Raw genomic sequence first — 144,179 nt, 5'->3', positions numbered from 1 at the left:
AGGTAGTTGAATAGTTTTTATGCTTTTCCTGCAATCCTGTAAACAAAGTTTACATTCACCTAGTATATCATGTCACACTCTACTGACAATATTTGTCAAATGGAAGAGTGGGGAACAAACATTCAAAAGTTGGTAATGGTCTCACTATCAATGGTGCTTGAACATTGGGAAAGTATATTAAAGAATATTGTACAAGATGTATTGTTGCAGAATACTGGTATTGACACACAATCAGAGGTGACATAATGGAAATGGGGGGTTTTAGAAGGAATTTAGAAACTAAAACTGTTAGACAGATATCATCATGAGTTGAGAAAAGTCCAATAGAATTTGCCTACAGATGGGTGAAGTCAGTTTTTTAAAGATAGGGAAGCATTTTGTGTGCTAAGATCAATCTAATAGAACTTTCTAAATCAGAATCAGAACTTCTGAGGAAAGGGTAATTGTGGTGGCTTAAAAGAGAAGGAGACCCAATATGTATTTCAAGGCTTTTCAGGCAATTTGTATCTTGTACCTGACTCACTTAGTAACCACACTCACTACAATTCCAGTCTCACATAGACCTACCACGACAGCAAACCAAACACATAAACACACAAAAACATACTCGGAGGCTCTAAATAAAAATCTGCCTAAGCAGCAGAGACCTCCAAAGCAGACACCCAAGCAACCGCTACCCCAAAACAAAACACGTGCAACACATAGCTCACAAAGCCAGTGTGCCGAACAGTCACAGCCCTTAAGGCTAAACAACACACCTGATACACTTGTAATAGGTGGCTCTATCGTCAGGCACACTGACGTCCCGCTCACCAGGCTGAACAAGGAGAAGGTCACGGTGAGCTGCCTGTCGGGCGCTAGGATCCACCACATAACACAAGCACTCAGGTCACTCCAAGGCAAGTACAAATATGACTCGGTCATTGTCCATGCTGGTGTGAATGACCTCAGATGAGCCTCCCTGGACTGCATGAAAAGAGACATAGAGGAGCTCTCTGAGCATGTAGCCCAGGCTGGTATGACCCTGACCTTGAGTAGCATCTTAACCTCACCAAGAATGATGCCACAATATGAAGACAAGATGATCAATTTCAACAATTGGCTTAAGTATTGGTGTCATTCAAAGGGGATCCAATGCCTGTCTGCCTGGGATGACATGCTCGACAAGTCACGATGCTTCGCTAGGGACAGCTTGCACCTGTCACCCCTGGGCTTTCGGATATTGGCAAAGGCTCTTGCCACCCCCATAGTGTCTTTTTTAGGCAAGGCTCAAAAGACAAACCCACCTCCATAGGTATCACAAGGGATAAGAAACTAAGAGTAATGCTACTCAACGCCAGAAGTCTAAACCTCAAGATGCACGCACTCAAAACTCTCCTTAGCATGGAGAATATCGATATCTGTGCAGTAACAGAAACCTGGTTCAAGGCTCCCAAGAGCACCCCAGCACTACCAGGTTATACCTCATACCATGTTTTTCGGCCCCAAAACTTGGACCGAACCACAAAAGGAGGAGGAGTATCAATATTCGTCAAAGATACCCACACCTCCAGGTTGGTGGCACAGCACGAAGCATCAGAGACTATCCATGTGCAACTAACAGTGGGTAAAACTGCCTTCCAGTTTATAGCCTGCTACAGACCACCCTCCCAAACCCAGGAACCCCTCTCAGCATCAATGGGACCAGACGGTGTCCCAGGCTGCGTCCTACATGAACTCCAAGAAGAACTAAACCCAAACATAAAACTACTGTTCAATTTCAGCCTTACTACAGGATATGTACCCAAAGAGTGGCGTACAGCAACAGTGGTCCCTCTCCGCAAAGGTGGTGCCTCAACGGATCCTGGAAACTATCGCCCCTTAAGCCTGACTAGCTTGGTCTGCAAAGCTATGGAAAGGATCATCATGGACCTCATAAATAACAATATTGGGGACCTACAGACACTGGACCCTACCCAGTTTGGCTTTGTTAAGGGCAGATCCTGCCTCTTAAACCTGGTTGATTTCTTTGAAACAGTCACCAAGGCCATTGATGAGGGGAAGGTGGTCCACACTGCCTACCTGGACCTCGCAAAAGCCTTCGATACAATACCCCACTCGGGCATTATAGATAAGCTCACCAGCTTAAATTTAAACCCCTATGTCACTAGATGGGTTGCAAACTGGCTCAAGGACAGAACCCACATGGTTAGAATTGCTGGAGCCATGTCAGACTCCAAACCAGTTACAAGTGGCATCCCACAAGGCTCAGTCCTGGGACCTCTCTTGTTCGGTATATATTTCTCGGAGGTACAGGCTAACACGGAAGGACTGTGGCTGACCAAGTTCGCAGATGACTGCAAACTGGGCACCATAATCGACTCTCCAGCCGACACAAGCATCCTACAAAAGGGCCTCATAGAAACAGACAACTGGTGCCAGAGCCATGGCCTCAACCTAAACGCCAAAAAGTGTATAGTCATCCCCTTTGGCAAAAACAAAGTGCCCACAAATTACCACATAGGTGGTAATCCATTAATCTGGAAGAAGTAATTAGGGACCTGGGGACCCAAGTTGATAGCAATCTCTCATTTGACAACCACATGGCCAAAGTGGTTAGAAAAACATTTTATATAGCCCACCTAATCATGAAGGGATTCACATCTAGATCAGGGGATGTCATCGTGCCTCTTTACTCATCCCTCATCAGGCCCATAATTGAGTACAATGCCCCTGTTTGGATGTACCTTACCAGACACTTGCAGCAACTGGAAAGACCCCAAAAGTACCTCACCAAGAGGATCAAAGGGCTCAAACAGATGCCATATGCTGCCCGGTTAAAGAAACTCCAGCTCTACTCAGTGGCATACCGCCTGCTCAGAGGCAATCTGTGCCTGACGTATAAAGCCATGTCCAACCCGGAATTAATGGACATGCTACACCTCAGAAAATCCAAATCCCGTTGAGCTATGCGCTTGAGAGACTTGAACCTCAGCACTGAAATAAACAGGACATGCTGGAGGGACAGATTCATAACCCAGAGGCTCCCTTCACTCTGGAATAAAATCCCAGTCCAGGTTAGGCAGAGTCCCTCATTGACTCTCTTCAAGAGAAATCTTGATGAGTGGATGGGAGATAGTAGGTTTACCCCGGGTATCACTTCTGTGTCACTGTTAGACAGAGGCGCAGTATACTAACCTCGAAAAAGGCAATAGGAAAATTCATTTAAAATGGGTGGCGAAAGCCAAACACACTCTGGCTAGGCTTATAAATGCCCTAGGGCAGATAGCCTAGTATGAACCTATGAACCTATGGAAAGATGGTCAGTTCAGATAGGGAGCTAAGATTAGCTCTTAGGGATTTTTACATCTACCTGTAGATTTCATGACAGACAGCAGATTCACACTCTAGGGCATCAGATTCATTTCATCTCAGGAAATTGGGGATGTAGTTGCTCATTTAAAAAATAACTAAGCTCCATTGCTGGACATCCTTTTAATCAAATTTTACTAATGGGTGGGGGATAATTTGACTAATATTTCGGAGAAAATGTTTAACTAATTTTAAAGAGCCTACGTCAACTATGTCCAGTCAAGCTAATCAGGTGAAACTTACGCTTATTCCTAAAAGAAATAAACTTGAACTGCCAGTGGGAGATTTTCATCCTAAATCTCTCATAAATTTGAACTTTAAGATATTAGCTAAAGTTTCACACAGAAGACTAGATATCATCTTACTAGATTTGATATTAGAAGGAGTAGATGATTGGCTGACATTAATTAATTTTTTCCGAAAGTATGGTGGATCACAAGACCAAGCAGAGGAAGTTTTCTCTGACATTAAGAAAGCATTTGACTTAGTAGACTGGAGATTTCTTTTCAAGGTGCTCCATTCGAGACCCAGATATTATAACATGGGTACATTGTCTCTACCAGAACCCATCATTTCCGGTGTTCATTAATGGTGGACTTTCTAAAGCAGGTATAAGTGATAGGGTCACAAAGCAGGGGCGGCTACTTTCACCAAGTTTATTTCGGTTAGTTATGGGAGAATTATCTTATAAATTATGGTAGATTCTTAAATTGCAGGTAGAAATTGATGTCATATTAATCATTTGTTTTGTTTGCAGATGATTGTGCTCTTTTAAATTCTAATCTGCCTGTAGTGCTGAATAAAGTGTTAGGAGTTTTTGCATTCATTTAGGGTCGGTTTGGGGATCCATTGTAATTTATGTAAGTTAATTAGTCATGAATACCAATTCTGTTGGATGACAGAGTAGCATCTCTTTGCAAAGAGAAAGCAAAATATTGTGTTTGACAGTGATACCCACCTTAAAAGATACAATATTAATCAAACTACTGGATATGAAGAATAAGATAAGGCAAGTTGTGCCAAAGATTGATAATTTTTACAACTTAATTGGCAAGGCAGGAGCAGTTTAAATAATGATTTTACTGCATGTTTTATACTTGATTAGAAACATACCAATCTCTACAATCCATCCAATCTTTGTTGAAATGCAGGCATATTTGGATTTGGATGTCTTTGGGGGGGGGAAGGTGTAGGATCTTAAGCTCTATCACTTATTTACCTAGGTTTTATGGAGGAATTGGACTTCCACTCTTAACAACTTATGTTCTCACTGCTAGTTTAAGTACGTTACTACATAAAGTTGTGCAAGGGATGGCAGATTCACCCAGTCATGGTAACCATGATGAAGACTATCTTTTAGGTTTACCCCAAGACTTTGTAGCTACCCAGTGTACTTTGATTAGTGCGCTTAGTTGGAGCAGAGGTACCACAAACCAAATATGACTCCATCCAAAGATAGATCCTCTGCTTGTCAGGGAGGTTAGGCATTGGTGGGTCAATAAAGAAATTACAGAATGGAGGCATATGTTAAAGGACACAACTCTTCCCACTTTAAGGAGTGTGTCTAACCTTAATTTGTTATTTAATTTAGAGTTGACTGAATGGTTTTCCTATTGGAAAATTAGCCACATATGGACTAAGAAGACTGACCCCTCAGAGGGAGAGAGAGAGAGAGAGGAAAACACTTCCTTGAGAAAACTGGGGTAGGATTAAGACTGATAGAATTTAAATTATTTATAGGGACTTGTGGAATAATAAAGCAGAGACCCTAAAGAATTTTGTAAGTAGTCACTCTAAGAATATGGAGCAGGTAATCCTAATTGCTGACCAGTGGGAACAGTCATGGGCATCATTCATAGCACTGGGGAGATGGACTAAAAATCAGGATATGCACTCTCTTATATTGATTTTTTCACTACTTTATACCCTTTAGGCAATTAAATATGGGCATGATGGACGATAATAGGTGTTGGAGGTGCAATCAAGTTGAGGCAGACAATATTCATATGTTTTGGCATTGTTCCTGAATAAAAAACAGAATTATTTAATACATAAAAAAGGGATTTTAGATGTACCACCTATTTTGGACTGGGAATTTTGGATGTTTAGGCTTAAGCCATGTTAAGGGACCCCTCCTGAATCAGTGTGGGAGGTTTTCTGGGTTCTAGTTGGTATAGTTAAACTTTTCAATGCTAAACATGGAAGCATAGGTGAATCCTGTTTCCAGATTATTTGGATAATTTTTCACATCAAGATTTGGGAGATATAGTTTGCTCTTTTCAAGGAGGTGACTTTTTTAATTGCCTCCCCAAATACTGCAGTGTCTTCCATATGGTTTTCGTAAGGCATCTAACTAATTTTATTGTATGTTGAAAATGTTTTATACTTTATATATTAATTCTTATAGAATGTATGTTGGGCTATGACTATAAATATTGTAAATAGTTATTTTCCTGTTTTGTTTTGTGTTTATGTATGCACTGTTTTTTTGGGTTTTTTTAAGTGGAGGTGTTGGAATGCTTGAAACAAACTTGCAGTTCTGGGTGTCAGATGTGGTTGAGGGACTAGGGTGCACAGGGCAGGGAGGGGATGCAGTCACCATTGTTTTGTGTGTGTGTGTGTGTGTGTGTGTGTGTGTGTGTGTGTGTGTGTGTGTGTGTGTGTGTGTGTGTGTGTGTGTGTGTGTGTGTGTGTGTTGCTGGGCCTTGTAGGTGTATAAACTTGTGTCTGCTGGGACACAGCCTTAGCAAATTTTGCAGCACTGTGGTGGGTTCTTACAGACAGCACCAGGACACCTACAGAAGATGTGTACAGACTGTGCACACCCTTGCCTACAGAAGTGCTCTCTCCAGTGAGAGTCAGAAGTACTATCCAGCCCTTGCCTAGAAGAAGGAGTGCTGCATGAATGTTAGTGATGGCTCACACCATGCATTACTGCAGCGTGTGCTCCACACTCCAGTGGACATTCACATCTTACCTACCCCCCTCTAAACTGAATGGTGGAGTAGAAGTAGTGGCACTATGTGTGCTTGACTGTGGCATCTCCCTTCCACAGCAGCCATCACCACTGTAGACAGAGAAGTGGCATCCACAAGATGTGGGTCTAGTACACTATCTGTATGCAGAAGACATGAGTTGTACAAGCTGCCTATCGAATATGTTCATAATGGCACACATATGGGACATGCACTCCCTCAAGTCTTCATGCACACCCAGTAAAACACCTACCATCTCAGTAAGTTTGAGGTTGTGTTAGCCTGTCCCTCTGTGATGGTCTTTCACATTTGCCAGGTCATAGACATTGAGATAGCTATCCTAGGTGGAGGGAGATACCTATAGCATCTACAGGCACCATTGCAGCATCCAACCCTGCTTTCCCCATGCTCTGCGGAGCTCGCAGCAACTGAGGGTGACTGAACCACAGGGAAAGATATACCTTACCAGGCAGACCTGTCTGTATTTTCCTGTCCTTTTGTGCCTTCTTGTGTGTCTGAGGTGGAGGCAATGTTCACTGACTTAACTTGAGAATCCAAACTCTTCATTGCCTGCATCCAACACTGATACTGTGACCCCTAGCTGTGCCAAAGTTCAGCTGTCATCATTTTCAAAGTCCAAGTCATCTTCAGCATGAGATATCATTATAGCCTTAGTGGAAGAGATGATAAAATATCACCTATGAAGACACCAAAAGGAAAATAGTTAAAATAAATAAGACCCATCACCATTATTTGAATCCCAGTGAATGAATGAATGAATGCTACAGATTATAATGACAGGACTTAATAATAAATAACTTACCTTGTACTGCTGATCCTATATTCTGAAGTCCTGGTGCTCCTATGCAGAAAATTGTTACTGTATTTAATCCACACCTCTCAACACAGTTAGGCAGTATACATCTACTTTTCATGCAGAGACATACACATCTGGGGCAGCTCCAACAGAGATTCTTGGTGGGTGGTCAAGCTCTGCTCCAATATCCAGGAATCAACCATGGCCTCCTCATGACTCAGCCCCCAAACACATGCAAAGAGGGAAGGAATTTTTCTGCTTCTAATGATGGTGGTTTGGTTGAGGGGATGCCTCCCATCATGCTTAGCTTCTCTGCCAGAAGAGTGGCATGAGCTTTGGCAGCACTAATATCAATGGTCTAGTGCCTGACTTACTTATAATTTCTGCCATAGCCACCAACAGCATTTATGTCATTTACCACATCCCACCAGATACGGTCACAAAAGGGCCAGTCAGATTTCTCAAACTCGACTATCTGCCATCCATGAATATGGAGGGCCTGCAGTAAGATCCCATTCTCAGCATGGAAGAATTTGCATTTCCTTTGTTTGCATGTCTTTGCATCCTGCTGTGTAAGGAAAAGGAAGATGTATGTGAGGATAAGCACATCAGTAGGTTTTGTGCACCTGCCATGACACAATCTATGTGTTTCCTGTCAGCTGCAGATAAGTAACAGTAATATGTATCTCTGGGCCATAGTACATACATCTGCATACCCATAGTCAGTGTTTCTTCACCTCCTGTACAACGGATCCACCCCCAAAAAAAGGAGTATTGAACAGATGACATGTCATGCCTGCAATTGATGACATCAGACAATGTACACCACATACTTTAACACTCCACAGCTGACTACCGCACACATGATGAGTACCACATGCTGACCTTCCAGATAACATAGTTCATAGGTTCATAGCTATATACTAGGCTAACTACCACCAGGGCCTTTATAAGTCTAGCCATGCAGCCCAACCCAATTATGCCAATATGTATCATGGGCATTTATTAGTTGGGGGTATGTTAGTTAGGATCATATGATCATAGGAGGTTACTAGGCTAATGATCCTAGGGCCCTTTTAAGCCTAGCCAAGTTTTACCCTTATTTCCACGATCAGCACCTATCACCCCTGTTCAAGAGGGACACAGGTAGAACCCCTGGGGTGAATTTATGGTTACCCATCCAATACTCCAGATTGTGCTTGAAGAGGGCCATTGAGGTGCTCTGCTTGACATGAAGTGGGAGTCTGTTCCAAAGGTGTGGTAACCTCTGGGAGACAAATCTGTCCATTCAGCAGGTTCTATTAATGCCACATACCAGGTTAAGGCCTTTAGAGCAAGTAACCCGTGTACCATTTGACTTATGGATATGCAGCATTTCCAAAAAAATCAGGGTCAAAGATTGCCTTATCTGCAAAGCAGAGATCACCTGTGAGCAGTTTGTATGAAACATAATAAAGTAACAGTGATTTCATGGGACAGATGCTGAAGAACTTGAATTTTCCTTGCCAGGAACCTTTGTAGTCTCTCCAATTGCAGCAGGTGATTGGAAAAGTACATACCAAAAGGGGCATTGTACTAAATTATTGGCCTGATGAGGGAAGAGTACAGAGTGGTTATAACTTTTTATTTGCTGGAGGCAATGCCCTTACTTATGTGATGAGCAATGTAGAATGCCCTTCTTACCACTGTGGAGACATGGTGATCAAAGGTAAGGTTGCTGTCAACCTGTGTGCCCAGCTCTCTCACCACTGAGTGCATACTTAGGGTGCTGTTATTGATGTGGTAGTTAGCAAGAACATTGCTCTTACCTTAATGGATGATAATACACTTTTTTGCATTGAGTTTAAGGCCATGATTTTGGCACCAATTTGTTTGTGTAAGACCCTTTTGTAGGATGTTGACATCGTTTGGAGATTTTATGACCACTCTCAGTTTGCAGTCATCGGCAAACTTTATCAGTCACAGACCTTTAGTTTTTGCTTGTACTTTGGAGAAATAGATTTCAAAGAGCATAGGTCCCAAGACTGATCCCTATGAAACACCACTGGTTACAGGTCTGCTGTTGGAGGTGGATTCCCCTATTTTGAATATATGGATTCCATCAGTAAGCCAGTTAGTGACCTGTCTAATGATATAATGGTTGATACTGAGCTGGGTGAGTTTGTCAATGATGCCTGAGTGGAGGATAGAGTCAAAAGCCTTGGCTAAGTCTAGGTGGGCTATATGCACAGATTTCCCCTCATCAAGGGCCTTGGTGACTGTCTCAAAGAAGTCCACCAGGTTTAACAGGTATGATCTCCCTTTGACAAATCCAAATTGAGTAAGGTCAAGTGTTTGTAGATTACCTATATCTTTGTTGATAAGGTCCATGATGATACGCTCCATGGCTTGCAGATAAGGCTATTCAGGCTAATAGGTCTATAGTTCTCAGTGTCTGTGGAAGCACCACCTTTGTGCAAGGAGATAACAGTGGTCTGTTTCCGTTCAGCTGGGACAAAGCCAGTGCTTAGACTATGATTGAAAAGAGTACCCGATGGTGTTGCTAATTCTTGTTTGAGCTCATATAGGATGCAACCTGGGTTGTTATCAGGTCCCATAGATGCTGCATTTTTGACCTTAGAGAGGGCATTCATGACCTGCTCCTTAGAGATACAAGGTAGATGACAGGGGGTAGGAATGTCATGGGATACGTGTGGTGGGAACAGGGGAACAGAACAGGTTAGCAAGGTCCACAGGCTCAGTATATGTGGTATCATTAACTACCAGATCGGCACAAATCTGGGCGTTCCTTTTAGTTACAGATGTAACTAAAGAACACCTTATGGTCATCCTTAGTTGAGGAAGCTAATTTGAATTCATATTTAGCTTTGGGGGACTTCACACAAAGTCTTATTTGCTTGTATAAGAGGAGGAGGGAGTGTTTCCAGTTTATGGCTCACTCCCTCTTACTCTTTGACAGCAATTTCTTCCTCTTATTATAAAGCCTGTTAATGGCAGTTGTCCATCAAGCAGGTTTGCTCTTCTTTGAGGAGCTTGTTTTGGTCATATCAGGTATGACTGAGTCAATGCAGTTATGCAGGTGTTTCTATAAAGCATTTGTGTAGAACATAGTTGCCAGTTCCATCTGAAGGAGGAGGTGCAGTGAAGCTATTTATACCATCCTATAAGAGGTTATAATCTGCTTTGGAGAAGTTTAGTTTAGTTGCTGCTGGGTGATCAGGAGTGTTAGTTACTTTGAACGAGACTGATTTGTGGTCAGATCTCACCAGAGAAGACCTCACAGTGGGGGGGTGCTACAGTGTTCCCCCCATATTGGTAAGCACCAGATCCAGGATGTTGGCACACCTTGTGCGGGTGTCAACTAGCTGGTCCAGGGCATTGGAGTTAATGAAGTCGAGGAACCTTTGGGCAAGTGAGTTTGCACACAAATAATTTACCCATGACTTTGACAGCATTGTGTTGTCTCCATAGATGGCTAATGTGACTATATACACAGACAGGTGCAGCAGCTGCAGATACACAAAGAACCCAGTCAAGGGCAGATGTGACACTGACACTGCAGATTCCTCTTTAGTAGGAAGAAATTGTGTGTTTCTGCTGCACAGGATATCAAGTAGGTGCGCAGATATATGTATTTATGTCTTACAGGTGTGCTGATGCAGAATGCCCTCCAATTATCCTTTGTTATGTGAGGAATACATAACAATCTGTAATGCAGTTAGCATCAAGCAGCCAAAGCATATATTCATAAACCATAGCACAATGTCCCCTACACTTACTGGTGTATCCAGTCATACTATATGGATGAAATTGTCATTACTTTAACCCTTACATCCCAGAAAGTCCTACAGACCCTGGCAGTACAGCATGGACCTGCTATGCAGTAGTGGGATTAGCCTCCTTATGGCCTATCTGTCATGAGCAAGAAGGAAGACGAGATGAAGACAACTAACATGGAACGAGGAAGGTGAGATGAAGACAACTAACATGGAACGTTATGGTAGGTACATAACTTCTTATTCTTTCTCATCATCCTCACCAGCTCCTTACCACAGTTATTTGCCAAACTCAGAGAAATATATTTCACACAACACATTTCATAATAGTGTTTTACTATACTGGTCCTACTTGGTCATGGGTGTTTTCCAGTCTTCTCACAAGCTGCATGTTAGCAATCCTGCATAGCTCTCCTCACGCCATTGTGGAGGTCGGTCAAGAACAACGCAATGCCCTCCTCAATTAGGTGAATACCATCCCTTCTGAACAGGTAAACATCTTACGCGGTGATGCTGTCATGCAGATTGTAGATCCACCGACCTGGTGCATCAAGCTATGCATGAACCCATTCTGTAAACGTCAGGCCTTGTGAGCTGCCTGTTGACTGTTTGCTGTTTTCCATATCTGTCGAGGAATTATATCAGACCACACAAAATGGCTGCGTGGCCCCCAAGACTTCAGGTGTTCAAAAATGTCTGTGATTTGAAACCGTAGCCTTCCGAGTGGTTGACTGATGACATCATTCCCTCCAATGTGTAGCACAAGAATGTCAGGCGCAGGGTAGATGGAACGCTTCTCTTCCAACAACTGCAGTAGTCCACTCCAATGCATACCTCTTCTTGCAATCCAGTATACCTTCACACTGGATGTGGGGAAGCTCAAGTTGTAAAAACAGAAATTATACCCCGAACAGCGAAACCATAAAGCCACAAACCGAAGACTTTTAGCTGACAGTCGTTTATTAACACCAACGGACAGCCAGCAAAAAATAAAGCACATTAACGAAATTAATACTCCGTTTTCGTTTTAATCAAATTCATCAGATGTGGGCCGTGTCAAGTTAATTCTATTTAAGTAAAAAATCAATGACATCACGAAATCATTAACCAATGAATGTCTACAAAAACTTTTAAAAACACACTAACCATGTAAATTTATATGTATTCCAAATAATACAAATGATAAAACATTCAAAAACATGAGTAAATACTTAAAAAATAAATGAAACTTACTTTAAAAAATCCTTTGTATAAAATACCATTGTAAGTGAAATTCAAATGCATATTGTAAAGGTACTTGGTACTTATGCATAAAGCAAATAGCAACAAGAAAAACAGAACAGATATATATTAATAAAAAATAAGAGAAAGAACATTCCCATTTCCTATAATTCAGCAGCTCTTAATTTTAAGAGTGGAACCAGTGACCATTCATTTAAACCCGGTCTTTTATTAGATTCTAAAGACAATTGCCACCATAGTTTTCTATATTCAGTAGTTTCTTCCCACATGCCACCTGTTTTATCCATGCTTATTTTTTCTATTACAAAAAAATCTAAAGGCTGCATGTGGGCATTCCAAAGTGTGTTTGTACAGAGCGCTGTCAACTTTCTTAGTCTGTATGTCGTATATATGCTCATATATTCTCCTCTTAAGCTTTCTTTCAATTTTTGTAACATAGAAACACTGGCAAACTTGACAAAGAGCTAAATATACCAGGCCACTAGTTTCACAATTATTATAGGACCTATTTTTTAAGGTAATATATCTACTATTTAATGTAACACTTTCTTTGTTTATAATAAACTTACACTGTGAGCACCGGCCACATTTAAATGTGCCCCATCTCCTTTTATTATTATTACCCTCACAAAAATTATTGTTTTTTGTAGATAATCTTTCAGATTTCTTCCATTCCTGTGCACCACTTTTATACTTTCATTGTTAATTATTTCCAAATCTGTAAACATACAAAAATTGTTCCATTCCTTATTGATAATGTTCCTTACTAATCTTGAACTACCATTATATTCAAGAATTAAAGAGCTATCAAAAACACCAATGTTTCCCCTAGGTTCCAATGTGTGTAGTTCGGCATCTTGGCCTAAAATGGATTTATATCTTTCTTCCCTCTCTTTACAGACTTCCAACTCTATTTTTTAAGAAGGTTATCTGGGTGCCCTCTTTCCTTAAACAACTGTTTAAAGAAAAAAATTTCAGCTAGGAAATCATTCTGTTTCAAAGGCATACGACAAGATCGGATAAACTGTCCTTTCACAATATTTTCTTTAAAGTAGAAAGGGTGGGCACTATCAAAATGTAAGAATGAATTGCAATAGGTGTTTTTCCTATAAACCTTAGACTGAAAACTATTGTTTTCCTTATAAATCTCAACATCTAGATATTGCAATTTATCAGGGGAATAATTAAAAGTGAACTTTAAAAAACCTGTGCTTGTATTTAAAAATTCAATAAAACCATACAATTCATTTTCAGGTGCATTCCATAAAACACAAATATCATCAAAATATCTCTTATACAGGCTCCAACTATGTTTATATATGGGGCATAAAATATATTTTTTCTCCCATTTAGCCAATATTAAATTAGCATAGGTGGGTGCACAAAATTGCACCCATCACCACACCTTTTTATTTGATGGAAACATTCTCCATTAAAATAAATATAATTATATTTTAAAACTAATCCAGTCAATTGCAAAACTAGCAGACATCCATCATTAGTAAATGTACCATCTTCATATATAATTTCCTCTAAAAGTGTTAAACCTTCTTGGTGGGGTATACAGGTAAATAAATCAACTATCAAAGACAAGAGAAGAGAGCCTTTGAAGCTCGAATTGTTATAAAGTCCAATGTATTACAAAGTATTGCTGAATGTATAAATAAAGGGCAATAAGAAAAACGAAATCTAGGTTTCGTTGCACTTTCACCAACTTTCCAAAAACGAAACCTGAAGGTGAAGAGGGTCTGGAAGAAGTCTCGAGACAGAGTTGAAAACCTAAGGCAACGCTTTTCTTAACTTTTTTTTATCACAAAAAGCAGACTTCATTATGGATGGAGTGATTTCATAAATTTTTTATACCCAGCAAGTCATTACATACAGCAGTCCTACCGAGAACGCTGAGCTTTCTTCCAACGCTATACCTTTGTAAATAAATCAACTATGTCTATAGTTAAAAATCCCATATTCTCATTAAATAATTCCTGTTTAAAACTCCTTCAAAGGTCCCAGGAATCCCTTAAAATATTAGGTCTCTTAAGCCACAAAGCTTTGAGTTTGGTATCCACAAATTTAGCCAAGGGCATTGTCTTAGAACCCTCAGCCGAAACTCAAGCTCAAGTTCTACCAGTTTTCAGTTTCATAGGCATGGCTGGCAGCCCATTGAATGTAGGAATGGCCCCATACCCACACTCTCACTTGTCGTTTTCCTGTTTGTGAAGCCATGTCAGGTCAGAATGTGGACAAGGACAGGCATGGGGGTCCAGATGTTGGTCTCTCCTTTGATAACCACATCGCTACAGTAGTCAAGAAATCCTTCTATGTGGCACACCTCATCACAAAAGGGTTCTCCTCTAGAAAAAAGGAGGTCATTGTTCCTTTCTACTCATCCCTCATCAGACCCATTATAGAGTACAATTCCTCATTTGGCATCTATCTCACAAGACACCTACAACAATTGGAAAGGCCACAGAAATACCTCACTAAGAGGATTACTGGCCTCAAACAGATGCCATACGCAGACAGTCTCAAAAAACTCCAGCTCTACTCCGTCTCATATCGCATACTCAGAGGCGATCTCTGCCTAACATACAAATCCATGTCTAACCCAGATCTGATGGACATGCTACACTTAAAGAAATCCCAGTCATTCTGAACCACACGCTCCAGGGATCTAAACCTTGACACCACAATAAACAGAACATGCCAGAGGGATAGATTCCTGTCCCAGAGACTTCCTAAACTCTGGAACAAACTACCCATTCATGTCAAGCAAAACTCCTCATTGGCCCTCTAAGAAAAATCTTGATGACTGGATGGGAAATAGAAAATTCACCCCAGGGATCACTTCTGTAGCATTGCTTGACAGGGGCACAGGAAAATAATTTTCTTGGGTGGCAAAAGCCAGGGAACCTTTTTGGCTAGGCTTATATAGGCCCTAGGGCCAATAGCCTAGTACCTACCTATGAACCTATGAACCTATGAGGGGCTAGCAGCCTGTACACAGTCTCACACAACATAACCATGCACAACTAACAGTAGTATAATTGCATTACAACAATTGTTAAAGTTGACACAGCAGTATATTAAAATAAATATGAGCTGCAGAACTGTATTGTAGAATGGCTCATGGATTTTCAACTTTATGTGGCAAAGTAACCCCCTCCTGCTGTTTGAAACACCTAATAGTACTCTATGTGAATGCACCTCCAGCTTACAGTACAGCAACTACACAGATTTAACAAAACAATTTATGTGATGTTAGCAAGTAATTGCAACTTCTGAAGTGCACACATACCTGTAAATAAGGTAGCCTTTAGTAAAGTAACTTTCTCTTTTAGTCACACATGCCTGGGGATTGTCTGATCTTACATACAGCAATTAAGCTCAAGTCAGCTACTATGATTTATATGACATAAATTCAAGGCTTTTAGTATGGCAGTTATGCAAATTAGGCACCACCTAATGAATGTTACTAAATAGCTGTTTCTACACATCTCACCTGTGGGCCATCCATGCATGCTCATGCTCTGTCTCATACACTTACATGAGTATCTGCAAAGTGCACTAAGCATGCACGGGTGGGTCAATGACCATAATGGGGATGTGAGGAAAACTATGTTAGTTCCATAGTCACTGAAGGTGCTAAAGAGCAAAACTGGCCTCAAGGCTAGGCAATACATGCCTGCTACATGTGGATTCATGCCATCTTTCACAAATTAGTACCATCTTGTTGCATCAGCATTTTGTACACTACATAATGGTCACACCATGACAAGTCATGATACTAAGATACCCTATGTTGCTTCATATGAGCCAAAAAAGTAAACAGGCATGACTGTGAGAGGCCTGCCATGATTCTTTGGACTGTAACCTGGTGAATGGATACATGACTTCTAAGGGCAGTGAGTGTGGCAGAGTTCCTTGTAGGTGCCATGACGAAAGTCGAATTCCCTTTTATCGACTCTGTAAGGGTGACTGGGAGCATATGACTGGCAACTTTTATCAGGGTCCTCATTACAAAGTGAATACCTGGCAAAGTCTTGCCAGAGCAGCATCTGATGGCACTGACATAACCTGTTTTGGTGAACAGTGCAGGTACCACTACAGTGACCTGAAGGGTTGCCATCATGACCTTCTTAGCCAGTGGGAAGAAGAGGTCAGAGTAAGGTCACCTGAGATATATTGTAAGTATCTGCCTTGTCTATACAGTCATATTAACTGTCTGATTAATAAATGAATTTATTATAGGAAAATAACAATGATTTTTTTCTAGTGTGTGAGGCTATTTTGGAGAATACCCTTCTGTATCAGAAAACGGAGAGGTTTTCTAGGTGCAGGGTTATGTAATATTGCCTTTCCTTTGGTAATTACACTTGCATACAGAGTGTCTTAATGTAGTTGCTATCTGTCAGCAGCATGCAAGGGTGTTTCCTTGTAAAGGTAATAGTATCTATCTTAAGATATGCGGGATGTATGTATAGCATATTTCTTGTCATTCTGATTATGAGCATGGAGTTACACATATTATCATTATGTTTTACCTTTGCAATGTTTTTGCTGTATATGTACTACACTTATACATGTTACAGAGAATAACTTTAATATGACAGGTACACTGCATCACCCTGATATAACTGATGTCTATAAACACCCACAAGTTTAACAGAACAGCTGCATACACACATCAGGAATTCTACTTGTGTCTCCCTGTCCATCCAAGCATACAGGCAGGTCTATAATACGTTTAGGCAGGTAATGGCACTACACCAATATATAGCTTTACTGCCATAGTAATATGTAACCATTCAATATTCTGCTTCATTTATTTATTTCTTTATTTTATTTTTATTTATTTATTTTTATTTTATTAAAATAAATAAATTTTACTGCCATAGTAATATGTAACCATTCAATATTCTGTTTCATATATTATTTATGTATGTTGTATGCACATGGTTATTTCTCTCTCCCCTCCCTCCCTTCCTTTGTCGCTATCCTTTTTAAGTAAATATTCCCTGTTTTAATTTTACTTCACCTACCATGACAAATATAAGTACTAGATGGAGATACTCCACCACAGAGTGGGGAATAAGCTTCAGTAAATTATCGGGGATGCCAAGGGGATTAGAAATGAGCTCTTTGTCTAGGGATCCATTTCACCTAAAACCTGTTGTGTCCATGTGCAAGTTTTCATTAAAACTGAGTTTCCATGTCTGACAATATTTTTGTGTTAGTATTATTAAGTAACAAGATGAAGTCTCTGTACAGCTCAGAGAAAACGTATTAATCTGTCATACACATTGGCTCTGGTTTACACGAAGCATCAGTATTATGTAATGTAATAAATAAAAGGGGTAACGATGTCAGATATTGCAATACAACAAGACATCTGTGTCGAATTAAAAAAAACACAATATATAGATCTGAGAAGAACTGAAGTTTGTACATGTTAATTTCACAGGAAAGTGTTGCTTTGTAAGGTGGGGGTGGCGCACATACAAGTCTGACACCTAAGGAAGGGAGTAGGAGATGATCTGTCAGCTGTTGAAAGGCTACAAATAAGAAGCCTGAGTAATTCATCAAGTGAAATATGTGTGCGTCTTTAACGTTAACTATGAAAAGGATAGAAGCTTAGCACCACAAATCAGGGTAATTAGGAACAAAAATAAAAACAGCCAGACTTGAGAGGCTGTATAAAATGCTGATCTGTCACAGTACTGTTATTTATATACATGAGAGGAGAAAACACCCTGTTTCCATATGTCTAGCAGAAGTCATATAAATGGGAACATGAAACAGATTCTGGGAGAGAGAAACTGAAGCTGTAAAAAAAGATCAGTTATTATGGCTGATCTCATGACGGTCATGTTGTGGTATAAACTATTAAAATATATTAGATTCAGATGCATTAAAATGGGACAGGATATCAATTTATAATGAAAAAACATATTTTGGGAGTTTTAATATACAGTTTTTCCTTTGTTTGCACTTACCGGGTACCTGAAAACAAAATTTCAAAAATGTGGAATTCCATCTGTCTAGCTCTAAAAAGAGACCAAAATGGAAATTCCTTCAAAAAACAATTAAAACGTCACCCTAGAGAAAAATGGATCTGCCCTGCATCTCACCAGGCTGACTGCCATAATATCGGTATATTTCATCTCATCTCATGTCTAGAACAATCCATGACATTATTCCTTTCCTCACTTCTAACTTCTCATTTCAATAATTTCCTCCTACTCTTACTCTGCTATATCTTTCTTACTATTACCGTTTTATTCATGTAATTTTTCTCTCCTTTTAGAAACAATTTTTCATCAAGAATGATTTTCCTAAACCAGTGACCTTTACTAAGACTAATATATTCCCATAAAATAAACTCATTTCTGTGTGTAAACTGTTTCCATGTGTAAATATCTCCTTCTGATATGTGTGTGATGCATATGTTAGATGGGGATTCTTGTTCTATATATAACAGCAGATTTGTTTCTGCTTAATCTCTTTTATGCAAAATCTTATACTGTACATAATTCTCCATTTTTTGTTTAAACCTTTACGATTGTTTTAATGATTGCATAACCTATAGAGCTTTTCTCCCTGGCATCAGTTGAGAAGGGGGTCATGCTAAACACAGTCAGACTATCCTGGTAATCAAAGGCAAAACAAAAAATAAAATAAATATTAGTTATAGAAGATAACATTTCATCTTGGATGTACATAACCTGCTAAGAAATACAGCTAGTTTTAAGCTGGCACTGAAAAATAAAGGCTGTGTAGGAAACCACAAAGTCTGGTTTTAAGTGTTGTGTTGGCAAACCAGAAAACACCTAATTCAAGAAACATGCAGGGTAACATACTGTCCAATTACTAAGCCTAAGAAAGACTAGAGTGAGCTCTGTGAACCACCCCCTTTGCAATCATTTAGTAATGGAGTAATTTCAGAAAGTATTTTTCTCAGAGGAGAGAAAACCTAAGAAACAATCTGGTCATGGAAACTGTAGGGCATGACACAGATAATCCTGGAATTTATTTTTTTTTGTAGAAATGGCTAGATACCCAGGACTGTAGCTTGTGCACAAGATAACTTTAAATTAGCACAACTTTTACTTACTATATAGTATTGGTTGGTGAGGGTTGGCATGATGGTTAAGGTGTTTACCTCACAGACACAAGGTATACAGTTTGATTCTCACTTTGGGGAGGCACATTGGTGCAGTGGATTGCATTGTTGCCTCACAGCAAGAGGTTCTCCGGTTCGATTCTCAGATGGGGTGCCTTCTGTGCTGAGTCTGCATGTCCTCCCTGTGTTTGCATGGGTTTCCTCCAACATTCCAAATAAATGCAGTAGATGGATTGGACACTCTAAATTGACCATAAGTGTGAGTGTGTGGTATGGAAGAACAGCCATGGCAGGGCTAGCCACCTGACAGTGAAAACTTTGGCTCTAGATGATTGTCCCTGTTGAAGTGACACAATGACCCCACTTGTAAAAATGGGAAAAAGGAGTCATGGATGGAATGATTTATTAGGTGTGCGTTAGTGTGGAAAGATCAGGATAGTACAAGAGACTAATCATTCTAACCTTAAAAATAACCTAAGTGTTATTGTACCTTTGCATGGTCTGCTGCTTTCTATAAATTCATACCTTATATGTCTTTCAGTAGCTATATCCTATCAGTTACCCAGTTTTCATTTACCTTGTGAAATTATTTGATTACCATTGTTGTTTTTCTAAGTAAAGTTTGCACAGTAAGTGAAGGTTATTAGTAAAAGCATTACTGGAATATGAACTTTGCAGGATATGTTGTATTGCCCTGGGATAAATATTGTGACACCAATTACTCATCAAATGATTGTACTACTAATATGAACTGCATGCTGTAGTTGCCAGCACAGTACAATTAAATGGCATGTACTTAGCTAAAGTAAATTTTATAGTTCACTGCAATACGCTGGAAACTGTAAAACAATGAGTTTATAAGTTTATCATAGGCGAGCTATGTTGCAGCCCTTTCAACAGCTGTTGGTTTGTTGGTTTGTCTTTTTTTTTTTTTTGGTAGTGTCAGTTCACCTTTCAGGAGTATTAAGATGAAAAGAATTGAGTGATGCAACTAAAAACATATAATGCACTGAAGGCCTGAGAAAACAGAACAGTACTCAAATAAGTCTGATGTAAAATAGCTCAGAGGGGTCACTTCATAAAAAAGCTTAATCGCTGAATTGTGTTTCATGAAAAAATGAAAGAGTGTTGACGTGCATGACTGGCAAATGAAAGGAAAGGTTACTGGGGCAGTTATTTGCAGAATAATGAAGTTGAAGTCCAAAAATGTTTCCAGCTGCAGTTAAATCATATATTAGAATGCATATTTAATATGTTGTTATTTTTAAATTACCTTGATTGACCCTCAGACCTACAGGGAGGCACATAATAAACAGACACACAGACACGTGCACACAAGTCCCTCACACACACACACACACACACACACACACACACACACACACACACACACACACACACACACACACACACTAGCAATTTTCCCGGTCTTAACTTTTCAAGTCTATATGAATTTTCTAATTCAAAAAAGTAACCTTATTTTAATGGAAAAAATTAAGATGTTTAAAAAATCAAACTCTCACTAGAAAATTACAGTTTACAAGCAAGTCAAAATGGCAGAAAAAGTTGGAATCATACACATATATACATAAATATATATATAAACAAATTCTTAGCCTTTTGATTTCTTGACCAGCTTTTACGTACTTCTGTGGAAACCTTTCTGCAGGGTTCAAAAGCATATCTGCAAATAGTTGTTGGTCATAAACTTTCCCTTATAAATTACTATGTTATTACATTCTGAAAACATGTTCTGTATGGTTCTCTTCATTAGGCCAATAATGTGAAATTTTCACTGCATCCTGGTAGTACAGAAAATGTTAAGTATGAGTCACTGAGCTCTGTATGCCAGGCTTTACAGTCATATGTGCAGAAGATGAAACCTAATCAAAACACTGACTTACTCTGTGCAGTGGCTGTGTAAACAAGGTAATATAAAATGAAAGATTTCACTGTATTTAAGCAGGAAATGTTTCTAAATGTAGATGTAGTATGAAAAACATCTATATCGGCAGAGGGCCCTTAATTCCTTCCACTATGACTGATGAAAAGTCAAATCTATTCCTAGGTATGTACTTACCTTGACAACATTTAGTTGCATGGCCATTTCCTCAGTTGCTGTGTCCATTCAATGTATATAGGCTAGTCACACATATACCCTGAGTTTAAATACATTAAATGCAAGGCTGTTTCACAGGGAAGATATACACCCTCCCACTGTATTATTCACAGTATTCAAAGAGTAGCAGCAAAGCCTTCTCTTGTACCAGCTACATAAAATGTGGCCTGTGTGGGTTACCATATTTCAGGAAGCATGGGGGCTGAGGTAGGCAAGCTTAAGTTGCAGGATGACAACAATGCCATCAGGATCATTCCAGGATATTCAGGAAATGTGTACCCAATGACATTGAAATAGAGAAAGAAAAGTTAGTGCTCCTGATAAAGGGATTTATGTGTCATTCAGAACATCAGGCTAAGGAGTGTTTACACTTGGTGCTGCACTTTATAAAACAAGCATTTGCAGAGGTAGGACTATAACTCCTGAGACAGCTGTGGGGGAAGATCTGGTTAGAACAACAGCACATAACCACCATCCCTGCCCGGAGGAGGTGTCTTCTGGTAAAACTGCCAATATGGTAAGTCAGGAGGTCAGAACATCGAGGGATATACCAGCAGCAATAGTTGTGGGATGTGTGCAAGTGAATGGTGATGTTGACTTAGAACATATACCCCAGAAGATGGCATTACAACAGTTATACAATGAACAAGCTGTAAAGGCCAGTCCACTGAGGTATGCACATTCACAAACATACACGAGGGTGAGTTTACACTAAGAGAGGGCAGATGCGTACTGTGGTATAGTGTCTGATAGGGAGGCCAATCACCTGCATGTCATCACTATGAAGGACAATATAGCCAGCCTTCTCTCTAATGAAATATGGTTCATAGGTAGCATGTTCACTGTATATACAGTAGTGTGCAGATAATGGTACACTACTGAGGTCAGTATAGATATTGTGAACAATGTGACGACAACACAGTTAGTCTACTGTCTCATGACAACCAAGAATCAGGCAGGCTACAACACTATGTGTGTACACATCATTGCCATTACACTGGGTCGTGGGTGCACTTTGCTCCCACACTATGTCATAATGGACTTTTAGCAGGCATCATACAGTGTCCTGTCACTGATTCACTGCTGCCTGACCATATGATTGTCTATTTCATCTTGGACAGATTGTATGGTGCAGGGTACAGCACTTGGTCCTTTGCTTGTGGTTTGCTGGGGTATCATCCTTCTCCTAGCTAAAATCTGGCTCTGTTCTTGCTCAAAACTAGGATAAACTATATCCCTAAATGTGACTAAGTACCTTTTCATTCCTTATATATAAACAAACATTAATGGAATCCATCACACAGGCTCATCACAGAGTGGAAAACATACATTATTGCCAATGTGGAGTTGCTTCTAGCAGTGTTTCATCCTCCATCCAGTGGTACACCTTCTTGTTATGTTATATCAGACACCCATGGTGTATGCCCTGCACACCCCTTATGACGTAGCATTATGTTTCTTACCCTGTATGGATATACTGCAGTATGTCAATATTGTCCATTCCATTCACCATCACTGTTTTTCAAACGCTGACATTATCATGTGAATGCATGTCAGATGTGTGATCAGTGATTGCCCTGTTTCTGAGTAATGTCACATGATTCTTGGCTGAATGTTTTCAGGATAGTTGGATATGATACCTGCCTTTCATGACTAGCCCCCACCCTGTGAATAATTTGTACGATTTCTTAGTTATTCCCTTTTTTAGATTTATTACATGTCTGTTCTGGATATAATTTGTTGTAGATGATGGAATCCTTTGGCAATCACTGATAATCTGGGAACATGCATTTTCTCTGCAGCAAGTGGATTCATTTTTTAGACAGTGGACACCTATTGGATTTCTTTTTGCTATCAGCCTCATGTCACGCATTTTTAAAGTGCATCTTCTGTTAATGTTACCTATTATCATTTTATCTGTGTTAAGACCATGCCCACTCCATTTTCCCCTTATGGACAATGTGTGCTGTGAATAAATATACTTGCTTTTCATTACCATGTGCTGCAGCTATCCATGACTGTGTCCTATATATCAGTATACCATTTCACAGGTAAGTGTCACCATTACTATTCCTTGTCTCCATAGATACTATATATTGCAGCATGTATCCAATAGGTGTATATTCATAGGTTCATAGGCTCATAAGTTCATATCAGGCTATCTGCCCTAGGGCATTTATAAGCCTAGCCAGAGTGTGTTTGGCTTTCGTCACCCATTTTAAATGAATTTTGCTATGCCCTTTTTCGAGGTTAGTATACTGTGCCTCTGTCTAGCAGTGACACAGAAGTGATACAGGGGTAAACCTATGATCTCCCATCCACTCATCAAGATTCCTCTTGAAGAGAGTCAATGAGGGACTCTGCCTAACCTGGACTGGGATTTTATTCCAGAGTGAAGGGAGCCTCTGGGTTATGAATCTGTCCCTCCAGCATGTCCTATTTATTTCAGTGCTGAGGTTCAAGTCTCTCGAGTGCGTAGCTCGATGGGATTTGGATTTTCTGAGGTGTAGCATGTCCATTAATTCCGGGTTGGACATGGCTTTATACGTCAGGCACAGATCACCTTTGAGCAGGTGGTATGCCACTGAGTAGAGCTGGAGTTTCTTTAACCGGGCAGCATATGGCATCTGTTTGAGCCCTTTGATCCTCTTGGTGAGGTACTTTTGGGGTCTTTCCAGTTGCTGCAGGTGTCTGGTAAGGTACATCCCAAAAGGGGCATTGTACTCAATTATGGGCCTAATGAGGGATGAGTAAAGAGGCACGATGACCTCACCTGATCTAGATGTGAATCCCTTCATGATTAGGTGGGCTATATAAAATGTTTTTCTAACCACTTTGGCCACGTGGTTTTCAAATGAGAGATTGCTATCAACTTGGGTCCCCAGGTCCCTAATTACTTCTTCCGTACTTAATAGATTACCACTTATGTGGTAATTTGTGGGCACTTTGTTTTTGCCAAAGAGGATGACTATACACTTTTTGGCATTTAGCTTGAGGCCATGGCTCTCGCACCAGTTGTCTGTTTCTATGAGGCCCTTTTGTAAGATGCTTGTGTTGGCTGGAGAGTCGATTATGGCGCCTAGTTTGCAGTCATCTGTGAACTTGGTCAGCCACAGTCCTTCTGTGTTGGCCTGTACCTCCGAGAAATATATACCGAACAAGAGAGGTCCCAGGACTGAGCCTTGTGGGACCCCACTTGTAACTGGTTTGGAGTCTGACATGGCTCCAGCAATTCTAACCATGTGGGTTCTGTCCTTGAGCCAGTTTGCAACCCATCTAGTGACATAGGGGTTTATATTTAAGCTGGTGAGCTTATCTATAATGCCCGAGTGGGGTATTGTATCGAAGGCTTTTGCGAGGTCCAGGTAGGCTGTGTGGACCACCTTCCCTTCGTCAATGGCCTTGGTGACTGTTTCAAAGAAATCGACCAGGTTTAAGAGTCAGGATCTGCCCTTAATAAAGCCGAACTGGGTAGGATCCAGTGTCTGTAGGTCCCCAATATCTTTATTTATGAGGTCCATGATGATCCTTTCCATAGCTTTGCAGACCAAGATAGTCAGGCTTATGGGGCGATAGTTTCCAGGATCCATTGAGGCACCACCTTTGTGGAGAGGGACCACTGTTGCTGTACGCCACTCTTTGGGTACATATCCTGTAGTAAGGCTGAGATTGAACAGTAGTTTTATGTTTGGGTTTAGCTCTTCTTGGAGTTCATGTAGGACGCAGCCCGGGACACCATCTGGTCCCATTGATGCTGTGTTTTTGCTTTGGAGAGGGTGGCTCTTACCTGAGCATCTGAGATGTCAGGGGGCCTGCACTCTGCTGCGGTTGATATTTGCCCCTTTGGTGGGAGGGGAGAAGTTTGCACTGAACCTGTCAGCTAGGATGTTGGCAATGTCTGTGGGTTCGGTGTATTTTTTGTCATTTTGGACTAATTCTGAGCATATCTGGGAATTCCCACCCAGGTTCCTAACATAACTAAAGAAAGCCTTGTGATTATCCTTAGTGTTCTGTACAATTTTTCTCTCGAAGCTGGCCTTAGACGATTTTATGTGTGCCCGTAGTTTTTTGCTAATACTGATCAGAGATGCCTTCCCTTTTTGGGATTTTACCCTATCATGTAGTAGCTTCCTCCTTTTATTGTATAGTTTGTTTATGGCTGGGGTCCAGCAGACAGGACGCCTGCCATTGGAGGATTGGGTCTTGGTTTTATTTGGGATTGCATGATCCATACAGTCCTGAAGGTGTTCATAGAATGCGTTTATAAAGGATTCTGCGGTCTGGCCGTATTTTCCACAGGCCCGGGGGCTTTGAAGGATTCCACCTCAGTTTTGAGGAGTGTGAAATTTGCTTTAGAGAAGTTTTTCACTGTAGTTTTCTGGGCAGGGGGTGGGGTCGGGATGTGAATATCCAGTGAGATTAGTTTATGGTCTGATCTTACCAGTGAGGGATACACTTCTGATCTGGAGCATAGAGCCCCCATGTTGGTGATGATCAGGTCCAGTATGTTTTCCCTCTTGTGGGAGTGGTAACAAGTTGTTCCATAGCATTTGAGTTTATAAATTCTAGGAACCTTTGGGCTAGGGTGTTGGAGCTAGAGTAATGCTCCCAGTCTATGTTTGGGTAGTTGAAGTCGCCCAATATAATGGTGTTTGGAGAGACCTTCATATTTTCCAGTGTTCTCAGGAAGGCCGAGTGGGGTTCCTGGGTTTGGGGGGGTGGTCTGTAGCAGGCTATAAACTGGAAGGCAGTTTTACCCACTGTTATTTGCACATGGATAGTCTCTGATGCTTCGTGCTGTGCCACCAACCTGGAGGTGTGGGTATCTTTGACGAATATTGATACTCCCCTTCCTTTTGTGGTTCGGTCCAAGTTTTGGGGCCAAAAAGCATGGTATGAGGTATAACCTGGTAGTGCTGAGGTGCTCTCGGGAGCCTTGAACCAGGTTTCTGTTACTGCACAGATATCGATGTTCTCCATGCTAAGGAGAGTTTCGAGTGTGTGCATCTTGAGGTTTAGACTTCTGGCGTTGAGTAGCATTACTCTTAGTTTCTTATCCCTTGTGATACCTATGGAGGTGGGTTTGTCTTTTGAGCCTTGCCTAAAAAAGGCACTATTGGGGTGGCAAGAGCCTTTGCCAATATCCGAAAGCTCAGGGGTGATGCAAGCCATCCCTAGCAAAGCATCGTGGCTTGTTAAACATGTCATCCCAGGCTGACAGGCATTGGATCCCCTTTGAATGACACCAATACTTAAGCCAATTGTTGAAATTGATCATCTTGTCTTCATATTGTGGCATCATTCTAGGTGAGGGTAAGATGTTACTCAAGGTCAGGGTCATACCGGCCTGGCTACATGCTCAGAGAGTTCCTCTATGTCTCTTTTCATGTAGTCCAGGGAGGTACATCTCAGGTCATTCACATCAGCATGGACAATGACTGAGTCATATTTGTACTTGCCTTGGAGTGACCTGAGTGCTTGTGTTATGTGGCGGATCCTAGCACCCGACAGGCAGCTCACCGTGACCTTCTCCTTGTTCAGCCTGGTGAGTGGGACGTCAAGTGTATCAGGTGTGTTGTTTAGCCTTAAGGGCTGTGACTGTTCGGCACACTGGCTTTGTGAGCTATGTGTTGCACGTGTTTTGTTTTAGGGTAGCGGTTGCTTGGGTGTCTGTGTTGGAGGTCTCTGCTGCTTAGGCAGATTTTTATTTAGAGCCTCCGAGTATGTTTTTGTGTGTTTATGTGCTTGGTTTGCTGTCGTGGTAGGTCTATGTGAGACTGGAATTGTAGTGAGTGTGGTTTCCTTCTCCTCCTGACTGGTTACACAAGTGCTGAGTTGAGAGAGCTTAGCCTCCAGTTTGGCTATATGGTTGCATCTCTCACATATGTTGGAATTTGTTGGGAGGAGGAGAGGGTTGTCTGTGTACATGAGGCAGTTGTAACATTGCCTCAAGATTCCCAGATTCACCAGCTGGACTGGAGAGGAGATTGATAACTGACCTTTGGACATGCTAGAATAGTACTGGAAATTCCTTTATAACTGAAAAAAATGGCCAGTGGGGAACAAGGTACTCAAGGGGAGTTTGTGAGGGTGTAGTGCTTTTAATTTTTTAGTGCTGAATTATATAATTGCTTTAGTGAGTAAGTGCCAGGCTTTAGAGTAGGAATAGGGTGTTTATTATGAGAACTAGATCAGTTCTAAGGGAAAAAGTGAAGAGCAGACTTTGTGGAGCCGAGAATGGTTTAAACCCAATTAAGCAGAGCTGCCCGATGGTGCGCTATGCGCAAAATCGCGCAAAGCCGCGCCAAAGTGGGTTTTATACAGGGGGACTTGAAAGAGCTAGAAATTGGCCCAAAACGGCCAATAGACTACCAGATTCTTGTGCTGGGAACACTCCTCCAGGGATAGATAGGCTGCTCTAAGCAGAATACAGCAAAGCCTGTATTTGGACTACTCTAGGTCAGGAAAGACGGGAAACAAGAATAATTTTTTTTTTCTTTTTTGCAACAAACAGCAGGAAAATGCAATAAATATATAACACAGGCTAGCGCACTTGAGTGTGTAGCCTCAACAGGTAAATACAACAAACAGGACAAACTTTAAAAGTGCAGGTGCAAAAACAACTTTAAACAGTTTAAAACAGTTCAAGAAGCAGAAATACTTGCAGTTTAGCTAGATTGGACAGTCGCCCAGGTAGTAGCAGGAAAAAAACACTTTTATCAGGTTAGCAGTCACTCTTTTAGCCTCTCTGCTGCTAGCACCACTCTGCAGGACCACGAGGAGCTTGGCTGAGTAGTAACAAGCGCAAAAACCGCACCAAAGCAGGTTTTATACAGGGGGACTTGAAAGACCTAGAAAATGGCCCAAAACGGCCAATAGACTATCAGATTCTTGTCCTGGGAACACTCTTCCAGGGATAGATAGGCTGCTCTAAGCTCCCAACTGTCACTGGTGAGCAAAGAAGCCTCCCTTTATTCAAGAAAGGAAATGGGCAACACAGGAACTTTCCAAAAGTCCAGAATACAGCAAAGCCTGTATTTGGACTACTCTAGGTCAGGAAAGATGGGAAAACAAGGATCATTTTTTTTGTTTTTTTTTCTTTTTTGCAACAAACTGCAGGAAAATGCAATAAATATGTAACACAGGCTAGCACACTTGAGTGTGTAGCCTCAACAGGTAAATGCAACAAACAGGACAAACTTTAAAAGTGCAGGTGCAAAAACAACTTTAAACAGTTTAAAACAGTTCAAGAAGCAGAAATACTTGCAGTTTAGCTAGATTGGACAGCCGCCCAGGTAGTAGCAGTAAAAAAAACACTTTTATCAGGTTAGCAGTCGCTCTTTTAGCCTCTCTGCTGCTAGTACCACTCTGCAGGACCACAAGGAGCTTGGCTGAGTAGTAACAAGCGCAAAAACCATGCCAAAGCGGGTTTTATACAGGGGACTTGAAAGAACTAGAAATTGGCCCAAAACGGCCAATAGACTACCAGATTCTTGTAATGGGAACACTCCTCCAGGGATCGATAGGCTGCTCTAAGCTCCCCAATGCCACTGGTGAAAAAAGAAGCCTCCCTTTATCCAAGAAAGGAAATGGGCAACACAGGAACTTTCCAAAAGTCCAGAATACAGCAAAGCCTGTATTTGGACTACTCTAGGTCAGGAAAGATGGGAAACAAGGATAATTTTTTTGTTTTTTTTCTTTTTTGCAACAAGCAGCAGGAAAATGCAATAAATATGTAAAACAGGCTAGCGCATTTGAGTGTGTAGCCTCAACAGGTAAATGCAACAAACAGGACAAACTTTAAAAGTGCAGGTGCAAAAACAACTTTAAACAGTTTAAAACAGTTCAAGAAGCAAAAATACTTGCAGTTTAGCTAGATCGGACAGTCGCCCAGGTAGTAGCAGGAAAGAAAAACACTTTTATCAGGTTAGCAGTCGCTCTTTTAGCCTCTCTGCTTCTAGCACCACTCTGCAGGACCACGAAGAGCTTGGCTGAGTAGTAACAAGTGCAAAAACCGCGCCAAAGCGGGTTTTATACAGGGGACTTCAAAAAGCTAGACATTGGTGCAAAACGGCCAATAGACTACCAGATTCTTGTGCTGGGAACACTCCTCCAGGGATAAATAGGCTGCTCTAAGCTCCCCACTGCCACTGGTGAAAAAAGAAGCCTCCCTTTATCCAAGAAAGGAAATGGGCAACACAGGAACTTTCAAAAAGTCCAGAATATAGCAATGCCTGTATTTGGACTACTCTAGGTCAAGAAAGATGGGAAACAAGGATAATGTTTTTGTTTTGTTTTTTTGCAACAAACTGCAGGAAAATACAATAAATATGTAACACAGGCTAGCGCACTTGAGTGTGTAGCCTCAACAGGTAAATGCAAAAAACAGGACAAACTTTAAAAGTGCAGGTGCAAAAACAATCTTAAACAGTTTAAAACAGTTCAAGAAGCAGAAATACTTGAAGTTTAGCTAGATTGGACAGTCACCCAGGTAGTAGCAGGAAAAAAAAACACTTTTATCAGGTTAGCAGTCGTTCTTTTAGCCTCTCTGCTGCTAGCACCACTCTGCAGGACCACGAGGAGCTCCTTTTTTTTATTCCTACTCCAGCCAAGGGTCATTGGTGTTTATGTGTTTTGCCCATGTTTACCACCTGTGCCACTGTCTTGCCATTCACATGGTGCTGCACAGGTTGACACCCACAGTCTTTGTGACTCAGTAAATTAGGTCTTCCATTACTGCTTGTTGTATGGTTGTAGTGGTGACAGTGATATTACTGCCACATTTTCTGTAGTATTTGCTTTCCTATTAGTTATAGCTTGTTAAAACACGTTTCCTACTAGCTGATGTCAACCATTTATTAAAAGGACATATTTACGTACTTTGTAAGTGTTCATGCTGTACTGTCATGTGATCATTTTAAGTTCAGTGATTGTCTCCAGATGAGTTTTATTTGGCCCCCACCATTTCACTTGTATTATGTACACAGTACTTGCCCATATGACTTTACAGATCTATGTTTGTGCCACACTGCAACCATCAATTTGCTTTTCCTACCAATGATATATCCACTAGTGTGTGATGTCACATGTACTACTTCACATTTTTTTAACATATGTGGTCAGTGTGTTGGTCTTTACTGTTAATTGTAAATGTATTTGTACATGATATTTTTAGCATGTACTGCTTAATTCACTTTGGCTCATTTTATTTGTGAATACCATTGTTATAATTCAGGAAGACTGAGAATACTTTTAAGTACCTTTTATTTTACTTAAATTCTTTTTATGCATTGTCACTACTTAATTCTACATTTACCCACCAGCCACTGTTAATACACAAGGTCAGCTTTGGTATTCATTGTTAATATATTTTGTGTGTGTGTGTGTGTGTGTGTGTGTGTGTGTGTGTGTGTGTGTGTGTGTGTGTGTGTGTGTGTGTGTGTGTGTGTGTGTGTGTGTGTGTGTGTGTGTGTGTGTGTGTGTGTGTGTGTGTGCGTGCATGTGTGCATGCGTGTGTGGTGCATGTATTTTTTTTTCCTTTATAAATTTGATTTGTGTTTGCTTTCAGGCAGTTTGAGTAGCTTACAGACTCCCAAGTATACATTGTGGGTATGTTGGAATTTCACCTCTGTATGTAATTATTAAGACATATATTCAATTGTTTTGGGAGATCAGGACAGTTAGTATTCTTAACTTCCATATTTCTTACTTTTTGGTGAATCTGATCAGTTAAAGAAATTACAGTTTCCTACAATTTTTGGCCACCGCTGATATACAGTTTTTACTTATTTCATTTCATTTGATTTTTTTGTTATGGTGGGCTGTGTGAGTTGAAACTTATGAGCAGGAGAAGACTCATTTTAATTCTATGCAACAAAAATAATTAGCCTGCTTATTTTCTGTAGTTACACTGGAACCCTGCACTACCAAGACTGTTAAATGTTACAGATCTGGTGTTTCTCTTATCATTTCAGATGTGCACTGTTCTGTATATAGTTACCTGACTTGCAGTCCAGGGGATCATTGAGGAGCCTAGCCCAAATTCCTCAGTTACCCCAAGCACTTTTGGGGTAAATTAATTGCTCAAGGCCACAAACTAGGCAAATGAAGGCTGAAGAAATCAAACCTTGCACCACAGGAACTACAACTCCCAGCCTTACCACTGTGGATCATGTGCCTACCAAAGTGGAAGATAGGTAGCCTTGTACAATGCAGACTGTTGTAGTACTGCACCTGCATTCAGCAGTCAGGCTAGTGTTTGTCCTATACAACAACATGTACACTGCCAGCATCTAATAAATGAAGAAAAGTAAAATGATTTTGTTAAGGCAATATAATTCCATTATTATTTATTGACAGAATGCTAAGTGCCAAGAGTAAAAAAAGAATGCAAACTGAAGTGACCTAAAATAAATTGTTTCCAGTAGACTGTACATGAATGATTTTTGTAAAGCACACTCCTTAAGATAATGCATTATACTCTGAAAGCAATACATCTGCATGACTAAAACATAAAAATCATCTGAAGTGAGGTTATTTTATATTTTTGAAGCTTCTGGCACAGATGTGAGAGTGAAAATTCACATTTTAGACAGAGTTGCATCTTTACAAATCTGTGCATTATGTGATGAAACTGTGATGTATGAGAAGAATTAGTACAACAGAACCAAAACACAAACCAGACGGCTCGAGCTTAGCAAAAAAGATGACAATTGAGTAGATTTAATTTAGCGCTTTCTTCCACTTTATTTTAAAACATGGACTTCATCAGAAAATCCCATGTTCCATGACAGGAAATGATGTAAAATGACTCATGCATAAAATTAGTGTCTTTGTTTTATCTAACGAAACATAATATAATGAACGGATCGTTCTAACTTCATTAAATTGTTATATAAACATCGTTACTACCATTCTATATTCTATCTGTATAACAATGTATTTGAAAAGTGAATGTCAAAAGTGAATATCAAAAAGTTGATTAAAATGAACTTAATGATAATACATTCTTAATGAAAAATAAAAAAATAAAAAAATAATAATAAAAAATATCTTATTTATATAAATTCTCAAGATACATTCCTGTTGAAACATTAATAATGTATTATATATCACATATCTATATATCAAATGTCTAAGTGCTAATTATGAACTTTTTCTAAATTTCTATATTTTAACAAATACATGTATGTAATAATTTATAACACATTTATAAATAAACTCTAAAAGATCCATTACAAATGTGAATATAGATACACTAATGACTAATGTATTAAAAATTTTTAACTGAAATAAAGCTAACTAGCCTTCATATAAACCTAATAGATAGCAAGATTAATACTAACTTTACTATCTATATAATAAAAAACATTTGATATTAATTGTATCGTTTAGCCCTGGGGAAGAATCAGCACCTAATATTAGCTGCCACATAGTCTCCTTCTGTTCCAGTTTATTGTTAATGTCACCATTTAACACTCTCTTATCTATTTTGTCCAATACAAAAAATTCAAACTTTTTAAAATTATTACACAACAAGGCATGTCTTGCTAGTGAATTGTTAGTGTCCTTGTTTTTTATTGCAAGGACATGTTCATAAATGCGCCTCTTCAGAACTCTAATTGTTTTACCAATATAATAATTTCCACAAGTTACACATGTGGCCAAATAGACCACATGGTCACTGTTACAATTATAATATTCTTGTGCCCAAAGTGTTCTATTCAGGTGTTTCAACGTCACAGAGGAAGTATTAGTAATGTATCTACACTGCTTACAATCTTTGCATGAAAAAGTTCCCTTTTTGTTACTTACTGCTCTGGTCAATGTCTCTCTATTGTGACTTTTGTACTCTAACATCTTCTTCACATTCACCATATTTTTGTAGGCACTTACAGAAGATATAAAAGCGTTAGATGAAAAAATTAAACAGTTTCCGTGTTTTTCCCAGTTTTTACCCCTATACAACAGTATAGAGGTTAAATCTAATAGACACAAGGCTACAATAATTATTAGAAAGCAGAACAAGATGAGAAGGGACATCTATGCCTACACTAACAACGAGGCATACATTAGTACGGATACTGAACACAATGATATTAATGACTATGAAAAGACTAACAGAGAAGAAGGTGATCAGAGACCTAATTGTTCCACCGGTGGTGAAACAAGTAATGGTGGGGTCAGTAATGGTGAAGAAAACCGTCTAAAAACGAATTCCACAGTCAACACCAGTACGGGTGGTAACGAAAAACAAACAGTGGAAAATAATACGAACAATATTAATGGTGGTAATAACAACAAGGGAAATACTTCCAACACTAGTTTTGCAGAGGTACTAGTATCTAACAGCAATGGCCCTTTTCAAATGAATCAGGGTCAAGCCAAAAAGACTACCAGGTGGTACAATTCCACTCAATACAAGGGCAAACAGAAAGGGAAGAACAGGAAGAAGTGGTGAAGGCACACCCTGAGAACGATGATTATTCCATGACTATAATCAATTTAAGTGACTTTAACCTTTCTGTTTCCTGTATTAATTTGTTAAAGAAGGGTTTCAACTATATACCCTCCAATAGAGTGGAAATAGGGAAACTGTTAGTAGAGTTCAGGATTTATTTGCGTAAATTAAATCTGAAATATATTATGAAGGATGTCAATTTGTCTTGTTCTAATAGGGGAAACATATTTAGGAGACCTAGTACTTATAATCCCCCTTTAGTCAACACACTTCAAGTGTTCCAAAAGGTTTGTGAGAATGAATTTAGAAATATGATAAATACGGACAAAGAAGATAATTTAACACCTTGGGAACGTAAAGCCCTAGAAGATTTAACAAAATCTAAAGATATTAGGGTCATGAAGGCGGACAAAGGGGGAAAAATAATAATCATGAATGTAGCTGATTACAACAAGGCTATAAATACATTATTAGAAGATGAGCATAATTATTGTAGAGTAAGTCTTGAATACATTCTGAAATGTTATAGGAGGATAAATACTACTCTTTTTGACATGTTTTGTCAAGATGAATTGGAAAAAGAAGATTATGACTTCATGTTAATTGAGCATCCAAATATAGGAAATTTCTTTGGAATACCAAAGGTACAGTATGGCATGGTTGATTTAAAATTCAGACCAATAGTGTCAGCAAAAAACTCCAAAACGGAGAATATCTCCATTTGGTTAGACAGTATCTTAAATCCAGTTGCACAAAAAGCAAAACACTTCTTAAGAGACTCGTGGCACCTATTAGAAATTCTAGCTAAAAGTGAGTTTTCCTATAATCAAGTACACTTTGCAACACTGGATGTAAAGAGTCTCTACACATCAATCAATCAGGAAGAAGGGGTGGAGGGTTTAAGACTGTATCTAGCCACAAAGTCAAACATGTGTAGCTCTAAAATTAATACAATTTGTTCACTTATGGACATAATTCTGGATAACAATTTCTTCGTTTTTAACAAAGAATATTATAAACAAATTTCAGGAGTTGCGATGGGCGCCAGAGTGGCTCCTGCATTCGCAAATATAGTCATGTCAAACTGGGAAAATGAACATTTAAAATGCCATGACAGTTACAACAAAGTTTTACTTTATGTTAGATACATAGATGATTTGTTTTTCATATGGGGGGGGAGAGAGAAAGGAATTTGAAAACATGGTAAATGATCTAAACAAAACAACAAGCTTCCTGACATTTAAAATCAGTGGATATGGGAAGGAAATAGATTTTCTAGATGTGACACTATATTTTGACTGTGAGAATTACACCTTGCAAAGCAAAATATATAGGAAACCATGTTTTACAAATCAGTATCTGCATAAAGAAAGTTTACACCCTGAGCATATGAAGAGAAATGTTATAAAAGGGCAAATGATAAGATTAAGTAGATTAACATCAGACAATGATATATATCATACAGAGTTACTTTTATTAAGGAAGTTATTTTTGGAGAGAGGATACCAACTGAAATTGCTGAAGAAATTGGAAAGAGAGGTAGCCAATTTAAGACAAGGGGTAGCAAAACCAATTTTGTCCATTGAGAAGAATGAGTTTTTGGCAGTGAATACTGTACATAATACATCAAATTTAGAAATAAAAGACTGTAGTACAATGTTTCCGTTACCTATGTCCAATGAGATGTTGTATATTAGGGGTATTATAGAGACAAACTGGAGGGTCATTTTAGGAAATAGAGAACTTATGACAGTCTTGGGTATAACACAAACATTCACCTACAAAAATATGGTGAATGTGAAGAAGATGTTAGAGTACAAAAGTCACAATAGAGAGACATTGACCAGAGCAGTAAGTAACAAAAGGGGAACTTTTTCATGCAAAGATTGTAAGCAGTGTAGATACATTACTAATACTTCCTCTGTGACGTTGAAACACCTGAATAGAACACTTTGGGCACAAGAATATTATAATTGTAACAGTGACCATGTGGTCTATTTGGCCACATGTGTAACTTGTGGAAATTATTATATTGGTAAAACCATTAGAGTTCTGAAGAGGCGCATTTATGAACATGCCCTTGCAATAAAAAACAAGGACACTAACAATTCGCTAGCAAGACATGCCTTGTTGTGTAACAATTTTAAAAAGTTTGAATTTTTTGTATTGGACAAAATAGATAAGGGAGTGTTAAATGGTGACATTAACAATAAACTGGAACAGAAGGAGACTATGTGGCAGCTAATATTAGGTGCTGATTCTTCCCCAGGGCTAAACGATACAATTAATATCAAATGTTTTTTATTATATAGATAGTAAAGTTAGTATTAATCTTGCTATCTATTAGGTTTATATGAAGGCTAGTTAGCTTTATTTCAGTTAAAAATGTTTAATACATTAGTCATTAGTGTATCTATATTCACATTTGTAATGGATCATTTAGAGTTTATTTATAAATGTGTTATAAATTATTACATACATGTATTTGTTAAAATATAGAAATTTAGAAAAAGTTCATAATTAGCACTTAGACATTTGATATATAGATATTTGACATACAATACATTATTAATGTTTTAACAGGAATGTATTTTGAGAATTTATATAAACAAGATATTTTTTTATTATTTTTTTATTTTTTCATTTTTCATTAAGAATGCGTTATTATTAAGTTTATTTTAATTAATTTTTTGATATTCACTTTTGATATTCACTTTTTAAATATATTGTTATACAGATAGAATATAGAATGGTAGTAACGATGTTTATATAACAATTTAATGAAGTTAGAACGATCCGTTCATTATATTATGTTTCGGTAGATAAAACAAAGACACTAATTTTATGCATGAGTCATTTTACATCATTTCCTGTCGTGTATAAAAACGGGAACATGGGAGAGTTCCCGTTTTTCTGATGAAGTCCATGTTTTAAAATAAAGTGGAAGAAAGCGCTAAATTAAATCTACTCAATTGTCATCTTTTTTGCTAAGCTCGAGCCGTCTGGTTTGTGTTTTGGTTCTGTTGTTCTCCGGCTAGTCTGGATTTATTTTTCTACAAGAATTAGTACAAACAACATCTGCTTCTCCTGCTCAGCAGGGGTATTGTACCCTAATAATATAAGAGTGCAGGGACAAAGACAAAGCAGTTGAGAAAAGAAACATAATTAAAAATTGACGGTCTATAACAACTAGAATAGAACATGACTCCCAGGAAAAAAAAAGAGTAATAACATTCATGAATCTCTGCTGGTCATTGGTATCTCAGTCATCGGAGAATTGATTTATTCATATAGATATGATCTGCATAAAAGGATAGTTTCAGGCTTGCAGGAAAATAGAAATAAATATTGTGCTGAGTTACCTGACAGAATAGTGTGGCACTTTATGAGCCCTGTACTACACTGTGGAAAACATTATAAAAGTGATTGATATGTCTGCAGGCAGTGTGCTTGCATTTGCCTACTAGCTTGCCCTGTGGGGTGCTATTGTCCAGGACGCAGCAATGCAGATAACTCGCATTATGTCTGTAGGAGTTATGGACATGTCCAGGGTTCTGTGCATTTCATACTACCTGCTAGTTGACGGAATGGTAGCCTTTCATATTGATGTAATGCTATCCATGGATACCAGATGGAGCCGTTTCTATTGCCACACAGGTAGAATATTTCACCTCCTCCTAGCACTTTAAGATCATGTTCAAAGTGGACAGTTGAGTGGATATGAGCACTGCAGCCCCTGTTCATTGTCTATTTTTAAGGACCTTTAAAATACTCAAGGCACTGATGTGGACAAGCAGAACTATCTTCCCAACACAGAAGGGGACAGACCACCGCTATGCATAGCATTATGATATCATCCATCTCCCTAAAAGATCATGTTCAAAGCAGTGATGCTATCCAAAAGGAAAGACTTACCATTTTCCTGATCACACCTTTTTGCTTGCAATCATTCATTTATAGGTTCATAGGTTGGTACTAGATTATCAGCCCTAGGGCCTATAAAGCCTAGCCATAACAATTCCCTGGATATTTCTTCTCACAATATTTACTTCCCTGGACCCCTGTCTAGCAGGGTGACTGGACATGATTCCCGGGGTGAATTTCCTATCTCCCATCCAATCGTCAAGGTTCCTTTTGAAGAGGGACAAGGAGGTACTCTGCTTGACATGTATGGGCAGTATATTCCAGAGTATGGGGAGTCTCTGGGTCAGGAACCTATCCCTCCAGCATATTTTGTGCATTGTGATGACAAGGTTTAGATCCCTGGAGCGTGTGGCTCTGAGGGATTGGGATTTCTTTGAGTGGAGCATGTCCACCAGCTCAGGGTTTTACATGGCCTTGTATGTTAAGCAGAGATCACCTCTGAGTAGATGATATGCCACAGAGTATAGCTGGAGTTTTTTTTAGATGGTCAGCATAGGGCATCTGCTTTAGGCCTGTGATTCTTTTAGTGAGGTATTTCTGCGGCCTTTCCAGTTGTCACAGATGTCTTGTGAGGTACATACCAAACAGGGCATTGTACTCTATAATGGGTCTAATAAGGGATGAGTACAGTGGGACAATGACCTCCTTTTTTCTGGATGAAAAGCCTTTAGTGATGAGGTTTGCCACTAGAAGGATTTCCTGACTGTTGTGGCGATGTGGTTATCGAAGGTGAGACCACTGTCCATCTGTGTCCCTAAGTCTCTCATCACAGTTTCAGTGTTTAGTGTACTGCAACATATGTGGTAATTCATTGGTACATGTTTTTCCCAAAGGGGATAACTATACATTTCTTGGCATTAAGCTTGAGCCCAAGGCTCTGGCACCAAACATCTGTTTCTGTAAGGCTCATTTATAGAATATCCACATCATTTGGGGATTTAATAATGGCTCCCAGTTTGCAGTCATCTGCGAACTTTGTTAGCCACCCTTAGTGTTGGCCTGTACTTCAGAGAAGTAGATGCCAAACAAGAGCGGTCCCAGGACTGAACCCTAAGGTACTCCACTTGTCACTTGTCTGGAGCTGGATTTGAAGTCGGCTACTTTTATAGTCTGGGTTCTGTCAGTAAGCTATTTGGCAACCCATTGAGTGATGTAGGGATTTATGCCCAGCTTAGTAAGTTTATCTAAGATTCCAGAGTGGGGGATGATGTCGAAGGCCTTGGTGAGGTCCGGATAGGCAATGTGGACCGCCTTACCCTCGTCCACAGTTCTGGAAACTGATTTGAAGAAGTCAATCAGGTTCAGGAGACAAGATCGGCCCTTTGTGAACCCAAACTGGGTGGGGTCCAGTGTTTGAAGGTTACCAATGTCTTTGTTTATATGTTTTATTATAAAATTAAAATATTTTTCAGCATTTCACCTTAAATTATGGTTACTAATGATGGTTGTTAATATTTTAATTATTACCGTATGTGCATTAGTCTTACTTTCATTCAAACAATGTGTTCATTGTTATGTCTTGCATGGGGACTAAAGCAGCATAGTTTCGTTCAGCTTGCACTGCTGTTTATATCTGATCAACAATAAAGTTTACTTTGACTAAATCCAAGTTTTAAAAGAGCTGTGAAATATAGAAATGGGCCACTCATTGGCACACTCTATCAGTTAGTATATCCTTCAGGATGTACTGACATCTTTAAGGATGCACATTTTTATTATTTAATTAAAAAAAAAAAGCTATGGTCTTGTAAGCAATAAGCTATTTGTCAAGCTATTAATTTAATTAACAATTTGGCAGAAAACTAACTGCCTTACAATTGTGTGTATAATTAATTATAGTCCCTTGTCCTTTCACATGTTTTAGGGTGGACACTGAGACTTCTGACATTAACAGAAAGCTTAGCTGCTTTCTGTGTGCCCCCCAAAACACAAAATCAACATGGATCAAACATTTCCATTAAAAATGTGACCATAAGCATCCAGTCTCCATTTTGCATTCTTTGCTGGCCTTTTAAAATTACTTTTTAAGTGAAATGAATGATAAATTTTATGATAAATGAGTGATCACAAGTATGAAGATGTGATAAAGAAAATGGTAAGTCTTTCCTTTTAGATAGCATCACTGCTTTGAACATGATCTTTTAGGGAGATGGATGATATCATAATACTATGCATAGTGGTGGCTCTGTCCCCTTCTGTGTTGGGAAGACAGTTCTGCTTGTCCACATCAATGCCTTAAGCATTTTAAAGGTCCTTAAAAATAGATGATGAACAGGGGCTGCAGTGCTCATATCCACTCCACTGTCCACCAATAAAATTATCTTTTTCTGCAAATCTTAACTCTGATGGTCACCATGGTTTGCTCTCTTGAGTAGTTCCACTGGTAACAAATAGATTAAAGTATAAAAGGCATACAAACATGAATCAGTAAATAGCTCACTAAGTGCAATTTGACAACAAGAGCATGAAGACAATTTGCACTATTGCCACAGGTATGGGCCTACCCCATGCTTACCTAAGAATAGGCTTCAGTACTGTATATCCCACTGACCAGTGTCTTTAGCCTTACACTCCAAGCCCCTTTTACATAACTCTGTCTCTCTCTCTCTGGTTATCAGTGCCTTCCAAGGCTTACTTGCCCACAGTAAATGTACTTTCAATAAACTCTCTCTCTCTCACACACACACACACACACACACACACACACACACACACACACACACACACACACTAATTTTCAGGGAAGGCTGGTAATATTCTCCAACAGCCTTCTGTCCTGGCCCAGGGTGGTAACTACCACCACCCCAGAGTACCAATGATAGTGTATGGCGGAATGTTCTGGCCAATTACAGGGGGTTTCACCATTTAGCAATAACTAGCCTCTTACCAATTAATAAACAGGTAAATTGATGACAAGCCATAGTTTCTTAAGAGTAAATAAATACTTCACTTAAGAAAGAATGACTCAAACAGCACAGATCATCATCATCATCATCAGCCCCCTTTTCCCCATTTTCTACATGGGGTTGGGGTATGGTGTTAACTGTCGCCATCTCTCTCGATTCAAGGCTACACTCCTGCCTTCTTTGACACTCATGCCCAACTGTCATAACATATCTTCTCTCACACAGGCCATCCACCTCTTTGCTGGATGTCTTCATTTCCTCTTACCTTCTTCCCGTCTGTCCCAAATCTTCTTCACAATATTGTCTTGTCCTTTTCTGCACGTGTCCAAATCACAGTAGCCTGTTCTCTCTGATTTTTTTTCTGCAATTGTGGCTACTTTGGCTTTATCTGTTCTACTGTCTTCCCTTTTATCTCATTCCTCAGCTTCTTCTGATTTCCCCAATTTGCTGCCATTACAACTGTCTTATCAGTACTTTGTTTCATCCCATGTGTCTTCGGTTTTGCATTCCATTCCCCTATCCTTTGCTGAAGTTCTTCCTCAGAGTAATGCCACATCGTCTACATACAGCGACTTTGTTGATCTCTCCCCTCTGACCTGTTCAATAATGTAGTCTATCACCAGTATGAACAGCAGTGGGCACAGAGATGAACCCTGCTGTGCACCCACTTCTACTGGGAACCCCTCTGTGAGACTGAACACTGTTCATAACTAAGTCATTGGGTCCTTGTTCATAGCCTGCACTAATTCTAGCAATGTTTCTGGGACTTCAAACCACTGCAGTATTTCCCAAATCAGCTTTCTTAGGACTATGTCATATGCTTTCTCCAAGTCTAGGAATGCCCAGTTGGACTCTTTCCTCATCTCTAGCTTCTTCTCAGCTACCTGTCTCACTGCAAACATCGAGTCAGTTGTGATGCATCCTGCGCTGAATCCAAACTGCTCATCTCCCATCTTACATTCTACTACTCCACGTATCCGTTTATCAATTACCCTGTCCAGAACTTTCATGCAATATAACAGGAGTTTGATGCCTCTGTACAGCCCACAGTTGTGGATGTCCTCTTTCTTCTTGTACACTGGCATGAGTACGTTTATTCCCTAATCATCTGGGATATGCCTCTCTCCACACTACTATGAGATGGGCGACCCATTTCTCCTCTATCTCATCCAGCATCTTTATCATATCTGCTGTGACCTCATCTAAGCCTGCTGCTTTTCCTGACTTCATTTTCCTTAGTGCTATTCGTACTTCTTCTTGGGTGGGCTGCTCTTCTTCTCTCATTGTAGGCTGTTTCTGAGGCAGTACAGTTACTGTGGGGTTTACTTCATTCAGAAGCTGCTGGAAATACTCCCTCCATCTGTCTTTGATGTCCTGTGGACTGGTGAGCAGGTTGTTGCTGGCATCCCTTATGAAGGGTAACTGACTATCTTCTTTATCTTTCTGTCTTTGCCTTGCAACCTGATATAGTTTCTTTGTGCCACTTATTGAGTCACTTTCTAGAAGGTGGTAGAGTGCCTCTGATGCCCTGTTCTTTGCTATTGCAACTCATTTCTTAGCCAGCCAGTATTCCATCCTAGCCTGATCAGTTTTTTCTATCTCCCACTTTTTCCTACACTCCTTCTTTCTTTTGATGACTTCCTGGACTTCTGCATTCCACCACCAGCTTTCCTTATGTACCTTATTTCCATATCTTTCTCAGCCACATATCAATTCTGTAGTGCTCACACATGCTGTTTTGAAGTGCTAACATTCTTCTTCAACTCCACCTGTTTCCTCCTCTTCTTGGGGTGCTAGAGCCCTGAATAATTCCTTGAACTGTTGTACTTTCCAGTCAACTTCCATGTCTTCAGTCTGCCCTCTATTGAAACCTAGAGCCTTCTCTGACGACTGCTTGCAGCTGATTGTGGCAAACAGTGGTTTATGCTGTGGGCCAACTGTTTCACTGTGGATGACTTTGCAATCATTGATTCTACCCCAGTGCCTTTTCCTTACTAGGAGGAAGTCTACCTGAGTTCCATGTTGGCCGCTCTTGTATGTGATCTTGTGACTAACTCTCTTTCTGATCCATGTGTTGGCTACTATCAAACCATTTGCCAGACAGAAGTCTAGAATGGCTTCTCCTTCTTTATTCGTGTTGCCCCACCAATATGGACCCAGGCATTCCTCATATCCTGTTTTGTCTGTCTGGTTATGTGCGTTCAAGTCATCCATTATCAACACCAATTTATGCTGTCCTGCTTTATCTAGTAGGTCCTGCAACTGCTGTCTGAATGCATTCTTTTCCTCACTATCACAACCCTGCTGTAGGCTGAGATTATGAATACTGCCCTCTCGTTATACTGAAGTCTGATTGCCATGAGTCAGTCATTAATTCTGATGATATCCCTCACTGTCTTCTGAAGCCTTTCTCTCACCACAATTCCTACACCATCTCTAGACTGTCCCCCTCCTGATTAGTACAGTCTGGATCCCAAGCCAAGTGGCTTTGTTGCACTGCCCTTCTATCTTGTCTCTTGGATACATAGGATGTCCAGCCTCCTCCGTATCATCATGTCATCCACTTCCAAGCTGCATCTTGTCAGTGAACCTACATTAAGTGTAGCAATTCTCAGTTCATGTTTGGCAGGTTGATTGGTTTTACATCCAGCTTTCACTCAATAGAGCTATCCCAGGTAAACCAGGCTGGGCAACTAGACACCGGCTAGCCAGTAGCTTACTGACCCAGGGCTGCTGGACTTTATGGCGGGCACACACCAGCCATACCAGCACAGTTAAAAGTTAAACATACAGAGAAATATGAAAATGCACAGAGAAAACAGAAAAAAAATCACTTTGAACTAATAGATTACAGGAAAGAAAAACAAACCTATGACTGTTTTTTTTTCCTAGCTATTCATAACTGAAAGAATTACTGCGTCCTAAGCTATTCTAACTGAATTTATTGTTGGCAGATGCAATTTCAGGGAACAAACACTTAGAAGTCTACACATACTAGAAGCTTCCGGATATTTATTTCCTTCCCTCTCGGTCTCCTTACTCTTTTCTTTTCTGTTCATCATATATTTGATTTACTACTTTTAAATACAAAAGACACAGATGCAATTAAGCAGTTTCCCATTCTCCTGCTTGGTAGGCTATCTCTTTTCTAGAATTTATGAATTGTTCTTTCAAGCCTTTAGCTTCCTGGCCTAAGAACAGTCACAGCTCTTGTAATCACAGGACAGAAAAACTGAATAATTACATTTTGTGTTTCTCATATTCAATACTTTTCACATCCCATGTAAAATTGATGTACTTCTCAATAGAATACAGTTACAATATTCAGTTAAAAACTTCATATACTTTTCCATACATTACACAGAAAAAGGTCACAAGTTCACACATCTTTTCATGCCACCAAAAATAAACACATTGTAAATGTGAATTCACTTGTTTTAGTTTACCTGTTGCAGGCTTTATGAGACTTAAGTACAGTTCTCATATCTATAACATTCTGATTCAGAAAACAGTGGAAGATTTATTCTCAAACATCACATCTCAGTGCCCAATATAAACCCAATGTTTCCACAATTTGTTTGTGAAAGGTCTTAATATAGAATGTTAAGAGTTAAACATACCTTGGTATCCAATGGTATAGGAAGTCCATGCATTCTTCCAATTCCAGTCTATGGGTCATATGGATCAACCAACACCCATATAATATCTCTGTACATGTGACTAAGGTCAAGGAGCTTCTGGTGTGTTAGTTGGTGTGATGTTAACATTTGTCATTATCACTTTCAGTGGTGCCCTGTGCCATCATGTCACATCCCAGGAGTAATAATAATACAATGATGCTGCTTGCTGAATAATAGCTATTGCTGCTCCAAGCATACTCACTTCTACAGTTCTTAATGTTTCAGCCTGTTGTTTTTTGTCTTTATACTCAAAAGCAACCAGCTGAGTGACTTTACTCCTGATGACTATGAATCCTGACCTGCATTCACTGATTCTCATTCACATGTCATTATGCATGAAGTAGACTGTGCTTCTTTACTTGCAAATTATTATATAGTAATTTGCATACCCTTTTTCTTTACACAGCACTTTGCATACCCATTTTCCACACCTTTCAATTTGTTGCCCTGTAGCACTATGTGGTTCTATGAATAGCTACCAGGCTCTGCATTCTTAATTTTTATTCGAGTGTGCAGTGTACTTTGCAAAGTTTAGTGTAAAGAAATTGTTTACATATAGGACAGTAGTGATCACTGAGTAGTTTGAAGTGTAGGAATTGTTTACATTGAGGACAGTAGTGATCACTGAGAAGTTTAAGATGTAGGAAGTGTTTACACTAAGGACACTAGTGATCAATGAGTAGTTTGAAGTGTAGGAATTGTTTACATTGAGGACAGTAGTGATCATTGAGAAGTTTAAGGTGTAGCAAGTGTTTACACTGAGGACACTAGTGATTACTGAGTAGTTTGAAGTGTAGGAATTGCTTACACTGAGGACAGTAGTGATCATTGAGCACTTTAAGCTTTAGGAATCATTTACATGCAGAACAGTAGTGATCATTAATTAGTTTATGTGTGTAGGAATTGTTTATGTACAGGACATTAATGATCATTGAGCAGTTTAAGGTACAGGAATTGTTTATGTACAGGACAGTAGTGATCATTGAGCAGTTTGAGGTACAGGAATCATTTATGTACAGGACAGTAGTGATCATTGAGTAGTTTAATATACAAGAATCATTTATGTAAAGGGCAGTAGTGATCATTGAGCAGTTTAAGGTACAGGAATTGTTTATGTGCAGGACAGTAGTAATCAGTGAGCAGTTTAAGGTATAGGAATCATTTATATGCAGGACAGCAGTAATCATTGAATAGTTTAATGTGTATGAATTGTTTATGTGCAGCACAGTAGAGTTCACTGAATACTTTAAGGTGTAGAAATTGTTTACATTGAGGACAGTAGAGATCATTAAGTAGTTTAAGGTTTAGGATTTGTTTACATGCAGGACAGTAGTCATCATTGAGAAGTTTAAGGTGTAGGAATTGCTTACACAGAATACAGTAGTGATCACTGAGTAGTTTTATCAATTTGATTTAGTTTATTGACCAGGTAGTTGGAATGGTCCATAAATCCTTTTCAGCTACCACCAGGGTCAATAGGCAAAAACATGTTTCCATATCAATTAAATCAAATAGGGAAACAAAACAGACAAACTTGATAATGTTATCTTCAGGCACCTTACCAGACACATTTAGTGATCCTCAACCAGTCTTTACCTTTGGACACATAACTCCTCAACCCAAAAAATAGTATTTTAAAGAAGTATTAAATTTAACAAAATTTAATAAAGAAAAGTTCTTAACTCTTTTTACCTCTATAAACTGGAGTACTCTCAAAATCATTCCCCTTGATGATACAGTCTAGCTATTCAATAATACCTTCCTCGATGTTCTAAACAAACAGACACTCATATGCAGAAAAAGGATCAAACAAAACACTGCCTCTGACAATCAGCTACAACCAAAACATTAATGCAGGACAGGGATTAGACATGGAATGTATGCCAAGTTAATAAAACACAGGAAAATCTCCAAAACTCCAGACACCTGTGCAATCAAGCCAAAATAAAAATTAAAAATGACAAAATAAATCACTGTTTTAACTTACAAAACAATCACAAAAAAAAAAAAAAAACTTACTTTCTGGAACTTCATCAAAAATCTTTTTATCCCTGTGTAGAATAGAGCATCCCAATCCCTACCCAAATAAGGACCCAGACAATATTTCTTTGCTATTTAGCTCCCACTTCATCAACACCATCAAATCATTATTTAACTGAAACTTACTACCCTAGCTGTAGATAACTTACCCCAGTTGAAAAAGTGAAAATCACAGAAGTAGCCATTGCCTACCCCATCTCAATGTTCATTAACAGATCCAGCCAATGGTCTTATGCCCCCTGCTTATGAGGGAAACCATTTATCCCACTCCTGCACAAAGGGGAAAAACAAATGACCTTTCTAACTATAGACCCATAGCCATAGTCTCCCCTCAAAAATATTAGAAAAATGTGCTCATTCTTAACTCCTCAACCACATTCTTAATAATAACCTCCTCTCCTCAACTCAGCATGGCTTTAGACCAAATCACAGTACCACAATTGCACTCTGCACTGATAAACTTCTCTAACGGTGTTAATCATAGATGTAATACAATTAATATTATATCTGCCCTTTTCTTGGCCCTATCAAAACCCTTTGATGCTGTCTGTCATAATAAGGTGCTCCATCCACTAACCTTCCTCTATCTGTCCTACTCTAGTCTCTCCTGGCTCCTCAGTTGCCTGTCTGACAGACCCCTAGCTGTTAAATGGCGATCTAACATCTCTATCTTTTACCAATTTCTGTCTGTGTTCCCCATGGCTCCACACTAGGACCAATTTACACACTGCCTCAAAGCACACTAAACTACTCCAGTACATTGATGATGCAACCCTTACCTGCTCCGCCCAAAATATCATTCTTCTCCAGCAGCTCACACAAGATTCATTGTCCTTCAAAGAAAACTGGTTAGAAAAATCTGACCTAATACTAAATCCAAAAAAGAAAAACTTCTTCTTTTCACTCCTAAGTCTCATACCAAATGCAAAACTAACTTTCAAATCACCTCTGCATATAACACAAATATTGAGGTATTCTCTGATACTAAACTACTATGGTTTTTAGTAAACGACACCATGACATTCAACCTCCACATCCAACAAGCAATAAGAAAAAAAACATCAGAAGTTAAGTCTACTATATAGAGCCAAACACTATCTGATTGGAAGCAGATGGATATCTGATGCCTCTCTTATTTTCACCACCCTCCAGTCCTCCATGATAACTCAAGTAATGCTGTAATAAAATAACCAAATTTGCTTCCAACAAGTCATAATCCATACATCACTGTATTGCCCGTGGGCACCTGAACTGGCTTGAGCTACCTCATTTCCTTGCCTATTCTTAACTTCAATTTTCAAACAGATTAGTCTTTCGGCCTGAAAAATGCCTTGCGCTATGTGTTATACTACAACTACATTCCACCAATAGAGCTCTTCACTCAGCTGACAAACATCTCTTCTCAAGTCACAAAGCTCACAACAAAGCAGGAAATCCTTTTTACTCTAATTATATCTCAAAATCCTGTAACTCAGTTCTCCCTCCCATCAGATTCATCAACAATGGACATATCTTCCTGCTTGACTATGGCTTTGCCCCTGCTATTCCTCCAGGCTAAATTATTCCTAAACTACCTCTCCTGTATATATATATATATATATATATATATATATATATATATATATATATAATTATCTGTTTGTTTGATTGATCATCCATTTGTAGCTGCTAGTAAGTGTTACCTGACCCATTCTGTGTTACAAGTTTGTTTGTGTGTCTTCTTTTTTTTTTTAGTTAGGTCACCACAGCGGAACTCCGGTCCGCTAATGATTGGCAGTAGATTTTTATGTACTGGCTTGCTGGGCCTAACGCACAACCTTCAATGAAGGAATGCCCATTCACGCATGTCGCTACACAGAAGACGCTCTAACTGAGAATCGAACGGGCAACGTCTAACTGTGAGGCAACAATGCTACCGCAGCACTACTGTAAATCATTCTCATTGAGATTTGTATGGAATACTGCTAGTGTTACCTGAGTATGTTGTACAAGTACTACTGTAAATTGTTCTCATGGAAATTTGTATGTAATGCTGCTAGTGTTACCTGAGCATTCTATATGTGGTACAAGTACTACTGTAAATCATTCTCATGGAGATTTGTATGGAATGCTGCTAGTGTTACTTGAGTATATTGTACAAGTACTACTGTAAATTGTTCTCATGGAAATTTGTATGTAATGCTGCTAGTGTTGCCTGAACATTCTGTATGTGGTACAAGTACTACTGTAAATCATTCTCATGGAGATTTTGCATGGAATGCTGCTAGTGTTACCTGAGTATGTTGTACAAGTACTACTGTAAATTGTTCTCATGGAGATTTGTATGTAATGCTGCTAAATGTTACCTGAGTATTCTGTATGCTGTATATGTATTATTGTTGTTATTTCTCTTGAAGCATTTCTCCCTAGGCCTCCACTGAAAAGGATCTTGTTTGCCCAGTCAAACTTTCCTGGAAAACAAATGGAAATAAATAAATAAATGTTATGTACAAGTTACATTATTTCAATATGATTACACTCTTTTCAGTACTGATCTGGACAAAAATGCACAGTAAATATTTACAGTGTTATTAATAATTATACATTTAACATTATTTATAGCAATACATCTACCGTTATTGCAAAAGGAATGCTCACCGTTGAGTTCATCATTTCAAAAAAAATGTGACTTTCAAAAAAAATTATATACACAGTTTAGGGTTTGCTATTTATATGCTACATTTAGATATAACATTGCAAGAGAAGAAACATGCTCGGATGAAAGATTATTGTTTACAGACTCCATCTTTTTGTATTACCTTAAGCATCATTTTGTGAAGTCTATATCAATTAAGAAAATCTGCAGATTTTGCAATTAGATGTTGCCTCTAAAGTAAAACTGCTTTTACCAATGTGTCCAAACAGGATGTGGTATATAGAAATGTCCACTGAAATTCCACTTTCAAGAATTAACCCCCCAAATAATTAACATCCAGTATCACTGCTATCAACACAGACAAAAATCACAGAAAGTGTAATAAATGGCCAAGTCTTAGACCACCTAAAATGTCACATTCTCACACAAATCCAAAGTGCCTTCAGACCTAGTTATATTGTCATGATAGCACTAAGGTCAATTATTGATTTCCTTTGTAAAATCTCTGACTTACAGAAAAATAATCATTGACAACTTCAAAAAGGCATTCAGTTACATAAATCATACACTACTCTTACAAAAGCTCCTGCTATCAAGTATCTTTCACATAACTTGTTGCTGGTTAAGAAACTAGTTAGAAAAAAGTTTACCTGCAGTGAAAATGCAAAACCTCTATCCCACATAAACATTACTCACATTCAGGTATTTAACAGGGCTTAGGACTAATTACACCACTGTTATCTAAGATATGTATATATATATATATATATATATATATATATATATATATATATATATATATAAATATATATATATATATATATAAATATATATATATATATATATATATATATATATGTGTGTGTGTGTGTGTGTGTGTGTGTGTGTGTGTGTGTGTATGTATATTTTATATATATAAAAACACCTCAGACTGCTGCCTCGCACATCATGAGGGGCGGTATGTGGTTCTGGCTTATCACATTGGTGACACCTATTGGGAACACTAGGTATTACATTCGGTAGAGCCCAAGTCTATCAAGCCTACACTGAGTTCATTCGCACTTGTATGCTGAGGAGAACTGACTGCTCATAGGCATGCTTACTCTTCGGTAAATAGCAGTAGCTGTCAAGAGGGGGTGCTGCCATGAGGACAGGACAGGCTGCCCCACAGGACCAGCAAGATGGCATGCTCTCTATGACTCAACTCTCACCAAGGAATGGAGGGGGGGGGGGTAATTGGGATTCCTAGGCAAAAAACAAATGTGCTGTAGAGTCCTTACCTAGTTCAGGAATGTCCAGCTCCTATCTCCTGGAATAAGTGATTCAACTGGGGCAGGCAGAGGAACCACTAAGTAAGGTCTTGTGGGGGTGCAAAAAAAAAACTTGCCACCCCTCTAAACAGATGCAATTAACAGCTTTCTAAGAGCTGGCTTGAAACATTTTTCCAAGGGGGGAGCTGTAGCCAAAACTGGGGCTCTGTCCCAGCACCCTTGATCTCTAAATATACTACTTCTGTGGCCTCAAAGAAAAGGGAAATAACATTTATTCCCTCTTACATTTTTCCATCTTCCTCAAATTGTTCCAGCATCCCAGGTAGTATCTCTAGAGGTAGGGGTGTGGTGGCAGAGCTCTTAAACTAGGGTAGTGTACAGGAGCTAAAACATTTGTTTTCAAACTGTGTATGTATTTAAATATATTGCAATTAATTGGTGATAAACTATTCTGTGGTAGGCTCACCATGACATCCAAACCTTTGGTAGGTCCAAGATAACAAACTCATTCATATGCAGGGGAGGTGGGAGGGCGGAGTAACACCCCCATACTACGGTTACTTAATTATTCTCATTCTAAGGTCACACAGTCTGAGATTAATGCAGTGCATATTTTCATACAAACCCTGCATACTGCACTAATCTCCGAGGTCATGTGACTTCACAGTGAGAATAATTATGATACAGGGGTGTAGGGAGCGGAGGGAGTTGTTCATCTGAAAAACGTGTATTAGTTATTTATACTGAAATATATAGTTGCACTCATTGTTTTAGATTATTTTTTTTCATCAGTTTACTTGTTTGTGTCTCAGTAATTTCCTGCTTATTATAATTTCAGAATTCTAGTTAGAAATACAGTAGAGAGTTGATTATCTGAATTAATTGGGACATAGGGTAGTTTGGATAATCAGATTGTTTGGATAATCAAACATATAATTGAACCAGATAAAAAACTTCTAAAATCTTCTTTATTTCTGGACACAGGAATACACTTTTCAACCATTCAGTGATTCCAATGGACATTAAAGAATATTTTTCAGACACGAGTGGGCTGCAAGCTAAAAAAAACATGCTGAAGCAAATATGTATAATGTTTACACATTCAGACTTTATGATTTTTCCTACCTGAAAACTTTGGAAGGCTGGTACTGATAATTGACGTTTCTAATAATCGACGTTCAGATAATTGACTCTCTATTGTAGTTCAGATATGTGGAAATGCAGTTAATTTTCAGTTTACTGGAAAGTATCACTTTGACGCCCCTCACTCTCCCTGACAGTCCTAAGGAAATAGTGCATGCCACAAACTGCCAACCATTACTAGGGAACAGGTCTTCAATACACTTTCCAAGGTCAAAAACACACTGCATCAGTGGGCCTCCATAACATCCCAGGATGCTTACTAAATAGCATGAAAAATTACCTCTCTGGTCCACTTGAATCACATTTCAGATGGAACCTACAGTCAGATTTTGTGCCCAAGAAATAGAAGATGTCTACAGTCACTCCCCTGCAGAAAGGAGTTCTAACGACTGATCTGAAGTCTTATCAGCCTCATATGTAAGGCCATGGAAAAAAATCATCAAGAACATGATAAATGAGGCATAGGTAACCTGCAAATGCTGGACCCATCACAGTTTGGCTTTGTTAAAGGATGGTAATGCCTATTAAATTTGATGGACTTCTTTCAGATGTTCATCAAAGCAATGGATGAGGACAAGACCATGCACACAGCTAACCTCAACCTAGCTAAGGCTTTTGATACAATATCCCACTCAGGCATTATAAACAAGCACACTAAATTAGGTATAAACTCTTTTATCATCCACTGGATAGCAGCTGGCTCACTGGTAGGACTCAGGAGGTCAAAATAGGTGAGGCCACCTCAACCAAGAGTCCAGTCACTACCAGAGTCTCCCAAGGCTTGGTACTGGGCCAACTCCTTTTTGTCATCTATTTCTGAAGTGGAAGCAAATGCTGAAGGTTTATGGTTGACTAAATTTGAAGATGATTGCAAGCTGGGGGTTATCAATGACTCCCATGCGGACGCTAGCATTCTTCAAGAAGGCTATCTCTGGCTAACAAATGTAGCCAAAGCCATGGTCTTAAACCCAATGCTAAGAAATGCATAATTGTATCCTTTGGGAAGTCGATCATTCCTGCTAATTACCAGGTTGATAATATGCCCTTAAGAGTCAACCCAGTGGTCAGGGATCTGGCTATGCACGTCGACAGTACCCTTAACTTTGATCACCACATGGCTATAGTGGTGAGGAAATACTTTTATGTTGTGTAACTTATAAGTAAGGGCATGGTATCTAGGTACAAACAGGTCATTATCCCACTGTACTCTGCCCCTATCATACCAATCATACTGTACAGTGCTCCCTTCAGTATGTACTTGACCAGGCATATGCAGCAACTACAGTGACCTCAGAGGTTCCTTACAAAAAGAATACAAGGAGTAACAAACCTGCCTTACACAGAATGCCTTAACGGCCTTTCCCTCTAGTCATGGCTCCTACAGATTGCTGAAGGGTGATCTACGCCTAGCTTACAAGGTATCCACAAACCCTACTCTTATGAATCTGCTGCATATTCGTAAGTCAGACACTACCAGAAATGAAATACAAGGCATGTATTCTAGAGACTGTCCCTCCTATGGAACAGGCTTCCCATCCATGTGAAGCTAAGTTCATCTATTACCCAATTTAAGTGCAACCTAAACCAGTGCATGGGGAATAGGAAATTTACACCAGGTCTGGCACCCATATCCCTTATGGACAGAGGTAACTTATAAATGTCTGGTCCTTATTGTCTTATAACAGGGCATCATTATTCTTTTGGGAAAACTTGGCTAGGCTTAGAAAGACCCCCCCCCCAAGTCATTAGCCTAGTAACAATATATGAAACTATGACTATGAATCTATGACTTGTTAATCTCAAACTTTTGCTTCAGAGACACATTTCAGTATTACTGAGTTAGAACTTAACTTTTTTTTTTTTAATTTTTGTGGTCTTTCAGTTTTAAATTTTATCTCAGCTGATTTCATTGCTCTGGATGGTATCATGTGAAAGGACTTATGAATTTGTTTTATAACTATACTTTTATTTGTTAACTGACTATATTTCAGTACTAGTATTTGCGTGTGTCGTATGGCCTGAGTTATAAGTGGGAAGTGCCCCTTGGACCAGCTTGTAAACTTACCCACTTAATAAATTTATAAATTAAAAAAATGGCTGTTGTTTACATATGAGATGGCACTATTTCACATCTGACCCATCAATAACAGCAGCAAATTCAGCACAGTGTCTTATTTTCATATAAGCTAATCCTATTTTGTGCTTGCCCAATGAATAACAACAGGAAGCTTACCATATTGTTCCAGACCAAGTAAAATGCTATTATCTATTTACTAGAATTTAGCTTTAATCACTATTCTTTCTGGTATTTTTAGACATGATTTTACATGGTATTGAACTGATATCCAAGAAAGTTCTAGATCTAACTCAATACTAACTGTACAACTTTATTTAGCTATGACTTTGTGTCCTGAACCTTGCAAACAAGACTTTGGCTTTGAACTGAAAGAGTTGTGTTCCTTTCCCTAAAATTCAACAAATAAGATGTTAAGTTTGCATTTAGTACTCTTGAAATCTACTTCCATTGCCTGTATTATCATTTAAACTCTTGAATGTATATTACAGCAAACAGTATCACAGAATGGCTGACACTTCAGTACAGAGGATTAAAGCTATGAACTGTTAACAAGCCTCATTCTATAGTCTTGGGTTTGTTTCTCTCAGGTCTCATTCTGTTTCCTATGTAATGATGATCAAATCACTTAACCAGCCATTGTTATGAGGTCACCCCTCAAAACAATCAGTTGCATTAGTGGGTTTGTACAGTTAATTAATAAAATAAAAAAGATATAATTGAAAAGTTAGTTGTTCGTTTGAAGAAAGAAATAGGGACTTCCTTACAGATTCTAGAACAAAGGTTTTTGCAGAACGTGCTGCTCTGTTAATGGATAGTGCTGTTGCTAGGACATAGTATGCACTGCTGTGTAACATTATAGCCTGTTCTTTATTTTCCTCACTGTGGCTATGGTCTCCATATTGTTCTGCTCCACCTTCTCATATGGGAAAATGATTTCCATCATCCCTAAGTATGGCATCACTGCTATCATCACTCTATTCTGATGTCAGGCACTAGGTCTTATGTAAGACTCCCATAATTCCTCAGCCAAACACCAGTAGTCAAAAGCGTTTTTGGATAGGTTTCTACTGACTCTCACTATGTGTCTAGTTACAGAAGCACAAGTGTTCACAGACAACTAAAACCCTGTCTGCTAGCGCTGTTCCTTCCAGCCACTATTCCACATATGCTTTTCTTTTTGGGACTGATCATTTCTCTGACTTTGCTCATAGCAGCATGGACCAGGCATTGATCCTTGATCTTTGCTGCACTGCAAGAGTAGTTCATTTCTGCCTCACATCCCTCCATACCGCTCAACCTCTTAGCACAAAAAAATCTGGACAAAGTCAAACATAATGGGGGGACAAAGTCCCAAAAATAGGGACAAATATTAAATATTGCTGTTATAAACTTAGAAGGATGCTAGAATAAAAGGCCCTATGTTACCATGCATTTCTGAATTATATAAAGTCTGAAACCTGAATGCTTGTCATTATTTAGTGAAGTCAGTCCTCACTGATCTGTCATAAAACTCCAGAAAACCACAAATGTCATGAGGAACAGACCAAAAATAGGGGCAAAAAATCTGGACATTCTGCGAAAATCTGGACAATTGAGGGGTATGCATCCCTCCCCTCCTCTCTTGCTCAACTGAAAAGATTGTGTATCTTCTATGGTATCAGTTCATATCTTTTATCCTAATCTTTTACACTCATCTCTCCTACTAATTCACTGTTTATTGTTGACCACCCTGCTAGTCCATCTGCTACTCGCATCAATTATCCTTCCTATAAAAAAGGCACTGCTGTTACATAGGTTCATAGGTTCATACTAGGCTATCTGCCCTAGGGCATTTATAAGCCTAGCCAGAGTGTGTGTGGCTTTCACCACCCCTTAGGATGAGAATACTATACCCATTAGTTTGCTGTGCCTCTGTCCAGCAGTGATACAGAGATGATTCCGGGGGTAAACCTACGATCTCCCATCCACTCGTCAAGATTTCTCTTGAACTGAGTCAGTGAGGGGCTCTGCCTCACATGGACTGGGATTCTGTTCCATAGTGTAGGGAGTCTCTGGGTGATGAATCTGTCCCTCCAGCATGTCCTATTTATATCCATGTTGAGGTTTAAGTCTCTTGCTCTCGTGGCTCTGGTGGATTTGGATTTTTTGAGGTGGAGCATGTCCATTAATTCCGGGTTGGTCATGGCCTTGTATGTCAGGCACAGATCACCTCTGAGCAGACGGTATGCGACTGAATAGAGCTGGAGTTTCTTCAGTCGGGCATCGTATGACATATGTTTGAGCCCCTTTATCCTTTTGGTGAGGAACTTTTGGGGTCTTTCCAACTGCTGCAGGTGTCGGGTAAGGTACATTCCGAATGGGGCATTGTACTCAATCATTGGTCTGATAAGTGAAGAGTACAGGGTACAATGACCTCTCCTGATCTGGATGTGAATCCCTTCATGATCAGGTGGGCAATGTAGAAGGTCTTCCTAACCACTTTGGCAATGTGAGTGTCAAAAGAGAGGTTACTGTCAACTTGGGTCCCCAGGTCCCTGATAACTTCTTCCGTGTTTAATGGATTACCACCTATGTGGTAATTAGGGGTTACCTTGTTTTTCCCAAAGGGTATGACTATACATTTTTGGCATTTAGCTTAAGGCCATGGCTCTGGCACCAGTTATCCATTTCTATGAGACCTTTCTGGAGGATGTCTGTGTCTGATGGAGTGTCAATTATGGTGCCCAGTTTGCAGTCATCTGCAAATTTTGTCAGCCACAATCCCCCCTATGTTTGCCTGCACTTCAGAAAAATAAATGCCGAACAAGAGGGGCCCAGGACTGAGCCCTGTGGGACACCGCTCGTGACCGGCTTAGAGTCTGACATGGCACCAGCAACTCTAACCCTGTGTGTTCTGTCCTTGAGCCAGTTTGCAACCCATCTTGTGACATATGGGTTTACATCTAAGCTGGTGAGCTTTTCTATGATGCCCGAGTGGGGTATTGTGTCGAATGCTTTTGCTAGGTCAAGGTAGGCTGTGTGAACTGCCTTACCCTCATCAATGGCCTTAGTGACTGTTTCGAAAAAGTCGACCAAGTTCAAGAGGCCAAGAGGCAGGATCTGCCCTTGACAAAGCCAAATTGGGTAGGATCCAGTGTCAGTAGGTCCCCAATGTCTTTATTTATGAGTTCCATTATGATCCTCTCCATAGCTTTGCAGACAAGGCTCGTCAAGCTTATGGGGCGGTAATTTCCAGGGTCCGTAGAAGCACCGCCTTTGTGGAGTGGGACCACAGTTGCCGTACGCCATTCTTTGGGTACGTATCCTGTAGTAAGGCTAAGATTAAACAGCAGCCTTATATGTGGGTTTAGTTCCTCATTGAGTTCGTGTAGCACACAGCCGGGGACACCGTCCGGTCCCATTGATGCTGTGTTTTTTGTTTTAGAGAGAGCAGCTCTCACCTGGGCATCTGAGATGTTTGGGAGGCTAGACTCTGGTGGGATAGATATTTCTCCTTTTGAGGGAGAAATTTGCACTGAACCTGTCTGCCAGTATGTTGGCAATGTCTGTGGGTTCAGTAATTTTTTTATCATTTTTAACTAATTCTGAGCATATCTGGGAGTTTCCACCCAGGTTTCTAACATAGCTAAAGAAGGCTTTATGATTGTCTTTTGTGTCATTAGCGATTTTTCTCTCAAAGTTGGCCTTGGATGATTTTATGAGTGATCGTAGTTTTTTGCTAGTATTGATCAGAGATGCCTTCCCATTTAGGGATTTTGCTCTGTCATGTAGTAGCTTTCTCCTCTTGTTGTAGAGTTTGTTTATGGCTGGAGTCCACCAGACCGGGCGCCTGCCTTTGGTGGAAAAGGTCTTGATTTTATTAGGGATTGCTTAATCCATACATTCCTGGAGGTGCTCAGAGAAGGCATTTGTAAGGGTTTCAGCAGCGTGGGTTGTGGTTTCCACTGGCTTGGGGGCCTTGAAGGATACCACTCCAGTCTTAAGAAGTGTGAAGTTTTCTTTTGAGAAGTTCTTCACTGTGGTCTTTTGCTGGGGTGGGGCGGGATGTGGATCTCCAGTGAGATTAATTTATGGTCTGATCTCACCAATGAGGGATATACTTTCGGTGTGGAGCATTTTGTCCCCATGTTTGTGATGATCAGGTCTAGTATATTTTCTCCTCTTGTGGGAATGGTGACTAGTTGTTCCATAGCATTTGAGTTTATGAACTCAAGGAACCTTTGGGCTAGGGTGTTGGGGCTTGAGTAATGTTCCCAGTCTATGTTTGGGTAGTTGAAGTCACCCAATATGATGGTGTTTGGAGAGACATTTATACTCTCCAGTGTCTTCAGGAAGGCTGTGTGGGCTTCCTGAGTTTGAGAAGGTGGTCTGTAGCATGTTACAAACTGTAGGGCAGTTTTACCTATGGTTAATTGCACCTGGATGTTCTCCGATGCTTCGTGCGTTGCCACTAACCTGGAGGTGTGGGTATCCTTTATGAATATGGATACTCCCCCTCCTTTTGTAGTTCGGTCCGGATTTTGGGGCCGGAACGCATGATATGAGGTATAACCTGATAGTGCTGGGGTGCTCTCAGGAGCCTTGAACCAGGTTTCAGTCACAGCACAAACATCGATGTTCTCCATACTGAGGAGGGCTTTGAGGGCGTGCATCTTGAGGTTTAGACTTCTGGCATTGAGCAGTATTACCCTTAGTTTTTCTCCATTTTTGTTTTCTAGGGCGGTAGGTTTATCATTTGAGCCTTGCCTAAAAAGGCACTATGGGGTGGCAAGAGCCTTTGCCAATATCCGAAGCCCAGGGTGACGGTGCAAGCCGCCCTTAAGCAGTGTGACTTGTCAAGCATGTCATCCCAGGCAGACAGACATTGGATCCCCTTAGAATGACACCAGTAATTAAGCCAATTATTAAAGCTGATCATTTTGTCTCTGTATTGTGGCATAATTCTTGGTGAGGGTAGGATACTGCTCAGGGTCAGGGTCATACCGGCCTGGGCTACATAATCTGAGAGCTCCTCTATGTCTCTTTTCATGTAGTCCAGGGAGGTCGTCTCAGGTCATTCACACCGGCATGGACAATGACTGAGTCATACTTGTACTTGCTGTGGAGTGACCTGAGTGCTTGTGTTATGTGGCGGATTCTAGCGCCTGACAGGCAGCTAACTGTGATCTTTTCCTTGTTCAGTCTGGTGAGTGGGACGTCAGTGTGTCTGACTATGGAGTCACCTATAACAAGTGTGTCTGGCATTGTGTTTGGCCTTAAGGGCTGTGACTGTTTAGCACACTGACTTTGAGAACTATGTGTTGCATGTCTTATGTCTTGAGGTGGCAGTTGCTTGGGTGTCTGCTTTGGAGGCCTCTGTAGTTTTGGTAGATTTTTGATCAGTGCCTCCGAGTATGTCTTTGTGTGTTTATGTGTTTGTTTTGCAGTTGTGATAGTTCTATGTGAAACTGGGTTTGTGGTGTGCGTGGTTTCCTTCTCCTCCTGCCTGGTCTTGCCAGTCCTGAGTTGAGAGAGCTCAGCCTCCAGTTTGGCTATATAGTTGCATCTCTCACATGTATTTGTGTTTTGTGGGAGAAGGAGTGGGTTGTCTGTGTACATGAGGCAATTGTAACATTGCCTCAAGATGCCCAGATTCACCAGCTGAACAGGAGAGGACGCTAGCAACTGACCCTTCGACATGCTAGAAAAAGTGAAAAAGTTTGCTGTGTAACTGAGTCAGAAGGGACCTATAGGGAAATGGGTACTCAAGGGGATTCTAGGCTAATGTAGTACTTTGTTTAGTATACAAGTACTTTACCTATATAAAAATGCTTTAGGAGCAAGTGCTGAGCTATTGAGATAGAGAATAGACCGTTACACATTCAATACTCTATTCCCCCACACCAAATACTCATTTCTGTACATCCCAGCCACTTACCATGTTATTAGAATTAAACCTGTTGCAAACCAAAATGCTGGCTATATTATTATCTTTTCAATTCCCATTCATTTATAGCCATGTAGATGCACTCCACAATCTGTAATACTTGCAAGGATATTCACCCTAACTATTGTCTCAGTCCTCCCAACATTAATAATATCATATCTTCTTGATGGTATCTAAACTATTCCCTGCTTCATTTAAGTATCATACATTAATGCAGTTTTGCAAGGTTGGGTCTTTAAAACACATGCCTACTTTCTGTTATGGAAACTCATCTGTATAAAAATATCCTTAACTCAGAAATTCTCCCTCCACATTGTAATATCCTTTGCCAATACAGAATTTGCAAAGATGCTTGTGAGTTGTCATCATCTACCATAGCAATGTACATTAGCCTAGGGTTTGATTCCCTCAAACTTCATTTGCCTATTATATGCCTCTGGGCAAGTCAGTGTCTAGACAGAGATCCTGGGTTAAATATGAAAAAAAAAGTCTGTTTGGATCAATGCTCTACACTGGTAAACAGAGAGAGAAATCAAGAAAGAAAAAGAAAAAAATGTGCCCTTGCCCTGCCTTGTTTATCTCATTGTTACTTTCATTCTGTTCACTCAAATCAAAACAGCCAAAAGCATCACCTTTGCTTGAATTTATATTTTTCCTGACTCCCCTAAAGACACAGCCAAAGAAATTCTCCGGTGGTTAATTAACTACATAAAGACTAAACTTGTAGTCAAGGGTGACTTCTACCTATACTCTCATCCTTTCATGCATCTGCTGGGACTTGCAAAACTCATCTCATTAACTACCAGGATATCACAGTTTTAGACATTATGTCTGAAAACTTCAAAGACTAACTGTACATTTGCTGTCTGGCTTCAAAATAAAATTAAAAGAAAGCATAAAACTACTCCTTGTTGTGCAGTATCAAGTGTCCTTTAATTCAGAATGATTCACTACTCCTCTAAGCAGCCGTAATTAGTCACTCCTATGCTAACCTAGGCTAGAACTTGCTTTTGAATATTTCATCAATCTCTTCCTCAACATAATAAACATAATGCACCACCCACGAAGGAGAGGGGTCATGCCAGCATCCTTACCCTAGTTCTCCATAGAAACTAAAGCTCAGACATCCTTAACGGACAACTTGTGGAAAGCACACTATTACATCCAAACAGTCTCCTCCTCATCAAGATAGACAAACTAGGAGGCATAACAAAACTCACTACAAATAAGATGTTCTTTCTAAATCAGCATCTGACTGCCTTAAAAAAAAAATCTAATGCAGTGTTTGGCTGGTGTTAATAAATGTTTCCATTCCAAGAGATACACACCGCCTCAACACACCACCACAACATGCTCCCAGGGTTTGTAGTTGCATCACACAGACCTATAGCATACAAATATATATATATATATATATATATATATATATATATATATATATATATAGCATTTAGCAACTTCTATAACGATACTGTCCCTAATTCTAACATGGTCCAGTGGCATACAGGGATAATGCTCTACCTATGACCCAGAATACCTGCTATCAGCTAGCAGCACTGTCACTTTTGACACTAGGAGGAGAGGATGGGAATGAGTAATTGCCTTATTAGGAAGGAGGGAAGTTTCTTTGCTTACCAGTGGGAGTGGGAAGCACTGAGCAGCCTTTTTGTCCGAATTGGTGAAGTTTCAGCCAGAAACTAGTAGTCTATTGGTCGTTTTGGGCCAATTCCTAGCTCCTTTCAGCCCCCTGCTATAAAACACGCTAAACACGTGTTTTCCAGCTTGTACCAACTCTGCACAGATCCTCGTGGTGGCCTGCAGAGTGATCCAAGCAGCAGAGAGCTGAAAGAGTGACTTTCTACCAGATATAAGTATTTTTTGTGGCTTTCCCACTGTTATTAAGCTAGCGACTGCATTTCGCCTGTTTTACTGCTACTTTAAGTGATTTCTGCATTTTACACTGTTTATTGCACTTTAAGTTACTAATTGTTGCAAATTGTTTCTGTAGGCTACACACTAAAGTGCGCTAGCCGATTTACAGCATTTATAGCATTTACTGTCTGTTTGTTTTCCTTATCTCTGTAATAAAACAAAAAAACTCTTGTTTTCCCACTTTACTGAACTAGAGTAGTCCAGTTTCAGAGTTGCTGATCCCTGGGCTTTGTTTTTAGTTCCTGTTACTGATCCATTGCCTTATTAGGAAGGAGGGAAGTTTCTTTGCTTACCAGTGGGAGTGGGAAGCACTGAGCGGCCTTTTGTCCGATTTGGTGAAGTTTCAGCCAGAAACTAGTAGTCTATTGGTCGTTTTGGGCCAATTCCTAGCTCCCTTCAGCCCCTGCTATAAAACACGCTAAACTGTACTGCTGATCTACCCAGCATATCCTATAACTGAAAAGTTCATCTCTACTTGATTCCCAAGTAGACTATTCTCTATCTGTAAAGCCTAGCACTTACTCCTACAGTACTTGCACCTTGATAAAGCACTCTTATTATAGATAGTACCCCACCAGCCTAAAACCCACTTCCCCGGAGTCCTTTGAAAGTTCTTTATCTACTACTTCTAGTATGTCGAGGGATCAGTTGCTAGTGTCCTCTCCAGCTCAACTGGTGAACCTGGGAATATTGAGGCAATGTTACAATTGCCTCATGTACACAGACAATCCTCTCCTTCTCCCACAAAACACAAATACATGCGAGAGATGCAACTATACGGCCAAACTGGAGGCTGAGCTCTCTCAACATAGGACTGGCAAGACCAGACAGGAGGAGAAGGCAACCACACACAATACATACCCAGTCACACATGGTACCATCACAACTTCAAATCATACACATACTCACACAAAGACATACTCGGAGGCTCTGATCAAAAATTTACCAATACAGCAGAGGCCACCAAAGCAGACACCCAAACAACTACCACCTCACGACCCAACACATGCAACACATAGACCACACAGTCAGAGTGTCAAACAGTCACAGCCCTTAAGGCCAAACAAAATGCCAGACACACTTGTCATTGGTGATTCCATAGTCAGACACACTGACGTCCCGCTCACCAGACTGAGTAAGGAGAAGGTCACAGTAAGCTGCCTGTCGGGCGCTAGAATCCGCCACATAACGCAAGCACTCAGGTCTCTCAACAGCAGGTACAAGTATGACTCAGTCATTGTCCACGCTGGTGTCAACGACCTGAGATATACCTCCTTGGACTACATGAAAAGGGACGTCGAGGAGCTCTCTGATTATGTAGCCCAGGCAGGTATGACCCTGACCTTGAGCAGTATCCTACCTTCACCTAGAATGATGCCACAATACAGTGATAAGATGATCAGCTTTAATAATTGGCTTAAATTCTGGTGTCATTCAAAGGGGATCCAATGTCTGTCTGCCTGGGATGACATGCTGGACAAGCCACGCTGCTTCGCAAGGGACGGCTTGCACCTGTCACCCTGGGCTTCCGGATATTGGCAAAGGCTCTTGCCACCCCATAGTGCCTTTTTAGGCAAGGCTCAAATTCTAAACCTACCACCCTAGAACACCAAAAGGAAAAAAACTAAGGGTAATGCTGCTCAATGCCAGAAGTCTCAATCTCAAGATGCACGCACTTGAGGCCCTTCTCAAAATGGAGAACATCGATGTCTGTGCTGTGACAGAAACCTGGTTCAAGGCTCCTGAGAGCACCCCAGCACTAACAGGTTTCACCTCATATCATGCTCCGCCCCAAAATCCGGACAACACCAAGAAAGGAGGGGGTGTCCATATTCATAAAGGACACCCACACCTCAAGGTTGGTGGCAACCCACGATGCATCGGAGACCATCCAGGTGCAATTAACCATAGGCAAGACTGCTCTGCAATTTGTAGCATGTTATAGGCCACCCTCTCAAACTCAGGAACCTCACATGGCCTTCCTGAAAACATTGGAGGGGATAAATGTATCTCCAAACACCATCATACTAGGTGACTTCAACTACCCTAATATAGACTGGGAACACTACTCAAGCCCGAACACTCTAACCCAAAGATTCCTGGAGTTCATAAACTCAAATGCCATGGAACAACTAGTCACCATCCCCACAAGAGGTGAAAACATACTTGATCTCATCATCATGAACATGGGATCAAAATGTTCAACACCGAAGTATACCCCTCACTGGTGAGATCAGATCATAAACTAATCTCGCTGGAGGTCCTCATCCCGCCCCACCTGAAACAAAAAGACCACAGTGAAAAACTTCTCAAAAGCCGATTTCACACTTCTAAAACTAGTGTGGTCTCCTTTAAGGCCCCTGAGCCAGTGGTAAACATTACTCAAACCGCTGAATCACTTACAAATGCCTTCTACCAGCACCTACAGGACTGCATGGATCAGGCAATCCCAAACAAAACTAAGACTCTCTGTACCAAAGGCAAGCGTCCAGTCTGGTGGACCCCAGCCATAAACAAGCTCTACAACAAAAGGAGGAAGCTACTACAAGATAGAGCAAAATCCTTGAAAGGTAAGACACCTTTGATCATTATAAGTAAAAACTAAGAGCTCTCATAAAATCATCAAAGGCAAATTTTGAGAGAAAAATCGCCAAGGACTCTAAAGACAATCATAAGGCCTTCTTTAGCTATGTTAGAAACCTAGGAGGAAACTCCCAGATATGCTCAGAATTAGTTCAAAATGATGTGAAAATTACTGAACCTACACACATTGCTAACATACTGGCTGACAGGTTCAGTGCAAACTTCTCCCCTCCCAAAAGGAGAGATATCTATTCCAGAGGATTGTAGCCCCCCAAACATCTCCAATGCCCAGGTGAGAACTGCCCTCACTAAGGCAAAAAACACAGCATCCATGGGACCGGATGGTGTCCCCGGCTGTGTGCTTCATGAACTCAACGAGGAATTAAACCCACAGTTAGGACAGCAGTTTAATCTTAGCCTCACCTCAGGATATGTACCCAAGGAGTGGCGCACGGCGACTGTGGTCCCACTTCATAAGGGCGGTGCCTCCACAGACCCTGGAAATTACCGCCCCATTAGCTTGACAAGCCTTATCTGCAAAGCCATGGAGAGGATCATAATGGAACTCATAAATAAAGACATAGGGAACTTGCAGACTTTGGATCCAACCCAGTTTGGCTTTGTCAAAGGCAGATCCTGCCTCTTAAACTTGGTTGACTTTTTCGAGACAGTCACCAAGGCCATTGATGAGGGAAAGGCAGTCCATACAGCCTACCTCGACCTGGCAAAGGCCTTCACACAATACCCCACTCAGGTATCATCGAAAAACTCATCAGCTTGAATGTAAACCCATACATCACAAGATGGGTTGCAAACTGGCTAAGCGACAGAACCCACAGGGTCAGAGTTGCTGGAGCCATGTCAGACTCAAAGCCTGTCACAAGTGGTGTCCCACAGGGCTCAGTCCTGGGTCCACTCTTGTTCGGCATCTACTTTTCTGAAGTACAAGCAAACACAGGAGGGTTATGGCTGACAAAGTTTGCAGATGACTGCAAACTGGGCCATAGTCGAAAACACATCTGACACAGATATCCTCCAGAAGGGCCTCACAGAAATGGATAACTGGTGCCAGAGCCATGGCCTGAAGTTAAACGCCAAAAATGCATAGTCATACCCTTCGGGAAAAACAAGGTTACCCCTAGCTACCATATAGGTGACAATCCACTGAGCACAGAAAAAGTCATCAGGGATCTGGGGACCCAAGTTGACAGTAGTCTTTCGCTTGACACTCATGTTGCTAAAGTAGTTAGGAAAACCTTCTATATCGCCCACCTGATCATGAAGGGATTCACATCTAGATCAAGGGAGGTCATCGTCCCCTGTACTCATCACTCATTAGACCTATGATTGAGTACAATGCCCGCTCGAATGTATCTGACCAGACACCTGATGCAGCTTGAAAGGCCCCAAAAGTTCCTCACCAAAAGGATAAAGGGTCTCAAAATATGTCTTATGCTGCCCGACTGAAAGAACTCCAGCTTTATTCAGTCTCATACCGCTTGCTCAGAGGTGACCTGTGCCTGACATATAAGGCCATGTCAAACCCAGATTTGATGAATATGCTTCACCTCAAAAAATCTAGATCCCTCAAAACCACAAGGGCGGGAGACTTAAACCTTGACACGGTTATAAATAGAACGTGCTGGAGGGACAGATTTATCACCCAGAGACTCCCTATGCTGTGGAACAAAATCCCGGTACATGTGAGGCAGAGCACCTCGCTGGCCTTGTTCAAGAGGAATCTTGACCAATGGATGGGAGATCGCAGATATACCCCAGGGATTACTTCAGTGTCACTGCTTGACAGAGGCACAGAAAAATGATAGGCATAGTTTTTATTCAAACTAAAGGGGTGGCGAAAGCCACATAACTATGGGCTAGGCTTATAAATGCCCTTGGGCAGATAGCCTAGTATGAACCTATGAACCTATGAACCAGCAGACCCATACTGGAAAGAGTAGGAGAAAGGTAGTATTCCATCACTGCACTAGCAGCATCTCAGGAAGACAGATGTATCACTGGCAGCATAGGCTTAGTGATGCTGAAAGATTTAGATATCACTGGCACCATGGGCCTTGTGATGTAGAAGGTGGATTCATCACTGGTACCATGGGCCTAGTGATGCTGGAAGGAAGTTGCATCACTGGTATCATTAGCCTTGTGATGCTAGAAGGTGGACATATCACTGGTACTGTTGGCCAAGTGATGTTGGAAGGTGGATATATCACTGGTACCATATGTTAACATGCAAGGCGGTATTTTTTTGTTTGTTTGTTTCTGGAAAAGGGAGATGTAAGAAGTACATCCTTTTTTTTTTAATTATTTGTTGCCTCAGTATGTTGGTCATGTAGTTTGCTTTACTGTGTACTAGACAGGTTTTAAAATGACTCATGGTGACAGAGATTCAGAGAAATTTGTGAAGGAGTACATCAAGCCTGAAAATACGGATACACCTCCAAATGTAGGTACAACATATGCAGGTGTTAATCAGGCATGAAAATAGCTACGTTCTTACAAAGCAGGGACAGGTGAGAGGCCTGGTGCCAACAGAATATCAGCACAATGGTATTTGGAAAGAGTGGTAGCACACAAGTACATTACTAGGCAATGTCATAAATAGAAACAACCTGAAACAATTAAGTTAGACAATTGCAGTGGTGGTGAATGCTATAGGATATGGATGACAGACTTTTGGACATGTGTTTATATGTTGATTCTCTAAATTGTCCATGGAGAGATATGCATATATATGTGTGCGTGCGTATATGTGTGTGTGTGTGTGTGTGTGTGTGTGTGTGTGTGTGTGTGTGTGTGTGTGTGTGTGTGTGTGTGTGTGTGTGTGTGTGTGTGTGTGTGCGTGTGTGTGTGTGTGTGTGTGTGTGTGTGTGTGTGTGTGTGTGTGTGTGTGTGTGTGTGTGTGTGTGTGTGTGTGTGTGTGTGTGTGTGTGTGTGTGTGTGTGTGTGTGTGTGTGTGTGTGTGTGTGTGCGCGTGTGTATGTGCGTGTGTGTGTGTCTGTGTTTCTCTGTGTGTCTTAATGTGCCTGTTTGTGGATTCTGCAATGAGCTAGTGTCCTGTCCAGGAATGGTTTGCTGTTTATGACTGCTGCCTGCTGGGATAAACTAATTAATACATTAATTAAAAATTAATGATTTAAAGCTTTAAAAGTGAATGGGATTTAAAACTTACACCACATTGCCATGTAGAAGGATGAATCTCTGGCTTAGAGCAATAAGTTTGGCATGTTGTATGAATACCTTGGCAGTGTTCAGTTATTCTATCTTAAGAAATAAAATAGAAATAAATAAATGAGTAAAATAGGTAACCTCTGACCTGACCAGACCGCAGCACAGATGTGCCTCACCTGATACTACCTGAGTATTTGCATACTCAGCCTAACCTTGGAAATTATGCTGATGCATTGTTTCTTGTTCTGTGCAAAGTTTTAATGCTGTCAAACACTGCTTGTAATTAAGTTGCCTTTCTAGGAACTGAATATCTCAAGCTGTCCTCCAACCTTCCAATGATTCATTAGTTAAGGAAAGGCATACTCTGTTACATGGGAACAAGTCATCCATCTACCCTACTCCATGTTGTTTTCCATCTTTGTGAATGCATGTGGAAATGCTATGGTACTTCAGTGCTAATTCATTATGCAGATGACATAGCCTTGTTAACACCCACCACCTTCCGTTACTACAGTTCAGAATGAGATGCAACGTTGTTTAAATCTGACCATGCGCAGCTATGCAATTCCAGATTATTTTTAAATGTGAAAAGGATCCCCATGTATGTTGTCTGACCACTACAGATGCTGGTATTTTCATGTTATCTGTTATTTCGGCTAAACTTTTGACTTGGTGTTTTTGCTCGGCACAGTCACCTCAAACAGAGTACCATGTCTGGTTTGTTTATTTGATTTATTTATTTTTCTATGATAGCCAGGATTGTCTGACGGAACCTTATCAGAAAGGAACATTTTCACCAGTATGCCAAAGAGAAAAACTCAAAATATTAAGATAACAATCAAGAGTACATTGCATTTATATACTAAAAAATTCACAAGGCAGTTTGGTACATGTTATATACAACGCACTTCAAATAAAATACCTAAAGAGTAATATTCATTAGTAGTATATGAGAATATTGCACTGTTTACGGGTTTTCTTTGCAGTATGTTTTTGGTCACTTAGATTGGTATAGTATACAGCTAATGGTGTATGTTTTGAGATTAATTATGGGAAGTATATGGATGAAAGCAATAGATTTAGTTGAAAGGTAAAAATAGTGGGACTGGGTAGGGAAAGGAGTGATATAACTGATGTGATTCCTTATTTTGGTTATTTTTTTAAAAGGAGAGTAGATTTTAAGTTCAGAAATAGATGGAAAAGATACTCATATATCTGTTTCATATGGGGGGAAATGACTAATTTTATGCCGTTACAGCTTCTGTTTGATTTTAGGTAACTGCTTAGTTTATGTGTATAGCTTTTAAAATTTGAGTCAGTTCTGGTGATATTTGGCAACCAACTTCATTCTTTTACTATGCAGGTTATGTATTGTGATTCACCAGCATGATTGCTTGATTTGGTAATATGCAGTTGTTATTTTACCTGAAATTATACAGATCTTGGAGGATTATAAATCTGGACAAGTTGTTCAATACCTGGGTACTCATTTGGGTTACGTGCTATATTGTCTATAAGTTTGAGTTGTGTGAGTACAAAACAGTTTGGAAGATCCAGCCATAGTATTATTGTTATTATTATTTATTTATTTTTTTTTTGTAAAGTCAAACAACCCCAACGGTAGTTCCAGGATGCAAAAATATCACTAATAACAAAATCCAATGCACCCAATGGCCATAGGAAAACTCCACTTTATTGTAGAACCAAGCACAGTCAAATAATTCAATAATTGAGCGCTTTCATCATAGATAATAACTTCATCAGAACTAAACACCATATTACCATTCAAAATGCCTATATATACCTTGGTACAACCTATGATTGGCTGATAGGTTAATATATCAATTAAACAATAACTCTCTTAAAAACACAGTTTAACAGAATACATCATGTTTCAAAATGATATGGGTAATGTATTTAATGAAAAACTTTATGTTAAATGAAGTATCATATATAAAAATATTAAGAATATTAAACATCCTGTCCTAAAAACATTAAGTCTACATTTCACATAGTGTTACAAAGTAAAAAAACTTTTATTGAATAAAAAATGCATACATATATATATATAGTATTCTTACAGTTTATAGACTTACAAAAATAAAAATAAAAATTAAGAGTAAGAATAGAAAGAGTTATTTAGGCAGGTGAAGATAGCAATTTAATAAATTTTTCCAGTAAATTGTTAAGTTCGGTAGCCCCATTCTTTGATCTGGGTTCTACCCTTAAGGGCTGGTATTATAGAGACATTATCATTTAAACCTGGGGGGGGGGGTTGGCAGCAAGCCTAAGTTGCCATAAAAGTTCCTTTTTACTAAGCTGATTCTTCCAATCCCTCCCCCCCCGGTTCAATATGTACACAATCCAATATACCAAATTTAAAACCATGAAAATTTACATAGTTTAAAGAATGCCTATACAGTGCATTTGTTTCTTTTTTATTTTTTAATTCATATATGTGTTCATAAATCCTACGTCTAAAAGATCTCTCCGTCTTTCCGACGTAGTATGCTGGACATGTGTTTTTTTACTTTGCAACACTATATGAAATGTAGAATTAATAATGTTTTTAGGACAGGATGTTTAATATTCTTAATATTTTTATATATGATACTCCATTTAACATAAAGTTTTTCATTAAATACATTACCCATATCATTTTGAAACATGATGTATTCTGTTAAACTGTGTTTTAAGAGAGTTATTGTTTAATTGATATATTAACCTATCAGCCAATCATAGGTTGTACCAAGGTATATATGGGCATTTTGAATGATAGTACAGTGTTTAGTTCTGATGAAGTCATTATCTATGATGAAAGTGCTCAATTATTGAATTATTTGATTGTGCTTGGTTCTTCAATAAAGTGGAGTTTTCCTATGGCCATTGGATTTTGTTGTTTTTTTGTAAAGTGTTACAGTTGTGTGTTAAGATTTATTGCACCTTTGCTTATTTTACAATATGCTTGTTCAAGTTTCTGTATTTGGCTTTTTGCACGATAATAAAGATTCTTGATGAGCACATAAGAGTACAAAGTAGTTGACCTAGCTGTTGTGTAATTTACACTCAATTAAGAATGATTATGCCTTGTATAAAATTCTAGCCTTCTTGTTTTTTTTTTTTTTGGTTTTTGGTTTTTTTACACTATATATCTTAGATGGAGGTCAAATTTTGGGTGTTGACATGTGATAATGTCAAGCAGCTTGGTGTGTGATACTTAATGATGATGTCATTGGTTGTGGTGATACTGAAAATGCTGGCATGTGTTTGTACTGATATTGTTCAGATAACCTTAGATGCGTCAGTGTTTAGCATCAAATAGGATTCATTTAGGTACTTTTCAATGGTGTGAATGGCTTGCAGTGTTGTAGTTTGAAGATGTTCAGAAGTTTTCCCTGTGCATGTTCATAGGTTCATAGGTTCATACTAGGCTATCTGCCCTGGGGCAATTATAAGCCTAGCCCGATTCTGTATGGCTTACGCCACCCCTTGATTTGAGTATACTGTGTCCTTTTTAAGGTTTAGTTTACTGTGCCTCTGTCTAATAGTGACACGGGAGTAATCCCTGGGACAAACCTACGATCCCCCATCCACTTATCGAGATTCTTCTTGAAGAGATTCAGTGGGGTGCTCTGCCTCACATGAACTGGAATTCTATTCCAGAGCGAAGGGAGCCTCTGGGTTATGAACCTGTCCCTCCAGCAAGTTCTATTTATTTCTGTGCTGAGGTTCAAGTCCCTCAAGCATGTGGCTCTAAGGGATTTAGATTTACTGAGGTGGAGCATGTCCATTAATTCTGGATTTGACATAGCTTTGTATGTCAGGCATAGATCACCTCGAAGTAGGCGGTATGCAACTGAGTAGAGCTGGAGTTTTTAACCGAGCAGCATATGGCATCTGTTTGAGACCCTTGATCCTCTTGGTGAGATACTTTTGGGGTCTTTCTAATTGCTGCAGGTGTCGGGTAAGGTACATCCCAAAAGGGGCATTGTATTCTATGATGGGCCTGATGAGGGATGAATAAAGGGCACGATTACCTCTCTTGATCTAGATGTGAAACCCTTCGTGATGAGGTGGGCTATGTAGAAGGTCTTTCTAACCACTTTGGCAATGTGGTTTTCAAAGGAGAGATTGCTATCAACTTGGGTCCCCAGGTCCCTAATACCTTTCTCTGTACTTAATGGGTTTCCGCCTATGTGGTAATTTGTGGGCACATTGTTTTTGCCAAAGGGTATGACTATACATTTTTTGGCATTTAGCTTTAAACCATGGCGCTGGCACCAGTTATCTGTCTCTGTGAGACCTTTTTGAAGGATGTTTGTGTCAGCTGGAGAGTTGATTATGGCACCCAGTTTGCAGTCGTCTGCGAACTTGGTGAGCCATAGTCCTCCCACGTTTGCCTGTACCTCGGAAAAGTATATACCGAACAAGAGTGGTCCCAGGACAGAACCCTGTGGGACGCCATTTGTGACCGGTTTAGAGTCTGATATGGCTCCAGCAACTCTCACTCTGTGGGTTCTGTCTTTGAGCCAGTTTGCGACCCATCTTGTGACATAGGGGTTTATATTTAAGCTGGATAGCTTATCTATGATGCCCGAGTGGGGTATTGTGTCAAATGCCTTTGCAAGGTCCAGATAGGCTGTGTGGACTACCTTCCCTTCATCTATGGCTTTGGTGACTGTTTCAAAGAAGTCAACCAGGTTCAAAAGGCAGGATCTGCCCTTGACAAAGCCGAACTGGTTAGGATCTAGTGTCTGTAGGTCCCCAATGTCTTTGTTTATGAGCTCCATGATGATCCTCTCCATAGCCTTGCAGACTAAGCTAGTCAGGCTTATGGGGCGATAGTTTCCAGGGTCCGTAGAGGCTCCACCTTTGTGGAGTGGGACCACTGTTGCTGTACGCCATTCTGTGGGCACATATCCTGTAGTGAGGCTGAGATTGTATAGCTGTTTTTTTTGAGGGATTAGTTCATCTTGTAGTTCATGTAGGACGCAACCTGGGACACCATCTGGTCCCATGGAAGCAGTGTTTTTTGCTTTGGAGAGGGCAGCCTTCACCTGAGCATCTGAGATGTTTGGGAGGCAGCCCTCTGCCGGGATAGATACTTGCTCTTTTGGGGGGAGGGGGTGGAGAAGTTTGCACTGAACCTGTCTGCCAGGATATTGGCGATGTCTGTGGGTGCAGTGTATTTTTTGTCATTTAGAATCAACTGAGAACAAGTCTGGGAGTTGCATCCCAGGTTTCTAACATAACTGAAAAAAGCCTTATGATTGTCTTTGGTGTCCTGTGCAATTTTTCTCTCAAAGCTGGCCTTGGAGGATTTTATGAGGGATCGTAATTTTTGCTAGTACTGATCAGAGATGCCTTCCTATTAGGGATTTTGCTCTATCATGTAGTAGCTTCCTCCTTCTGTTGTACAGTTTATTTATGGCAGGGGTCCACCAGACTGGACACCTGCCTTTGGATGATTGGGTCTTGGTTTTGTTTGGGATAGCATGATCCATGCATTCCTGGAGATGTCCGTAGAATGCATTTATATAGGATTCTGCAGTTTGGGCTGTAGTTTCCACTGGCCCTGGGGCATTGAAGGATTCCACTTCGGTTTTGAGAAGTGAGAAGTTCGCTTTTGAGAAGTTTTTCACTGTGGTTTTCTGGGCTGGTGGTGGGGTCGGGATGTGGACATCCAGTGAAATTAATTTATGGTCTGATCTTACCAATGAGGGATATACTTCTGGTGTGGAGCATAGAGTCCCCATGTTGGTAATGATCAGGTCTAGTATGTTGTCCCCTCTTGTGGGAGTGATGACTAGTTGTTCCATAGCATTTGAGTTTATAATTTCCAGGAATCTTTGGGCTAAGGTGCTGGGGCTTGAGTAGTGCTCCCAGTCAATGTTTGGGTAGTTGAAGTCGCCCAATATAATGGTGTTCAGAGAGATCTTCATGTTCTCCAATGTTTTCAGGAAAGCCAAATGGAATTCCTGACTTTGAGAGGGTGGTCTGTAGGATGCTATAAACTGAAAAGCAGTCTTGCCCACTGTTAGTTGCACATGGATGGTCTCCGATACTTCGTGCAATGCCACTAACCTGGAGGTGTGGATATCCTTGATAAATAAGGAAACTCCCCCTCCTTTTGTGGTTCGGTCCGGGTTTTGGGGCCGAAAAGCATGATATGAGGTATAGCCTGGTAGTGCTGGGGTGCTCTCTGGAGCCTTGAACCAGGTTTCTGTCACTGCACAGATATCAATGTTCTCCATACTGAGGAGAGCTTCGAAAAGTGCATCTTGAGGTTAAGACTTCTGGCATTTAGCAGCATTACCCTTAGTTTCTTGTTCCTTGTGCTGTCTATGGGGGTGGGTTTGACTTTTGAGCCTTGCCTAAAAAAGGCACTATGGGGTGGCAAGAGCCTTTGCCAATATCCGAAATCCCAGTGGTGACAGGTGCAAGCCGTCCCTAGTGAAGCAACGTGGCTTGTCGAGCATGTCATCCCAGGCTGACAGACACTGGATCCCCTTTGAATGACACCAAAATTTTAGCCAATTGTTAAAATCGATCATTTTGTCTTTGTACTGTGGCATCATTCTAGGTGAGGGTAAGATGCTGCTCAAGGTCAGGGTCATACCAGCCTGGGCTACATGATCAGAGAGCTCCTCTATGTCTCTTTTCATGCAGTCCAGGGAGGTACGTCTCAGGTCATTCACACCAGCATGTACAATGACTGAGTCATATTTGTATTTGCTTTGGAGTGACCTGAGTGCTCGCGTTATGTGTCGGATCCTAGCACCCGACTGGCAGCTCACCGTGACCTTGTCTTTATTCAGCCTGGTGAGCGGGATGTCAGTGTGTCTGACAATAGAGTCACCTATAACAAGAGTATCAGGTGAGTTATTCAGCCTTAAGGGCTGTGGCTGCTTGGCACACTGACTTTGTGGGTTATGTGTTGTGTGTGTTTTGTTTTGAGGTAGCGTTTGCTTGGATGTCTGCTTTGGAGGTCTCTGTTGCTTAGGTAGATTTTTATTTAGAGCCTCCGAGTATGTTTTTGTGTATTTATGTGTTTGGTTCGCTGATGTGGTGGGACTATGTGATACTGGAATTGTGTTGTGTGAGGTTACCTTCTCCTCCTGACTGGTTACACCAGTTTTGAGATGAGAGAGCTCAGCCTCCAGTTTGGCTAAATAGTTGCATCTCTCACATATATTTGAACCTGTTTGGAGGAGGAGAGGGTTGTCCGTGAACATGAGACAGTTGTAACATTGCCTCAAAATTCCCATATTCACCAGCTGGACTGGAGAGGAAACCATTGACTGACCTTTGGACATGCTAGAGTAATAGGGAAACTGAATTTAAGATGGACCAAAAGAGGACAGGGTAATCGTAGAGAGTATAAGAGTAAGTAGTGCTTATGGTTTAATAGTGCTAACTTGTAGGATTGCTTAATTGGACCAGTGAAGGGCCTTAGAATGAGAATATGGTGTTTAAATTGAGAGATAGAGCAGTTCTAAGGGAAAAAGTGAAGAGCAGACTTTGTGGAGCCAGGAATAGTTTAAACCCAATTAGGTGGCGCTGCCCGCTGTTGCACTATGCACAAAAACTCGCAAAACCACGCAAAAGAGGGTTTTAAGAGAGGAAGATGAAGGAGTTTTGGAATTGACCCAAAATGGCCAATAAAACTACAGTTTCAAGTCAGTAACCACTCCCACAGGGGCAGGCAGGCTGCTCAATGTTTTTCACTGCCACTGATCAACAGAGAGACTTTCCTTTAGCCCAAGCAAAAAATGGCCTCACAGAAACTTACAAACAGTTCAAGAACAGCAAGCCTGTAACTGAACTTTTTTAAATCTCAGAAAAGTGGGAAAAAAGCAAGATTTTTTTGTTTTTTTTTTTCAGAGATAGCAGAGGTTAACAAGTATCAACAAGTTATAACAGTGCAGTAAATGACCCCACACAAGAGTGCTAGGCCAAAGACAGATAAAATGCAAGTTTTGAGAAAAAATGATTTTAAAAATAAGTGCAAACAGGAAATTCAGTAAACAGCTCTAGGTTGTGCTCTAAATACAGTTACTAATGCAGAAATCAAATTTAACAAGCCAGAAAATGCTCAAAATAGGCGGCTATGCAGAAAAACTTAGCAAATAAACAGAGGAAAAATACTTAAAGTCTCAAAAGTGGCTCCTTTCTTCTCTCAGCATTTTCTCCTCTTGGTGGGTGCTTCACCAACAGCCAACAAGCCTGAAAAGATGCCAAAACCATGAGGCAACCAGGTTTTAAGAGAGGAAGATGAAGGAGTTTTGGAATTGACCCAAAATGGCCAATAAAACTACAGTTACAAGTCAGTAACCACTCCCACAGGGGCAGGCAGGCTGCTCAATGTTTTTCACTGCCACTGATCAACAGAGAGACTTTCCTTTAGCCCAAGCAAAAAATGGCCTCACAGAAACTTACAAACAGTTCAAGAACAGCAAGCCTGTAACTGAACTTTTTTAAATCTCAGAAAAGTGGGAAAAAAAGCAAGATTTTTTTTTGTTTTTTCAGAGATAACAGAGATTAACAAGTATCAACAAGTTATAACAGTGCAGTAAATGACCCCACACAAGAGTGCTAAGCCAAAGACAGATAAAATGCAAGTTTTGAGAAAAAAAATGATTTTAAAAATAAGTGCAAACAGGAAATTCAGTAAACAGCTCTAGGTTGTGCTCTAAATGCAATTACTAATGCAGAAATCAAATTTAACAAGCCAGAAAATGCTCAAAATAGACGGCTATGCAGAAAAACTTAGCAAATAAACACAGGAAAAATACTTAAAGTCTCAAAAGTGGCTCCTTTCTTCTCTCAGCATTTTCTCCTCTTGGTGGGTGCTTCACCAACAGCCAACATGTCTGGTGGCAACATCATCAGCTTATTGAACTAGGCAATATTTTGATGCAGAGTGGAACACGCCATTGATAAATATATTAACTAGAAGGGGACCCAGGATTGATCTTGTAGAATGCCTATTGTAATTTGTCTGAGAGTGGAGTATGTCTGAAAGTGTTGCCATTTTACTGCTTTAGAACTAATTTCTAAGTAGCTAGTAAGCTATTTTGTTGTTAATTCTATATAAGAAAGTAAGTAGGGCAGTTTCTCTACTAATGCCTGATCTGAAGTCATGTTGAATGGGAGACATGAGATTGTTTTGTATAAGGTGGTTTAGAAGTTGTTATTGCACACATTTTTTTCTAAGGGTTTTCATAATGGGTATCGTACAGCAATTAATCTGAAGTATTTAATCTCAGCTTTGGTCCTTAATTTATGAAGTGGTATGATATAGGCCTGTTTCCATATTATTAGTAACATATTGTTCTGTTATTGATATGTTACTAGGATGCCAACAGGAAAACTATTGCTCAGGCTGCTTTTTTAAATATTTCCCTGGTAGATTGTTAAGTACTGGGGTTTTAAATTATGTTTTCAGCAGTAACTGTAATAAAGTGAGTAGGTACAGTTTACATAGTCTTCATACGCTTTGTATTGTTTGTATGAAGTGATTCAGTTTGTTATGTTTAGTGCCTATAAACTGAGCATTCATTGTGTTGATAATGTTGAAATCATTTCCATTTTGGAATCAATTTGGTTGAGTTGTTGATTATTATTATTATTATTTTTGCCTGGGAGTATCATTGCATTTATATAATTCCATGAAATTGGTACACCTTGTTTGCTGTAGCATAGACTAGATCCAGGCCTGCTGAATCTAGCTTTGTTTATATAACTTGAGCACTAATCCAGGCATTCTTTAAAGTATTCAATTGTATTTATTACTGCTTGGTAGTAACTTGATTAAAGTGTAGCTATCATTCTAAGTCTTTTGGATTAAGCACTTGGGCTTCAGACCAGTTGTTTTACATTAGGAAGGTTTGTGGCCTGCACTGTGGTGGGAGGACAGGTAGCTTACATCCTTCTAAGTTGGGAACTGCTGATTGAGGGCTCAGTGTCTGTTATTCTAAAAGTGTATTAGTTCTGGTTTAAGCACTTGGACTTCAGGCCAGTTATTTTACATTAAGAAGGTTCGTGGTCTGCACTCTTGTGGGAGGAGAGGCTGGACTCTGCCCTTCTGAGCTGGGAATTTCTTGTTAAAGGCTTATAGTGCCTGTATATTTGAACTGTTTCTTACTGAAATTGGTACACCTTGTTTGCTGTAGCATAGACTAGATCCAGGCCTGCTGAATCTAGCTTTGTTTGTATGCTTGTTATTTCCCTGAAATGCTAATTCCACCTAAAACGCGGCTTTTCAGCGCTTCTGTGGATCCCTAGTGATATATGCATTGCTTACTGTACTTATTTCCTTGTCTCACTTGAAAGAAAGTTACTGTTTGTCATTTTTGCATTTAAGTTACCTGCAACACATTGCATTTAAGTTACCTGGCACTTGCTCACTAAAGCAATTATATAAGTTAGCACTAAAAAATTAAAAGCATTGCACCCTCACAAACTCCCCTTGAGTACCTTGTTCCCCATTGGCCCTTTTTTTCAATTATAAAGGAATTCCCAATACTATTCTAGCATGTCCAAAGGTCAGTTGTCAATCTCCTCTCTGGTCCAGCTGGTGAATCTGGGAATCTTGAGGCAATGTTACAACTGCCTCATGTACACAGACAACCCTCTCCTCCTCCCAACAAATTCCAACACATGTGAGAGATGCAACCATATAGCCAAACTGGAGGCTAAGCTCTGTCAACTCAGTACTGGCATAACCAGCCAGGAGGAGAAGGAAGCCACACTCACTACAATTCCAGTCTCACATAGACCTACCACGACAGCAAACCAAACACATAAACACACAAAAACATACTCGGAGGCTCTAAATAAAAATCTGCCTAAGCAGCATAGACCTCCAAAGCAGACACCCAAGCAACCGCTACCCCAAAACAAAACACGTGCAACACATAGCTCACAAAGCCAGTGTGCCGAACAGTCACAGCCCTTAAGGCTAAACAACACACCTGATACACTTGTAATAGGTGACTCTATCGTCAGGCACACTGACGTCCCGCTCACCAGGCTGAACAAGGAGAAGGTCACGGTGAGCTGCCTGTCAGGAGCTAGGATCCACCACTAAACACAAGCACTCAGGTCACTCCAAGGCAAGTACAAATATGACTCAGTCATTGTCCATACTGGTGTGAATGACCTGAGACGTACCTCCCTGGACTACATGAAAAGAGACATAGAGGAGCTCTCTGAGCATGTAGTCCAGGCCAGTATGACCTTGACCTTGAGTAGCATCTTACCCTCACCAAGAATGATGCCACAATATGAAGACAAGATGATCAATTTCAACAATTGGCTTAAGTATTGGTGTCATTCAAAGGGGATCCAATGCCTTTCAGCCTGGGATGACATGCTCGACAAGCCACGATGCTTCGCTAGGGATGGCTTGCACCTGTCAACCCTGGGCTTTTGGATATTGGCAAAGGCTCTTGCCACCCCCATAGTGCCTTTTTTAGGCAAGGCTCAAAAGACAAACCCACCTCCATAGGTATCACAAGGGATAAGAAACTAAGAGTAATGCTACTCAACGCCAGAAGTCTAAACCTCAAGATGCACGCACTCAAAACTCTCCTTAGCATGGAGAACATCGATATCTGTGCAGTAATAGAAACCTGGGTCAAGGCTCCTGAGAGCACCCCAGCACTACCAGGTTATACCTCATACCATGCTTTTCATCCCTAAAACTTGGACCGAACCACAAAGGAGGGGGAGTATCAATATTCGTCAAAGATACCCACACCTCCAGGTTGGTGGCACAGAACGAAGCATCAGAGACTATCCATGTGCAACTAACAGTGGGTAAAGGTGCCTTCCAGTTTATAGCCTGCTACAGACCACCCTCCCAAACCCAGGAACCCCACTCGGCTTTCCTAAGAACACTGGAAAATATGAAGGTGTCTCCAAACACCATTATATTGGGTGACTTCAACTACCCAAACATAGACTGGGAGCATTACTCTAGCTCCAACACCCTAGCCCAAAGGTTCCTAGAATTTATAAACTCAAATGCTATGGAACAACTTATTACCACTCCCACAAGAGGGGAAAACATACTGGACCTGATCATCACCAACATGGGGACTCTATGCTCCAGACCAGAAGTGTATCCCTCACTAGTAAGATCAAACCATAAACTAATCTCACTGGATATTCACATCCCAACCCCAGCCCCTGCCCAGAAAACCACAGTGAAAAACTTCTCTAAAGCAAATTTCACACTCCTCAAAACAGAGGTGGAATCCTTCAAAGCCCCCGGGCCTGTGGAAAATACGGCCCAGACCGCAGAATCCTTTATAAACGCATTCTATGAACACCTTCAGGAATGCATAGATCATGCAATCCCACATAAAACCAAGACCCAATCCTCCAAAGGCAGATGTCCTGTCTGGTGGACCCCAGCCATAAACAAACTATACAATAAAAGGAGGAAGCTACTACATGATAGAGCAAAATCCCAAAAAGGGAAGGCATCTCTGATCAGTATTAGCAAAAAACTACGGGCACTCATAAAATCGTCTAAGGCCAGCTTCGAGAGAAAAATTGCATAGGACACTAAGGATAATCACAAGGCTTTCTTTAGTTATGTTAGGAACCTGATTGGGAATTCCCAGATATGCTCAGAATTAGTCCAAAATGACAAAAAATACACCGAACCCACAGACATTGCCAACATCCTAGCTGACAGGTTCAGCGCAAACTCCCCACCAAAAGGGCAAATATCTATCCCAGCAGAGTGCTGCCCCCCTGACATCTCAGATGCTCAGGTAAGAGTCGCCCTCTCCAAAGCAAAAAACACAGCATCAATGGGACCAGACGGTGTCCCGGGTTGCATCCTACATGAACTCCAAGAAGAGCTAAACCCAAACATAAAACTACTGTTCAATCTCAGCCTTACTACAGGATATGTACCCAAAGAGTGGCATACAGCAACAGTGGTCCCTCTCCACAAAGGTGGTGCCTCAACGGATCCTGGAAACTATCGCCCCATAAGCCTAACTAGCTTGGTCTGCAAAGCTATGGAAAGGATCATCATGGACATCATAAATAAAGATATTGGGGACCTACAGACACTGGATCCTACCCAGTTCGGCTTTGTTAAGGGCAGATCCTGCCTCTTAAACCTGGTCGATTTCTTTGAAACAGTCACCAAGGCCATTGGCGAGGGGAAGGTGGTCCACACAGCCTACCTGGACCTCACAAAAGCCTTCAATACATTACCCCACTCGGGCATTATAAATAAGCTCACCAGCTTAAATATAAACCCCTATGTCACTAGATGCGTTGCAAACTGGCTCAAGGACAGAACCCACATGGTTAGAATTGCTGGAGCCATGTCAGACTCCAAACCAGTTACAAGTGGTGTCCCACAAGGCTCAGTCCTGGGACCTCTCTTGTTCGGTATATATTTCTCGGAGGTACAGGCCAACACGGAAGAACTGTGGCTGACCAAGTTCACAGATGACTGCAAACTGGGCACCATAATCGACTCTCCATCCAACACAAGCATCCTCCAAAAGGGCCTCATAGAAACAGACAACTGGTGCCAGAGCCATGGCCTCAAGCTAAACGCCAAAAAGTGTATAGTCATCCCCTTTGGCAAAAACAAAGTGCCCACAAATTACCACATAGGTGGTAATCCATTAAGTACAGAAGAAGTAATTAGGGACCTGGGGACCCAAGTTTATAGCAATCTCTCATTTGACAACCACGTGGCCAAAGTGGTTAGAAAAACATTTTATATAGCCCACCTAATCATGAAGGGATTCACATCTAGATTAGGGGAGGTCATCGTGCCTCTTTACTCATCCCTCATCAGGCCCATAATTGAGTACAATGCCCCTTTTGGGATGTACCTTACCAGACACCTGCAGCAACTGGAAAGAACCCAAAAGTACCTCACCAAGAGGATCAAAGGGCTCAAACAGATGCCATATGCTGCCCGGTTAAAGAAACTCCAGCTCTACTCAGTGGCATACCACCTGCTCAGAGGCGATCTGTGCCTGACGTATAAAGCCATGTCCAAGCCGGAATTAATGGACATGCTGCACCTCAGAAAATCCAAATCCCATCGAGCTATGCGCTCAAGAGACTTGAACCTCAGCACTGAAATAAATAGGACATGCTGGAGGGACAGATTCATAACCCAGAGGCTCCCTTCACTCTGGAATAAAATCCCAGTCCAGGTTAGGCAGAGTCCCTCATTGACTCTCTTCAAGAGGAATCCTGATGAGTGGATGGGAGATCTTAGGTTTACCCCGAGTATCACTTCTGTGTCACTGTTAGACAGAGGCACAGTATACTAACCTCGAAAAAGGGCATAGCAAAATTAATTTAAAATGGGTGGCAAAAGCCAAACACACTCTGGCTAGGCTTATAAATGCCCTAGGGCAGATAGCCTAGTATGAACCTATGAACCTATGAACCTATGACCCATGGCTGTTCTGGATTATTACTGCTTCTGTTTCAAAGGCTGGTAAATATGTTTTATTTTTCTTTCTTTTTCTTTGTTTCTGACTGTTTTGTAATGTTGCAGAATGTTGGGGGGTGTTTAACTGTTTCCAGCTTTCCCAGCTTTGTCCCATAAGATTGTATTTTATTTTATGTGATATGATAGCCATGGTGGTATTCTGTATTTAACCCTTGTTTTGTGAATCAGTACAAAGAAGTTTAGAGTTCCGAGGGAGATGTAATTAAATAGTTGATAGCTTCATCCAGTGGTAGGGTTTTGAGTGGTATCCAATTACAGTGGGAAACTGTAGGGGTGAACAGATTGTCTTGGTATCTTTTTTGACCATACGAGATTATACGTGGTCTGTTTTTGTACTTTGACATTATTCTATGTTACATAGATTAGGTTCTGGTCACTTGACATAACTTACCTCAGCTATGCTATTTGTTTTTGATGTAAGAATCCAGGGAAGTATACTTTACTTTCCAGTTACTATTTATTTTCTAGCAGGGTGAATGACAAATTGTACAAGTTCATATAGATTTATACTGATTTTGTTTCTTTCATTGCAGTCAATGTCCAAGTCTCCTAGTATGTCAATATCATTTTTTACGGAAATAGTTATTTAAGATAGTATGCACTTGAGTGTATTTATATTATTTTTTGATTGTTTAGGAGGTATGTAAATTCTGATTATATGCAGTTGTATGTATTCATTGAGATGTAGTGTTGCTGATAGAATTTCAGATTTATCAGACAGAGGTATATTAAAATTTGCTGATGTTATCTTTAGCTGACAGAACTATAACACCTTCTGTTTGGTCCACCTAGGTGAAGCATATTGTAAACCCTGGTAGGAGTTCATCAGTACTGTTTTTAGCAATGTTTCTGTGATAGCTAATGTGTCCGGTATTTGCTGAGCTATGTGGCTATGTAGTTCTGTAAGTTTGCTGTATGCACTTTTGCACTGGTGTATGTTGATGTCTGGACTTTGATTACCTTTACTGTAATAAATACAGCCTGGTTTGTTTTTTACATCTCCACTGAAAAGTAAATCAAATAAGGGGTCTATATCACTTTATCGAAGACCCTATTTTGTTTTATTTATTTATTTGTTTGTTTATTTATTTATTTTACATTTGTTTACCGGGAAAGTCCGACTGGATATATGTCCATTTTCAGCGGAGGCCCGGGGAGAAAAGCTCCAGAAAACAGAGTACAAATACATTAGGAACACTAGACGCATTTAGAGAGAAGTATAATATGCAGTTTTCAGTACGGTTACAAACATGGAAAAAAACATAGTAGACAACATCAAAATCATGCGGCTTCAATTTCAGTCAATAATACATGCAGTTATGGCGAAGTCTCTTCAAGAATTCATACACTTATTAGAGTATATGATTGAAATGCTTAAGGAGAGTTTGCAGGAACAGCAGGTGGTCATTAGTCAGGGTTTAAGCAGGGACACTGCCAATGCTGTTGGAAGTGTAGTTTGAAGCTTTTTTTGAACTGGGTTAAGGAGGATTGGTGAGTAAGTTCGGCATGTAGCATATTCCAAGTTTTGCCTGCTGTGTTGGCGAATAGAGAGCCCGCAACCATATTTATGCTCTTAGTTGTTTGTATCAGCAGTTTGTCAGCAGAGTGTAGTGACCTCAGATTGCTGTATGGATTGATGATCTTATTTAGTGTTGGTGTTTTTTTGGGTTGATATAGTATTTTGTGGGTTATTATAAGTTGGTTGTATCGGAGAAGAATGGGCCACTCCAGCCATCCTAGTTGAGTTAGGTTGATACAATGGTGGGTCCTAGAGGTAGCACCTGTAGCAAATCTAGCAATATGGTTGTAACAAGTAGCAAGTTTGGTAAGGGTGGCTTGGTTCAGGTTAGTGAAGAGGTGGGAGGCATAGAGGAGGGTAGATAGTAGGTAGGACTGAGCGATAGTGGTTCTTACAAAAGGAGTGAGGAAGGGTTTGATCCTGTATAGGGAGCCCAGTTTTTTGCTGACAGATTTGATGGTTTGATTGACATGGATATACTTTAGGGCATTATCGACTGTGACGCCCAGGAGTTTTGTATGAGTAAATGGGGATATAATTGTTCCATTGTTGGAACTTATAGTAAAGAATGGTGAGGAGGATTTGCAGGTGGGGGAAAAGATGAGCAGTTTAGTTTTGTTGTGGTTTAATAGAAGCTGATGGTTTGTAAACCATTTTTCTACATCATTGAAAGTATTCTGGGTTAGGGTCATGAGCTCAGTTGAGGAGGAGGTGGTACATATTAAAGTAGAGTCATCCATGTATTGGATGCAGGTGGCCTTGGTAGTGATGGTGGGTAGGTCATGATAAAGACTGAGAAGAGAAGTGGTCCTAGTATGGAGCCTTGGGGGACTCCTAGAGTAATGGGTAGATGTGTGGATAGGGTATTCTGCCATAAAACTGCTTGTTGTCTATCAGACAGGTAAGATTGGAACCATTTAATAGAGATACAGTTCAGTGTCAAAAAACAAACCAGGCTGTATTTATTACAGTCAGTGACAGTTCCTTCAGGGTACAGAGTACCAGTTGGTGACTGTCCATATCAAAGGCCTCAAAGAGATCTAGGAAGAGAGCTGAGATAAGTTTGTTAATGTTTCGGTTGATTTTGATAGAGTTAGAGAAGGATAGGAGGGCTGATGTGGTGCTGTGGTGTGGCCTAAAACCATGCTGAAAGTTGGCCAGTAGTTTATTTTGGGTGAGATTGTGCATTAATTGGTTATGGACACACTTTTCCATAATTTTGGCTGGTGGTGATAGTATGGCTATTAGTCGGAAGTTTGAGAGGTCTAAAGAATTCCCTCCTTTATGAAGGGGAATGACATGGGAAACCTTCCAGAGAGAGGGGATAGTGGCTTCAGACAAGGTGCGGTTTATTATGATTGAGACAGGGTATGCAATGGCATCTGCCCCTTTTTGTAAATATTCTGGTGGGAGGAGACCAACTGCCAGGGTAGTGGGCTTTAGTTTGTTAATTAGAGATTGGATGATCGATGTAGATACAGGTTGGAAGGCGAAGGGGAGTGGAGGAGTGGTTGTGGATGAGTTTTGAAAGGAGCTGGTGGGGGGGGGGGTAGTTGGCTAGCTAGTGATTGGATGGTTTTGGTAAAAAAAATTGTTAATGATGTTAGCAGTTTCCCCTGGAGTTTTAAGGTCACAAGTTGAGGGGATGGGAGTGGAGGTTTGGCCAGGGTGGAGCAGTTGGTTTATGCCTGCTCAAAATTTTTGAGGTTTGTTCTGGTGTTTTTGTTGAAGGTGTTGATAGAAGTTTTTTTTTTGTCTAACAATGTGGCTTTCTTGGCATCATTCCTAAGTTGTCGGAATTTAATATGGTCAAGTAGGTCTTTGGAGGTGCACCAATTGCCCCATGCTTCATTTCTTGCTGTGATTTTCATTTTGGTTTCTTTGGAGAGCCAGGGGGCGGTCTTAGTTTTGGCTCTGAGGGTGCGGATAGGAGCGTGGGAATCTAGAATGGAGAGGAATTTAGAATTAAAATAGTCTATAGCATCATCTAGTGGAAGCTCTTTACGTATGGTCCAATTGCATGCTCTCAGTTCATTCTGAAAGTCAGTGCAGTTAAAGTTCTTGTTGTTTCTGATAGATTTATATAGAACTTGGTGGTGGTTATCTACTTTATGCTAATGATGTAAGTGAGTGGGTGGTCACTTATATCATCTGGGAGGGTACCGGTGATATACAGGGCTGGGTGATTGTTGATAAGAATCCAGTCCAGGATACTGCCTTTGTAGTTGGATTTATTTATTCTGGTGGGTGAGGATACAAGTTGGGTATAGCCATGAAGGTTTATGTGGGTGGTGGGAGATTCAGAGGAACAATTCTTCCAGTCAGTATTAACATCTCCTAACACCATAGTTTCATGGGGTATGTGTTGGAAAGCCACTGAAGGAAGTCTTCTAGGCTATTTGCATTGTTGCCTGGGGAGATATAAATGCAGGCAATGAATATAGATTTATTTTTGTTAAGCTGTAGTTTGCTAACTTGGGCTTCTGCATTATTGAATAAGGGGTGTTGTTGTGGGGCTAATGTGACATCTATTGTGTTTTTAAACAGAACTGCTGCTCCTCCACCTTTCCTGGTGTTTCAGTCTAGTCTAAGTATGTTGTACCCTGGTGGGATAACCTCATCATTTTTAGTTTCTAGTTTTAGCCAGGTTTCTGTAAGATACAGCACATCAGGTGAGTAGGTGGTTAGAAGGGCATGAAGATTATGGACCTTGTTGTTAATACTCCTGTTGTTTAGATGACAGGTCAGGAGAGAGTTAGGGGACCTTGAATTTGGCCATATGTTGAAGTGGTAGTGGGCTGTGAGCTTGTGGGAAGGGTGGGTCCAGGGTTAGGGTGGATGTCTGCATCTCTCATCAGACTAATTTGTACAGTGATTATTAGTTTCAGCGCTTTACTTATTATTTTATGATAATATCTAGTTTTGGGGGAGATGGACCATGGTCTAGTTAGTTGGTGGTTATTAAAAGTGGAGAGGGTAGGTTTGTAGTGAGCTAGAGGTTGGTCTGATTCATTCAAGGTGGGAGCAGAGATGGTATGAGATATGGGGTGGTGAAGGATTTACTGAATTGCTATTTGTTGAACGCACTTAATCAAAAGCTAACTTCGCCAAAGGATCACTTCAGCAAATGTTTTTCCCTGGGAAAGAAAATAGTTGGCCATCATCAGGAATTTGCCGTTTTTACCACTGTAGTGTGATCTCAGAGTTGGTATGTTTAGTTGGGAGGTGTGGAGGGGGCAAAGCAACTATCTGCAATCAACTGGACGTATAAGTGAATTTAAGTAAATCTTTATCTGCACTTTTTTCAAATAATACAGCATTTAAATTGATTTATTTGTGTCACATTGGATACTATCTAGCTGGAAGGTGTGGCTCTGTTTTTTCAGTTAGTTCCCCACCTACCCTCCCTGCTTTTGTTTTGGTGTTAATCTTGGTGGCTTTGAAACTGCCCGACCCTCTTGTAAATTTACATTTGGATACTACTCCTGGGCCCATCTCATTTGCTCACTCAAAAAAAAAAAAATTACACTTTATTCATTTGCTTTCACTATATTTGTGTTTCTTCCTACTTTATTACTTTATTTTGCTTTTGCGTCATCTTAAAAGTACTCAATTGTATTTATTACTGCTTGGTGTAACTATCATTCCAAGCCTTTTGGTTTAAGCACTTGGGCTTCAGACCAGTTGTTTTACATTAAGAAGGTCTGTGGTCTGCACTGTTGTGGCAGGGCAGGTAGCTTACATCCTTCTACATTGGGAACTGCTGATTGAAGGCTCAGTGTCTGTTATTCTAAAAGTGTATTAGTTCTGGTTTAAGTACTTGGGCTTCAGGCCATTCATTTTACATTAAAAAGGTTTGTGGTCTGCACTCTTGTGGGAGGAGAGGCTGGACTCTACCCTTCTTAGCTGGGAATTTCTGGTTAGAGGCTTATAGTGCCTGCATATTTGAACTGTTTCTTACTGAAATTGGTGTGCCTTTTCTGATGTCACATAAACTAGATTCAGGCCTGCTGAATCTAGCTTTGTTTGTATAACTTGAACACTAATCCATGCCTTCTTTTTTGGAGAAGGTTCCCCTGCACCCCAGTGGCACGAGTGTGCAGTTAGAACTTGTCTGATTGAAGACTATAGGAACAGGGCTCAGTTTTCAGATTGTTTTACTGGTTAATTGGGTAATTTGTTTAAAAGCCTTTTCTGATTGCTTGTAGTCATCTAAAGCTGTTTTAAGTGTATTTTTAACTGTTTTTGCCTTATCTTTAAAAAAAAACATTTCCTTGTTTCCCACCTTTCTAAGCTAGTATAGTCCAGTTTTCAGGCTAGTGCTGAATTCAGGGTTGTGTTACAAGTTTCTGAGTTGCCCATACCTTACTTGGATATAAGGAGGTTTCTCTGTTCACCTGTGAGAGAGGGAGCTTTGAGCAGCCATCTGTCCCTGGAGGAGTGGTTCCAGCCCAGACATTAGTAGTTTATAGGCCATTTTGGGCTAATTTTTATCTCTTTCATTTCCCTGCTGTAAAAACCATGTTTGCATGGTTTTGCACATCCAGGCAGCACCAGTTAGCTAGGGCTAAATTATTCCTGGCTCCACCAAGTCTCCTCACCAGTTTTTCCCTTGAAACTAGTCTAACTCTCAACCTAAGCACTCAAAAAGCATCTTACAGCCCAGCACTTGCACAGACCTATTAGCAAGCACTAATATACCCTGACACTGATTCCCCAGCAGGGCAAGGCTCTTTATTCACCCCTCACCAACCAAGTGACTAAGCAGCTCACCCTACTATTCAGGCATGACCAATGGGCAACTTCAGGTACACTCTCCAGTCCAACTGGTGAACCTGGGTATCCTGAGGATATGTTACAACTGCCTCATGTACACAGACAACCCTTTCCTCCTCCACCCAAGACTGGAACAGGCAATCATGAGGAGAAGGTTAACACTTGCACCACACCTCCAGCCTCACACAGACATACTAAACCAGCACTGGTGAAATCATACTCGGAAGCTCAAAACAAAAACCTGCAAAAGCATCAGAGACTTCCAAAGCAGACACCCAAAAAACCTGCACCTCCCGTCACAAACCAGACAACACATAAAACACAAAATCAGTGTGCCACACAATCACAGCCCTTAAGGCGAAATAACATACCTAACACACTAGTAATAGGCGACTCTATAGTCAGGCACACTGACGTCCCACTCACTAGGCTGGACAAAGATACTGTTAGCTGCCTGTCGCATGCCAGAATCCGCCACATAACCCAAGCACTCAGGTCACTCCAGAACAAGTACAAATATGACTCTGTCATTGTTCATGTTGGTGTGAATGACCTGAGCCGTACCTCCCTGGACTACATGAAAAGAGACATGGAAGAGCTCTCTGATCATGAAGCCTAGGCTGGTATGACCCTGACCCTGAGTAGCATCCTGCCCTCACCAAGAATGATACCATGGTATAAAGAAAAAAATTATCAATTTCAACAATTGGCTAAGCTTCTGGTGTCATTCAAAGGGGATCCTGTGTCTGTCAGCCTGGGGCGACATGCTTGACATGCCTTGTTGCTTCTCAAGAGATGGCTTGCATCTGTCACCCCTAGGCTTTCGAATACTGGCCAATGCTCTTGCTGCCCCCATAGTACCTTTTTTAAGGCAAGGCTCAAAAGTCAAACCCACCTCCGTAAACAGCACAAATAAAAAAATGAGGGTTATGCTACTCAATGCCAGGAGTTTAAATCTCAAAATGCAAGTGCTTGAAGCACTCCTCAGTATGGAGAATGTCGACATCTGTGCATTAACTGAAACCTGGTTCAAGGCTCCACAGAGCACCCCAGCACTACTGGGCTACAACTCATACCACACATTTCAGCCACAGAACATGGACCGAAGCACAAAAGAAGGGGGTGTATCTATATTCATCAAGGATACCTAAACCTCCAGGTTAGTGGCGCAGCATGATACCTCTGAGATCATCCATGTGCAACTAACATCGGGCAAATCTGCAGTGCAAATTGTGGCCTGCTACAGATCACCCTCCATGACCCAGGACCACCACTCCACCTTTCTGGAGACACTGGAAAACATGAAGGTCCTACCGAACACCCTGATATTTGGCAATTTCAATTACCCTACTGTTAACTTGGAAAACTACTCAAGTACAAACTCCCAGGTCCAGCGCTTCCTGGAATTTATCAACTCAAATGCCCTGGATAAGCTGCTAAACTCCCCTACCAGAGGTGAAAACATATTGGACCTGGTCATCACCAACATGGGTGACAGTTGTTCCGCACCGGAGGTCAACCTGTCACTGATTAGATCAGACCATAAACTAAACACTCTGGATGTCCACACCACACCACCACCCCCAACCAAGGAAACCACAGTGAAAAACTTTTCTATAGCAAACTTCACCTTACTTAAGACAGAGGTGGTAAGTTTCATAGCCCCCACGCTAAAGGATAATAGTGTCCAAGATGCAGGAACCTTTACAATTGCACTCAATGAGCACCTACAAGGATGCATAGATCGTGCCATCCCTAGCAAAACCAAGACTCACTCCCTTAAGAGAAGGAAACCAGTCTGGTGGACCCCTGCCATAAACAGGCTATACAATAGAAGGAGGAAATTAGTTCAGAAAAAAAGCAAATCCCAAGAAGGAAAGACATTCCTGATCAGTATCAGTAAGAAACTAAGGTCCCTCATAAAATCATCCAAGGCTAACTTCGAAGGAAAAATAGCCAAGGATTCAAAAGATAACCACAAAGCTTTCTTTAGCTATGTCAAGAATCTAAGTGGCAACTCACAGATGTGCTCTGAGCTAGTACAAAATAGCACAAAATATACTGAACCTACTGATATTGCCAACATCCTGGCAGATAGATTAAGTACAAACTTCACCCCCCTCTCACCTCCAAAAGGGCCCACAACAATACCAGAAAAGTGTAGTGTCCCAGAAATCACAGAAGCACAGGTGAAAACAGCCCTTTCAAAAGCCAAAACCACAGTGTCAATGGGGCCAGATGGTGTCCCAGGCTGCATCTTGCATGAACTACAGAACAAACTAACCCCCACCTAAACACACTGTTCAACCTCAGCCTCTCCACAGGCTACATGCCCATAGAATGGCGCACAGCAATGGTTATTCCGCTCCACAAAGGAGGGGCCACAACTGACCCTGTTAACTATCACCCCATAAGCCTGACTAGCCTGGTCTGCAAGGCTATGGAGCGCATCATCAAGGAACTCATTAACAAAGACATTGGGAACCTCCAAACGCTTGACCTGACCCAGTTCGGCTTTGTTAAGGGCAGATCATGCCTACTGAACCTGGTTGACTTCTTCGAGACAGTCACCACCACCATAGAGAGAGGGGAAGGTGGTTCACACAGCCTACCTTGACCTCGCCAAGGCTTTTGACACCATTCCCCACTCAGGAATTATAGAAAAACTCACCAGCCTGAACATAAACCCCTACATCACAAGATGGGTTGCCAACTGACTTACAGACAGAACTCACACGGTAAGAATAGCAGGCTCAAGGTCCGACTCTAAACCAGTCACAAGTGGTGTCCCACAACGCTCAGTCCTGGGACTCCTACTGTTTGGCATATGCTTCTCAGAAGTACAGGCAAACACAGGAGGACTATGGCTATCCAAGTTCGCAGATGACTGCAAACTGGGAGCCATAACTGACTCTCCGGCTGACACGGACATTCTCCAAAAGGGCCTTACTGAGACGGACACCTAGTGTCAAAGTCATGGTCTCAAGCTAAATGCCAAAAAATGCCTAGTCATCCCATTTGGGAAAAACAAAACACCCATGAATTACCACATAGGTGGCAGCCCCCTTAATACAGAAGAGGTAATAAGAGATCTGGGGACCCAGGTAGATAGTAATCTCTCCTTTAACAATCATATTGCCAAAGTAGTTAGGAAATCCTTCTATGTAGCCCATCTAATTACTAAAGGGTTTGCATCTAGAAATAAAGAGGTTATAGTGCCCCTCTACTCGTCACTCATCAGACCCATCATAGAGTACAATGCCCCTTTTGGGATGTACCTCACAAGACACTTCCAACAACTGGAAAGACCACAAAAGTACCTCACCAAGAGGTTTACTGGCCTCAAACATATGTTCTATGCAGCCCGACTGGAAAAACTCCGGCTGTATTCAGTGGCATATTGCTTACTCAGAGGTGATCTCTGCCTGATTTACAAAGCCATGTCTAACTCAGAATTGATGGACATGCTCCACTTAAAGAAATCCAAGTCACTGCGAGCCACTCGCTCTAGTAAGCTAAATCTCGCCACAGCAATAAATAGAACATGCTGGAGGGATAGATTTGTGTCACAGAGACTCCCCATGCTTTGGAACAAAATTCCTAACTACATTAGGCAGAGCCCCTCACTAACACTCTTCAAGAGAACCCTTGACGAGTGGATGGGTAACAGAAAATACACCCCTGGCATCACTTCATTGGCTCTTATTGACAGAGGCTCAGTTAATTAATCAGTGGGGCGGTGAAAGCTAACACACCCTGGCTAGGCTTATAAATGCTCTCGGGCAGATAGCCTAGTACCTACCTATGAACCTATGAACTCTGCTGGGTTTTAAATTTTGCAGTTTTTGTGCTGTTCGGTAGGTGGTTGACTAGTTTCTTTCCCAGGGAAAAAATTTGGTGAAGAGATCCTTTGATGAAGTTAGCTTTTGATTAAGAAGGTTCAACAAATAATGATTCAGTAAATAGGGTCTTTGATAAAGTGCTATAGACCCCAAATAAGAGCAGCATGTGGTATTTTTAAGCTCTAGAATTAGTTTATTATTTGTGGTATGTCTTTTTAAGGATGTTTTTGCAGATGCCCTGACATCATTGAGGTCAGTTTCAGCCACCACAATAGGCTCAGTGTAGATTGCAATGTTTTCATGAAAGTTCTGCCTTGATCTTATGAGTTTCAGCTTTCTGGTTTGGAGTTGTTTTACCCCAGTTATACCATCCAAATCATACCTCTCAACCTTTCAGTGAAAGAAATCTGGACAAAGTCAGAAATAATGGAAGGACAAAGGCCCAAAAATAAGGAGAGATTTGATTTTTAAACTGCTCCTGTAAACTTAGAAAGCTGCTAGAATAACAGGTTTGAATTATTATATATTTTCTGCTGGATATTAAGTCTGAAACTCAAATGTCTGTCATTATTTAGCATTATTTAGTGACTTCAAACCTGAATAATTTGGTAGAAAACCATAAAGTTTATGAGGAACAAACCAGAAATATGAGGCAAAATCTGGACATTCTGTGAAAATCTGGACATTTGTGAGGTATGACCTTGATCTAGAACTAATGAAATGTAGGACTTTACATAGTGTAACTACTTATCTATTAGCGCCTAACGTCTAACAGTTTCATTTGTTGACCAATGCAGCTGATCCAGAAGTGCAGCTTGTAGCATATAATGTGGATGTAAGGCTTTGACCTTATCTGCTTGCACCAATGGTTTGAGATGCAGCTCAATGGGCTTAAAAGATTGGGACAAAGACTTCCAAGATGGCTGCATATTGAGTAACAACTTAATTTCAGTTCTCCCAGTGTGAAAACAGAAACTCAGAAGAAAGAGCCAGTAAACTTACATTTTTAGATGAATTTCAGTAACCAGCTAGTAAGTGCACTGCCTGGATGCCAGCAAAAAAAAAAAAAAGAAAGAAAGAGAAACTGAAAGAAAATCAATCACAAAATGTGAGGAAAAAACACTGACTGGGAATAATTCTGAAGTTGTTCAGCAAAAAGTAGTTCAAGCTCCAGCTTTGGTGCAAGACATGACTCCCAGTAACCTAGAGGAAAAAATAAGTCAAATGTACTGAGAGCTGATTAAAATAAATGAAACTGATGGAGTATATCAATTCAAATTACAAAAGGCTGGGAAAATGTAAGAAGCTTTAAACAGATATTCATATGAGGTGATAAAACTGCAAAAATCAAAGCTTGAAATGAAGAAAAGGCTAGCCAAATATGAGACTGCTCAAGAAGAGATGTTTCAAAAAATAATACAATTAGAGGACAGAGCACATAGGGAAAACCTGAGATTTTCTGCTGCTTCAGAGAAGCTGGAAGGAACAGACTATTAATTTTATGGAAAGCACACATAAGCAACTGGACTGGTATTCCACAGCAGGAATTGTTAATTGAAAGGGCACATTGTATGTATGCTCCAAACCTGGTTATGAGAAAGCAAATCAGGCCTTTAATAGTAAAGATGCAATTTTACCAGCAGAAGGAGTTGATTTTGACAAAACTGCAGCAGAAGGACAAAATACTATAGGTGGGAGACTGCAAAATGTTTGCTGAGAATGACTACCCATTGTACACCAGACAGAAGAGAAGTAAATTTATTCCATTATTCAGGGAATGTCAACAAGCAGGAGTGAGATTCAAACTGCTGTACCCAGTTGTCTTTAAAATATTTCTCCCTGGAAGGGTAAAATCATTTTTTGATGAAGCACATACTAAGGAAGAAATACAAAAGTTTGTCCAACAAAAAAATGATCTGTGAAACAGAAGGAGATTCTGCTTCTTGTTCTTCTGGTAATAAAGACCACAGATAGACTGTGCCAGTGAAACCTTTTCCAATGTTTCAACAGAAAATGCTTGAGAGAAGGTAAAAACACAAGAGTCAACTAGAAGAATCGAAAGTACATTGGAAATTAAAAGTAATTATCATGTCTTATTGTTTTATATAATCTATGTTGAATAGTGTTACAAGCTGAAATGTTTTCTGATGAATGTTACTGGATCAAGATGAATACTGTCACCTGTAATTTGTCAAGATTCTTATAACTGAATAAAGATTTTTTCTTAAAAATGCTTACATACATTGAAAAAGAACCCAAGCTGTCTGTTTCAATTCTAATTATGAGACCCCTCCAGTTACAAACCAGGAAGTATGCCCTGTTAGGATGAGAAGGATACTAACTAAGCAGTGGAACGTGCAACAGGTATTCAGCTAGTTAATAACACAAGACCAGGCCATTTCTAAATTCTATGGTAGGGTCACAAAATGTAGGACTCTACCAGCCATTATCTAAGAACAACCGAGGCAATCTAAGTTCAACTAGCAGCTTGGGTAGCTGCCAAAGACACCAGGGAGAAGGGAGGAGTGATGTGGCCTTGCTGGATCACCTGTCTTTAAGGAAGGTGTAAGGACATGTACCCAGGGTGCAGAGTTCCATGCTAGAGTACCTAGGTGAGCAGGGCACTCTTAAGGAGTTCTGTCACTTACAAAAGTGAATGATATGTCGTCTCTGTCACCCACTGCATGCTGAAACCTGTAGGATGTTACTGGATATCTGCAATGAAATTAGGACAATAAAACCTCTGATGGCTGTTTTAATGACAGCCCATCTTGGTCAGTTCTTGCCACCAGTGAAGAGGGAATGAATTGGACAATTGGCTGAGAGGGTGGGCTGGTGGTCAGCAGGCAGCCAGGAAGAAAGAAGTAAAAGAAAAGAAGGACTCTACCAGGAATCGGTACCCTTTTGTAGTGAGCCCACTAGAAAGGGGTGGGTGTTGTTTACGCAAGTGTCAAAGGCCATAGCACACACACAGTTTTAAAAAGGCTACCTTGTTAAAATCCCACTGAGACTTGTGCCCTTACTAAAAAATGTTACACTCAAGTGGCACCAGTATTATTTGATAGATTAGACACTAGAAATGTAAGAGTGACTGCAGTTATGTGCCCTCCAGTGTTAGTTGCAGGTGGTGGGATATAAAAAATGAGACAGTATACAATTTTACATCCATCAGTTAAGCAGCCAGCCAGATATCTGTGCAACCTTGGTCAAACTGAGTACCTAGCACAAATAAGATGTAACATTTAATCTGCAAATTGAAAGTATCTTTTAATTAGATGCTCAGTGATCAGAGGAATACAGAGAGGCATGATAAATGTTCTAAGAATCATTTCAAACATTTTATTTTGTGTAGCTGCAAAACATAACCACAATTAGCTGAAGTGCTAATTACATCACTATAGTATCCAATGAGCATGACATACTAAAATGTATAAATGAATCACAAGACGTTACAGAACTTTCTTCACTGCAGTGGCATCTAACAAGTATATAGCACCCTTAGTGTTAAAACATATGTAAAGATACTACTAACATCAAGCAGAACTACCTTCTTATAAAAAGTGTACATCCAAGGTCGTTTTTTTATCCACAGTATGAAAAAAAACAGCTCTCCCAGCCTTCCCATTGCAGAGAGCCATTACTCTCTAATCTTCCATTGGTTGAATGGTTGCTGACCTCTTTGCTCATTGCTCTATTGGCTTCTCCTCTGTGCAGTTTCAAAGGAGATATTTTGAGCTCAGCTGATCTCCCACTGATTTTACCCACCATTTAGCTTTGAAATTCATTAATCTATTTGAATTTAGAAAACATTAGCTTCTATTGGCATGTTAAGTCCAAGTGCTTCGTTCTCTGTATCACTCAAGTAAAAAAGTCTTAAAAAGTCTCTGACATATCAAACTAATGTGCTAATCTTCAACTTAAAACTAAATAAAAAACAATAAATTTGCCCAAGATACTGGAATACTTGTGTTTTATTTTTTTTTTATTTTAACTTACCCTTTCTGACTGTTAGATTACTACAGTATTACAGTGTAGTTTATAGGATCATAGGATCATAGGAGATTACTGGGCTATCGACCCAGAGGTCATTTCAAGCTTAACCATTTCATCCCAATGTAATACCATATAAATGCTCGACAATACCCAAAGTTGCATTTAGTAATAACTGCCTATGTCCAGAAGGGTTGTGAGCACTATCCAAGGTAAGAATTTACGATGCCCCAGCCACTTGTCCAGGTCCCTATTAAACATTGTCATAGATGTGCTCTGTTTCACATGAACTGGTAGCCTATTCCAAAGATGTGGCAGTCAATGGGAGATACATTTGTCCCTCCATCATGTCCTATTTAAGTCGCAGGCCATATTTAGGTCCCTGGAAAGGGTAGCGCTAGTGCCGTTTGATTTACAGATGTGCAGCAAGTTCATTAGATTTAGGTCTGAGATTGCTCTGTAGCCCAGGCATAAGTCTCCCATAAGAAGTCTGTATGATATAGAGTATTGTGACAGGGACTTTAGTCAGTCTGTGTAAGGCATGTGCTGGAGTCCCTTGATCTTCTTATAGTGATAGGGACTTTATTTGGTCTGTGTAAGGCACATGCTGGAGTCCCTTGATCTTCTTAGTTAGAAAACTCTGAGGTCTCTCCAATTGCTGCAGGTGCTTTGTATGGTACATGCCGAATGGGGTGTTATACTCAGTTATGGGCCACATTAGGGCCGAGTATAGAGGGATTATAACCTCTTTTGCTTTTGAGGCAATGCCTTTACTAATCAAGTGTGCTACATAGAAAGCCTTCTGTACTACAGTAGACACATGGTGGTTGAAGGTAAGGTCACAGTCAACTTTTGATCCCATGTCCCTTACCACTTTATGGGAACTTAGGGTATTGTTATTGATTTGTTAGTGTGACAGGACATTGTTTGTGACAAAGGAAATGATGATGCATTTCTTTGCATTCAGTTTGAGACTGTGACTAAGACACCAGTCATTGGTCTGCGAAAGACCCTCCTGGAGTATACTGACATCATTTGGGGATTCAGTAATTGTACCCAGTTTGCAGTTGTCTGTAAACTTGGTCAGCCACAAACCCTTAGTTTTCACCAGAACTTCTGAAAAGTATATACCAAACACTAGGGTACCCAGCACTGAACCCTGTGGCACCCCCTGGTAACAGGTCTGTTGGTTGATGTGGAGTCACCCACTTTGATAATGTGTGTCCGGTTTGTGAGCCAGTTTGCTAATATGGATATGGATATGGGTATAGATATAGATATAGATATAGAAATAGGTATAGATAAATATAGATACAGATATAGGTATAGATATATCTATCTATATATTATAGATAGATATATTTCTATGCCTATATATATATATATATATATATATAGAGAGAGAGAGAGAGAGAGAAAGAGAGAGAGAGACAGATATCTAGCTACATATATATATATATATATATATATATATATATATATATATATATATATATATATATATAAAGATACATAATTGAAGTTGTTTACCCTGTCAAATGTTGTTTTGGTCAATACAGGATTGGTCAACACAGTTTCAATTTCTGTTTTCAAGAATGCTGCAAGACAACTACTTGCCCACTTACAGGACAGATAATAGAGCCTAGCCTGGAAAGTTGCTTTGTCAATTTTTGATAAAACAGACTCAATATTGTAAACATCAGCATTTATGCTTCCTGTACTTTGTGTTCGCTGTAGCCAGAGGATCAAACATACTGGATGTAGCACTCACCAACATGGGAGAGCATTGCCTTTCTCAACACACACACACACACACACACACACACACACACACACACACACACACACACACACACACAAACACCAATGTCACGTCCCCACTAGTGAGGTCAGATAACAATGCTGTCTTTTTCAAAATAAAAATCAACTTGGAAAACTCAACTAAACCTGTAACAGTTAGGAACTATTCTAAGGTAAACTACATCCTATTAAACAACAGTTTCTCAAAATTCAAGGCTCTGCCTAACTCCAAGCCCTCAGCTACCACTGCAGAAATATTCACAGAAAACCTGTGCAAACATGTAAATGGCTGCATAGAGGCTGCTATCCATACTAAAAGTATGCCCAAAACAAACACAAAAAACAAACTCCACTGCTGGAATCCTCACCTCAGCAGGTTATATAACAAAAGAAAAAAGTCATGGCCAAAATTAGAAAGAGTATCTCCCATAAAGACTAGAGCCCTCTGATTCAACTGAACAAGAAGCTTAGAGGTCTACTTAAGTCCAACAAAGCCAACTATGAGGTGAGGATAGCCTCTTACGCTAAAGGCAATCTTCTTTAGTTATGTCTGTGTCCTTGAAGGTAACACATAGCAGTGCGCTGAATGGGTATTAATGGGACCAGTGTGCTCAACGGGTGATAATGGGACCAGTGCGGTGAACGGGTAATAATGGGAACAGTGGGCTCAACGGGTGATAATGGGACCAGTGCGCTGAACGGGTAATAATGGGACCAGTGTGCTCAATGGGTGATAATGGAACCATCTTCACTGATCAGGTAGACACAGAGAAGCTATTGGCTGATAAACTCAGCTCTAACCTCACCCCTCACTCTCCCCATGCTACCTCATGTGGAATCCTTTCTAGCATACTCCCCCAACTATTAGTAGGGATCAGGTTCTGGCAGCACTCACTAAGGCTGAAAACACTACCTCAGTGGGCCCCAGTAATATCCCTATTTGTTTCCTAAATAGTCTAAAACATGACCTGTCAGGACCACTTCAACTACAGCCTCAAAACATGTTATGTACCAAGTGAATGGAAGGCTGCAGAGGTCTTCCCTCTTCATAAGAGTGGACCATCAACTGACCCTGGGAACTACAGGTCCATCAGTCTGGCAAGTGTAATATGCAAAGCCATGGAACAACTTCCTATGGAAATGATCACACTATGGACACTGGACCTATCCCAGTTTGGCTTGTTAAGGAAAGGTCATGCCTACTTAACAGTTGATTTCTTTGAGAGGGTCACCAAGGCAATGGATGAGGGTAAACTGTGCATACTGCATACCTTGCCCTGGCCAAGGCATTCAATACAATACCCCACTCAGGCATTGTTGACAAGTTCTCTGAACTAGGCATAAATCTCTACATAACTCACTGGATTGCCAGCTGGTTCACTAATAGGACCAAAGAAGTCGGGATTAGTGAGACCACATCCACCAAGAAACCAGTCACCAGGGGAATACCTCAGTGCTCTGTGCTGGGGGCCTGCTTCTGTTTGGCATGTACTTCTTGGAAGTCAAGGCTAATGTCAAAGGCATTTGGCTCATCCTATTTGTTAATGAATGTAAATTGGGAACTATCATAGATTCCCGCACAACACCAGCATCTTGCAAGAGGGTCTAACACAGACAAATGACTGGTGCCAAAGCCACAGTTTAAAACTCAGCACTAACAAATGTATTATAATGCTGTTTTTTAAATTGTCAACCCAAGTTAATTACTCCATCAATAAAACACCCCTAAGAGCCTACCCAGTAGATAGGGAACTGGGAACATACATAGACAGTAATTTGGCCTTAGACTAACATGCAGCTAAGATAGTTTAATTAAATCATTCCATGTCACCCAACTTATAGGCAAGGGTATGGCATCCAGGTCCAAGGAAGTCATAGCATCACTCTACTCAGCCCTTATCAAATTCGTCATTGAGTACAATGCCCCCCTTTGACATGTACCTAAACAGGTACTTGCAAAAGTTGTAACACCCACAAAGACTCATCACCAGGGGAATTCAGGGCATTGATACCCTGTCCTGCACAGATCACCTAAAGGCCCTGTCTCTTCTCAGTCTCCTACAGGCTACTGAGAGGCAATTTATGCCTGGCTTTTAAGGCATCCTCAGATCCAGCACTGATGGATTTTTTGCACTTCTGCAAAACAAACAGCACCAGAAACACTAGCTCCAAGGATTTGAACTTCTCTTGTGACATAAATTCTGTGTCTCCGTGGGGTTCCTCCCATTTTCAAAAAAACATGCTGAGTGTTTCCATCTCAAACTCACCAATGAATGGAGTTGTGGGCAGCAGCACAGTCCCTACATGATGCCATATAGGGGGAAAAGTTGTACAGACCAACTGCTTTGGGCATCTACTGTAGTGCACAGTATCCTCAAGATAGGAGAACACGGATCACAGACTGTCCACTCGATGGTGTAAAATATTACTCTAGGTGATTCGGTCATGCTGACTAATGTCGCCAAAATGGGCATGGGTAGTTTCCAGTGATAAGTGGGTTGAAGACCCGGCCTACTCTGACCTACACCAGGGACACATGCTAACGGTGGGAAGGGTATATGTGCCCATGTTGACCAGTGTGTGTCTGCCATAAAACCCAGCAGCCCTGGAGTCAATAAGCTACTGGTTGGCCGGTGTCTAGTTACCCAGCCTGGGTTACCTGGGATAGCTCTGTTGAGCCAAAGCTGGACGTAAAACCAACCAACCTGCCAAACATAAACTGAGAATTGCTACAGTTAATGTAGGTTCACTGACAGGATGCAGCTTGGAAGTGGATAACATGATGATACGGAGGAGGCTGGACATCCTATGTATCCAAGAGACAAGATGGAAGGGCAGTGCAGCAAAGCTACTTGGCTTGAGATCCAGACTCTACTACTCAAGAGGGGGACAGGCTAGAAATGGTGAAGAGGCTTCAGAAGGCAGTGAGGGATATCATCAGAATTAATGACAGACTCATGGCAATCAGAATCCACTGTAATGATAGGGCAGTATTCATAATCTCAGCCTGTGCCCCACAGCAGGGTTGTGATAGTGAGGAAAAGAGTGCATTCAGACAGCAGTTGCAGGACCTACTAGATAAAGCAGGACAACATGAATTGGTGTTGATAATGGGTGACTTAAATGCACATATTGGGACAGACAGAACAGGATATGAGGAATGCCTGGGTCCACATGGGTGGGGCAACAGGAATAAAGAAGGAGAAGCCATTCTTTACTTCTGTCTGGCAAATGGCTTAATAGTAGCCAACCCATGGTTCAGAGAGAGAGAGAGAGACAGTCACAAGATCACATAGAAGAGTAGCCAATATGCAACTCAGGTAGACTTCCTCCTAGTAGGGAAAAAGCACTGGGGTAGAATCCACGATTGCAAAGTCATCCCCAGTGAAACAGTCGGCCCACAGCATAAACCACTAGTTACCACAATCAGCTGTAAGCAGTGGTCAGAGAAGGCTCTAAGGTCAACAGAGACCGGGCTGAAGACCTGGAAGTTGACTGGAAAGAATGTACAGTAGTTCAAGGAATTACTCAGGGCTCTAGAACCCCAAGAAGAGGAGGAAATAGGCGGAAATGAGCAAGAATAGCAGCGCCTAAGAACAGCATGTGTTAGAATTACAGAAAAGACATGTGGCAGAGCCAGGCATGGAAATAAAGTACATAAGGAAAGCTGGTGGTGGAATGCATAAGTCCAGGAAATCATCACAAGAAAGAAGGAGTGCAGGAAGAAATGGGAGATAGAAAAGTCTGACCAAGCTAGGAAGGACTACTGGTTGGCTAACAAAGAAGCTAAGAAAGAAGTTGCAGTAGCAAAGAATAAGGCATCGGAGGCACTCTACCAACTTCTGGAAAGTGACTCAGTAAGGGGCACAAAGAAACTATATCAGGTTGCAAGGCAAAGACAGAAAGATAAAGAAGATAGTCAGACACCCTTCATAAGGGATGCCAGCAACAACCTGCTCACCAGTCCACAGGACATCAAAGGCATATGTAAGGAGTATTTTCAGCAGCTTCTGTAAGAAGAAAACCCCACAGAAGTTCTACTGCCCCAGAAACAGCCTACGATGAGAGAAGAAGAAGATCCCACCTTAGAAGAAGTAAGAACAGCAATAAGGAAAATAAAGTCAGGGGAAGCAGCAGGCTCAGATGAGGTTACAGCAGATATGATCAAGATGCTGGGTTAGACAGGGGAGAAATGGCTCCTGAGGGTACTTATAGCAATGTGGAGAGAAAGGCATGTTTCAGATGACTGGAGAATAAGCATACTCATTCCAGTGTACAGGAACAAAGGGGATATCCACAGCTATGGGCAGTACATAGGTATCAAACACATCACATTGCATGAAAGTTCTGGAGAGGGTGATTGATAAACAGATATGCAGCATAGTAGAATGTAAGATGGGAGATGAGCAGTTTGGATTCAGATCACGATGCAGCACAACTGATCCGATGTTTGCAGTGAGAGAGATACTTGAGAAGAAGGTAGAGATGAGGATAGAGTCCAACTGGGGATTCCTAGACTTGGAGAAAGCATATGACAAGGTCCCAAGAAAGCTGATCTGGGCAGTACTGCAGTGGTTTGAAGTCCCAGAAACATTGGTAGAATTAGTCCAGGCTATGTACAAGGACCCAATGACTGGAGTACAAACAGTGTTCGGCCTCACAGAGGGGTTCCCAGTGGGAGTGGGTGTACACCAGGGTTCAGCTCTGAGCCCACTGCTGTTCATACTGGTAATGGACTACATTAGCAAACAGGTCAGAGGGGACAGATCAACAAAGTTGTTATATCCAGATGATGTGGCATTACAGGCAGACTCTGAGCAAGAACTTCAGCAAAGTACAGGAGAAAGGAATGCAAAACTCAAGGCAAATGGGATGAAAGTAAGCAAAGATTGATTTAAAAGCCCACATTTCACTTGTTTCCTCCCTTTCCTGTAACTAGTCTAGTCCAGATACAGATTTGCTGTATCCAGGACTGTTTGTAAGCTCCTGAGTCCCCCTCCCCCCAAGTCTTCCTGTGTTGGAGGGAAGCCTTCTAGCTTATCAGTGGAAGTGGTAAGCACTATGTAACCTATCTACCACATAAGGAGTGGTTCCTAGGCCAGAAATTGTTACTGGGCGTTTGGGCAGTTTTTCCATCTCTCACAACTTCCTGATTTAAAAGCCTGCGTTTGCACTTGTTTCCCCCTTTCCTGTAACTAGTCTAGTCCAGATACAGATTTGCTGTATCCAGAATTGTATGTAAGCTCCTGAGCCCCCCAAGCCTTTCTGTGTTGGAGGGAAGCCTTCTAGCTTATCAGTGGGAGTTGTAAACACTAGGTATCCTATCTACCACAAGAGGAGTGGTTTCTGGCCCAGAAATTGTAGCTTATTGGCCATTTGGACAGTTTTTCCATCTCGCTCAACTTTCCAGTTTAAAAGCCCACATTTGCTCTTGTTTCCCACCTTTCCTGTAAATAGTCTAGTCCAGATACAGACTTGCTGTATCCAGAACTGTTTGTAAGCTTCTGAGCGGTGCCAGAGTCTGCTCTCCAATTTTTCCCTTAGATCTACTAGTTCTCTCCTCTCCTGCCCTTATACTAGCTTATTAGTCTAGCACTTTACCAGACTTCTTGTAGCAATTATTGTAGCACACAAGTGCTACCAGCACTAAACGTTCTGCAAGGAAACAGATCTAGTACTTATTATTATCAATGCCCACCCCTCCAGGAATGTCTAAAGGTCAGTTCCCTGTGCTTTCTCCCATTAACTTGGTGAACTTGGGCATCCTGAGGCAATGTAGCACCTGCCTCATGTACAGCGACAACCCTCTCCTCTTACCTTCCAACACTCAGACTTGCAAGAGATGCACTTATATATCCAAATTGGAAGCCATGCACTCTCCAGGCAAGACTGGAATAGCTGGTCAAGAGGAGAAGGTCAACACTTGCACCACACCACATGGAACACATAGCCCTCTGGAACACACACCAGCACTGCCTTCACATAGAAACACACACCACACATCCACCTTCGTGGAGGCTCTCAATAAAAATCTACCCAAACAGCAGAGACCTCCAAGGCAGAAATGCAGTTGACCACCACAACACAACACTAATCACGAGACACATAACTCTCCTAAACAGTGTGCCACTCAACCAAAGCCCCTAAGGCAAAACAGCATGCCCAACACACTAGTCATAGGTGACTCGATAGTGAGGCACACTGATGTCCCACTCACTAGGTTGAATAAGGAGAAAGTAACAGTCAGCTGCCTGTCAGGTGCCAGGATCCAACACATAACGCATGCACTCGGGTCACTCAACAACAGGTTCTAATATAACTCTGTCATTGTACATGTGGGTGTGAATGACCTGAGACGTACCTCCCTGGACTACATGAAAAGAGACATGGAAGAGCTCTCTGATTATGTAGCCCAGTCCGGTATGACCTTAGCCTTGAGCAGCATCCTACCAGAATGATACCACAGTGCAAGCAGAAAATCATTGATTTCAACAATTGGCTAAGTTCTTGGTGTCATTCTAAGGGGATCCAATATCTGTCTGCCTGGCATGACATGATTGACAGACCTCGATGCTTTGCTAGAGATGACCTACATCTGTCACCACTGGGCTTCTGGATACTGGCCAAGGATCTTGCCACCCCTATAGCGCCTTTTTTAGGTGGTGTTCCAAAGACCGAATTACCACAGTAACAGCTACAAACAAATGCAATCTGAGGGTCATGTTGCTTAACGCTAGAAGTCTAAATCTCAAAATGCATTCACTCGAGGCACTCCTTAAAATGGAGAACATCGACATTTGTGCTGTAACAGAGACCTGGTTCAAGGCAGCAGAAAGCACCCCTGCACTACCAGGCTATAACTCATTCCACAGCTTTTGGCCCCAGAACTTGGACTGAAGCTCCAAAGGTGGTGGCATTTCCATATTCATAAGGGATGTGTACACTTCCAGACTGCTAGCCCAACATAACACATCAGAGATACTTCAGGTGCAGCTAACATTGGATAAGACAGCGATTCAGATCGTAGCCTGCTATAGGTCCCCAACCATGTCCCAAGACTCGCACTCCACGTTCCTAAGCACCCTTGAGAATATTAGGATCCAACCTAACACTCTCTTACTAGGAGACTTCAATTACCACTTCATTAACTGAGTAAACTACTCATGTACCAATACACTTGCCCAATGTTTCCTGGAGTTCATTAATTCCAATGCCCTGGACCAGCTCATTCTTACCCCCACTAGAGGTAGCAACATCCTTGACCTGGTCATTACTAACATGGGCGACCATTGCTCTACACCAATAGTCAGCTCCTCCCTGGTTAGATCTGACCACAAACTAATCACCTTGGAAATCTACATCTCACCCACCCCACCCCAGCAAAGGTAACCACCATGAAAAACTTCTCCAAAGCTAATTTCGGGATCCTAAAAACAGAGGTGGCTAATTTCACAGCACCCATGCAAATGGAGAATAGTTGTGTGACCACAGAATCATACACCAATACACTGTATGAACACGTACGCAAATGCATGGATCTCGCCATACCCAATAGAACCAAGACTCTCTCCTCAAAAAAAAGGAAGCCAGTCTGGTGGTCCCCTGCCATAAACAAACTCTACAACAGAAGGAGGAAACTGATGTGGAATAAGGTGAAGTCCCAACACTGGAAAAACTCCTTTATCTGCCTCAACAAAATGTTGAGATCCCTCATCAAATCCTCTAAAGCTAGGTATGAAAACAGAATTGCAGCAGATAGTAAAGACAACCACAAGGCCTTCTATAGTTATGCAAAGCATCTCCATGGCAATACCCAGATTTGCTCTGAGCTACTGCACAATGATACCGCCTATACTGAGCCAACAGATATTGCCAGTATACTGGCTGACAGATTCAATGCCAACTTTACCCCTCTCCCCTCCCAAAGGACCAATCACAATACCAGTAGATTGCCAGGCAGCCAGTATTACTGCTGCACAGGTTAAAACAGCACTGTCCAAGGACAGGAATACAGCTTCTATGGGACCTGACAATATCCCTGGTTGTGTTCTAAAAGAGCTACAGAGTTAACTGGCACCTCACCTGTGTGCTCTGTTCAATCACAGCCACACCTCTGGCTTTGTCCCTGCCAAATGGCACACTGCTACAGCCATCCCACTCCACAAAGGAGGAGTGACTACAGACCCTGAGAACTATCGCCCCATTAGCCTGACGAGTCTGATATGCAAAGCTATGGAACGCATCATCATGGACCTAATAAACAAGAATATAGGGAATCTCCAAACTCTGGATCCCACACAGTTTGCTTTTGTGAAGGGTAGATCATCCCTGCTCAACTTGTTCGACTTCTTTGAGTCAGTCACCAGAGCTGTGGATGAAGGCAAGGTGGTCCATACAGCCTACATTGATCTGGCCAAGGCTTTTGATACCATTCCCCACTCAGGAATTATAGAAAAACTCATTAAGCTTGGCTTCAACCCCTATATCAATAGGTGGGTTGCAAACTGGCTCACAGATAGAAGCCACACTGTGAAAGTAGCTGACTCCAAGTCAGACTGCTGATTAGTCACAAGTGGAGTCCCACAGGGTTCGGTCCTGGGTCCTCTCCTATTTGGTATCTAATTCTCTGAAGTCCAGGCCAACACAAAGGGACTCTGGCTGACAAAGTTCGCAGATGACTGCAAATTATTAACTTCTCAAGTGATGTTGACATCCAACAGAATGGCCTCACTGTGACCAGTGACTGGTGTCAGAACCATGGCCTTAAGCTCAAGTCTAAAAAATGTGTCGCCATCCCCTTTGGGAAAAACCCGGTTCCCATGAATTACCACATTGATGGTAGTCCACTGAACACAGAAGGTGTTATAAGAGATCTGGGAACACAAGTTGACAGCAACCTCTCTTTTGATCACCACATTGCCACTGTGGTCAGAAAGTCCTTCTATGTGGCACATCTCACTACTAAGGGTTTTGCATCCAGGAAGAAAGAGGTCATTGTCTCCCTCTACTCTTCCCTCATTAGGGCAAGCATTGAATACAATGCCCTATTTGGCATGTACCTCACTAGACACCTGCAACAACTGGAGAGGATGCAAAAGTACTTCACAAAGAGGATCATAGGCCTTAAACACTTGTCCTATATGGACAGACTCAAATAACTCCAGCTATTTTCTGTCTCATATCTCCTACTTAGAGGTGATCTCTGCTTGACTTACAAAGCCATGTCTGACCCAGCTCTGTTAGAAATGCTACATCTAAAGAAATCCCAATCCCTCCACACCACATGCTCCAGAGACTTCAACCTCATTACCACAATTAACAGAACATGCTGGAGGAACAGGTTCATAACCCAGAGACTGCCCATGCTATACAACAGACTTACCATACATGTCAAGCAGAGCAACTCGCTGACCCTCTTCAAGAGAAATCTTGATGAGTGGATGGGAAACAGAAAATTCACCCCTTGGATAACTCCAGTGGCTCTACTCGACAGAGGCACTAGGAACTAAGGTCGGGTGGCACTCTGCCAGGGTAATCCTATGGCTAGGCTTGTAAAGGCCCCAGGGCCATTATCCTAGTACACATCTATGAACCTATGAAGATAAGAAGGTGGTAATGGCAACAAATTGGGGAAATCAGAAGAAGCTGAGAATAGAGATAGAAGGGAAGATAGTGGAATAGGTAAACAGCTTCAAGTATCTGGGAGGGGTGGTTGAGGAGAAGGGAAGTCTGAATGAAGAGGTCAAAGCTAGAATCAGAGGGGCTGCAGCCAACTGGCATAGAGTGTCAGGTGTAGTCTATGATAGAAGAATGCCAAAGAAGCTGAAAAGTAAGGGTACAAGTCAGTGGTGCGACCAGTACTACTGTATGGTACAGAAATCTGGGCAGTAAAGGCAGAACAGTTGAAGAAGCTAGAGGTGATTAAATGCAGTGCCTGAGAAGGGTGGTAGAATGCACACTGTGGGACAGATGAAGAAATGAGGACATAAGAGCAGAAGCCAAAGTAGCTCCATTTGCAGAAAAGATCAAAGAGAACAGATTACGGTGGTTTTGACACATGCAGAAAAGCAGAAGACAATCTGGTGAGGAAGATCTGGGACAGACAGGAAGAAGGTAAGAGGAAACAAGGACATCCAGCAAAGAGGTGGATGGATTGTGTGAAAGAAGATCTGTGACAGTCAGCCATGAGTGTTGAAGAAGGCAGGAGTGTGGCACTGAATCAAGAGAGCTGACGACAGTTAACACGATACCTCGACTCCATTTAGAAAAAAAAATGGGAAAAAGGGGGCTGATGATGATGATGATTGTGACATAAATAGAACATGCTGGAGAGACAGATATGTGTCTTAAAGGATTCCTGCATTTTGGAATAGACTTCCCACGTATGTGAAGCAGAGTTCATCTCTGATCTTATTCAAACAAAACCTTGACCATTGCATGGAAAATTGCAAATTCACTCCTGGTCTGGCACATGTCTCTGATAGACAAAGGCAGTCAGTAAGTAAAATATTCTCCGATTAATATCTCCCCCCCTCACAAAACTCTTAGCTACCTCCTTACTAACACCCCCCATAGATGTCCAAGGTACTCAGGGACAAAGTTGGGTTGGGTGCACAGCTAGGGTTATAAAGGCCCTTGTGATCATTCAGCATATGAACCTATATGTATATATATATATATATATATATATATATATATATATATATATATATATATATATATATATATATGTGTGTGTGTGTGTGTGTGTGTGTGTATATATGTATATATATATATATATATAGATATATATATATATATATATATATATATATATATATATATATATATATATTCATTAATTTCACTGAATGTTTGGAATGACGAATGTGTGTTTTTCCTGGCATGAATCTGATATCTCATAATGCCAAACAATGCCAGTATTAGTTGGAGGTCATGGTACAGTAGCGAGTGAGAATTTGCCATTTCCCTGTTGTCGTTAGATCTCAGAGTTAGTATATATAGGTTACAGGAGGTGTGGGGTGGTGGGGGCAAGCCCCTCTGCATAAATAAATGATTTTTGTTTGTTTTGTTTTCAGCATTTCACATTTCAGTGTTGTAGGCTCCGTCCAGGGTTTGTCGGTTACCTGTGTCATTGTTTATTAGCTTGCCAGTTATGCTGTCTATGACTTTACAGACAATCCTTGTGAAGCTCATGGGTCTATAGTTTCTAGCGTCTGTCATTGGTCTGCCCTGGCTCACAGGTATTATTACAGCAATTCTTCTCACTACTAGGATAGAACCTGTGTAGAAGCTTAGAATGAAGTTGTTTGTGATGGGATGGGCTAATTGGTATTTTAAAACCAAACTTTTAGTACTTTATAACACATAAAAATAAAACCAGTAAGTGCTTTCATTCCCGTACTGGAAGTTCCAATAACGGAATGAAAGCACTTACCTGTTGTATTTTTATGTGTTATTAAGTATTAAAGTTTGATTTTAAGCTGTTCGTTTTATGGCTGTTTAGTTCATTTTGAGGCTTCGTGGTGTACTTATTAGTATTTGATATTCACTAGGAAACAACTGGGAATATCAACAGGGTTGAGGCTTTAGGTACTACAGATGTGGTTCAGTCCAAAGTGATTATGGAATCAGAAATGGTGGAAGTGGCAAGGACAGTTGATTAGGCAGGGGACAAGAAATCAACACTGCATTTATCTGTGAGGATATTAGCAATGGTTTCAGGATCCAAGTGAGTAACACCAGTGGAAAAGAGTTCAGTACTCTAATAGGTAGCATTTCTACAATTCCTTTTGTAACTAAAGAAACTGTTGTGATTTTCTTTAGTGTGCTGTAATCCTGAGCTTATACTTGGCTTCATACTCCATGATTGTGTGCTTTAGGGTAAACTTTGCTTACTCTAATTTATTTTTTCTACTAAAGAAGTGAAAATCTATTATAGATATTTTGAAGCTTCTTTCTGTTACAGAGTTTATTTAAACAGGAATTCTACCAAATGTGTTTATTTTTCAAAACCACCATTATTCTTATGGCAAATGGAATAAGAGATAGGTGGAAGAGCTGGGCCTTGGTTATAAGATTCTCCATGGAGCAGAGGTTCGCCCATTGTTGGTTTTCATAACTGGTCAACTTGGCTATAAGGGTAATTCTTGGAGCAGGAGTTCCCCCGTTTTGGTTTATATAATAGTTGGCTTGGGTGCCCTTTAAAGGTTTAAGTCACCCTAGTGTGAGAGCCTAAGGAGGGTTCTACAGCTTATGGATTATGGTGTGGTGTAAGTCTTTTCAAGCCTAACTTTTTGCATCATCTCTTTGATTGCCTTATGAAATAATGCAGGTTGAATGTCATTAAATGCATGCATGGCTGTCATAATTCCATCCAACATAGTTGGGAGCCTCATCATTTTAAAAAAGTGGATTTTTTTCTTATATGTCAGTAATAGCAGACTTGCAATCACTAATAAGTAGCCATTTTTATTTATTTATTATTATTTTTATTTATTTAGTTTTTGTAAAAAGAAAATAGGAATGTATGGGTTATTGAGCAGTAAAGGAATATGGAAGGTACAATGGAAGACATTAAAAAGTAGAAATAAACTATTTAGACAGGAGCAGTGAAGCTAGACAAGACACATAGGCAGAGATAAGCAGTCCCTTACTTGGGAAAAGGTTGGTATTCAACTACCTATCAACCTGTGATCAGGAAGGAAAGGAAACCAGACACTATTATTGGTGTAGGAGCAGGATAATAAATAAAAGCAGAAAGACGTTTGCAAAGCTGCCTTTTCAATTACAAAAGATATGCCTCAGACTGCTGTTTTAGCCCCCTAAAGATCACCCCTCATCTCTAGTGTGCAGCTACTTGCATTACCAGTTACATAACCAAGCCAGGCATGTGGCATCTCATTTTGAATAGTAAAAACCGGTGCTGCTCTGAAAAAGTTTAACACTCATTTTTATAAGAAGATCTTGCTTATCAGTTGTGAGTGTTGTAGTATGTTACTGCAAATTCTTCATTCATATCACATATCAGTTGCCCAGTTCCATTTAAGTTGGTCAGGATCACACACTTGCTGACTGGGCAGCTTCCAGTCATTACTTCACATACCTACAGTTATTGACAGCAGTGTGTAGTTAGTGTTTTAGAAAAGTATTGTTGATGTTGTTTGCTCACCCATATGTGGAACACTAAGCCTGTAGTCAACACCCCCTTTCCTTTCTACTCATTGCCTCCCTGAAGTGCATACCAGTTGGTCAAATCTCAGGTATGCAGAAGCACTGAGTTTGAGCATGCCCAGACTGGCTGTCTCCCACTAATGTGCGAGTGTGGCTCATTTTGATTTTCTTCCACCCCTATTTCCCACTCACCCCAAAATCCACACATTTATTCCCACTGCTCTCCTCCCACTTTTTTAATGACATCACAAACCCATTTAAAGACACAACAGCATACCAAGACAGTTTCCAAGCATTCGTCCACCCATTTCCATCCATCATAATACTGTTAATATTCTCTTCCTCGCTCACTCTACTCTGCTAATATAGCATCCACCACAGTCCTTCTCACAGTCTCCCATTCAGTCATTCAGTGACTGCTCAGTAAATATCTCATCACGAGTAAATATGCTACTCACTGTCTTAATGATTCTATTTCATCTATTTGTTGTCCTCACAGACTACCACATTGCTTTTGCACCCAAAATTTCCTCACCTACCACAAGCTCCATTTAAAAAATTCTACCCAATATACTTCACCAGAAATTGCTCCTCATCTGTTTAGCAGCTCATCTACCCTTTACTTTAAATACAAAATCCTCACTACCACCCCAGAACAAAGCAAAATATAAAAATAAAGATGACCATAATAAAACCACGTCACCATCTCCAACATTCTTCAACAATTAAACTGTGTGGTGATATACACCCTAACTTAGGCCCTCCTTCTATCTCTACCCACCTTTCACCCACATCCCCTCTAGTCACTTCTAACACCGCTAAATAACTTACCTCCATAAATATACAGAGCACTAAAACCTTATATAAGAGGCTCAGAAATTCTTCCCCTAGGATATGGCATCATTAAAGCAGATAGATTAACCAAAAAAGCTAGAGGGTTAGCTGTCCTCTACCCTAACACATATGAAGTCTCTACTGTTACAAAAACTCTACCCATATTCAATAACGCAGAACCACTTAACTCCTACATAAAATTAAATGACCACAGACTCCTTTGCATAATTGTTCTGTATACCCCCCTCCCCCAGAAACAATATAGCTACCATGGAAGACATCCCTTACTGGATCTCAGACAATATTACCATTGAAACAGTCATCCAAGGTATTGTCAACATCAACTGGAGTACTTTCATTTCTATTCATCTTCTAGTATCAACACTCAAAGCTTCAAACAGTTTTTTTATTCCCCAACTCATTATATCAAATCCCAAGATACTAGTCCCATTCTTGACTGGGTTTGGGTTTCTGTTCCTTGCAAGCCTAACTTGGATATCTAGATGAAGAACCAGAAATTTACCCCTGGATTGGCAACTATGTCTCTAATGAATATAGACAGCCTGTAAATGTTTCATCTCCCAGACCCCTGCTTGTAAATGTTTCATCTCCCAAGTCCCTGCATATGCCAACAAGGGTACCAGAACTTATTTGAGACATGGAACGCATGGCTAGGCTTAAAAAGGTTCTAGTGGTCATTAGCCTAGTACATACCTATGAAATATGAACTACACCACATCAGAAACCCTTCTTGAATCCCTTAGAAATCATTGTCCTACATATGCTATTAGACGTATTACTTACCATGCCCAACAAGTATACAAAAATACTCATGAGCTCTCAAAATGTAACTATGAATCATTTTAGCTCCTATAAAGCCATTTAAATGGACTATTCTAAAAGTCTTGCCACTAGATAAGGCAGTAGAAAGGTTCAACTCAACTTTTTAAGCATCATAAACAGTCTTGCACCACTACGTAATAAGACAGTAAACTGTAACTTTGCCCAGTTGGATTACTAATAAGAGTAGAAGTCTTATGCAAAATAGAGAGAAGGCATGGAAAAGTGGCAGAAACTTAAAACTCTACAAAACCTATAGCACTTTAAAGAACTATGTAAACTCACCAGAAAGCAAGTCAGCTTTGATAAGAAACAATACTATTCTGATTTGCAAAATAACCCTAGATATAACCCCCCCCCAAAATTCTGGTCATCTATTAAATACAATTTACACTCATGAGTTAACAATATCCCTATCCCTTGTCCCAATAACTCCCCCTTAAGAAACAGCCACCACGTTTAACTCATACTTCATTGACAGCATAGCTGCCCCCACTGATTTATCCTTTACTGACTCATGTATTCCCTCATCCACTAAAACCCCACACTCATATTAAAATCAGTCATTAGCTTCTTCATAAAAAAATTGTCCAAACGTAAGCCCTGCTCACCCTCTGTCAATAACCTTTGTGCATAGTATCCCAAAATTGCTGCTAATGCCATTGCATAGCCAGTCTCCATCCTTATAAGTAGGTCAGTGCAGGAATCCTATATTCCTACCATCTGTAAATCTGTAAAAAATGTAATATCATCCCTCTCTACAAAGATGGCACCTCTAACGAGGTATCTAATTTCAGACCCATTGCCATTTTATCTCCCCTCTGAAAGATATTGGAAAAATCTATCCATTAACAAACACTCCAGCATCTCTTAAAAAAACAAGTACTAACTGATACTCAACAAGGTTTTAAACCTGCCCTCCTGACTTTTACAGACAGCGTAAATCAGCATAAATAAAGACATGGATAGAGGTAAACTTGTATCTTCCTTAATCCTAGGCTTATCAAAAGCTTTCAACACTGTGTCTCATAAAAATCTCCTACTACAACTGTCCTCAATGAGTCTCTTACATCCTACTCTTCAGTGTTTTATGATTACTGGTCAGGGCACTGCCAGTCAATTGAATGGAATGCTACCCTTTCCTCTTATCAACCTATCAGTACAAATATCCTTCAAGGCTATATCCTTGGTCCTCTTCTATTTAATATCTTTATAAACAATCTTCATGCTTCTATACAACAAGCATCCCTTGTACAGTATACAGATGATTCCACCTTTATCTGCTTCTCAGACAATGTAGAAACTTAGAAAAGATTACACAACATACTAACTCTATTGAAAAATGGCGTTGCAACCATTAACTCCATCTTATAGGTTCATAGGTAAGTATTAGGCTAACGGCAGTGGAGCCAATGCAAGCCTAGCCCAATAGTGTTTCCAGTCATCTGGCTTACCAGATGTTATTTCCCTGTGCCCCTATCTAGCAATGCAATTGAAGTGATCCCTGGGGGTGAATTTCCTATTTCCCATCCACTCATCAAGATTTCTCTTGAAGAGGGCCAGTGAGGTGCTCTGCTTGACATGAATGGGGAGTTTATTCCAGAGTACTGGAAGTCTCTGTGTTAGGAACCTATCCCTCCAGCAGGTTCTGTTTAATGGGTCACACTTCTTAAGACAAAAGTGGCAAACTTCACAACACCCATGCAGATGGACAATAGAGGTACGACTGCTGAATCCTACACAAATACACTTTATAAGCACTTACACGAGTGCATGGATCGTGCTATCCGTAACAGAATCAAGATGCTATCCTCCAAAAAAAGTAACCCAATCTGGTGGTCTTTTGCCATAAACAAACTCTACAACAGGAGAAAGAAACTGTTGCAAAAAAGAGTAAAATCCCATGATTGGAGGAACTCCCTGGTCAGCCTCAGTAAGAAGCTGAGATCCCTCATAAAATCCTCCAAAGCTAGTTATGAAAACAAAATTGCCACTGATTCTAAAGACAACCACAAAGCATTATATAGCTATTTCAAAAATCTAAATGGCAACACTCAGATCTGCTCTGAGTTACAGCACAATGACACTAAATATACAGAACCAACTGATGTTGCCAACATCCTGGCAGATAGGTTCAGTGCTAACTTTACCCCCCTCTCACCCCCTAAAGGGCCCATCTTTATACCAGAAGAATGCAACGTTCCTGTAATCACAGCTGCACAGGTAAAAGCCTCACTCTCCAAAGCCAAGAACACAGCATCCATGGGACCTGACAACATCCCAGGCTGCCTTCTACATGAACTACAGAATGAACTGGCACCCCACCTAAGTACCATGTTCAATCATAGCCTCACCTCAGGCTTTGTGCCCATTGAATGGCGCACCACGACAGTTATCCCACTCCACAAAGGGGGGGCACAACAGACCCCGGGAACTACTGCCCCATTAGCCTGACAAGCCTTGTATGCAAGGCCATGGAACATATCATGGAACTCATAAACAAAGACATTACAGATCTCCAAACTCTGGACCCCACACAGTTTGTGTTTGTAAAAGGAAGATCATGTCTCCTAAACCTGATAGACTTCTTTGAAGTAGTCACCAAAGCCATAGATGAGGGTAAGGTGGTTCACACAGCCTATCTAGATCTTGCCAAGGCGTTTGATACCATCCCCCACTCTAGAATTATAGATAAACTCACTAAACTAGGTATAAATCCCTATGTCACAAGATGGGTTGCCAACTGGCTTACTGACAGAACCTACACTGTGAAAGTAGCAGACTCCAAGTTAGACTTCAGACCAGTGACAAGTGGAGTACCACAAGGTTCAGTCATGGGTCCTCTCCTGTTTGGTATCTACTTCTTTGAAGTACAGGCTAACACAGAAGGTCTTTGGCTAACTAAATTTGCAGATGACTGCAAACTAGGAGCCATATTCAAAACTCCTAACGATGTGGACATCCTACAAAAGGGCCTCACTGAGACAGATGCCTGGTGTCAAAGACATGGTCTCAAGCTCAATGCCAAAAAGTGCATTGTCATCCCCTTTGGTAAAATCTCTGTACCCATGAGCTACCACATAAACGGCAGTCTACTTAACACTGAAAGTGTGATGAGACACCTTGGGATGCAGGTGGACAGTAGTCTCTCCTTTGATAATCACATCACCACAGTGGTCAGGAAATCCTTCTACATGGTACACCTCATCACAAAAGGTTTCTCATCCAGAAAAAAGAGGCCATTGTTCCCCTCTACTCATCACTCATTAGACCCATTATAGAGTACAATGCCCCTTTTGGTATGTGCCTCACAAGCCATCTACAACAACTAGAAAGGCCACAAAAATACCTCACAAAGAGGATTACTGGCCTCAAACAGATGCCTTACGCAGACCATCTCAAAAAACTGCAGCTTTAGTCCGTCACATATCGCCTACTCATAGGCGATCTCTGCCTAACATACAAAGCTATGTCAAACCCAGAGCTGTTGGACATGCTCCACTTAAAGAAATCCCAATCCCTCCGAGCTACACGCTCTAGGGACCTAAACCTTGTCACCACAACAAACAGAACATGCTGGAGGGATAGATTCCTGTTCCAGAGACTTCCCATACTCTGGAACAGACTACCAATCTATGTCAAACAGAGCTCCTCATTAGCACTCTTCAAGAAAAATCTTGATGATTGGATGGGTAATAGGAAATTCACCCCGTGGATCACTTCTGTGGTTCTGCTTGACAGGGGCACAGGAAAATAATTTTCTTGGGTGGTGAAAGCCAGGGTACCTTTTTGGCTAGGCTTGTATAGGCCCTAGGGCCAATAGCCTAGTACATACCTATGAACCTATGAACTTATGATAAGGTTGAGGTCTTTGGAATGAGTAGCATGGAGGGTTTGGGATTTTTTCAGATGAAGCATGTCTAGCAAAACTGAGTCAGACATGGTTCTGTATGTCAAACAGAGATCGCCTCTAAGTAGGTGATATGAGACGGAGTAAAGTTTACGTTTTTTAAGTCTGTCTGCATAGGCATGTGTTTGAGTCCTAAGATCCTCTTTGTGAGGAATGTCTGTGGCCTTTCCAGTTGTTGAAGTTGTCTAGTGAGGTACATGCCAAATGGGGCATTGTACTCTATAATGGGTCTGATGAGGGCCAAGTAGAGAGAGAGAGATAATGACTTCTTTTTTTCCTGGATGAGAACCCTTTTGTGATGAGATGTGCCATGTAGAAGCACTTCCTAACTACAGTGGTGACGTGGTTGTCGAAGGAGAGATTGCTATCTACCTGTGTCCCTAGCTCCCTTATAACACCTTCAGAGTTAAGTGGGTTCCCTTCAATATGGTAGTTTGTGGGCACCGTGTTTTTCTTGAAGGGAATGACGATACATTTTTTGGAGTTGAGCCTAAGGCCATGGTTTTGGCACCAGTCGTTGGTTTCCATTAGACCTTTCTGTAGGATGTCCACATCAGCTTGAGAATCAATAATAGCTCCAGGTTTGCAGTCATCTGCAAATTTGGTTAACTAGAGTCCCTTGATGTTGGCTTGAACTTCAGAGAAGTAGATACCAAACAGGAGAGGACCCAGAACCGATCCCTGTGGGACTTCACTTGTAACTGCCCAGTAGTCAGATTTGGAGTCAGCTACTTTCACCATGTGGGTACTGTCAGTGAGCCAGTTGGCAACCCATCTAGTGATGTATGGGTTAATGCCCAGATTAGTGAGCCTATTAATGATTCCAGAGTGTGGGATGGTGTCAAAGGCTTTGGCTAGATCGAGGTAGGCTATGTGGACAGCCTTGCCTTCATCCACCGCTCTGGTGACAGCTTCGAAGAAGTCTATCAGATTGAGCAGACATGATCTGCCTTTCACAAACCCAAACTGTGTGGGGTCCAGGATTTGAAGGTTCCCTATATCCTTATTTATAAGACACTATAATAATACGTTCCATAGCCTTACAGATCAGGCTTGTCAAGCTGATGGAGCGGTAGTTCCGAGGGTTAGTAGTCACACCCCCTTTGTGGAGTGGGATGACTGTAGCAGTGCACCATTCAGTGGGGAACAAAGCCATAACTGAGGCTGTAGTTGAACAGGCCACTCAGGTGTGGTGCCAGTTCTTTTTGTAGATCATGTAGGACACAACCTGGTATATTATCTAGTCCCATGGAGGCTGTATTCTTAGCTTTGGTCAGTGCAGTTTCTACTTGTGCAGTCGTGATAATAGGGAGTTGGTATTCCTCAGGTATGTGGATGGGCCCTTTGGGGGGGTGAGGGGGGAGTAAAGTTCGCACTAAACCTGTCTGCCAAGATACTGGCAATATCAGTTGGTTCAGTATAAGTGGTGCCGTTGTGTTGTAGCTCAGAGCAAATCTGCATATTATTATGCAGATTCTTGATGTAATTAAAGAATGCCTTGTGGTTGTCCTTAGTATCTGTAGCAATTTTGCTTTTGTAACTAGCTTTGGTGGATTTGATGAGGGAGCTCAGTTTTTTTACTGAGTTTTCCAAGGGAATTTTTCCAGTCATCGGATTTTCCCTTTTCTGCAACAGTTTTTTTCCTTCTGTTGTAGAGTTTGTTAATGGCAGGGGTCCACCAGATTGTCTTCCTTTTTTTAGAGGAGAGCATCTTGGTTCTGTTTGGTATGGCCCTATCTATGCAATTGTGTAAGTCCTCATACAGTGCCTTGGTGTATGATTCAGTAGACATAATCCCATTCCCCATTTCTATGGATGATGTGAAGCTTGCCACTTCTGTCCTTAGAAGTTCAAAATTAGCTTTGGAGAAGTTTTTCACTGTGGTTTCCTTTTTCGGGGGTGGGGGCAGGATTTGGATATCAATGGTTATTAACTTTTGGTTGGATCTGACCAGGGAAGGTTTTATCAAAGGAGTAGAGAAGCAGTCCCCCATGTTTGTAATGACTAGGTCAAGAATGTTGTTTCCCCTAGTGGGGGTGAGGATGAGTTGGTCCAAGGCATTGGAGTTGATGAATTCGAGGAAACGTTGGGCAAAAGAGTTGGATCAGGAGTAGTTGTTCCAGTTAATGGAGGGGTAGTTAAAGTTTCCCAGAATAAGGGTATTAGGCTGGACCTTGATGTGTTCCAGAGTGTCCAGGAATGCAGAGTGGGAGTCCTGGGACATTGTGTCGGATTTATAGCAGGCTACAACATGGACTGCAGTTTTGTCCAGTGATAACTGTACCTGAAGTATTTCTGATGCATTATGTTGCGCAACAAGTCAGGAGGTGTATGTATTGTTTATGAAGATGGATTGTTAGAAAAATGTGTATTTGAATACATGAGAAATGCTAGTTTAAAAGCAAAGTAGTATATAATGCATTTTATTCTATTAATCATATAGTAGTAAAATTAATTCATGTCTAAATGTGAAGTAGTTTTGAAACTGCAGTGTGGCTTGAAGCAAAAGCTGATCTCTGACCCTGACAGAATGCTAGCTTAGCAAGTTTTAATGTTTATGCTTTTCATAAGTGATTATCTGCTGGGTCAGGAAATTAAATGTGTGAAATAATGAAATCTTCTGCTCTTTCCTGTCGGAATGATCTGGCCTTGTATATGTGTTACTTAGATAGCACGCAGCTGTGTGAGAAAGTGTAACAGAGAACAAAGACATGCATTAAAAGACTGAAGCTGCTATTGTATTCGAACTGATATGAAACCTTGAACAAGTAACTTTACAGAAAGACATTATGACTGACCAGCTGGATAGCAAGGCCGTATTGTATCTAAAGGAAAAGTTTTTTTAAATATGCAGCATCAACAGATTAAATGAATAGAAGCGTGTAAGATAAAGTGATGTAGATGCCCTGTGACATATCACGTCAGTAAGGTGGGCATAGCTTGAATGTTAAACCTATATAAAATTGTGTGCTTCCTGTTTCATGTCAGACAAAATTCTGTACTTGTACGTTTTTTGCCTCCTGGTGTACACTAGTAAACTTTTGAATCTGAACCTCCTGTGTATTGAATTCTTAATTTTATTTAACAGTTTGGTCCTTCACAAGACGGAATTCCCTTGGTAAGCTGCAGATCAGAGCATATCGGTGGTCGAATACTGCGCAGGAGAAGTTACCGAAATGGTTCTTGAGTGAAAAGACCTCCGACTGAATTGTCGTGTGCAAAGAGGCTGGCCACTTTCTGATCTGTGGCCGAAAAGCGGAACTTGAACGATTTTCAATACCGGAGGCTCAGGTAGGAAGAATTTGCCTTTTTTCTGTTTTAGATCAGGGACTAGGTTACAGTATATTGTTGTCAAGATTTGTTTTACAGATCAGGGACAAAAGGAAGTACTGTATATTTGGTCATAGATCAGGGTAACAGAAAAAGGTAGGCAGTTATTCTAGATAAACTGTAAACAAGAACTAAGAACTTGATATCACGTGATAAAAAAGGGTTACGTAACATTTTCTTGACATGGGTAATCAGTGCACTAAAACCTCGCGAGATCCGCTCCTAACCGAAGATGCAAAATACATGCAATTACAACGTTCTGATAATGTTAGGTATTATACGAAATGGGTTAATAAATATGAATTTGATGGTAAACTAGATAAACCTTCACTAGTTAAACTCCTTAAACAGCTTAAATCTGATGCAGGGGGTCAGGCAAAAAAGCAACGCCAACTAGGCATACCTCAAGCACACAGGTGGATTGAGGAAGCAAATCGTAGAGAACAGAAGCTTAAAAATTCAAAAACATTATTTTTAGACAAAGAGGATAATAACTTGGTAATAGCGACAGCTCCTCCTCCTCCTCCTCCCTTACCCCCTCCTTTACCCTTTTCAGGATATGAAGTGAGTGGACAGGCTGGTCCGCCTCTGCGTTATCCTGAAGTTTCAGCAAGACCACAACCAAGACCACAACCATTTGTTAGAGATCCTATTGAGACTAGGTCCCGAACACGTAAAACACATAGGGACACAGAATCATACCAAATAGAGAGAAATCTACAGGATGAGAGTGAGGAAGAAATATGCCCACTTATAGAAGTTCCAAATCCTCAGGCAGGACAGGAAGGGCAGGATCCAACACTCTTAGTATATAGACCATGGACACCGGAGGACATCCGGAAGGCTACTGAGGGAATCCCCCATCCGAAAGTTAATTTTACGAAATTTTTAGAAGATTTACAAGGCATGAGATTAAGTTACCACTTGAATGGGGAAGAAGTAGAAAAAGTAGTAAGACAAATTATAGGCCCAGATTGGCACATGATTTGTGGCACCTGGAATCCTCGTAATGCAGAGCTTAGACCACTCCCACATAGTGACGCAGAGTTAGACAACAGAGTGAAAGGTCTGACAGACTGAATCTCTGAGAAATGGAAACCCAGAGCAGACTGGACTTGCATTAATCAATGCATACAACAGGAAAATGAGACAATAGATGGATATTGTGCTAGATTATTAGAATGTTTTAATAATCATAGCGGTATGTCGGTTCCTGAGAACCAGACGAATGATTCCCCGTATGAACAACAATTAAAAAATGCATTTTTGAAAGGTTGCATTGCACCTATTAGTAGCTTCATTACGAAGCATATGATAGATCATCGAACAGGGAGGCTATAAGCCTTACTCGAATACGCTAGACATGCTGAGAGACATTTTAATAGTAAAAAGAAAAAGAAGGCGCAAGTCTTCACTGCTGAAGACGGAGCTGAAGTATTTGTATTACAGTCAGGTAAAAAGGGCAAGAAAAATACCCAGGGAAACAAACAGTCTGACAAACGATCAGAAGATTTTGAAGAGAGGAAAAAGAAAGGTGAATGCTTCAAGTGTGGGAAAAAAGGACATCTAGCAAGGGATTGTAGGCAAAACAAAAAGGTAATTACAGACGATAAAGGAGATGAGGACTGACTATATGATAGTGAGGATACATCAAATAAAAGTCAGAAATCATCAGGAAAACTTAATAAACAGAAAACAAATGTAAATGTGATAGAAGGAGTAGAGGAAGTGCAAGTAGATATGGAGGATGAAGAAAGTGAAATTTTGGATTTAGCATTATTGAGCTTAGAGCTCTACTTGGCAGATACGAAACCGGAAGTTACACTTCTGGTGGAGGGAAGGGAAGGCAAATTCCTGTGTGACTCAGGAGCATCACGGACTTTGATACACCCCTCCAAGTTACCAGAACAATCCGAATCACCTGATTATATACTAGTAAAAGCCGCAAATGGACAGCTATACAGGGAACCACTTTCCCATGATATAGCAATAACTGACCCTGTTTCAGGTATGACCCAGAGAAGTAAAATAGTTGTTTCTGCAAAGTGTCCAGTAAACCTACTGGGCAGGGACCTTATGCAGATATTTGGCATAGCAGTAGTTCCAACTGTACAAGGTATGGAGGCACAGAGACAAATGGATACCTTTGTAGTGCGACCGGAGGGTGAAACTTTTTACTGGTACAGCCAGGACCTAGTCACGACTGGTCCAGGGGCAGTAACCGAGGAGCTGATGAATGTAGCCATCAGTAAAGCCCCCTCCCTTGACACTGATCGACAGCATTTGTTACACTGTACTCTATACTACTGTACTACACCAGGACCTGATAGAGAATATGAGCAAGAATTGTTTAGAAATTGTGCAACTAGATTGGTTTTGCGTACTTTGTACTGGGATGCTGAGGGGAGCAGTGTAGTTAGCTGTTCATTACCTCAAGAATTCCTTGCATTGTATAGATCAAATTGGTTGCCACATGTCAGCTTGACAAAGAACAAAGGTGTTAAATGGGCGGATTTAGGAGAAAAAGTAACAAGATGGGAGAAACAGACTGATTTAGAACTGTCAGAACAAGGGATACAAAAACAAAAACTGAATTGGTTGACACAGACACATCCAGCTGTACACTTGCAATCTAGCGAGGACAGCTGATTAGCATTCTTATTAGAAGAAGAAGAAAAGGCTTTATGTGAAATTCCAACAACTCTCTGGTCAACAGGCAAGTCAGATGTAGGACTTATTCGAACAGCAGGACCAGTTACAATTACCCCAAAGTCAGCTTTTAGACCACAGAAAAGACAATACCCTTTGAGAAAGGATGCAGAAATAGGAATTAAGCCTATAATAGCAGCATTACTCAAAGAAGGAGTACTGGTAGAATCTCCTGATTCACCATGTAATACACCCCTATTTCCTGTTAAAAAGCAAACGGGAATGGCGGATGGTACAAGATTTACAAGCTGTAAATAATGCAGTAATACCTAGAGCACCTACGGTGCCAGACCCACATACCTTGTTAAACGATTTAGAACCACAACAGAAGTATTTCTCTGTGGTAGATATTAGCAATGCTTTCTTTTCAATACCTATACATCCTGATAGTCAATATTGGTTTGCATTTACATTTCAGGGTAAAAGGTATACATATACTCGACTACCACAGGGATATTGTGAGAGCCCAACAATATTTGCACAAGAAATGGCTAGCAACCTGGCAGGATTTACCCACCGGAGGTAGTCAAATTCTACTTTACATAGATGACATCTTGCTAGCAGCACCCACCCAGCAACAGTGCAGGGAGGATACTGTAGCATTATTGAAATTTTTAGCAACACAGGGACACAAAGTAAACAAAAGTAAGTTACAACTTTGGAGAAAACAAGTTAGATACCTAGGATATGTAATATCCAATGAAGGTAGAATACTAGATGAGGAAAGAAAAACAGCGATTTTGCAAGCACCCAAACCAACAACCAAGAAAGAAATGATGTCTTTCCTAGGTACAACTAATTTTTGTCGGAGCTGGATACCAAATTATGCTTTGGAATCTGCTCCACTGACTGACTTGATATATAAGACACCAATGGCAGCACAAGACATTTTACAATGGACAACTGAAGCAGAAATGGCTTTCTGCAGGTTGAAGCAGTTAATAGCTTCTTCATTAGTTTTAGGACTTCCAAATTATCAGAAACGGTTCTTTCAGACCATAGATTGTAAGCGAGGATATATGACGTCAGTATTGACGCAACAACATGGGGACAAGCAATGCCCCATAGCCTACTATTCATCACAGTTAGACCCAGTGGCGCGATCTTTGCCTCACTGTGTACAAGCTGTAGTTGCAGCCACAATGGCAGTACAGGCTTCGGACTCAGTGGTGTTATTCCACCCTCTCACATTGAGAGTGCCTCATGCAGTTGCAATAATTTTACTGCAAGAGAAAGTGTCATACCTTTCTCCTGCTAGACATCTTTCATGTATGACTATACTGCTGAGCCAACCTCATATGACAATTGAACGATGTACGACATTGAATCCATCGACATTACTTCCAACTCCTGCGGAGGGCACACCACACAGCTGCCTGCAGGAAATTGAACAGTTAGCTTTACCTAGACAAGATCTTATAGATATGCCCTTGGATAATGCCGAGGTGACATATTACGTGGACGGCTCATGCAGAAGGGGTCCTACAGGGAAGAATCTGGTGGGGTATGTAGTAGTTACAGACACTGAAATTTTAGAAGCTCAATCCTTACACACAACTTATCTGCACAAGCAGCAGAATTGATAGCTTTGACAAGGGCATGTACTTTAGCAAAAAATAAAAGTGTGAACATATATACTGATAGTCAGTATGCTTTTTCTACAGTACATGTATTTGCACAACAATGGAAAAATAGAGGAATGATAACATCCAGTGGAAAACCTATTAATCATGCGCAATTTATTTTGGAGTTATTAGAATCTATTCAGTTACCTACCAAAGTAGCTATTTGTAAATGTGTAGCTCATACAAAACAGCAGGATAAGATTTCGAAAGGCAATGCATGAGCTGATGCAGCTGCAAAGCAAGCAGCCTCAGACTCAGAAACTTTACTTTTAAATGAGGAATTACAACCCTCTGGGATTTTAGATTTAGACATGTTAAAAACAATGCAGACGCTTACTACAAGAGCAGAAAAACAAAAATGGGTAAAACGAGGTGCAATTCTTGAGAATGGACTGTACATTTCCAAAGAAAGAAAACCGATATTGCCGTCCAATTTATTTAGATATGCAGCTTTGTTGAGCCATGGGCAGTACCATGTCTCAACAGGGGGGATGGTACAGTTAGTGAATCGAATATTCCAAACATACGAATACACAAATTACACAAAAAAATTTTGTGCAGCTTGTCATACTTGTAACAAGCATCACGCACAAGGGGCATTTAAAACCAAGCAAGGAAGTTTTCCTATACCACCATACCCGTTCCAAACTATTTGTATGGATTTCATAGAATTGAATAAATGTGAAGGGAAAAGGTTTTGTTTAGTTATTGTAGACATGTTTTCTAAATGAGTAGAAGCTTTTCCAACTAAAAACCTGGATGCAGCAACAGTGGAAAAAGCCCTGATAAAAGAAGTAATCCCTAGATTTGGCATTCCGGAAAGGATTTATAGTGACAATGGTACACATTTTGTGAATCAAATGATTCACCAGCTTGGGAGATTTTTTGGTATCTCCTTGAAGAACCATTGTGCTTACCACCCACAGTCAGCAGGACTGGTGGAAAGGTACAATGGTACCCTAAAGAATAAACTTAGGAAGGTAGTAGAGGAGACCCAAAAGAATTGGATATACTGTCTGCCTTTAGCACTGCTGAGTATGAGAACGGTTCCAAATGTAAAGGGTTTGACTCCCTTTGAAATGGTTTTTGGGAGAGCATATTATGTGCCTCAGTGGAAAGCTCTCATGCCTGCAGAGCAAGAGGCTGACAGTTCATTAGCTAGTTATATGAGGAAACTGTAAACAAATAAATCTGTTTTGCAGTTTAACTCTTTTTCAGATAAGGAACAGACCAGACCGGTGGAAGCAGTCTTGGTTCCTGGGACATACGTTTGGGTGAAAGTGACGAAAAGGAAGAATTGGGCGAGTCCAAAGTGGGAGGGACCGTACCAAGTTCTGTTGGCAACACCTACTGCAGTTAGAGTGGCTGAGAGGACGTCCTGGGTTCATTTGACACATTGTAAACTGGTAAAGAACTTTCAACTTGATAAAAACTTTGTGACTGATACACAACCAGACCGAGATGGCCAGAAACAAAGCGAATAGAAGTTTAGATCAACCCCAGAGATGTTGCATAATCATTTTGTTGTGTGTACATTTATTAACTGTAATTGTGACAGTTTTCCTCTTGCTGTGGTTTATCCTGCACACAACCACACAAGTGAAAGTGGGAAGGCGTGATGAAACGTCTATAGACTGGCATCCAAATTTTAACACATACCTAGCCATGACATGTGTGTATGCAGAGACTATGAACATTTCAAATTGCTGGGTTTGTACAGCTATACCAACAGCATATGGAGGACTGATAATGTCCGCTGTCCCTTTGGGGATAAATGAGACTTGGGAGAATTTACTTTTCGACACAGGACAAAATAGCTTTATTTTTACCTGTCACACAAAAAGGAGTTGTATGTTTCTACAAAAATGACACTCTCCAGGTGGGCTGGAGCAATTGTAATATAACCATATCTTACCGATGTTATATTAAGAATAGCAATGGCAATACTTTTTGTAATACTAATTATGACTCGTATTTAAACTCATTGAAAACAACTATGAGTGACATTAAAAAAAATCCAGTTTTGTTTAAACAATTGTCAGTTATAGATCAGAAAATGTTTCATGCAGGGCTGATGCGTATTAGTACTAAAGTAGAAAACTGTTATTTTATTTGTGGAAAAAAGCATATAAATGGTTACCTGAGAATTGGTCCGACAGTTGTTTTTTGGGTTACTTGGTTCCGGCAATAAGACATACTGCAGAATTACCTTTGGGTAAGATACGAAATGTAAGAGAAACAGCTCGAAAGTCCGAAGGTCCAGTTAAGAAACCTGTGAATCCAGTTGGAAAGATCGAAGCTGATTGGAAAGACCATAATTCAGTAAAAGACAAAAGCGAATTGACTCATATGGACTTGAGTGACAGTGTTATATCCTGGGCAGGAATATTCCCAGCCTATGGAGCAGTCAAATCGATCTGGGAGCTGAGGAAGTTGTCGAAACTTCTCGAAGTAATGAGTAATGCAACTTTTTCTGCCCTAGAACTGGTGACTGATGAACTGAATGCAATGAGAACTGTTGTGCTACAAAATCAGATGGATCTTGACTTCACCCTAGCGGCGAGAAGTGGTACGTGCGCGCTTATCAAAGAAGAATGCTGTGTTTATATACCTGACAATCGTCATGAGATAAATAATCACCTAGAGGTAATTCAGCAAGTATCAGCCATGACTGAACCAGGCCCAAACCCACTGACGGATGTTTTCCAGAATCTATTTGGGGGGGTGGGGTTCCATCCTAATGAATATTCTGATTGCCATTTGTGTGGGTATACTCCTAATAGGAGCATGTGTTTGCTGTGGAATTCCCTGCATGAAAAGATTAATCAAAGATTTTGTTGATGTATCTGTTACTGAAACTTTCTACCAAGATATTGAAATTGAAAGATTGATTTCAGATGACGCTTTTTCTGAAGTATAGATTGGATGACTCACCTAGCTGAAAATCCTGAGTGGAAAAGGCTAGGAGATGAAATGACACTATGCATACTTCAAAATAGAATAAAAAGTATTAATAGGGGGAAAATGTTAGAAAAATGTGTATTTGAATACATGAGAAATGCTAGTTTAAAAGCAAAGTAGTATATAATGCATTTTATTCTATTAATCATATAGTAGTAAAATTAATTCATGTCTAAATGTGAAGTAGTTTTGAAACCGCAGTGTGGCTTGAAGCAAAAGCTGATCTCTGACCCTGACAGAATGCTAGCTTAGCAAGTTTTAATGTTTATGCTTTTCATAAGTGATTATCTGCTGGGTCAGGAAATTAAATGTGTGAAATAATGAAATCTTCTGCTCTTTCCTGTTGGAATGATCTGGCCTTGTATATGTGTTACTTAGATAGCACGCAGCTGTGTGAGAAAGTGTAACAGAGAACAAAGACATGCATTAAAAGACTGAAGCTGCTATTGTATTTGAACTGATATGAAACCTTGAACAAGTAAATTTACAGAAAGACATTATGACTGACCAGCTGGATAGCAAGGCCGTATTGTATCTAAAGGAAAAGTTTTTTTAAATATGCAGCATCAACAGATTAAATGAATAGAAGCTTGTAAGCTAAAGTGATGTAGATGCCCTGTGACATATCACGTCAGTAAGGTGGGCATAGCTTGAATGTTAAACCTATATAAAATTGTGTGCTTCCTGTTTCATGTCAGACAAAATTCTGTACTTGTACGTTTTTTGCCTCCTGGTGTACACTAATAAACTTTTGAATCTGAACCTCCTGTGTATTGAATTCTTAATTTTATTTAACATGGATACACCTCTGCCTTTGGGGGTTCGGTCATCACATCCCTTAGGGCTATGGTTCAGATTTGGGGGCTGAAAGGTGTGATATTCATTGTAACCTGGTAGTGCAGGGGTGCTCTCAGGAGCCTTGAACCAGGTCTCTGTTACTGCACAGATGTCGGTGTTCTCCAGTTTGAGGAGTGACTCGAGCAAGTACATTTTCAGGTTTAGACTTCTAGCGTTGAGTAGCATAACCCTTAGTATGCGTTTACTAGCAGATGTTATGGTGGTAAATTTGTCTTCAGGGCATTGCTTAAAAAAGGCACTATAGGGGTGGCAAGGGCCTTGGCCAGTATCCGGAATTCCAGGGGTGACAGATGCAGGCCGTCTCTGGCAAAGCATTGAGGTCTGTCTATCATGTCATCCCAAGTAGACAGATACTGGATCCCCTTTGAATGACACCAGAAACTCAGTCAATTTTTGAAGTCAATAATTTTCTGCTTGTACTGAGGTATCATTCTTGGTGATGGTAGGATGCTACTCAAAGCTAGGGTCATACCTGCCTGGGCTACAAGATCAGAAAGCTCCTCCATGTCTCTTTTCATGTAGTCTAGGGAGGTACATCTTAGGTCATTCACACCAACATGTACGATGATGGAGTCATATTTGTACTTGCTGTGGAGAGTCCCAAGTGCATGCATTATGTGGCGAATCTTGGCACCCGACAGGCAGCTGACCGTGACTTTCTCCTTATTCAGCCTAGTGAGGGGGACATCAGTGTGCCTTACAATTGAGTCACCTATGACTAATGTCTTTGGTACATTGCTCTGCCTTAGGGGCTTAGCTTGAGTGGCACACTAGTTGTGAGGGCTTTTTGTCTGTTGGGTTATGCTTGGATGGGATGGTTGCTTGCATTTGTGCCTCGGAGGTCTCTGTTGTTTGGGCAGATTTTTTGAGAGAGCCTCCGTGAAAGTAGTCGTGTGTTTTGTGTTGCTATGTGATAGTGGTGGTGTGCTAACAAGGGGGCTATGTGTTCTCTGTGATGCGATGTATGTGTTGACCTTCTCCTCCTGACTGGCTGACCCAGTCTTGGATTCGGAGAATAAAGCCTCAAGTTTGGCTATGTACTTGCATCTCTCACAAGTGGATATGTTTGGAGGTGGGAGGAGAGGGTTGTCTGTGTACATGAAGCAATTGCTGCATTGCCTCAGGATGCCCAGGTTCACCAGGTTAACGAGAGAAAGCATCGGAAACTGACCTTTGGACATGCCTCAAAAAGTGATCAGCTTTTTAAGTATTGAGTTTTTCATGCTTAGATTAAGTACTGAAGCTTTTTGTTTCCCTTATGGAAAGTTAGTGCTAGTGGCAGTGGGTGAACTTGCAATAAATGCTACAAGATGTTCCGAGCAAGTGCTGGATTTAAGGTCTAATTTGAGTGCTCAGAGGTAAAGGTTTACAAGGTCTAAGGGAAAATTTGAAGAGAAGACTTTAAGGCACTGGTAATAGTTTTACCTTAGCTAAGCGGCGCTGCATGTCGTGCAAACACGTTTTTTTAAACAGAAAGATGAAAGGGATAGAAATAGCCCTAAATGTCCAATAAAAATACAATTTCTGAGCTGAAACCACTCCTTTAGTGACAGATAGGCTGCTCAGAGCTTAACACTCCCACTGATAAGCAGAGAAAATTCCCTCTATCTCAGTAAGGTCTGGGCAACACAGAAACCTCAATACAGTCCTGAGATTAGCAAATCTGAAACCCGGACTATTCTAGTTGCGGAAAGGTGGGAAACGAGCAAAGAAATAGTATTTTTTTTTTAATACAACAATTAGAACTACAAAAACACTATTTTAAAGCAGAAAAATAGCTAGCGCACTTGGGTGTCTTAGCCCAAAGAAAACCAAACTACTTTTATTTTCCCCTAAATCACTTACCTATTAGAAACATAAATTTAAAATCACATCCCTAAACAAGACTTCAATTGGAGTGGTGCCTCATACAAAGCTGCTGGGGGTTACACTGGCTGACAGCCTCAAATATGATCTACACATTCAGAGCAACATAAAAAAAAAATCATAAAAAACTAGGAATGGTAAAAAATTCCTTACTGCATCCACCAAAGTCACTCGTACCACAACATAGCTACTCCACCTCAATTATATGGTTCTCCCATCTTAACTAACCTTCATATTATCCTAAAATCTAAACTAGAACAGTGTCACAACAAGGTAGCTAGATTCGAAGGTAATATAAGTAATAGAACACATCACTGTTCTGCTATAAAAACTCTAAACTAGATAAAATTATCCCACCAACTAAATTATACCCAACTTCTCTTAACACATACAAGTATATATAATTCCACTTCCTGCCCAGCCATTAGTACAATTCTCCACCAGTACCTTCCAAATCATCACCTTTGATCTTCTGACAGAAATCTGCTTATCATTTATAAGCTTTACAAGAACTGCAGACAAAGTCTGTACTTACACTGTGTAGCAAAAGTCTGGAATACAAACCTTGCTCCAATCAGGGCAATACATAACATTCATTTATTTAAGCCACAACTAAAAGAATTCCTCTCACACTCCTGGCTTTGTACATGCTGCTCTCATGTCTGATCATTTCAACTCCTACTCCCCTTTCTCTCGTTTTGCTTGTTTTATTTCTCTTACTTCTTATTTCCCTTACTCTGTGTGAAGCCAGTTGCACGCCCCTCCCCAGTGCTATGCCAGGTGTGCATGAGGTTAAGGCCTAGGAGAAAATTGAAAAGACCTTCAAACCACCCTTGATGGTAGATGACCCTTCTTGCTCATCTTTCACCCTGAGAGGAGTATAAATGGGCTGATTGACCAAGACAGAGTTTAATGGATGGCAGGCAGTGGGGCAAAAAGTTGCCCATGTATATATAATATTGTCAGCTGTATAACTGGTCAACATCTGTTTAGCTATCAAAATGTGTTCAACTAAACAGATGGTCAAAAGGTATGTAATATTTTGGGGTAGGAGAATATGCCTTTTTCCCGGTGTTGTGTGATCTCGGAGTTAGGTTCCCCCACATGGGTTGCTTGCCCCCTACAAAAAACAATGTGTTTTTCTTAATTTTGTATTTTAGTTTTGCATGCACTGAGGCTGTTGCTTGGTGCATGCATAGCAGTGTGGCAACATTTGCAATGTTGACATTTTGAGGTCCATATTGTGAATGTTGATATTTGGGTCATTTAATAAAAATCAGTATATCTATCATTATATAATATTCCTCTGTCTGGTTAACTATATTAATTCTGATTGTAAATATAATTTTCTACTTGAAGATTTTTTTCCTGGGACTCCACTGACAAAGGTTTATTCGGCTTAGTTGTACTATCTCCATAAACAAATAGAAATGTATTACTCCATTTCTTAACCAAGTAAGTAACATTTATGGGGTTTATTGCCCTTTAAATGTGAGGGGATTTGGAAAGGAAAGAACAATATGAACTTGTAAGTACAAAACGGAAGGCTGTGGCTGTGCTAATACTACAGAATATTTTTCTGCATGAGATGTTAAACCGAGGTCCCATCTGCTTGAGCCGGTGGGAGCTCAGGTGGATGTAAAAGATCCCATGGAGCCTATCGAAAAGAGGTGGGGTTCTTTATTTAAAAAAAATTATGTACAATACTATTTTCAAACTTACATATTTAAAAATGTATACAGTGTACAGATTTCCATTCCTTTCTGTTACTGTCGTACAATCATAGACATCCTGCTTTTCATTATTATGTTAAACTTCTATCTTCATTATCTTATTTGACCCCCACTCCTTTTTCCACAACCAACATCTAATTTTTCTTATAAATTACTGCTAATCTCCATTTACCATTAAACATGTTTTCATTTAGCCTTTCATGACAAATGGTCCACATAACATAAAATAATATTTTATCTATTTTACTAACATATTCCTTATTTTACGGCAATAATATCAATACAAAATCATATCCCTAGTCATTTCATTTATCTCCTTTATGTTTTCAAAGAAATTTTCTTTACATGATTTTCCACACAGTTCTGCAGCCTTTGTGCATTGTAAGAAAACATGTTCTGCAGTTTTTTTCTCTTTACCACAATATATGCAAACTTTTTCATTGATTTTTGTTTTTTTATATGGTATAGTTCCATTTACTGGTAATTTATTAATCACTAATCTCCATAAAAAAATCTTGACATTCTGTTTGCTTATTACAACATGTTTTCCGTACTTTTATAGCTTTCATTTTTTCATTTGCTTGCACAACCCAAAGATTAACATAATAATGTTGTGTCATGATAGTTTTATACTACACTTTCCTCTAATTTTATCTTTCATCGATTTCTGTTTTCCATAAAAGTATTTTCCTTGATAACATCTCATTACTTCATTTAAACTTACTTGAATCCATAAAGATTCAACCCTCTACCCTGATCCTGGGTGAATTTAAATACCCAACCATAGAGTGAAAGACCTATTCTAGTCCAAACGTGAATGCCCAGAGATTCCTCAACTTTGTCAGTGCCAATGCATTGGATCAGCTGGTCGACACCCCCATGAGAGGTGAAAATATCCTGGTACTAACCGACATTAATAGCCAGTGTAGCACCCCTACAGAGTCATCCTGCTTGGTAAGATCTGACCATAAAGCGATCACTTTCAAAGTCACCATCTCTCCTGATGCCCCCCCCCCCCCCCCCCGCCAGGGTCAAACAAAAAACTTTTCCAAAGCTAACTACAACCTCCTGAGAGCAGGTATAAGCAGCTTCATAGCCACCATCCCTTCAGTTGGAACTAGCACTAATATCCAAGCCTACACCAAAAAACTATACGACCACCTACATAGCTGCATGGACTCAGCAATACCTGACAGGACCAAATCATCTTCAAGGAAGAGTAAACCTGTCTGGTGGACAGCAGCAATAAACAAACTCTATAATAAAAGAAATCAATTGCTGTCCAGGACCAAGAAGGAGCAGGTGCTAAGTTGGAAGCAATCTCTCCTTTGTCTGAACAAGAAAATAAGGTCACTGGTGAAATCCTCTAAGGGTAACTTCGAGTCCAAATTGGCCACATCCACTAAGGACAATCACAAGGCCTTCTTCACATACTTCTGCACTCTCAAAGGTAACCCCCAACTCTGCTCTGAACTGGTGGTCAAGAACACCACATACACAAATGCCATAGATATAGCCAACCTGCTGGCAGACAGGTTCAGTAAAAACTTCATACCCCTGCCCCCCATCAGTAAACCAAGATACCCCCATCACCTGCCCTTCTCCCCTCATCACCAGGGAGCAGGTATTTAATCCCCTCTCAAAGGCAAAAATACAGCCTCCATGGGACCTGACAACATCCCTGGCTGTGTCCTATATGAACTCAGGCATGCGCTCTCAGCACCATTAGGCACCCTATTCAACCAAAGCCTGAGCACAAGCTTCATCCCAGCCAAATGAAGGACAGCCACTGTCATCCATCTACACAAAGGTGGAGTGTCCACCTACCCAGGCAATTATAGGCCCATCAGCCTGACTAGCCTGATCTGCAAGGCCATGGAATGCATTATCATGGACCTTATAAACAAGGACATTGGCAACCTCCAAACACTTGACCCCACACAGTTTGGTTTTGTCAAAGGAAGATCATGCCTGTTAAACTTGGTCGACTTCTTCAAAACAGTCACCAAAACCACGGTCAAGGGGAAGACGGTGCACACCACCTACCTTGACCTAGACAAAGCCTTTGACACTATTTCCCACTCAGGCATACTAGATAAACTCTCCCCCCTAGACATCAACCTGTATGTTACCAGATGGGTAGCTAACTGGCTCACTGATAGAACCCACTCAGTCAAAATAGGGGAAGCCACCTCTAGTAGTGGATCCATAACAAGTAGCATACTCCAAGGATCGGTCATGGGGCCTCTACTGTTTGGGATATACTTTTCTGAGATGCAAGCCAAAACCAGTGGTCTGTGGCTGACCAAGTTTGCAAATGATTGCAAGCTGGGCACTGTCTTAAATTCCCTTAGTGATGTAAACATCGTCCAAGAGTGCCTTACCCAAACTAATGACGAGTGCAAGAAGCATGGCCTCAAACCGAATGCCAAGAAATGCATCATTATCCCCTTTGGGAAAAATGGCACCCCAAGTAATTATCACATTAATAACAACATAATATGCATGCAATGAGTCGTGAGGGACTTGGGCACCCAGGTTGATAGCAGCCTGACTTTTGTCCACCATGTTGCTTCCATTGTACAAAAGACTTTCTAGATGGCCCACCTCATAAGTAAGGGGATTTCATCCAGGAACAAGGAGGTCATAACATCCCTGTACTCCTCCCTTATCAGACTCATTATTGAGTACAATGCCCCCTTCAGCATGTACCTTGCCAAGCACATGCATCAGTTGGTGAGACCACAGAGGTTCCTGACCAGGAAAATCCAGGGAGTCAAACACCAATCATATACAGATGGGATAAAACCCCTGTCCCTCTACTCAGTCTCATACAGACTGTCAGAGGTGACCTGTGTCTGGTATACAAGGCCGTCTCAGACCCAGCCTTAATGGAGTTGCTGCATACCCATAAGTCAAACTCCACTCGTGCAACGAGCAAGCAAGATCTCAACCTGGTCTGTGATGTTAATTGAACTTGTTGGCAGGATAGATTTGTGTCCCAAAGACTCCCCCACATGTGTAGCAGACTCCCTGTGCATGTCAAGCAGATTACCTCACTAGCCCTATTTAAGAGGAACCTGGATGACTGGATGGGAAACAGAAAATACACCCCTGGGATCCATACCTCTCAAGTGTACAGATTTTCACAGAATATCCAAATTTTTTGCCTGATATTTTTGGTTCATTTTTTATAAAATTGTGGTTTTCTGGCAAATTAGTGACAAATCATTAAAGACTGAATTTAGAAAATAATGACAGACATTTTAGTTTCTGACTTCATACCATTCAGAAAAATCTTGATAATGCAAAACCTGTTATTCTATCAACTTTCTAAGTTTGTAAGAGCGATATTTAAAATTTGTCCCTATTTTGGGGCCATTGTCCCACTTTTATATATCGCTTTGTCCAGATTTCTTGATCTAAGAGGTTGAGAGGTATGCTGGGATCCCACCTGTATCCCTGATGGACAGGGGAAACAGGTGCTGACTTACATGAGCGAAATTCTTTGCTAGGCTTATAAGGGCCTCTGGGCCAATAACTTACTATCGTCCTATGAACCTATGAACCTGTAAGCATACTTTTCCTCTTTTGAAATTTTAACATATCCCAATGCCACTTACATTTGTACTTTAGTAAATTCACTACTAACTTTTCATTTTTATCATTTATTCAAAACAAAACTTTATACAAATTCAAAAAAGCAGCATAAACAACTGAGGGTGGGGGATTCAGTATTCCTCCATGTAGGATGAACAAAGTCTTACTCGGAGACTGCCGTCTAAGAGTTAGATGTCAGCACATCATGCATATGCATGAGGGTGCACTGTCTCAACTCCCAGGCTAACACGGAGCATGTAGGAGTGCAGGGGGCATGTCAGACTGCCGAGCAGTCCAAATGTCCACGCCCCTGCAAGTGCCTAACTCTGCAAATGTCAGCAGATATCAGCGAGTCCGCTCAAATGTGTATACCCCCAACACTACACTCCCCCACATTAAAAAGCCCTGTATAAATTAAATAAAATGTAAAACTATTTTTTTTTTATTATTCACCATATAGCTGCCCATATTTGCCCATGTGTGCGCGGGTGTGCCAATTGCTTAGCTACAGTTAGCAGTTTAGACATCGAAGAGGATAATAAACCACTTATATGTAAATTAAGCCAAATAGCAAGAGTGTAGTGGTAGAGCCTTTGCACAAGGAGGAGGCATTCCTGGTTCGAGTCCCACCACTCCCCTCTCCTTTTTCAGTAGGAAATCTGTGCATAAAAATAAATCCTGACATTTACCTTTTAAATCATATTAAAATGCATCAAAATGGCCTATGTAGTAGTGAACGATATTTTAAATATATATAAGAAAGTGAAATGCATAAGTAACCTATCTTAAGCAATGTGAAACATTGCTAAGCAACATTTACCAGTATTAAGCACATTTAAGAATAATTGCCCATAGCTAAGCACTGCTTTAACTAGCGCAATATAATTGCCCATAGCTAAGCACTGCTTTAACTAGTGCAATAGCTTTGCGCGGAGCTGCGCATCGCGCCAACTAGCGAAAACCAAACATGTTTGTGTGGAGGTGCACACCGCGCTAACTAGTGCATCGGGCAACATAGGGCAACGTAGAGCAATGTCGAGCAACGTTGGGCAAAGTTGAGCAAAGTCGGCTAAACACAGCCACATCCCCTACTGGTGAGGCCAGTAGTAAAATAAAAAAGCAATGACAGGTCTCGAACCCGGGATAGTGTGCACCATAATCACAGTACTAATCCACTAAGCCATGACAGCATTTGATGTTCATGGACTGTCAACACACATATACATATGAATCAAAGTTTACCCAGTGCTAAGCAGGTCAGCACTCAGTTGAGAACTTTCAAATCTGGCCAATCACAAATAAGTGTGGGAAATGAGGCATATATAAGCTCCATAGGCGGGAATACTTGCCATAACTGGTTGCAGCTCCCATCTGCAGGCAGCAATGGCTGGTGTCGGAGAGGGCTCTCGCTTCCGAGCGCAACGGTGGGGCATTGAGAAGTCAAAACTGATGGTTTGGTTCCTCATCCATCGTCATGATGCTAGACTCCTACAGGGCCAGTTCCAGGGCACGGAATACAAAGCAGAGGCCTGGAACCGTCTTGCACATGAACTAACTAGTGCCACAGGCATCCCTCGGACTGGTGAGCAGGTCAGACATCACCATGCAGACCTGAAGAGACGCAAGCAGGACCTACTGAACCAATGGATACAGGAGGCCCGTGGGATGCAAAATGCCCCACTACTGAGTAGGTAGCCATGGACTGAAGTATGTAAAAATTGCTAGTGTAGTCGATAGTATGGATAGGTATATGTCTCAATATCACTTCATTTACTTCACAGCTGCAGGTGTCCGTGCTGCGAATCAGCAAGTCTATGCAGATAGGCTGCTAAGGCTGCACCACCAGGCAGGTTAGTATTTTTTCTGCATGTACTGTTTTATGAAATAAGTGAGAGAGCCCGGCTAAAAGTGTCTCAGCCCAACAATAAAGGTATAATAAGGCTTGAATAACCTATCTGCGTGAACTGTTATGTAAAATAAGTCAGAGAGCCTGAAAAAGAGTGTTGTAGCCCATTAATAAAGGTATAATAAGTCCTGAATTATTTCTCTGCATGCATTGTTATATAGAATAAGTGAGAGAGCCAGAAAAAGAGTGTTGTAAACCATAAATAAAGGTATAATACATCCTGAATAAGATGTCTGCATGCACTGTAATAACAAATAAATGAGAGAGCCACTAAAAAAGTGTGTAATGTAATTACTAAAGGTATAACAGCTGTAGTGTGTCCGTGTCACTTTCTTTGAAATGTAGATGTACTCTTGCAGTATAGAACTAGTAGTGTTGTATTAAGCGCTGTCAACCCACACTTGGGTAGGCCCAGAGAAGGAGTACGAAGGGAGTGCCAGTATCTCTTAAGCATATATACAGTCCTCAACTGTAGTTTCAAGGCTGGCATGTATAGGTAAATCTGGCACATGAGTAGCTTGTAATTGTGTGCACTGGAAATGTCAGTGTGCTGCTAAAAATGTAGGGGGCTGTTAAAATTTAACTGGTAATGTCACCTGAACACATCCAGATATGTAGACATATGAATATAAATAAAATATATAAATACGTAGCAGTAACATCTGCATCCTGGACAGTTTGTATATTAGCTACAGGTCAGGTACATAATGAACTAGCAAAACACATCCCACAACGTACTGGACATTGCCTACTGTAATAATACATGTAGTGGATATAAACCTGCAGTCAATAGGAATGTAGTGTAAACTATAAGTTCATATAAGTTGTTAATGGAGGTACCTTTTTACACCCTACTGTATGTGCATAAACAATGCAATTCCACACCTCAATGGGTATGTGTAATCTCAAAACATTTGTTGGGACATATGTCCTATTGGTTTATAAATATCTGCATAACTTTGATGCATGTGCCCTGTTCAAACACCACAATGTTGGTGGCCTGTTGCCACCAATCATTCCTGCATGCTGTTGGAATGGCCACTGTCGTTCAATATATGCATGTGTTATGCTTGCTGTTCAACTGTTGGAACTCTGGTGTGTTGGGTTAATGGGAATATTACTGCATGCTGTTACAACTAATTTGAAATGCTGTTGGCTATATTGTCATTAAATACACCTAAACACAGAACATATGGGAAGGCCGGTCCCAGCGGACCCACCTATCCCACCTCAGCTGGCGATGGCATCTGGCACCAGTAGGTCCGGTGCCCAGCCCGGGACCTCCTCCTCCATTGGCCCTGTGCCACCTTTGGGTGGAAGCGCTGCAGATGATGGGGCTCACCCCCCCCATGCAAGCGTGGCCGGAGGAAGGCTACCTGTCACCCCCCGAAGGGTCCGGGCTGTGGTGCATAGGGAGATCCCAGCATTCAGTTGCTGATCCCCTACGCCAGCGCGAGGCAAGAGTGGCGCTACTCACGGGTGAGCCTGCCCCTCCTACGCAGCCCCCAGCACAGCCACCCTCTGGGCTGTGAAGGTGCAGTGGTGACTGCCCATGGGTGGGGATCTCAGTTCCACTGTTACCATCTGTGGGCTCATGGGCTTGTGATTTCCAAACATCCTTCCCCGTCAATTGTGTTCACCCACCCCATGTGTCATATTCTGCCCCTGTATGCATCTTGTTTGTCTTGTCTGTTTACCTCCCCAACCTACCTCCCAAAACATACCTACTTCCCCTACCCCACATTCCACTCTCACCTGAAAAAAAATGGGCAATCTGCTCCCACAAAAAAATTACGCCCCATACATAGCTGCCCATTTTACACAAATGTCCGCTGGACACACACACTGAAATTCAATTGGCAGTACAGCATACTTCGTTGTCCTCACCCCTCTCTCAGGGGTGGAAGGTTTCAAAATTCCGTCCAAATTACTAGTAGTTAAAGAAATGGGCAGCTATGGACCTTCCCTACACCCGTCCTGCACATCCCAAGCTGTTTTCCCTACTGTCTTTCCCTCTTTGTGCCCCTTTTTCACCACTTTCCTATCTCCCCATTTTCTTTTCTTTCAAAGAAATGAGCACGGGGGTTAGCGAGAGTAAGCGCTTGTAAGCAGTAGGAAGCGGGTTTAAGCGAGTGTGCACATGTGTGCACTAAGCTAAGTATTGCTAAGCGTTGCGCAAACCCGCACAAACCCACTTACAACTGCTTAAAAGTGCCTTAGTCACCCTGCATATGAGGGGCCTTGTTCTGCTCAGTAGCAAAATAAAACACCACTGTCAGTCCTGAACCCCAGACCTTGTACACACTAGACTGCATGAAGTACCACAAGGTCACAGTAGATATACAGCAAGATTTTGCTGAAATATATATATATATCATGCATCAGAATGTGTGAATATAAAGAAAAGGTAGGAATGCCATAACACAAAACCTGTTCTGTGGAACTTTACCAGCAGTTGTTGTGGAATTGCATTACATGACTGTGATAACAGAACCAGACATTCTAGCAGTAAATACTGTTACAGCAGCACTTCACAACCCCCACACAGTATCATAGCAGGACAATCCCCACCCAAATGTACAAAATACCAGTGTGTTCAAGGTACAGCAAGGATGTAGGTAGGCATACTCAGTACTGGAATTGTCCAGTTTCAAGAGCATCCTGTGATAATGTCAACAAAATAAAAATCACAAACAGTGCAGAAGTGAGTACATTAATATCCACAGTATAGCTGTTCCCAAACAGTTCATGTGCCAAATGAAAACATCTCAATAACTACATATGTATGGCAGCTAATTGTAGATGTTGTAATGAAACTCCATACTCCCATGTATCTTGTGTTAGCATTTCTAGGGATGAGTACAATTCTACACTGTCAACTGTGTACTGGAAGAGGCAACATTCAGGTCTGAGTACAACCTACAAATAACTGGCTACACCCTTAGCAACAGTTAGAAGAAGTATACCAACCGTCTGACTTACACAATGGTGTCCACAGCAAACAAGCATGGTCCCCACTCTGGAATTCTGAAAGGGCTACACCTACCTGACCTAGCAATTTATAGCACTGGGTTGCTATGACAGTGGGTACAGCAAGTACCACACAGCAGGCTGCATGCAATTGCCAAATGGTGGCCACCAATTGATACAGAGGCCATCACATGCACATGTGCAGATACCTATAAAAGCAGTCTGTACATGCTGTCCACACATGCAATCATTCCACTGCAGGTACAGAGGGAGAGAGAGAGAGAGAGAGAGAGAGAGAATAAAAAAGAAATGAAAAGGTGATGTAAAGTAAAGAAATATAACAAAAAGAATATATTGAAAAAAAAAACAGTACACTGACAAAAGAAATTTTATTGAAAATGTATTGAAAAGAAACTATATTGAAAAAGAACCATTGAAATAAAATATATTGAAAAAAAAGATTTGAAAGAAAAATATATAGAAAAAAAATTTTAAAAGAATATATTGAAAAAGAAATATATTGAAAAAAGATATATTGAAAGAAAATATTTAGAAAAATATATATTGAAAAAAAAATATTGAAAATCAGTATATTCGGAAATAAATATCTATAAAAAAAATCCTGAACAGTAAAGGAGATATTGAAACCAAAACCTATATTGGTAAAAAATGTATACCAGGATATACAGCAAAAGATACGAACACATACAAAGGAAAGGTATGTAACAGCTATATATTTACTGGAATGTAGTAGATGTTTATGAAGAGTACTCTATATAGTTTGAATCATCCATATGTGGCAGCAGTACGTATCGATGCACAGATGCCCTGCATAACCACTGGCATGGGGAAATGAGTGTGTTGCTGTGTGCAGTGGGATGTGACGGTGACATATGTAGTTCAGCATTAAATGTCAAACATCTGATCCATGTTATCTGTGTTCTGTACAGTACTGTGTACAAAGTCTGTTTCGGGTAGTAGCCCAAACGGTTATGCAAACATGGATGTGACAGAGTAACAAATGCATGATAGTCATATTAATGTGTAGCTTAGCAATGGCAACAGCTGTACCAGGCTAGTATGCTAATTCAGCATCAGCAGCTATGTATACACGCTCTGATATTACTGTGTGCTCACATGTGACACCTGTTCATGTTGCAGCAAGGCCCAACAGGTCAGCCGTGAGGTACATGTACTTACAACAGTGTGGTCCTTGTGTGTGTATGGCACACACATATGAGAGATCTGTCCGTGTCAGATATATTAGCATCTGTACATGTGCATTGAGCAAGGGACATACTGCAACTGTTTGTGAAAGGTGGATATATATATATATATATATATATATATATATATATATATATATATATATATATATATGTTGTTGAAGGTTGTTATGTACATATTTCTATGTAGGTTGTAGTGTGTGGCAGACCAGACAGCATACAGTGCTGGTATATGACATGTGGTGGTAAAACACTGTGGGTATGATTCATCAGGTTTGCAGTGTTGCAGCCAGTGAGGCCTGCTAAAGCTACATGGGCTGAGAACACCTTCAACGCATTCTGCACAACACTGTGCAATATTATGACATAACTGTATACGTCACAACCTTCCCATAGTTCATGTACCCACCATGACAGGTGGACTGTATATGTGTCTATATGTATATCTATATGTACAGCAATGGATGTTCATGTGTATGTGTATATATATATATATATATATATATATATATATATATATATATATATATATACACACACACACATATATATATATATATATATATATATATATATAGAGAGAGAGAGAGAGAGAGAGACAGGGTCATAATTATTGCAATAGATGCCTGGTGACCAAGCCATGGACTCAATCTCAATGTTGACACTGCATTGGCATCCCTCCTTGCAAAGACTCAGTACTCATGAACTACCTCATAGGTGGTAGTCCACTTAACACCAAAGGTGTGATAAGAGACCATGGGACACAGGTGGACAGTAGTCTCCCCTTCGATAGTCACAGTGCCACACTAGTCATGTAATCCGTCTACGTGGCACACGTCATCACAAAAGGTGTGTCATGCAGGGAAAAATAGGTCAGTGTTCCCCTCTACTCCACACACATAAGACCCAGTATAGAGTACAATGCCCCATGTGGTATGTACCTCACAAGACATCTACAGCAAGTGGAAAGGACACAGACATACCTCACAAAGAGTGATACCGGCGACAAACAGATGCCTTATGCAGACCGTCCCACAAACCCACAACTACACTGTGTTGCATACCGCCTACCCAGAGGTGACCTCTGACTGACATACTAAGCTATGTCAAACCCAGATCTGTTGGACATGCTCCACGTAAACAAATCACAATCTGTACAAGCCACATGCTCTAGGGACCCAAACCCTTTGACCACAATAAACAGCACATGCTGGAGGGATAAATTCCTATCTCAGAGACATCCCATACTCTGGAACTAACCAACTATCCATAGCAAACAAATCTCCTAATTAACAGTCATCATAAATAAGCCTTTAGATTGTATGGGAGATAGTGAATACACCCAGGCAATCACCTCAGTGTCTCTGCTTGACTGGGCCACGTGAAACTTAAATACCTGTGTGTCAGAGTTCTATAGGCCCTAGGGCCAATAGCCTCTTACCTACCTATGAAGTGATACACACCCACATGTACTTGTTGCAATAATCGATATGTGAGGTGACTGAGTGTGATGGTGAATGTGTTGGTGAATGTGTCAGGGTTCGGTATATGTGTGATAGCTTAGTTGGAAACTGTTTCAGTCATGGTATTATGTGTCCTAGTTGTGTTCCCAGCAAAAGATGTGTATGCAATTGGTAGGCAGAAAAAGCAGCTTGCCATACGGTCTGACGTAGTCCCTTGTTGTCAACTGGGGTGTCCCATTGTAGGCTAAAGCAGTACATGTATGCTTATTGGGTGTTACTGCTGGTGAATCCAACTCCTGTATGAACTGTAGTACTACCTGAAGCTGTATGCCTAAACAGCACAGTATGGTGTACGTGCACATTTATTGGTACCACTGTTATGTGTGTTCCCTGTAGTCCTCACAGATTACATACCTCAGACATAAGGTCTGGTAACTACTGACACACAGTACTGTAAGGTACACAGGTAAAGGTCACCTGGGTTGCCATACCTTTGTGTCTGTTATGTATGTCTGCTGTGGGTATGCCTGTACCATGGCCTCGGTCATATGTGTGTTACAGGATATAACTGCGTATCTAGCAACATGTATAGTCTAGTACAGCAGTATGCCACCTATATGAATGAATGTGCACATATGTTAGGCAGGGGTCCGCCATCAATGACTAGTGTGGTATACTGGTAATACTGTTAGTGGACTTTACATTCATTGCAGTGGATTACATATTTCATGATGCAGTAGCATGATATATACCTCCTGTGGCTAGGTGGTGCATTGTGTCACATACAGTGTGCCATGTACTGTTGTATAGTCTTGCATACTGTTATAACGTTGTTGCTGTGCAAAACATGGTTTGATATATAGAGTGTACCAGGCACTGTCAGGCATCTGTGTGTTGAGAACTGATATGTAGTATTGAAAATGTGTATATTCTGACAGCCAGTAGGTTGCTATATATGGCAGTTAATTTATATCTGTACTTTAGAATGTTATGTGTGCCACATGACTTGCTGACACATATTGTTTAATTGTCTTCCAGGATAATGTCCCACCATTGTATCCCGCCATATAGCAAGGCCGAGGAGGAAGACATCACAGTGAGCCTGGTGCAGCACTATGTGCTGCTGTTCTCCAGAACCAGCCAGGACCAGCATGAGCGGGCTGCGCTGTGGCAAGATTTTGTCCATAGGGTAAATGACATAGGCATGCATAACTGGACATATGAGCAGGTACGCCATCACTGCAGTGATTTAATTAGACATGTCCGGCAGCGTGCGTCTGATATCCGCAGACAACAGCTTGCCACAGGTGGGGGGTAGCCATCCATCCCCCCCTCACCAGAGTGGAGGAGCTGCTCCTGAGCCAGGTGGCTCCTGGCCAACAACAACCACAGCAATTAACATGTATCATCATGGAGGCCGGAGCCACCCAGCAAGTTGACATGGAGTGTGCAGGTAACATGGCATAGCTGTAGAATACTGTTACCTCTATTGGTAGAGCATGCTTATGTGAGATGTGTACTGTGTAGTTAGATGATGTGGTGCCTAGTGTTGTGCAATACTAATAATTAG

Source organism: Protopterus annectens, chromosome 3.part0 (genome assembly GCF_019279795.1).
Source record: "Protopterus annectens isolate FY-2018-M chromosome 3.part0, PAN1.0, whole genome shotgun sequence".
In the NCBI taxonomy this organism is placed as follows: Eukaryota; Metazoa; Chordata; order Ceratodontiformes; family Protopteridae; genus Protopterus; species Protopterus annectens.
This window is presented reverse-complemented; position numbering follows the sequence as displayed.